Below are 129,749 nucleotides of genomic sequence, written 5' to 3'. Positions count from 1 at the left end.
GACGAGATGCAGACGCTTCCAGAGAGCACAGGTAAAGGGGCCCTCATGTTTGCCAAGAGACGGCAGAGGATGGATCAGATTACAGCTGAGCAAGAGGAGTTGAAGGCACGCACAATGCATACAGAGGAACAAAGGGAAGCCACCATGTCAGAGAACTTCCAGAGAGTAAGCTCTTCAGCTTATCAAACAAAAGAAGAAGAAATGTCAAGACAGCAGACCTGCGTGAGCAAAAGCTACACAGACGTGAGCCAGAATCATAGCAAAATTGTACAGCAAAATGGCTTTGGCTTAGCACCACACACAAACCCCTCTTTTCAGTCCTCTGAATCTCAAAAAGCAGCGTCTTTGAATAAAACAGCTAAGCCCTTCCCTTCTGGGGTTCAAAACAGAGCAGCCGCACCATTTTCACCCACAAGAAATGTCACTAGTCCTCTTTCGGATATACCAGGACCACCTCCTTACTGCTCTATTAGCCCACCACCTGAGGCTTTCTACAGACCTGTTTCAGCTCCTGTAGCCAGCAGACATGCTCCAACGATGTGGTCACCTGCTGAGCCAACAGAACACATAGCATCCAGAGATGAAAGGATTGCGGTGCCAGCCAAAAGAACTGGGATACTGCAAGAGGCAAAGAGAAGAAGCACTTCAAAACCTATGTTCAATTTCAAAGAAACACCCAAAGTAAGTCCTAACCCTGCCCTGTTGTCCCTTGTACACAATGCAGAGGGCAAAAAAGGTATTGGAGCTGGTTTTGAATCAGGACCTGAAGAAGACTACCTCAGTTTGGGAGCAGAAGCTTGCAATTTCATGCAGACTCAAGCATCTAAACAAAAGGCCCCTCCGCCTGTTGCTCCAAAGCCTTCACTCAAGATCTCTCCTCCTGCTGGTACCCCAGTTTCACCAGTTTGGTCACCTCCAGCTGTGGCTTCTAACAAGGCTCCTTCCTTCCCAGCACCAGCCTCACCTCAGGCAGCATATCCTGCACCACCCAAATCTCCACAGTATCCTCATTCTCCTGTCCATCCCCCAAGTACTCTTAACCTAGCTGGTCCTTTCAAAGGGCCTCAAGCAACCCTAGCAAGTCCAAACCATACACCCAAGACACCAGTCACACCAAGTGCCGGAGGAACAAAGTCAACCTTTGAGATGCCACCAGAGATGCGTGGAAAAGGAGCACAGTTATTTGCCAGAAGGCACTCTCGAATGGAGAAGTATGTGGTAGATTCAGAGACTGTGCAGGCAAACATGGCACGAGCCTCATCTCCAACTCCATCTTTACCAGCTTCTTGGAAATATTCATCTAATGTCCGAGCACCCCCACCTGTTGCCTATAATCCCATCCACTGCCCATCTTTTCCTTCTGCTGCTACCAAGCCTTCCTCTATGTCCACTGCTGCTACCAAAAATACAAAAAGAAAACCCAAGAAAGGTCTCAATGCTTTGGATATTATGAAACATAAACCCTATCAACTTGATGCATCTTTATTCACTTTTCAACCTCCTAGTCCTAAGGAAAGCCTAGCTATTAAGCAGACCTTGAAGTCACCCACTTCAAAGCAAGCTCTACCTTTCAGACCACCTAGTGCTGGCTCTCCTCCTAACGCCCGGGCATCTTCTGTGTACTCTGTGCCAGCCTACACTTCACAACCTTTGTTCCAGTCAAATGCTTCTACCCCTGTAAATGAATCCTATTCACCTACAGGTTACTCTGCATTTTCTAAGCCAGAAACCACCAAATCCTCTTCGTTTATTGCTCCAAGGCCAAAATTTTCAGCAAAGAAAGCTGGCGTCACTGCACAGGTGTGGAAGCCATCAATTATTGAAGAGTAAACCTTATAGCTGAAACTTAGTGTCCATTTTGCTTGCAAGCAATTGTTTGCAGTGGTAACCTGGCGCACAAACAGTGCCAATAGTATTCCTTAGCTTAATAACGTCAGATATATCACCTGAAATCTGGGTCCAAAATACTTAAACTTTTCTAAGGAATAAAAATAGAGACAAATTTTAGCACATTTATGCATATTATCAGATGATTTATACACATAACATCCTGAAATGAATACATACCATTGTATTAAGTAAGCAGGACACTAGGTTTTTGCTTCAGGACTACTATAATAGAAACAACAGTAACCAATATTCCTGGTATGTCCAACTGTTAGAGAAGATCTTTTTTTCTGCCCCCCTCCCCAACTATGTTCTAGTGACACAGGGATTTGAGGATTTGAGGACTTTTTTTTTTTTTTTTTTAAGAAGTGCCTTATTAAATGATATTAATAGTCATATGTATTACTAACATAGCATAAAATAGATATAGTATTAGACTCTGACCGATCACTAGCAGAATACAACTGGATAGACCTTTGGCCTGCACAGAACGTCACTGAATTCAGTCAGACTCTGTCCTGGCTCAAAGGTCCTTCCACTGGAATCTGATTGATCAGCCAGGGGCTTAGTTTGTAAGCTATGTGGATCAGCTGTGATCCAAAATATTGAATTGCCTCTGTGATTTCACAGAGAATGTGCTATAAGGGATGCTGGAGTATTCTGAAGACTAACATAAAAGAGATGGAAATACAGCAGGAAAAATTGTTAAAGACTTCCCATTTTGGGGAAATTTGACATCGCAAGTGCAGACATACGTTTAGCCAAAGTTTGCCTTGACTCCACCAAGTGAGATAGAAGCCAGTAAATCAAAATTATTGAGCAGTCAGAGAGGTGTGCTGCGTTTTACAGCTGCAATGTAATGCAATAGTTTATTGTGAAAGCACAGTGATCGGGAACGGAGTGATACATATATTCAAGAGCACTGATTCTTGAAACCAGAGTAGTATATGCCAGAATTAGCACTTAACAGTAAATCATAAATATGACCATGCCTTTCTATTGGTCTCTCATACACATTTTATAACTTTCACTTGGGGCCTTACAATGCTTCTTCCTACTTTAAATCTTTTTACTCTGGTCTTATACTTCCACCTTTTACTTGTCATATTGAGGACTAAGGATTGAAATACTGCTACTGTATAAAATTCTTAAGGGTCTGTGGTCTTGAAACCTTCTGTATAATATTGCAGTGAATACAGAGGCTTGCTGAAATCAAGGAGCTATATTAGAATAGTTAGCGTGTTTTTCAGTGAGCAGTCCTGTTAGCATCAGTGGTGCTAGGTTTGAAACGAGGTGTTGTTTCACACAACTAAGGGTATAAAAATCCATCCCAAGCATGAAACTAAAGATTAAAGCATCACTCTGTGGTGGCAGAATCTGTTGATATATTTGTTTAAACTACCATCCAGCTAGACACAGACCGGATTATGGATTTTTTTAATCATAGGGTCTTTTAGTAGAACTATATATTGTGATGAAGACACCATTCCCCAGAAAGAACAAAATCTCCTTAGTTTGGTCTCCTGATGGTAACTCAAACTGCAATCAAATTTGAGAAGATTTAGCTGCACATGCAGAAAACAGACTGGAATCAAAGTCTAATCAAGCTAATAAAAATCACTCCGAATTTTGGATCACCAAAATCCTACTCTCCCTTTTAACTTTGGATTGGGATACTGATTGCATTAGAAAAAAATGTCCAGGTGATCCCTCTCCCTCTTAAAATTCAGGAGAATGATGGGAAATTTTGAAGAAAATAGTTTGAAAAACTCAACAAAGAATTACACTGCATTTGTCTGGAAACAGAAAGTAGCAATATTCTAATCCTTTGGAGATCTCCCTTCTATCTGTTTTCCACTGTCAATATCTGTATTTTTCTTCTACCATTAAACTTGTCCCTTTTCTCTCTGCCTGTTTGGTTTTTCTTTTCCTTCAGTTTGGTTGCTGTATCTTTGTTTCACTTACCTATACAGACTGACAGTACATTTTTTGGGAAATCTGCTTTCTATGCAAGCTGTTAATATGAAATCTCCTCCCTTCTCCTCTTCCCTTTCTCCCTTTCTCCCTTTCTCCCTTTCTCCCTTTCTCCCTTTCTCCCTTTTTCCTTTCCTTTCCTTTCCTTTCCTTTCCTTTCCTTTCCTTTCCTTTCCTTTCCTTTCCTTTCCTTTCCTTTCCTTTCCTTTCCTTTCCTTTCCTTTCCTTTCCTTTCCTTTCCTTTCCTTTCCTTTCCTTTCCTTTCCTTTCCTTTCCTTTCCTTTCCTTTCCCTTCCCTTCCCTTCTCTTTCCCCTTTCCCCTTTCCCCTTTCCTCCTTTCCTCCTTTCCTCCTTTCCTTTCTTTCCCTTCCTTCTCCTCTAGTAAAAGTTTTACCTGAAGTTACATACACTATTTTAGAAGTCTAAGATACTAGTATCTACTTGGAATAAACATACCCTACCAAAGATAAGGGTACTGCTGCTAGGGAGATATATAGAAATCCAATCAGCCTTTTACTTAACAGTCTCCTCCTGTAAAATACATTTGCCAATTATAATCACATTTCTGTACTTGTTCACCCCACCACGCCAAGAATATTTCCTTAATTAGGAGATTTTTAGCAGTTTTGTACTTCTACCACAAGTGTTGATGTTGATGCATGTGGCTACTAACGCAACCCAGCAGCTTACACAGCATGGTCACCAGTTCATCTCAGGCTCAAGGCAGTAACTTTTGGAACTGGTCACCAGCTACTGAGTATCCTTTGTGAAACATGGGGATTACTGAAATCTAACTTCCAGCATATATACGCCTACATGGCATACCACTTTCCAAGTAAGAAATAATAAGTGTTATTATTCTAATTATCAGCAGAGGAAACAAGAGGTAAAACTGGGTTATATTCTCACCCAAAGGAAATCAGGTCGCTAGAAAGAGAAAAGTCAAGTTAATAGGAGATAGAAAAGAGCTGTGGACTGAAACAGAATTATTTCAGTTTCCTCAGCCATCTGTCTAGAACTAAATTCACCTAAAGACAGAAATGCATACTTGTCATCTTTAAAATAATTTTGCTATTTCTTTCATTTTCAGTACAACCCAGAAGTTCACTTAGGAAGTCAACTAAATCATATGTATGTTTACAGCAAAAAGCGAAAAGTCAGCTTCTGTGATAGCATTATAAAATATAGCTATTAGCCTACCTTCTCTTTACTTTGTCCAAAAGAAAAGGAAGTGCATCTATGCTGAAAATTTGGATTTTGATCACATTTGGATTTTTTGCTGTTATTCAAATGCAAGTATGTCACATGGCCTATAGCAATGACAGAAGGATTTTTTAAAGCATCAATAAGAGTTAAAAGCCAATGCCCCTGTGACACCAGTGCTGTTAACTCAGTTAAGATCCTTTGAAAATCCCATTCAAAGCCCAACTCTGAATTCATTGTCATACACGTACATCACTCTACATGCATAGTGCTTGGATCCAACTTGGCTTCAAGACTCTTTTTACTAATCAGGTAAGTCTGTAATTCTTATTAATATTTCAGAAGGCTAGCCTACTTAAATTAACAATTTTATCCAAGATGTCATCTCTTGGGAAGCAGATATTTAGAGGAAAGTTGATCTGTTCATTGTCATGGGTCCGAATTAAAAGCTAATGATGACGTCAAACATAGCTGCAATGTCAAGCAAATGAATGGTTTGTGTAGAGAGTACCATGTGAAACTTCACTTTGAAATGGCAATGAGGTTCTGTAAATGGTTTTCTGAAAGAGCTATTAGAATTATTTTAATATGACATGACAAGGCTACCAAGATGCAATTCTTATATTTACTAGCTAAGCATATTTAACAATGGATTTTAGGCCACCCCTAATAACAATGCTTCCAGTATGTTCACATTAAAAGAGGAATTGAAGTCTTATATGTTTTGTTTAGCACATTTAATTATAGCACATAGCGGACGTATTATACTGCACCAGTTTGGATCTCACCTTCTACACAGCCCTTTCACAGAGACGGCTACCTCAATCAAGGGTTTATACATTTTCAATTTCTGATTCAGTTATAAACCTCTTATTATAAAACCTGAATTGAAAACTTCTGTTTTGGAGATGAGTAGCTTTTAGACAAAAAGTTAGAATTTCTGTTGAGAAAATAAAAGACAAAATTTAGTTCCTGCACAAATAACTGCTTAACTTCTCCCAGCTTCTCTAAGGGAACCACTCTTCCCATGTTCCTGCTCAGCAAAAGATAACATATTATAACAAACAGAAAGATATTATTTAAATGTTTCTTTTTCTGTAGGAACATTTACAGAATATACATTACCGTATCTTACAAGTAAGCCTCATTCTTTTTCTTTCTGCTGTCTTATGGAAGAAATAATTTTGCATTGTCCTAAGACATGGGACCATATCCAGTAACAATAAGCTGCTTGTTTCCAACAGCACCTGGTCAATGCCATGGGACTTTATAATACACTCTAATTCAGACTTGCAGCAGGGAATGCCCACTTCTCTCCTAGACACAGGCTATTCACTTTGAGATCAAGACAATGCCATTCTGAGATCAGCCACCAAAAGGAGGTTTCAGATCATTTTGATCTGAAGTCTTCTTGCACTGACCCTAATTTTATATACCTATTTCTGTTTTATTTGTTTTATTTTGTATGCTTAATTTTATTTTATATAAGACATTCGAGAGTCAAGACACAAATCAGCCCTAAAACTGCAGTGACCTATTTTGCTGTCACCACAGCAACCATGTGGCGAAGAGTTGTTTTTCTTGTTGGCAGAGTGCTATTATCATTCACACTAAAATGAATGTTCAGAATTCTCACAAATTTGTGTTTTGAGTAAAGAAATACTAAAAGGTAGAGGTATTAGCAGGCTCCAAAAATTAGGATGTGAGGGGCTGGTGTGTTGTTCAGATAGGAAAACTAGTGCTGATTGGCAGAACAGCAATTTGGAGAGAAAATACTACTAGGATTAGAGGCAACCAAGCAGTGGGGAGAAAACTCCAGAAAAAAAGCAGACTCAACAGGATAAAATACCTCTCAGACGATCATGAAATACAGAAGTACAAGAAAAGAAAACAACCGGCAAGAGGGATTTAATTATTCTGCACAGAGATGGCTGACTATTTCCAGACTTCTGTTGAAATGTTTTAGATTACTCTTGGATGACAGAGTGGGTATGTTGGGTTTTTTTTCCCTCTACTATTTGCAAAAACATATTGTGAAAGAAACAAAATGCTAATACCCAGCAAAAAGAAAAAAAGTGAGCTCTAAAAAAAACCAGGCTGTATCAATAGACTATTGCTCTGAGAAACACCAGATATACAAACATATTACCGTAGATAGCTCCTATACATGAGAGTTTTCAAAAGCGCTAAGGTGAACTCTGATAAAAGATGATAAGCAATTATAAAGAGAACTCGATATCAGGTGATGTGATCTGGGAGGAGCACTGTTTATCAAGTATCCTGGACAACACCTCAACAAAGGACCAGGCTTACCATCATGCTCTGCTGCTCCAGCATCTGTGCAGGGAATCCCCTCTCCATGATGAGGCAGGGAAATACCAGTGGAAGGACAGCACTTTTCACAACTAATGATTTGCAAAATCTTTCTCCTCTCTTTTTCCAGGATCCTTTTCCAGATTCCATAGCTTTAAGAATAAATAATGATTGGTTTTAAAAAGATCCACTCTTCCTTTTAAAAAAAAAACATGATACAACTTTCTTTGCCTGAAGTCAAACGTCCAGGAGTCCAGTGATCGCTTTGGCAGTTCAGCATGGCAAGTGCAAACCTTAATTACACAGCAAACCTTAATTACACAGTCTACTCAGCTTCAATTAGAAATGTTACACAACGAAGAAACTTGTCAAGATCTTCAAAACCCATGGATTCAGAAGTTCTAAATTTACTTCTTGATGGTAGATTTCTTGGGAAAATATGTGAGCCTTATGATTTCATAGCACACTTGGTGCCACCATGACAACTTCATAGTACCCACAACAATGACTGTTCTTACTTTATAGTAAACATTACCTTTGTATGTGGTTACACAAGGGAGGAGTTGGAACCACTTGAGAGCTATGTTTGGCAAGTGCTTTTCAGACCGGTTGTTCACTACAGGAAGCATTTTAGGTTTTTTATCAAATGATTTAAAAAGCAGGAAAAATCCTGAAGCTCAGTGAAATTCTATGTTGGAAGGATCTCTACAGAAGCAGACTTGAGCTCTTCCTCTACAAGCTAAGACTAACCATATGATGATATTTCTATGGTTTTAACATTTGCTTCCTCGAGTAAGGCAGGAAAATACTTTTTCTTGATATAGCATGGTAATCAAGTCTCCTGTTCTCCTCTGCAGTTTTCAGAGGAAAAAAAATCTATTCTTGTTTGTACTGGTCTTGGCAAACTGTTTTTAACTACAGTGCATATGAAACCTGCACAAAGTAACGTGTTAGAATGTTATAATAACTGCACATTCCCTTGGGCTGAGGAAACAGCTATGAGAAAAATATCTTACTGAACCATGCTTACAGATGGACTTTCTGGATGAACGCTTCCTGTGTGGGGTAATTGATATCACAATACTAAGTGTTTTCAAACAAAAAAACCTCGATTGTTTTGTATGGTTTGAGACAGACTTCTTAAAACAGAGAGTTTCCATCAGGACTCCAGGCAACTGAAGGATAAGCTGCTATGAAAGTAACCAAGTCATTGCTAAATACGTGTAAAGGCTCAAGTGTTGCACAGATGGAATATTTCTCTTGACATTTCCATCTATACCTGAAATAATAGATTTTAACTGGTTTAAGAAAAGCACAACAAACAGAAGAAAAGGAAGAACATTACAGAAATAAAACACATTCCAAATCACCATATGCGTGTTAGATTACAAAGGGTCACATGGAGCATAACAGTCGTTGATTTCAGTATGAGCTTTAATTGCTTGGAAAGAATTCAGTATACCTATATCAGAAGCAAAAGTCTTCATACGGTAGTAGTCTATGAATGAATATTTTCAGTTTTTAAAGAAATTTTTTGTGGAAAAAAAACTCTATTTTTTTTTTTCAAAAAAATGTCAATAGGTGCTACTGATTTTTTCTTTGATCTGTGAGAATGTTACTTCGTACAGTCTTGTTGTGCAGGTTGTTGTTCATACACAACTTTATTACTGTGAACAAAAGCAAAGCAGGGTCATCTGGGTACACTTAATTTTCTTCCTACAGTCTTGATAACTTTCCCCGTCAGAGATAGGCTGAGAAGAAAACCTCAAAATCTGCTTGCAGTTTAATTTTCTTCAGCTAATTATATAGTTTTAGATATGTACAAACATATCTGTTAGTCCTACCCATGCTACTTGAATATCTTTTATGTACTGAAGTGGGCTGTAAATTTTTTCAGATACCTTGCTGCTTGTTTGGCTGATGTCAGAAAGTGCAGAGGTGTGACAAATGAGAAAGAAAATGGTGATGATGGTGTTCCATTAAAAAAAAAGATTTCATAAAATGAGAGTCAGCAACAGAACTTCTTATGGGGATGTCAATCTGCACCTGCTCTGTACTCTGTTGCACAGCTGTGAGCATTGCAGATGTACAACTTCTCTCATCCTAAGATTACTTTCAGCCATGTGTTTTGGTAGAAAAACTTGACACACTTGGTACTTCTACAGGAACAATACTGAAGTAAGCACCTGAGCTTATGTATATATAATTATAAAAGAAAACCCAAATATTAAACATTACTGCTTAGATTGCAAAATGAGGCACTTGTAATGAATGTTGTCTGTATTACCTTAATCCAACTCTCCAGTGCATGTGTGTGACAAAACCATCTGTGATCATGTCACCACGTGCTATTTTGTTCTGTAGGGCTCCTGACTCAATTCAGGGCACAGAATGGTATTGCTCATCTGACAAACAGCTCTTCGCTGTGTGGTTTTGACATTATTCTGTGCTTAGTAGCATTCCTGACTTAATGTACACTCTTCAAAGTATGCTCTTCAGCAGAACTATTTCCTCATAGTTTTTTTGTTAGTGTCCAAGTCACTCAGAAGCTATAGCTCATTTTCACACCACCACATTTTACAAATGACAAGACACCTAGTATTTTCAGAGTCCAGTAGCATGGGAACTAGTTATCATATGAAAGTATGTGATCCTTAACGAAAGTCTGTGATGGTTAACAGATCACAGGACTCCAGTGGAAGCCCAGAAAGGGAATCCTCAGTGACCAGCTGTGAAACCCAACCAATGAAAACACCTTTTGCACAATATACTCCTTTGCTATAGAATCTTAGTATTTTCTAAATGAAGCCCTGAAACAGCACTGGATGGGGCAGAGGTCCTGAAATGTAACCAAAATGCATATGTACTGGGCAATGATCCTTGCATTTCATTGCTTTTGAATACCTGACCTTCCAACTTCAGACCCAAGGGTTTTCTAAGAAAAACAAACCAAATCCTGGAATACCATGATAAAGCATACTCTAACCAACAGGGTCCTCCAGCATGGCTTGAACCCCCATCGCCAACTGCCATCATGCTGCTACAGTGACTGGCAGCAAACAGATGCTGACATCCTCTCCGTCAATCAGCACTGGGAAGATGAGACAGGTTTCTTGCACAGTCTTCTCTGACAGCAGAGAGACTGAGGAAGGACCAACTCCATTTCTCTGGGGAATAATTCTGTGGAACTCTGGAGAAAAGTATACAGTAGCGGGTACAGGTTCTTTTCTCCAAATATACCTTCCTTGCCTCATTTTTTAATTTTTCTCATTTCCTGGTCTCCTTATAGTAGCTTCATTGCAAGCTATATAGGTCAATTTTCCATTCCTTAGGCTTCTCATCCAAACTCAAGTACCTTGGCCATCAGGTTCTAGTCTCAGCACTCTCCAAGCCAGTACTGAAAACAGTTTTTCTTTCTGTATCAAGTATCACCAACTCCTCGTTTTGCTTTGTCCAGTCACAGAATTCCCTGTCCTTCCCTTGTGTGTTTCTTCCACCCTGTTGAAAGTCAGCTTCTTGCCCCCTCCCGTACTCAAATCAGATGTTGTCTCCTTCAAGGCTGCTTGGGCCCAGACAGGAGGTTGTGGGCTCTGTCAAGGGGCAGCTGTGCTCTGCAGTGCATCTCAGGGCTCACCAGTGAGTGTGCAGGCTCGGGTCCAGAGCCGACAGTGGGCAGAGGTGTGGGTATGCACCATATGCTGCATGCACTAATTGTTGGGCGTGAAAATCCAGCTGTGCAGACAGCACAGGAGCTGTGGAACACCCAGTGACTTCTCCAGCCTGTGGGGTTCCACATAGCCTGCAGTTTAGACAGAAAGAGAAAGCACAAGGACAGTCTTCTCATTCTCCTATGTGGTGTCCAAAGACACCACAGCCTACAGCAGCTTAGACCCGTGATAATGAATAAAGTCCTGCTGCCTAACAGAATATTAATGCTGCTAATAGAGCTCTCAGGAGCTAGCTCTGAAAAGCAAGGGGTTCCTAAAGAGCCTATCTAAGCTTCTCAACTTGAATACACACAGGAAGGTTTGCATGGAAATATGAGACACATCAGATACAAAGATTAGTATCAAACCGGTGCTAAAGCATGTAGTGGTATCACTTTTCAAGGAAAAAGATGCTAGAATTTTTTTAATTGACATGTATTTTTCCCTGCTCTCACTCTTCAAAATGGCTGAACTATATAGGTTCATTTGGTTGAAATGCATCATTTGGAATAAAGTAAATAAGAAAAAAGAAAAGACTGAAAATTTCAGTTTGAAATATTTGCTAAGAAAATTATAAAGAACTGGATAATTAATCTTTTAGTTTGGATATGTTCAGCAACACTTCTACCACCTTCAAGTATTACAATGTAATTTGTATTCATTTTCTTTGATTTTAGAAAAAAACATAATTAGCATTTACTTTGTATCAATTAAAAACCCTTTCCTTGTTCAGACAAAATATCAAGGTCAGAAACTAGGACCAACTTTGCACTTGTTTTTCAAATGTCTATTCAAAAGGCTTTTTCTTCTAAGACCTTCCTCTAAGCTGTGTAATACAAAAGTCCAGAAGGTGGCAGCAAATATTCTTCCTTACAAGAAGTAAACTGTCTGTTCCAAGGAAAGCTAAGGTGCCTATGGACAAATAAGTTCCAGCCATTTGCTTTTTATAGACACACCTGTATGGTACTTTGATAATATTATACGGATAAAGAATAAATGATAATGGAAAGCACTTTCTTTCATTTACACAGATGCAAACTGAGCTAACTGAATAACTAATTCATGACAGTTTAGCAGTACTCTCATGTTTCTTTTCCATTTTGCAGTAGTGAAGGCCTAATTGTAATACCTTACTTTTCTCCTCTACCATTACTTGACAACTAAAAAGACTTTATTGTCAAATGCAGAATTTGTTACAGAACTTGGGTAAGATGGTTGACAGTAACTGTTTCGTTAGTTTGTATACTAATGATGAAAAGACTATTCTCACCTGAAGTAATACCACAGTTAGAAACAATCTAAACTTAGAATAAACGAGGCTCCAGTTCTAAAATTCCCTAACAAGTTTTGAAAGCCAGCCTTAACAAGGCAGCTTGGAGGAAGTTAGGATCAGACATGAGCTATGGGATTCTCATCTATTGCTAGTCTCAGTACAGTCACCGACAAGAATTTAATTGTTATAAAGGTAAGATTCTCTGCCTCTCCACCCACTAATATCCCGATTCACCAAAACGCTGCATTTCAATTTTAGCTTGCTATAAATTATTTTCACAGTTTCAAATAAATAAGCTTTTTCCATTTTATTTCATTTTTTTTAACATTCATATTGTAAAATAGCTGTAGCTGTAGCATTTATATCAGAGCTGGCAGTATTTCAGAGAGGAATTAATTTTTCATTATGTGAAGTTTAAATTGTAAATGATTTGGGATTAAAAAAAGCTACAAGATTAGCAATATGACTCCCTTCCATACATAGTTCAGTTTAAAAATCTGAAGTACTTGTTTATGTGTAAAAAAAAAATAGAAAGAAGGGAAGAATTAAAAAGGCATAAAAATCAAGCATTAGTGATTTTGTCTTGCTGTTTCTCAGTGGTTATGTCTCTAACTGCAGTAGCCATTACAAGCCCATAGAAAGCAAAATGAGAAATGCATCAGACTGAGCTTTGTACAAAGGTGGTCATTTTTTGAAAGAGCACAACTGTTTTATCTGCCTCCCTTTTTCATGTAAACATTAGCCAGGCACTAGTGTTAACTCACATTTGAACATGTTTTGATATAGGATTAAGGACCGGGACTATAATGAAAAGATAAAAATAAAACTGCCTTAATAACTTGACACCTAGATAATATTTTTTCAAGTGACTTAATCAGGTGGGAGAATATGTTGCAGAGAGTTTCACTGAGACATGGACTATTAAGAGTCCAACCTACTTGTGAAAAGAAGTATTGAGTTTTCTTGACAATTTAATATATGCCTCCTTAACTGCTGAAAAGGCAGTTTCAGCATGCAAACATATCAACAGTTTTCACTTGTTAAGGAGATGTGCTAGCTAAGACAGAAAAAGAGTTATTGTGAAATAATTTCCCTAAGTAGTATTTGTATTCCCCTTTGGTCTGTAAGATGAACAATATCTTTCAGACCCTTGCCTTTAAAGTTTGCACTATTTTATGAAACAATGTATTGCTCTTCTTGTCTCTCAGCTTTCCAGAATTATCAAGAAATTTGAAAAAAGAGTAAGTTCCAAATAACTGATTTTTCTGGACTATTGATTCGTATATTATTGAATTAAAAGTACACATTCACATACCTGCTTATATTAAACAGATCTATATGTGCACACACCTTTTATAAGTACTGTGTTCACATTCATTTGCTTATATACTGAAATAGTTTCTTTTGGAGATAATGTTATGTTCATTCCAGTTTCTGTTATTACACAAAAATATCAAAGATGTTTGTGGTACAATAAATGTTTGCTTCATTGATCAGTTTAAAAATAGTTTTCATTTTAAAAATCAATGTTACCTAAAGCTCAAGTTTAATATGTTTGCATTGACACTTGGGCAGTTAGCACCTGTTAAATTCTGTGATTGCAGTGGACAGCTCTGAACTGCTTTTACTCTTCTTGACATCCAAGAATAACTTACCCTTCAATCATTATTGTAGAAAAGATCTTTCCGAAAATATTCCCACAGGGCAATAGAAACAAAAAAACCCAAACAAACAGAAAAACAAAAACAAAAAACAAATTGATGTCTGCATAGGGTTCTGGTTTGTTTTGCAGGACAATATTTAGAGTACTGGTACAGTATTGCAATGTTTTTTTTTACAACAACATTACAGTAATACAACATGGAATAATTTAATAATTCTGGTAGCATATTACTCTTCTTTCCCTTCTCCCTTCATTTCTGGGAAGAAGAATGGAAAGTCTCTACCCTCATTTTACGATCTTCTTCTAGCTTAAGGGAGGCAGGGGTAGAATAGTTATTTTCTATTTTACTCCGTATTGCCCACCATCTCACTTATGATCTGGGGTTTGTGCATTCATTTGAATATATGCTTGTTGAAAGATGTATCTCCAAGTATTAAATATGAAGGCAAAAAAACCAGATAGTATGACAACGTCTTGCTGCTGCTGTCCAGTAAATGATTAATGAATTCTAGTGAATAAATATTGCCTTAATTCCAAAGTTTGTGTTAGTTTGGAGGGGCTGAACACCAAGGTGGTGATAGAAATCCATATATCAATATAAAATACAGATCCGCTTTAAATTTGGAAATGTTCAAACTTAGGCTTTCCGTCTAGGAACACCACTGTCAATAATAAAAATTAACGGCAATGAAAAAAGGCAATATTGATAATTTCTCAGTTTCTGCATTTGAGATACACTTATATTTTAGCAAGATCACGCTTTTCTACAAGTGCCTAAAACCTATCTACCATAGAGTGTGAAAAAATGTGGTGATATTATATATTCTGAAGCCAAAGATTATTCCATTTCAGAACAAAGTTGGGATAGACAGAAATATTCTTCTTTTAAACTCAATAAATTATTGCAAAACTATGTCACTATGCAATGTGCAAAAATCTGCTGTGCAGGATGCTATTGGATTACTTTTATTACAACAGATACTACCATAACAACCTTATTAGTCAGTAGGCTTTGAGACTAAATTTCTCCTCTTTAAGGTCAGCACTGAGGTATTACAGCATACTGCACAAATCTGATGCATTTTCTATCTTTCTTCCTTGGGTGATGAAAGAAATTCAATAACTTTCTGTGAAATGGACATGAAAATTAGAAAAATATTCTGCTAAACCCAAAGGGGTATAACTGTTTAACCGCTTTACATAAATTAGTAGAATTGCTTCAGGCCAAAGCTGATATTTAATTTTCCCAAGTTTATTAAAAAGAAAATAAATATAAAATTTTGTTTCATTCTCTCTGAGCTTATGGGAATGTAGATGATGATGACAACTCCTGTTTATTGTAGAAGACCGTAATTCAAAATAACTAAGGCTCACTTTAGTAAAATATCTTGTCACCTTCTTGGATCTTCTGAGTATTCAATCCTCTTCTGCATAGTTATGACAACCATCCAGAAGGAAGCAGTTCCTGCTTCTCTTCAGTGATACAGATCTTACTGGATGTGTTCACTGTACCCAATGTACCTAGTCTCCAAACGAGATACTTGGCATCTTGTTGTCCACTGGAGAATTTTTTTGATAACCTGGTCTGTTCTTCCATCAGAACAAAGTCTCTCAGATGACTCTATTAAGATGAAGTCTAGAAATATGCAAGGTCCAGGAGGCAAATAAAAAAAACATATGTGTAAGCTACTCTGGCAAATTGAAAGCCAGTGCATTCAAATAGTACCTTGGCAAAATGGATAAGACTTGAAAGAATCACTCCTATCTTGGGGCTCTGAGGTAGAAAATGAGAATATTTATCAGCTTTTACAGAAAGATTTTTTTCCAGACAAATTAGGACAATCTCTCACTGTCCAGGTTACCTGGCAATCTGTAAATCAAATTCCATTCAAAAGATCAATGACAGATGTTTTCATCTATAGATGAAATCACACCTATTTAGAGCCAAGGAAAGTCATCCTTACATAATGAAACATTCTTTACCTCATGAGACAGTAAGAACTGTTTAGATTCTTACCTAGTCATTTTGTCTCTGAGAGCCTGACTACAGCTAAAAACAAAACAAAGAACGAATACAAGGAATTTTAGTATAACCAAGCTCATCCCTAAGGCACTACTGATGTTCCAGTTTGCTGACTGCAAGGCCTAAAAATCCAGCCAAATACAGACCCATGCTGCACAAAAGCTAATAAACTGAACAGAATCTTAGACAAAAGTGGAGAAAATATTTTTTATATTCCTATGAGACCACAACCTTCCATATCCAAAGCATTTCACTCCCCCTTGCCCCCATAAAGACCAACTGGAAAGATATAATACTATTCTCCAGATTATCAGTATTTGAGAGTCTGCTTTTTTACAAAACCCTTACATGCTGAATTTATGATTTGCACAATGTGACTGATGCTGTGGATAGATATGATTTGAAGTACAAATGGTTGTTCATTTAGGTCTTCCAAATTAAGGACATAGGAAATTCTCAAAGCAGTGCAACACTCCTTGCTAAATCTGGTTGTCAAAACTGTGTGCTAGTTCCTGTACACCATATTGTTTGATTCATACAGAAGGTTTTTCTATGAGGTCATTTTAGCTCTCTTCTGCCAGTTCACCTTCTTTGCCTTATATGATAACAAAGCTATCCATACAATAGTTTCCATCATCCTAGAATAATATCTTACTTTTCATTAATGACCTTGATTTTTGCTTGAATTTGCTCTACCACCTGTATTAAAAAAAATTCAGAACTCGCCATCATATGAATATTCAGCTTTGCCTATACTATTTCTGTGTTTACAAGTTGAACTTCTATCTTCGTAACATAGTAGAATGGCCCGTTTTGTTGGACAAACAGTGAAATGCACCTGATAACTCATCATTCTCCTGCTTTATTTCTAATGGTTAGGCCAAAAAGATACTTCTGCAACTTGACGAACTCTGGAGTTTTTCTCTAAACATTACAGACTATACAGGATCTTCATTTGTCTTGAAATGTCAGATATTTTATGTAACACTTCTTTCAATGGCATCATTTCCTTCTGCATCTCTAGAGACCTACAAACTACTCATGGGACTTGGAACTGGAATCTCCATTAAATAAAAGGGAATTTTTCTTTCTACTCATAGACGATGTTCTAGAACTCTCTTGAGAACAGTTAACACACGTAGACACGTTTGATCAACTTTTTCATCTCTCTGTACAACCTTCTCTTAGTTATCAGATTAATTTCTAATAGAAACTGTATCTCATTTTGCAGATTTGTTTTGATTTTGCCTATTTTAATAATACATTCTTGCCAATAATTTTTTAAAAATGCACTAACCAGGCTTGCAGAATAAGCTCTTTTATGTGGATTTAATGAAGAAAGAAATTGCAATACATTAGAGGAAGGAGAAGTATTCTGACCGGCCTATATGGGTCTGCCACTCACTGGCCCCAAGCATGATCTATAACCTGGACTCTTTACTTTCCAGGTAAGAAAAAATATCCCTCTCACCAGGTGAAGAAATGGAGAAACTTCAATCCATTCTTGAGAGTATATTGTTTAATCAATGGAGAAAAAAATGGATAAACCGTGCTTTTTGTTTATATGCTACTATCTTATTGGGACCCATCTGTATATGATGATCTGATCAGCCACATTTGAATGTCTGATGATCTCAAGGCTTAAGTGAGGATTCTTAAAAATTAACTGAGCTAAGTTGCCCAAAATGAAGTATTGTTTTCTGGATAGAAGTTGAACCTCATGAAAATTTCCCGTAAGTGTGTGTGGGTACCATTAACAATGTTGGGGAGTTTCCTCTCTGGAGCTGCAAACTGAGAATAGCTGGTTGTATCTAAGAGGTGAAAGGACAGTCCTGTTATGAAGCATTAGTTGTGAAACTTGTCAAAACTCTCATTACAAAACCTCTGTGTGTCACTCTACACTTTTTAAAAGAGATTCAGACTGAGCACCACCAAACTGTCTGAAAATAATGAAATCAGTAGTCTCTTTCTGAATTTTCATCTCTCATGTAGAAGGCTGATATTAAAACATAACTTCAAAGCCTGTGTGAAGCAGAGGTCTTTCACATTTCTCAAATGTGTTAAGATCCTGTGACAGAAAAGCCTATAAAATGTGACATTTCTATGTGAATCTTTGCTAGATAAGCTATACCTTGTACAATCAGATACCTACTCGCCGGTTGCTAGTTCGTGATCAACGTATTTTAAGTTTTAGGAGCTAATTAGGAAAAGTAACACAGGCCAATGTCATTTGAATGAAATTTTAGCAAAGCCTTTGGCAAAAGAGCCTGGAATCTCACACTGGATTTCAGAGTTAAAGGCATTTAAACCTCGGGATACGAATCAGTGAGTGTAAATCAATTCGTTTAGGAACCACATATGTATAGAGGCTACTCTGTTAGAACAATGTCATCTGTCTGTGTAACACAAAGAACGCATCTGGCTTGGGGAAAAGACTGTACCTGTTTCGCACTCTGCCAATGACTGTTGCAGCAGAACCTCCTCATGAACACAGTTTTTGTTTCAAAGTGCTGCATTACTAAGAAGATTAGGATTTGTCAAATATGAATGGATTGCTCCTATAAATGGGTCGGAATGTACTGAAATTTTGAGGGCATTGCCTTTTAAAGAAGCCAGGTTAAGTAGCGTCCTGCAAGAGTATTAAGTGAACCATTGCATTAACGTCTGTAATTTTTTAGTGTTCATTTCTGTGCCCTGAAAAGTGAAACATATGATAAGTCTAATGATTTTAGAGTAAGAAATGCCTTTCTTAAAAGGAGATTGCCTAAGATATGTTCTTGGACAGATGTCTTAGACAGAGCCTGTTATCAAATAAATTAGGCTGTGTCTGCATGTTGGAAAGAATCATGTAAACATACATGGAACTGTCACAACATGACTTCCTTTTCCATTATTAAGAATGGCCTTTTCAGAGCAAGGCACACTACCTAAGTAGTGGAAAAGCTGTACAGTTGCTAATGTAATCGTGCCTTTTCAGTCAAAGCCTGTCTTTGGTCTATTTACCTTCCTCAAAAATTCAATTTGTTTTGTCTTTGTTCCTGTTTCTTTGCCTTCTTTTTAATATCTCCTCTTTTCCCACTAAATTAAGAAATTAAAATACCCATATACATAGAAAGGGAATGCCAGGATGTCATGTGCTTTCACGGTCTGTTTTTCCAGGTTGGAAACGAAAGGACTTCCTTTTTTTGTTGTTAAATAACTGTAGTTATATTTTACATTTTGTTTTCCTAGGAAAGAAGCAGTGGACGCTCATTATCAGTTCCTGGGAGACCTTCTTCATTCGTTCCTCGAGCCATGTCTCCTCCTTCTCCTCTTGCATTTCAGCCTGCCCCTGACTACGTCAGCAAGCCAGACGCAGCAGCCGACAAGCCTGGCAAGAGACTGACTCCCTGGGAAGCAGCTGCAAGATCTCCTCTTGGCCTGGTGGATGAAGCTTTTGGGCCCCAAAATATGGAAGAATCCATTGCTGCTAATGTAGTATCAGCTGCTCGCAGGAAAACACTTCCTCAGCCACCAGATGAATGGAAACAAAAGGTTTCTTATGAGCCTCCAGCCCCAAGTGGTAGTGTAGCCTTATTAGGAGGGAAGCAATCGGGTCTTGTATCACCCCCCAAAAGCTCCCTGTCTGTGCCAAGTGCCACCACGCAGGCTGGCTCTCAGCTGCAGTATGCTTACTGCAGTCAACGGTCCAGAACAGATCCTGATATAATGTCCATGGATTCCAGGTCTGACTATTGCTTGTCAACAGCTGATTCAAACTACAATCCACAGCCAAGGGGATGGAGGCGTCCAACATGAGCAGCTGAAAGGCCTGGCATATTTTCCCTTCTTCCAGTTTAACAAGCCTTAGATTTGAGTTGGAGAAGGAAAGTTTCTTGCTGGCCTGACCATCTCTGAACTAAAGAAATTAGAAGGCAAGAGTGAATGGAGCACAGTTTTCACATGACTGCAGGGCTAGAAACCTCTAGAATAGACTCAGTTTTACACCTAACCTAAGATTGTTCTGTTCGTCAGAAGGCAAAACCACACATTTCTTGGGGGTGAGGAGTGGGATGAAAGTGGGGGAACCAATGTGCTCGATATAAAAATCTAGAAAGGATGTAGATGGAGACAGTACAAGTGCTTGTAGTTAAGTTAATGTGGAATAAATTAAAAAAAAAAAAAAAAGGAAAAAGGGCATTTTAAAGGCAAGTTCTATGGGATCTTGTAAGTTTTCTGGGTATGTTTGACATCTGAGTTCCAAGGTACTAGACATACCAGACTTGGGAAAGTTCCAAAGGAAGTGGAATACTTGGAAGCACTGGCTTATGTGTCTTATGTTTTCTTTACTGCATTTTTATGAAGCACTAACAAAGTAAATCAAGAAATACTTTTACTGTGGTAATAGTTAAAATACATCTGTGGTCATGGTACCTGAATCCTTACAACATGTAGATATATGCAATCTTATGCAGTCATCCATTTCAGATGGATTTAAAGACAGTCCAAATAAAGTCTTACATATTGTAATTAATCAAATAATCTGAACACAATAGGAAGAAAGGTGTTTCTAATATTTATCAGTACCATGATACTTGAACAACAAAAAGGATAAGGAAAGTATCTAGAATGTCTTTAAACTGGATTGCAAGTTAATTTTGTAATAAACTGTCAAACAAGTCAGAGGCTGAACAGCCTTTATTTCTCAGTGAAATGCACTACTTGCTGACATTTAATGCTACGGTGCCTAGTAATCTGAGTGGCTCTGCAGTTTTTCTTAGTATCTAGGTAGTTCAATGTTTAGAAAGATTTTGATCTGTATTCCTAGTTTGGAAGACATAGATAAGTTGTTTATCAAGAACAATACCTATTCTACATAGAAACTGGTATGTGAAAGAGAGTTTACGACATGTGTTACATGGTATGAGTCTAGCAGGAGTAGCAAATATTTGGACAGTTGGTTACAATTCAATTATCTTGATGGATCTGAAGAGATGGTAAATGATTTTTGCTGGTGTTACATATCTTGCATTTACAGGTTATTTAAACAACAGAATTGTGTTGCTTAAAATACATATATCCTAAGCTTATTGGGTAGTTTAGATGTTGTTAAAGCATTAAATGAATACCCCAAGTTTTACAAAGTGCTCTGCATCCTCCTCATTTGGTGGGGCATTCTCCAAGCATCTGTCAAGCACTGTCAACTAAAATTACTGCAGAAGCACTGTTAATTATCTTTAGTTTCAGTAAGGTTGTCAACTATGAGTAAAGTGTTTGGATTAGAAAGAACTAAAACATATATACAGGAAGAAAGGCTACACTAAGGAACATTCCCATCTGCAAAGAATTTTCCATTGTAGAAATTATAAAATGTAGCTGGCATAAATGAAAGAAGAAAATTAAACCCAAGTTCAGTTGAGCTGGAACTTCCCATAAGAACAAATAATTACATGAAGAATACGCTCTTAATAAGTTTAAGTTGGCAGTAATTCTCTAAATGATTCCCTGTATCCAAGTCAAGTTCAGGTTTGTGTTTTCAACTGTATCCTTTAGATTGTTAAACTGGAAACCAGATTAATGAGCTTGCAGTAAGGTATATTTTTACGCAATACTATTGTTTTAATTCTCAGAATCAAATGCCTAACTTTTGAATTCTCATTGAAACCAATGTTGTGAATTGTAAGGTCACACATCTCACAAAACAAAATGTGTGCATAATTTTAAGGTACATGCAATTAAATATTGCCAAAAATATTTTTAAGTTTTGATATTATGAAAAAATATGATACAAAGTGATGGTAAAAAGGATTTACTACTGCAATCACATAGCAATAAACACTCGAGGTTAAAGCTCTAAATCCTCCCCAAAACCACAATAAACATGTAACAACAGAAGAATCAGGAGTTTCAGAGAAATCACTGACGTTCTGTCAACGTCCCAAGAAAAACAAAGTGTAGCCTTATAATAATCTTCTATTCACGAGACGGAATTCATCATTAAGTACTTCTCTGAACATGAGCCTTAGTGATGTTGAGTTTCATGTGGCTTCATAACTTATATCTTGTCATAGACTAACTTGGGTGTTTACTATGATCTACTACAGATTTTTTCCTGCTGCTGAGGATTTACTAGCTCTCTTTCCCATATTGATTCTCTCTTATCTAATAAGGAATGAGTTCATGCTGCAGCGTTTGCCTCAATAGCAACACTGCTAAGCGCATTCATCCTCCAGCCAGCCGTCTATTTTCACAAAGTCTGTGGGCAATGGACTGGCTTTGATATCTGTTCCACTGCCACATAAAAATGAAACAAATAAACATTTTTAAAGTTATTAATGGGAGGATGACATACACACAGGTACGCAGACAGATCACATAGCCTCGTTTACAATGGGTATGAGGCTAAAATCAGATTGAGACAATGTACTGATTCCAATGGAAGCAGCAGGCCCAGATGAGTAAATGAAATATTATTGCACACAGAGCTTTATGAAGAACCACATGGCATTTTTCACTTTCTGTTCTTCACCACATTCCTCCACTAGTAATGCATCTTTCTGTCATATAGTTGTGACTGTTGTGTGTGAGCTTCTAATACATTAATGCAAGTATTTCTTACATTTGATTTTGAATGCACAGATCTGCTCAGTAAATGTGAGGATAAAATTCTCTTGATATTTTAAATAAGTGTTTTTTTCTGTGTGCCCTCAGAGGTGTCTCTGTTAATATGCAGAGTATTGAATACACAATATAACTGAAAATTTAGTTTCCTTAGTTATGTTAGATGATGATGTTCACAACTCTTGTTCATAATTTTGTTTTCATTTTGGTTTGCCTTAACACAACCAAATATCTATTCACATTGCATTTCTGCCTAGTAGCAAAAGACTGTATTATCTTTATAAAAGGCTTTTCACTTCTAAAGACTTCTTGTTCACTGCAAAGGACACTTTATTTCAGAGTGCATGCCAGAGATGTAAATCATATCATTTAATAAAGTGATTTGACCAATCAGGTTAGAAACACAATTTTGTTTTCCCTAAATTCTTGTCTGTTTGTTTAAATAATCTGAACCCAAGTAAAGCCTAATCTCTTTTTTCTGCACCATTTTTAGATTCACTGACTTTGCCTGTCGGTGACCTCATGCTGATATGAGCTTCTAGAAGCTTAAATCAGCATCGGGTCAAATGGCAACTTATCAAATTCGGTAGAATTTCATTTTCATACTGACTAAGCAGAGGAAGGAAATGCAGTGAAGCACAGTCTACCCAGGGAAAATAAGATGGTCAGAGCAGTTTCTATTGTTTGAACATTTACATGCCCACTGTAAAAAGCTGCAACTAACGTGTACTTACTATAATTACTTGTCTGCCTTACATGCATCTAAACCTCTGTTCCTGTAGGTTTGTTCGTAAGGCCTGCATTGCTGTATTCTCATATTGTTTATTCTGAATTGAAACATACATTTTGAGAATAAATTGTGAACACAGTCTTTACAGTATTCAGGCTATTTGGGTGAATAGCCTTAAAGAAACAAGCAGAACATGAACAATCTATCTGTGAAAAGCCAGATCAAATGTTCGCAATTTATGTGGAATGAATCACAAATGAGGGGTTTTTTTTGCTTCTGTAAAGCAAGCAGAATTTTGCCCCAATACAAGAAAAAAAACTGATGCATGTAAAACTAGGGGAACTGATAAAGTTTGAAAATAGTTTAGCTCTACAGAGGGTTTACAATGTAGTAAGAGATTCAGTATTCTTCCTTTTCATGGTTACACTTTCATTCTTCTTCGGTATAAGCCAGATTCAGCTTAACATAACTCCTTTGACTTCAGTAATTTGCAATAGATTAAAAATCTCACTACACATAGAAACAGTCATTGGTTCTGTATGATGTCTTACCCTCCAGAGAATGTACTTTGGGTTTATTGACATGCTCTAGATTTTCTGGTAAATTCAGCAACATTTAAGAGCATTTAGAATGACTACAGTGAAGCAGACTGCTCAATTACTGAATGTGAATCCAGTGGAATTAATATTTGGTGCAATGAGTAATTCAGGTTCAGAAAGGTGGATGTTTCCAGGCCAGTTTCCAGTTTTCCTCAAACTGAACACTAGTGCTTTTACATTGTTCACTGGCTATATTATTGGATTTTAAAAACAGGCCTTGTGTTGCTGCTGAGTCAGAAACGGTACTCAATATGCTGTAAAGTGTTTGGTGTTTGTTCACACACTTTCAGTCCTAAAAAAACAACTGATGTATTCTATACTCAAAACAAAATGACCTCAGGAGTGTTTGTGTGCACACACACAAGCTTTTTTTTTTTTTAAGCAGACAGAAAAGTAATGATTAATGAATAGACATTAATGGAGAAGTAGGAGAACATACCGTGCTGCAGTACAGTCCCAATAAGCTGGAAGGCTACAATGTAAGTGACACACAGATAGAAAAGAAGGTGTTGATAAACTCCTAGCTATTAATAATATCCAGATCTATTTTCATCTCTAAAATAAATCAAAACCTGAGTATAATTTTGTCTAAATAGTGCAGAGGTTTGTGACTCATATTTTCAATATAAATAGAGAAACCTATTAGGGATATGCTAATTGCTGGAAAAATAATTGTGTACACAGCGTGTAAATAGTAATTTTAAGCAGGTTGTAGATAAGCAGAATTTGCTCAAGGCAAAAAGGGAAAATAAGAAATTTCACAGCATTCAGAATCAGAATAATAAATGCATTGGTATCTTTTACCAGCATGGACAACCTCACAGGACTATGGCAGTTATAAAACAATTGCCATTTTTCAATATTATTAATTATTTGCTAAGTCATATTAATCAGTCATTTCCTGTTACTAATGGATGCACTTGAATTTAATATCAGAAAAATCAGTATTTTTTTTTTTTAAAGATTCAGTATAAAATCAGCATATGCTTTACAGTATTTCTAATTATTTTTTTCTAACAGAATAGCTTGAAAACATAAACAGCACATAGGATATTGGTTGGGTGCTCATCAGCTACTCTGATTTTCAGGTCTGTTCAAGACAGTTAATATTTACAGTTAATTGCAAATCTCTTCCCTATTAAATAGTTTGTATATCGGAACATGGAGCAAAATCCTGATCCCAGCTAAGCCAATGGGAGTTCTACTGATTTGCCACTGATGTCAGCAGGACAAGGATTTCACCTCACAGAGAAATACACAGGGCCACAAAACACAATTCACAAGCACTGAACTGGTGTCAGCAGTTCTACAGTATTTTGAAGCCTGTAGTTTAAAAAAAAATGTGATCGACAAAACAATAAGAGGCATTAATCAGATTGTCTAACCTCATCTTCTGTTGGAAAATTGCCCTTTTCAACGTGCAGAAGTATGAACAGTTATCTCAGCTGGGACTCTGTTGAAGCTCAAGTTACTGTCTTGGCCCCCTGTGTAATCAATGTGGACAGGTATTCTTAAAAAGAAATTCACTCCACCTCCAAACAAATGTCTGAAATCAGTGGACTGCATGCTAAGTCTACAGGATATTTGGACAGATGAGGACTGTAGAGTTTTTGACAGTGTGAAGAGTGCTAGAAGATGAGTGATTATACACCTCCCTCTCTCTTTCTGCATTTACAGATATCTCTTCAGTACAAGTATTGCAAAATCTTTGGCATATTAATTGGTTTTTTAAAAGGCTGAAGCTATTATGGGAAGGGAAATTTTAATTTTGGTCCCATTAGGATAAATACATGGTTACAAGCAACTCCTCATTAAGCTAAATAGTAAAATAAAAAGACAACATAGCAAACAAAGAAACAGAATACATGCCTCTCTTTCTGGACCTGAGGTGTTTTTCATGTTATGGTACATCCTGGTACAATGACATCTCAGAGGACTTTACAGCTCTGAAACCACCCTGCCTGGGCGTCCGATGTCAGCTCAGTCTCAGCAGCTATATAACCATGCTAATGCAGTGCTGAACTTGAATTTGCTCCTTATCCAGCCAGACTTGATCTGGTGTGAGAAACGAAGTCCTAGGGCCCTGGACACATACTTACAGCACTCCAAGCTCATCTAGGTTTGCAGAGGTCAGATCGTATAGTTCTGTACTTGTGACATGGATCATCAACAAAGCAGATAATCCAGCCAAGGATAGTGATTATTGTTATCTTGGTAGCCACAGATCAAACCACAGATCTCGAACTTTTTTAAAATCAACATGGAAGTTTCCTAAAGGAACCAATCATTAGTCATCCCCTCCTGTGTTTTAATGGGCTGATATTTACTCTGGCAGATTTATAATAGATACAGATCACTGTGGTTTGGATGTATATCACTGGAGTTAGATGTGACTCCTCTGTATTTAACCTCAAATGAACAGCAGTTTGAATAGAGGCTAGGATGGCAGCTGGTAGATGTTTGGACAAATAACATTCAGACAGTAACAACAGTAGCTTTATTTTTCCTTGTGACTCTTATAATAGTTTCTACTCCTTCAAACGTTCTGCCATAAATTGTGCACCAGAGGGCAGAGAACACAAAAGTGCTTTAGGACTAAGTTCAAATCTACAGTAAGTGAGAATCAAGGACATTGCCAAAGCACGTGGTAACTGTGTCTTACTTTGATACTTATTACTTTCCTGTTTTAATTTTTTTCTGTTATTCATTATCTCAATTTCATACACTATAGTGTATATTAGATGCATTATAAATTCTGACAAAGCATATATACTTCCTGATAAAGCTTAGTTAAGGCAAACAGGCAGTGCATTGTAATGAACTCTCACCTATATACACACAGAATGCTCACAGACCACAGATGATGTTAGACAGGCAGAGACCAAGAGAGGAAAAACAAAACTCAAAAAATCATGTCTTAACAGAGAAGGAGATAGATGCTGTTATATTAGAATGTAGGATGTGGTGGGTTTCCATGTTTCCATTTCCATGGACTGCTGCAATCTCTGGAACATGTGTCTCTGGTCCCTGTTACCCAATGACCAGCACAGACAGCAGGACAGCAAGACAGCTGGGGGAGTACAAGAAAACAGAACTAAGACAAGTTAGAAGGCAATAGTGCTAGGCAGTATTCTAAATGGATTTGCTGTCCATGATGTCTTTCTGCCACTGGAGACATCATGCCCTGACCAAGTCATACGGGCATACCATGACAGTAAAAAATCAAATCTAAGAGACTATCTTTAATTTTATCCTCTTTTATGAAAGAGCTAAGCAAACTAGCACATTGTAGACACTAAACAATGTGAAGACACTATGCGCACCTGTACTTAGCTGCAATAACTAAACTGGCTAGTGAATTTCATTTAATTTTTGCTACAAGTCAGTTACTTTGTCACTAAATAATTCAAACTTACTCATAGCATATTATCATGTTTTTCTCTCTCAAGTTTACCAAAAATTGAGCTGTGTTGTTTGGCTGGGCTAGGTTGCAGCTGTTAGATATTTCTGTTTCCTTAGCTGATGAAGACACAAATAAGTCTGACACAAAATTCAGCCTGGCTGAATTACCAGGTAAATGTCCATTAACAGTTGTTTGCAAATCTTCATAATTAGTGAAATCTAATCTTTGTTAGTGGCTGAGGAAGGGGAAGATCCTGAAGTGCCCAAGTACTGACAATGCAATTACTTTTTCAAAACTCAGTTAAATTCCTGAAGAAATGTTTAGTATATTGTTCCATTGTCCATCTTCCAAGCCTGAAACAAGATAAGCACTTTAACTTAAAGGCTAGTGCTGTCCAATAGAGGACAATGATTCATAAACCATATAAGCTAATATATTATATCTCTCCCTGACAAGGCCTCCATTTCAACAGACAAGGTACAGTACAGTTAAGGAGATCAGTCTGAACATCAGACACCAAACAATGTAATTAGCAGGTAGCCTACATACATGCTGCAGCAGAAGAGGAACTCAAATACCATAAAACTTTACAGTTTGGGCCAAATAAGATGATATAGGAGGTATTCATACAGCACTACTTCATGACTACCACACAGATACTAGCTAATTATTCCTGACCTCAACACCATGGGGTGGATGGATGTCATTATCTCATTTTACAAACACAAGAACACATGACAATGAAAGAACATGTGAATTGCCCAAGGCTGTTAAGACAATGGCAACAGTGGATTTCAGTGCAGGCATTCCTGGCTCTTACCTTCACCCATAATCCCTGAACTATTCATAGTAGTAGTGCATACTTAACAACCAGCACAATTACATTCTTATAGCTTGGTAAAGAAATAGCAAGGGAGCTCCAAATCCTTTGAAGAAACAATCTAGTGATTCAAGACACTGATCAAGTTATGGCCCAGTCTGTCAGACAAAATTCACCAAATTCTGCGATGAGAATGTAAGGCTTTGGAGTTGTTTACTGATAGTAACCACGGCAGGGTGAATAGGGATTAACCTCAAAGGGCAGTAGAAGGATTAGTTTAAAAACAAGCAAATGAACACCCACAAAAACATAACAACAACAATCAAACCAAAACAAACACAGAAGAAATAAAAGGGGAATCTGCATTTTTTCTTATCATAAAGGAAGCACCTGTCTTCTCCCATGTCACCACTCTAGTCTCACCCAAAGTCTATAATAAAGCAACAAACCCCACACAAATTATCAGAATCTTTGAGTTTCCCCTTGAGTCAGTGTGCCAAATCATCACTGGCAATGTGTTCAGTCTTAAGACTCAGATGGTCTTGATGATGTCTGTTACTAATGAGAACTTTTTTTTTAATCTATCCTAACAGTAATGTAAAATACACACTCAGCTGTTACTGACATGCTCAACTCTGCCACTGAAGGGAAAAGAATAACACAGCCAAATTTAAAGGCCCCAAATGGAGGCAGTTAATCAACACAAGGCATGTTTATGTCAAGAGTCTCTTCTATTAACCTGGGGAGAAGATGACATACATGAAAAATTATGTCACTGTAGATGGTGTAAGAGGTTCTTTTGTGACTCCTTGAAAACGGCTTTAATAAGAAGCTGAACAATTAATTTTTAAAAGTGACTAAAACTTGTCAATCTTGCCACTTCTTTCTCAACAAAGCAGAGTTAACAACTAACCTCTGCTTCTAAAAAGGTGGCATTATAATAAATGTAGATAAAATCAGTTCACTGGCAGAGTATTTTTATAAACAAAAAGCTTAAAAAAAAAATCTGTTCTAATGAATTATCAATGCTAACTCCTGGAAACAGATTATTTTGGGAAGGAGAGAAAGTACATGAATAGAAAACTAGACCCGCATTGCTAGCGTATCTTCCTTAAAAGCAAAGTAGAAAGGAACAGCCTTAGGATAACTATCAACCCATAGTAAGTTTATGTAATACATATCCACAAAGTTCAGCCACTGCAAACACAGTTTAAGTATCAGCCATTTCTGTTCAAGATACTAATAGTAAGTGGCTCAACAGAGACTGGAGAAAGAGAAGGAAGTTGGTATAATTAAAACGTGTTATGTGGACTGTCGAAAATCATGCAGACTTTGGTGTTTCCAGCTTCCTTGCCATGCACGTCCACGTTATCTTCCACTTCCAAATAGAATAATGATAGTATTATATGGCTGTTTATTTTAGTTTCATTTACAGCAGTAAATACAATACAGGGAAAAAAGCAAAAACATTGCACCTGTACTCCCCAAGATATCACTTATGCATGCCTCTTCTTTCCTATGGCTACATATTATAACTATTTATTCTAAATCAAATATCATAGCATTAAGATAATATTTCCTTATGAAAAAAAACTTTCAGCCTTTGTATTTATGTGTGTATAGCCTCTGTTTTATAGATACATTTTTTCCTAGCAAAATGAAATTGAAGAATAGCACCAGTTTCAGTTTTCAGACAAAAGGGAGTCCATGTCTCTGGGGAAAGAACCTTTACACTCCTGGTACTCCACTCAAGAAAGACCTAAGCCCTGCACCAATGACTTTTATTCTTGCAGTATATTTTTCAAGAGGGATGGAATTATAAAGACAACTTGAAGTTCCATAACTCTACAAACACGAGCTTTACTGCTTTTGCATTCAATAGTTCCTGGTTCCTTTTAGTTCTGTTTACTATCCCAAGCAAAAGAGGAATTTGGAAAAGTAAATAATCTGCAAGTGCTTGCAGTTTCTATTTGATTTTACAGATAAGCTTTATGTGAATTAAGGCATATAAAAGTGTTGGTACAAGTGTTATTCCACTGGGCACAATGCCCACATTCAGTGTGGCTAAAGTAATGGAGAGATTACTCAGTGAAGTAAAACACACATGTATAACACCATGATGCATTCCCATACAGTGGAAGGAGTTTTAATTCCACATCTGTAGGATATCAAGACTGAGAATGGAAAATATCTATGGCATGGCTGGACTCCCGTAAAGCGGAAAATATGAGATGGTAGGAGTTTTGTTTTCTGCCATCTAACAAGCCCATTAGTTGTGGAATGTTTCTAAACTAAGTGAATCTGTGAAGAAAGAAATAAGAACAACATCATTAAGCATGTTGCAAGAGCAGAATATTCCTTGCACTATTTAAAAATATTTCTTCTTGTAGCCATCTATGCAAAGATGGAACTATGGATCAAAATTTGGTCTTTGATTCTCCATGTTTAAAAGTTATGCACTTGAATTCACTATTATTGTGATGCCATAGACCATTAAAGAGACAGGCTGCTCATGGTCTAATTTGGATATAGTAATCCAGCAGGTATTACTTCCAATGCTGTTGCTCATGCTTGGTAAAGAATAGTGTCCAACCTATTGTATACCTTCCAAAAATACTGTAAAACATGTACTTAATATGGCAACCTCCTCCCTAGGGCATCTTTTGCGCATGACTCTAATAACAGCTAAAGGAAAAAAAAATGAAGAAATGCCAAGAATGAATAATCAACTTAGAAATTATCCTCAGAACTGCACAGTAGTATAGCATGTATGTTCTGCACAGTGCAAACTACTACCATTTGCATTTCATAGGAGTCAAATTGTAAAGTATATTTAGGGAGTATAATATAGTAACACTACTTCAGTTGTGATTTGTTACAGTTTTTAAGTTTCTACTTGCTTAAGATGATACATTGTTCAATTTCATGTAATGAGGTTAGGTATTGACATGCAGAGCTTTTTACATTTATTTGGAAGCAGTGTTACAACTTTTGAAAGATAAGGTCATGACACATCTTGATGACACCGCAACAAAGAAACAGTACTTCTGATTCGGCACTTTATGCTAATTTTACAAAAGGAATATCTGCTCAACTATAGGCTATCTACATTTCAGCCATTAAGTGTTCCAACTAATGTAGAAGCTAATCGGATCACCAGGAAATACCCAAACACTGGAAATGTCACAAAGTAGAACACCAACATCTTCAGTACAACTTAGTAAAAATTCACTAAAAATGGTTGCTAATGATTTGCACCACTGAGTGCAGCAGTTGGTTCCCTAAATGTGAGATAGGAAAGAAAAAGACTAAATATAATTTTTAAAAAATATATATTTTTTTTTAATGGTGACAAGAGTGTTGAATCTTTTTCAAGTTGGACTTGAGTTTCTGAAAGAAGAATCTCCATTTTCACATGGAGATGGCTTTGGAGGTGGGCAAAGGCATGTCTTTTTCCTTAGCAAAATGAACTATGACAAGACAGACACTCTGGAGCTTCTTTGATAATGAAAACACCAAATGGAAAACTAGTTCAGCCAGAGCATAACTGCAAAAATTGAGTCTACATTTAAATTCTGATTCTGGAAACAAAACAAAACAAACCAAAACAAAACAAAACAGAAAAACCAAGAGATCCTACTTCTTCTCTGCTAATAATGAGTCTGTTTATGTAAAAACACCTTGGGAAGAACCTCCACAAATGTCAGAGATAGAACTTTAGAAGTGTCACCTTCGAGTAAATATTCATTCTGCTACTTTACTAAATGAGTAGACTCTGAAAGCTTTTAAAACATATCCAAGTGTCCCTGCTTCACAAGCCTGGATGTTAACTGACACTTAATATCTATAACGTCAGCAAATATTGCATGGTAGTAAAAGGAACATCACTTGCTTTGGTCGTATGATTGTCAGCTGAAGATGACTAGAAAGTTCATTTGGATGGCTTATCAATTTCTGCTGCCTCCACTAAGTCAGGATTTAATCTTTCACCACAAATTAAATAGGTCACCAGAAAATCTTGATTCTTAAGTACTTCCTTGTCTGAGCAAAATTAAACTATTTTGCCCTAAAACTTCTGGTCTTTTTTGTATTGTATATTTTCCAAAATATAACATGTGCTCTTCCACAAGACCAATGTACATTCATTTCTCTTCAGGGGCCAAATAAGAAACTCATTTTCCATGTACAACCAATCCTCAATTCATTTCTTATACTTTAAAAGAAAATTCAGTCTGTCCTGAGGGTGAGTTTTCCTCAGATCTCTTCACTGGAGAAAACTGACCTGTAAATATAGTATCTGTTCCCTGAGGATCATCCGCCACCAACCTTCAGCTTGTTATCTCAGTCTTCCCAATTAATGTCCTGAATAAAAAGAAAGGTGAATAGGCAGTCACTGAAAAATGTTGGTCCAAGTTTGTGGTTTTGTAACCAGTAATCTGTTTTGAAAGTCCTTTTGCCCAGTATCACATTGTGAAAGCTAAAAATAACCTAGCCTCTATATTTACGGTGTTGGATAAGTTAAGTCGTTAAATCCATGTTCAAAGCATGTAAATAAAATTTACTTACTTTTCCGAAGTGTTGAGACCCAAAACCAGTAAAATGCATAAATGCCCATCATGTCTTAAAATCAGCCCATTGTTTTGTAGCCTGAATATAGTGCTGCATATGCAGTTTTGACATCCACATTTTAAATGCTTTCTAAAAGCAGTCTCAGTAAAGTCAGTACAATCTTAAGCAGGAATTTAGAGGCCTTCTGTCTTTTGCTAGTTGTATAGGTGCTTTCTAGAAAGTACTGCTTTTCCATCCAATGTGTTTTCAGATGTAGGTATGATACAATAGGCTGTAGGATTCAATATTATATTTAAGATGAAACTGCAGGTCTCCCTGCAGTGAATGCATGCAGTTTCCATTGACATTCAAAGAAGATATGTGTGTGCTAAAGGGGAAATCTTATTTGGCAAGTGACACTACCACACAGCATTGCAATCCACTGAGTACAGAGACAAATCCTGGTTTCATACTTTTGCAGTAGCAAAGCCTCCATTAGCTGACACTCCCTTCCCTGAACCAATCATGTATATATATTTGTTTTAATTTAAATATGTTCCTGTGCAAGAAGGGCAGCAGAGGGTAATTTATTTTCGCAGAAAAAGATGAGCAGCTATAATGATTAATGGGAACATAATTTTCATAACAGTGGGATACTAAAAAGAGAAACAAATGTGGGACAAGTTATGTAATGTGTACTTACTGAAATATGCTGCCTGTCTCTGAAAGGGGATTTGATCCTGCACTCTCTGAAGTGAACAAGAGCTTTGCCACTGAGGGAGACCTCAGCTGCTTTAAATCACAAATAGATTTCCCGTTATTTATTCTAATTTACAGTAAAGTATTCTTTGGAGTATAGCATCAGGGATATGTTAAGGTAGAAGAATTAAAAACTACTACACCTAATACCAGAATATCCACAGCACAACATATTCCTGCCTCATAAAGAATAGTATCATCCCTGTGACACTGAGGCCTAAAGCTCAGCAGTACCATTAGCACAAGAGCTCCCTTGCCCCAAATGATCTGGGATACAGCAAAATTAACAGAGTTGCCCTGTGTCAGGACTGAAGGTTCCTCCAAACTTTGAGACACTAGTCTGAGTCACTTACAAATAGCAACTGTACCCAGATGAAGGAATGTCTTGGAAAGAAACCCTGTTACCTAGGGTGACACTTGTCTTGGAACAGTGCTACAGTTTCCAGGATGGACTCACCTCAATTTAAGGGATTATAACATGTGTTCACAACATTTTTTCCTCAGGGCAGCCTGAGTATCTGATTAATTCCCCATTTTTCTTGCAAAATAGGATTAGGCACTTAGTCACAGGCACTCATACACAAGTCTGCATCAAGAAATAGGATTTTTAGCTCAGGTCTACTAGTCGCTGGGGTCAGCTTTCTAACCTGTAGTAGAGCCAACACAGCGACTTAGGGAAGCCAAATTATCTGGGTCCTTCCTGTTGCAGGATGCAACTCAGCAAGGAGAACAGCCTCTAGAGGGATGATGTTCATCATTCCTCTGTCATGGCAGTGGGGAAAGAGAGGCTTCAATGCCATGACTCCAGTAAGGGGCTGTGCGAGCACAGGCAGGCTGATACGGGGAAGCTTGTCTCTCTCAGTGACACAGCAGTTGCAGATTGTTTCACTGGTACAAGAAGGAGGGAGTTGGAGACACTGTGCTTCTGGGTAACAGCTCGTTTGTCCCTGAAGACTGTAGCAAAGTCACAGTCTCCTGTTTAGGAGATGCAGACAGTGCTATGTGCTTGGAGAGAAGCTGTGTCTCTCCAATGAAACTGAACTGTGGTAGATCTATTGGATGCCCCATGATGCACAAGTTACCTCCTGGGCCAGAGGAGGCAGAACTTGAACCTCCAGATTAACCTTCTGCATCTCACAAATTTAATCCCTACATCACTGGCAATAAACAGCAACAGTAAAAAAACCCCTCTGTTTTACAAACCAAAAAGGAAATTAAAGTTACATGACAGCTTGAAATTCAGCAAGTAAATCTGCTAGCCTTTTTATGTCAGATACTTCCATTACAGAAAACATCAAAAGGAACTCACACAACTTACAAAGCCGATAAATCCTACAGATCTACTCTGCTTACAACATGGTGCGTCCCCTTGGTAAGATACCTAGTTGATCCTTAAGCAGTATGACAGTAGAAAACATTTAGAACATATGCTTAAAAATATATTTGGAAAATGTGTCAGCTATAAAATTACTTTATTTACTAAATTTCTTAAACAAATTTTACCCACTTTGTCCTACTACGCTTGAACATGTTTTAAGGGAAAATAAGGCATATCTGATTAAAAAGTCACAAGAACTTCCAGTAGCTGCTAGATTAATTGCCATCATTTCTTCTGGCAGAATGTTTGCCAACATAAATCACATTTATATATAAGCTGTGTACTTGTGATATGACATACCAGGTGGTTGTGAAGCTGCAGGACTGTGCTGTGATCTGGTTTCTGTATTTCTAGTGCTGGGAAGAATTTGGTCAAGGAAGATGGATGACACATTTTTATTAACAAAAAAAGAGAAATTGTTACTTTTCTAGAGAGAAAATAGCTTAATGTTTTTCAGTTAATGGCTGGAATGTAGTAGATGATGATACACTCTAGGGCCTTGTGAAAGTAGTAATTAGAAGTTATGTTAGATTATATACATCATGTTGACAAAAGAATATGTCTGGAATACGAATAAACCAACAGAAGAAAATTCTGCTTCAGAAGGTGATGACCTCTGGATGCAGTTCATAATTATAGAAGAAGGCACGTTCTCCTTTTTGGGAGAATTCAATTGGCTTAAAAAAAAAACCTATACAAATAAAAAATATACCCACATAAGTTTGTACCCAGTAAGTTTATCGGCTAGAGGAATGAACTAAAAAAAAAAAATGAAACCAGAGATACTAAAAGAACACTGACATTGGTCATCAACCAGAACTCCACTGAAGTACTATGCAAAGCTCTCACCCATGATGATAAAACCATAGAGAGTACCAAATGATGAAGGAACAAACTGAAGCAATGCTGAGCACCTGGTTTTAGCAAAATAGTAAATAAAAATGGAGACATCTAGATATAAGTCTACTGACAGCACTTTTCTTATAATAAACTACTTTCTCTGCAACACTTTTTCTTTATTGATAGGCTGTATGAGATGGTTTTGCAATATGGCTTGCTTCTATTACTTGCGTCATGTCTAATAATCTGTTTATTCTATACCTTACAGAAAATGTGCTTGCTTTATATATTTGTTTCAGGCAAAAGTGCTAAAAATAATTGAAACACGTCAGCAATAAAACAGCTACTGTGTTAAACTTCTGTAGAGTGCTTCTTGCTGGATGGTAACGGTTACCATAAAGTATTGGTATCAGCCACAGAAATGTTTTCACAGTAGGGCTAGCTATGGCCGCCAGCCAGGCTGCCTGGTTTTGAAGCAAGTCAAAATGTTGATAACTAGTCTCTTTCTCAAGGGTGGAAAAAAAGAAAAGGAAGCAATAAAGTAAGCTTTTCCACCTTATTTGTACTTTTTTTTTTTTTTTTAAATACATATATATATACAAGGTTTTCCTGCCAACTTTTTCCTCACAAAACACTTGGCCACCTGATTCCCTTCCCCCCCCCATTTTTTTTTTTTGAGGTCAGCTCCTTCCTGCCAACACAGTTCCTTTGAATGCATGCCACAGTGCTCATACTTAGTCACAACTCCATCTTCTTTGCCTTTACACTCAGGTGTAATTCTCAGGTTAGCAGTTTTTATGTTTAGTTTAAAATTATTTCAGCATGAAAAGCTATATAAGTCATATTTAATAAACACAGGCTTGATATTGCTTATGCTTGGATGTAAGAAAAACAGTTCAAGCATCCTTCTTTCTGCTCAAATTTGTTTCAGGCTCTGAAAGTTCCTGTTCTCCTGCAGACCACCTTTCTGCTGAAGTGTTCTTAAACTTGTGCTTCAATTAGTCCAGTCTTTCTCTGGATCTGTAGCCCGCTAGCAATCAGTAGACCAAGCATACATAAAATTGTTGAGTTTATTTTTCTTTAAACCACAAGTTTTCCCTACTGATTATTTTCAGCTTTGTTTACCAGTGTTTACCATTTAAAGGCTAATTTTTACATGGAGGAATTTTGCTCTCTTCCTTGTTGATTTTTAAAAGTTCACACTGTTCTGACTTTAAAACAAACATGTGATCTGTAAACCACATATAAAGACACTTGCCCTGCTCATAAAAGAAGTCTTGTCTTCTCTGAGTTAGTTTCAAACCACCAAAATTATAGAAGTTAGAGCAACATTTTAAGCCTGGTGACTAAGTTTGGAGTTGGTTGTTGAGAGAAGCTTTTAAAACACTGTTCAGACAAATTATATTAGACACAGGCTGAGGAACCCTTAGGAGTTGCAGAACAGCTTTAATTGGTGGAGCCACTTCGAAGTCAGGCTGGGAAACCAGGGACAATGTCTGGCCTGAACATCTCTACAGCTGAGTGTGCACTGCTGTTGCTGCTGATGGCACGGCTCTAATGTGCGTGGTCCTATTTCTGCTCTCACAAACAGGAGCTGGACTCAGCTCACTTTTCTGGAGACTCCTCTGATTCACAGCGTAAGCGAGAAAAAACCCACATGCAAAGATTTGTCATCTGCTGGCATTTCAGTGACTGTCTCCTAACTCCTACTGACAAGATACTTGCATAATGAGTACCACCAACATCACTGGGTGTATTTGGCAAGCTTGTGGCTTAACAGACAGAAAAGAACTAAATGGATATGAAGAAAGCAAGTATTTTTTCCTGTGAGTCAGGACTGACAAAGAGCAGCAAAGCAGAGCCAGAACAGCAATGCTGTCAAGATTTCAGGATTTAATCCCAGTTTTCATAGTGGTGGTTTTGGTTTTTGTTGTTTGTGTGGGGTTTTTTGTTGTTTCTGTGTTTTGTTATAGTTGGTGTTTACGTTTGGCTTTGTTTTCAATTTCCAGGTTTTACATTCACAATAATCACAGCTTTTTGTTAGCTTATTTTCAGAAAACTGAAAAGATGCCTGAAGTGCACATCAGACAAAAATTAGCACGTACCTTCCCCAGCACAGTTGAAAGCACACATTATTTATAAACCATTGTCCAGATTGTGGATCTTAACTCTGAATGGTCAGATTTGTCAATACAAAGCTAGGAGAATAAGTATGAATTAATTAGCTGATCTAATAGTATCAATAGAGCTCAAAAAACCCACATATACATTGAGGTTTGAGTTGGATCTACATCATTGAATGCTTTAAAAACATGCTACATACTGTAACATTATGAAACATATTTTGGACTAAAACTCTCCCCTTTACCCTCAGAAACAAAAGCCTCAAGATACTCTGCCAATTTGATGGTTCAGCAAACAGAACTAGTTCAACACATTGGCAGAACGGTAAGTTCAGAGTCTTTTCTTTGAACTAATTTTTCTTTTGGAAGTATTCCTTTAAAAAACATAGTACCAGCACCAAAAGTGAATAAAAAACATTTCAGGTATCCAAATCCTTAGATTCACTGGATGTGTATAAAGAAGTTAGAATTAAATGCAGTATGAAAAAGACTTATTTCCAAACAAACATTGACCTGCCAAAGAGAGATTTAAGAAGTGAGGCTTCTCTAAGAGCTTCTTATTTTGTAAGTATAATACATGCTTGTGACACTATGTCTAACTGTAATGCTGTTATAATTAGTGAGAAGCTTGTATCCTTTGGATGAAAGGAAAAAAAAGCAATATGTCAGCCTCACAGTGCAGTCGACCAACACAGAAATGAATGAGTTTTCAACTAGTGATCATCAGAAAACGCACATACTAAATTAAAGCTTTCTGGCCAGCTGCTGGCTCTGTATAAGTCTTTGACAGTACAGACCTGCGCTTGTGGCCTTAGTTCTTGGGATTAAATCACAACCTCAGCTTCCTTTTTTAATGACAGTCTTTCAACTCTCAAAGACTGGAAATAAAGCATGAAAGTGTGAGCCATAAGTGATAAACCTTAAGAAGTCACTCCTAATCAGTTGTTCTTGTAGCCTAAACTAAAGCCATGCCAACAGTACCACAGCATCCCTGGGGCTGAGGCAATTGCACCATTCTCATTAAGTGCCAGAGGTGATGTTGTGCATCTAGGAAAAAATGAAGCTCTGTTCCATCATGATGTCTGCACAGAAAATTTATTTCTAATGTATCTGTCTTAAATGCAGAAGGGTGCCATAGCATCAAAAAAATGCTGTTGAACAAATGTTCTTTGCCTCTTGTACCTATCACTACAGATCATTTAACTTCAGTCACCACAGTCTCCAGAGACTTATAACTATCAAGCCATGCTTTTCAACGACACGTGGCAAACTAGGATGATTAAGCCAGCCTGTGAGCCTGTGAACAAGGACAACATTTACCTGTCGTCTTCCTTCAGGTCATTTTCTTTGCGGGGGGGTGAGTGAAGGAGGTAGGAGGTTGTGAGCTTGCTGTATAAATTGTTACTAGATGTGATGTGGCAAATGTAAATCGTCCAAAATGAACCATATCATTTTCTTTAAAAAAACTTGAAGATAATGAGAATACTTAATCTCAGAATGCCTTCCTATGGATTCCAGTAAAACAGTGATAATCATTGTATCTTGAACAGAAAGACAACACTAACAATACAGGGTGTTTCAAAAAGATGGACCCAATTTCAAAGATATAATGATTTTGATTTGGGACCACCTTTTTAAAACACCCTGTATTTTGAAAATACATGATGTATCAAATACATCATACATTCTTGAATACATTATATCAATACCTCAAATATATTGATCTCTTGCCAGTTTGTCCAAGGTAGCTACAGAGAAACTATCAATCCAACACATAATTGAAGTGAAAATACTTGATTTTTCAGCTTAAAAAACAATGTTGGTTTTTGTTTTTGTTTTTCTGTAAGCAAACTTAAAACTGGACACATTCATTAAAATGTTTTTGCACACTTTTCATAGACAGGGAAGTATGGAGGACTATGGTGGGTCGGTTGACGGAGGGCATAGAAACAGAGATTAGCCTTGAAGATATTAAGGTCTACCCATGAGAAAGATGGGAGTAAAGAAGTATCCGAAGATACTAAGGTGTACCCGTGAGAGAGAATGGAGTAAAAGAGTAACATTGATGATAACAAAAATAGCCAATGAGATGTTACTGCTGTAACTTGTAACCAATAGCAAAAAGACACTTGAGCTGGTAAAGACTACATAAAAAGGCATTTGTGGCAATAAATGGCGATTGCTGTTTGTACATAAAAGGAACTTAGTCTATGTCATTTGTCCATCTCAACCGTGACAGGGAAGTATGTTCTAGATAACCCTACAGTTTTTTTCATTCAAATGAATTTGAATTTAGAAGTGAAAATAGGGAACCCTATACTGTCATTGTTGAAATACAAGAAGCATTTTGTGAAAATTTATAACAATAATAGGATTTAGTTCATTTGCAACACATACGGGAGATTTAGGTTAGCTCAACTTCAGATTTAAGTAAAAGCAGGACTGTAGGCCTGTCTTCTTCAGGATTTAACTTTTACAAGGACACAACGAGCCTACCTACTACTGTCAGGAGCAACATGCATTCAGTTAAATCATGCTAAATTTGTGAGAAACATATCTTCAGATTTCCCTGAAGGTGAGAGAACTGACAAAGAAAATTTTTCAATGCATTAAAGGCAAAAATACAAGTTGGAATGACCTGTGACAGAAAATGTGACAGTCCTCTTTAGGATTGTGTTTTAGCAAATATGTTAAATACAAATATATTAAAATATTAGCAAATATATTAGGAAATACATTAAAATACAGGCTTTCTTTAGCAACTCATAGCTTGGCAAATGAAACAAGATTTTTTCTCTACTCACATTAATTTCTTTGTTACATACACATCATCTGACTTTAGCACAAACCAAACAAGTCCTATCGACACATGGAAATCCATTGTGAGGTGAATCTGGCTGCAACATTTTCCACTTGTCTGCATTTAAAAAATTTAATACTTCTACTGTGACTACTACTGAAATTAAATGCTGAAAGAGAAGAGAGTGGAACTTTTCTTCAGGAGGGAAACTCCTGCATGCCTTATTTTTGCTATGCTTTATTGATCTAAGGAGTAGTTTAATTCAAAAACAAAACAAAACACAGCTGTTGGCAGTTTACCCTCTACCTGATCTATTCTTAGGCTCCAGTCAGGTATTTCACAGTGACCATTATACCTGTAAATAGCTGTCTTAAACTAAGAGGCATAAAGAATACAGAAAAGTCAGTTGTCATTAACTGAGCAGCAACTTTGTTCTTGTGTAGTAACCACAACTTCCTTTTTTACAAAGAGACATATCTAATCCCTGAACCTCTTGATTTCACTCACACTATGAATAAGACACTATACATATATTAACTTTAATACCCTGAATAGTCCATTGATTTAAATTCATGCCATAGAATTAAGCACATATGGCAGTCACAGTCTGGCGATGAATTTAAGCACCTGCTAAGAATTCAGGCATTATTCAACACTTAAATTGCCTCTAGTTTAGGTTGGTTTTGAGATAAAACTACAGTAACTCATTCTTTTCCATGTTGAAGAGAAGAGACAAGAAGCAAAGAAAAGGACTGAAAAGGAGAGAAAATGAGGGAGAAATTAGTTGCAAAACTGCATGACTGTATGCAGTTCAGACTTTTCCCACTTGCCAGCCTGGGCCTCCTTTCTGGTCAATTATGCAATTCAGAGGAAGCACCGTGGTGGGAAGGATCCCACAAGGAGCTGGAACAGGCAATACCAAAAGGAAAGTCTTCCTTGGTCAAAGAGAAATGGCAGGTAAATGGTGTCCCTGTTTGCAGGCTGACTTAATCATCCTAGATTGCTACTTGCTAACCAATACTTCTCATTGAAATGTGAGGTTTGATTTTGTAATGAGGTAACATGGTACTGTAATTCTTTCACCTTCCTCAACCTTTATTCTTTATTATGGACATTCTATTAAGTCATGTATACATATATATGGTTTTAGCAACTGTGTATTTTATGGGGCCCTGAATTCCTTTGAGCATTATAAAAGAAAGTAACATTTGACAGGATCAGTTCTGGTTTTGCAACTGTGACAGTTAAACATTCTTTACTGCAGTGACATATGCTTATTTCTATTTAAGTCAGTCACAAAATCTTGATACACTAGTAAGTAGTAAATTAAATTCTAGAGTAGTCATCCTACAAAGTGTTTTAAAGTTCAACTTCTAAACGATGAAATTTACAGAGAGAAATATCTGCCTGTAAAGTTCCAAGTTGTGTCATCTGTAAATTGCTGTCACCACTTTTCATCCGGAATAAAATACACTTTTGAAATTCAACAATGCAGTAAATGATAACACATAAAATAGAAAATTGTCTCAAAATAAACAAAAGTACTAAAAACATTCCTAAAACTCTAATGAGAAGCACTTTGCTGAACTGCATATATTGCCACAAACATTTGGACTTGTACACAAGTATCACAAATAAGTAGGCTGAATTCACAAAACTTCTAAACATCTCAGTGTTTGTCTTCACATTTTTTCTCAGAGACACCAAATGTAACATCTGGTATTATTCTATTTCCATTGTTCAGATAATAAAATATTGCAAACACAATCAGAAGCAAGTCCTGGATGCAAAAGTGAAAGCCTGCGAAAATCTTAAAACACAAACAAAACATATGTGTGTAACTGAAATCTGTGAGTACTGTTCCTTTCTGAAGGCCAAACAGGAGCTCCTGGATTTACTAAGTGTTGGAAATAAAACTGCAAAAATAGAAGCTAATTCCAGTTATCAATTCCAATAGGTCACTCAGGGGATTGCTAAATAATTATTACTCCTATCTAGGGAGTATCTGCTTCCATGTGAATTATACAAAAATTAAGGCTAAAAGTGAAATCTAAAGTCATTGAGTTCATACCCATGTCCTGAGGCAGGACCAGGACGTCTGAACTACCTGCTTTTAAAAATTGCCAAGAAGATTCTTTCCACAACATCGGCGAGTGATCTGGTCCAACACCAGCTATTCTCCAAGACAGAAAGTTCCTCCTAATATTTCGTCTATACTTCTAATATAAAATAAGATGAATACTTCTTATTCCAAACTTTGTGAACAGGATTGCAGTCTGGGTTAGAGAGTCATTTTACATGTGAAGAGATTGTTATCATGAGTAACCTCCTTCTTTGCTAAGCCAAACAAACTGAATTCTTTCACTCTTTCCTCACAGGCAATATTCCTTAGCACATGGTGCCTGGATTTTATACAGTTCTTGACATTTTCATATCTTTCTTAAAGATTATGAAAATATTCCAGCTCTCAGTGTCAGTAAAATGAGATTATCTTCCTTTTGATGTTGTTTTCACAAAGCTCAAAATATTCGCCTTTTTTTGTACTGCATTAGTGACTAAATTTATTTTGTGATCCAACATAATTCTTCTGCCACATTGCTTTTGGCAGTTATTCCTCGGTTTCTTTCCCTGCAATTGATTTTTCCTTCTTATGTGCAACTACTTTGCATTTAATATCTTATTTTAATTTTATTGATTTTTTAATTATTTCAACAATTCTTCAGTGCAATTTTGAATGTGCATCCTATCATTCTCAAGAGTTTGCAGTTATCCAGAGGTAACAGTTGGCTGAATTGTACATGCTGTTCTGGTAGCATAAAAGCACACGTCATCTTACTGGTGTATTTTTTCTATCAAATAACTAGTTAATGGAAATTGGAATAGATTAAACATGGGACTATCCCATTTGGGATGCCTCTTGATATTTCCTTCTGGATCAAAAATTCAAGTTTAAATACAAATTCAGTGTCAAACAGTTGAATGCCCAATTCATAACTTCACTTGGATGTGGTTTTACTGAATTGGATTTGATTTTCTTCTTCTTTTTTTTTTTTTCTTCCAGTTCATCAAGTTAATTTAACATTTAAGTTCTTCCCTCCCAATCACTCATAATTTTCCTAGGTTGGCATTTAAGTGACATTCTCTAATTCATCACCAAAAATACTAAGTAGCAGGAACCCTTGCCAGACTATCCTGCAGTCTTGCTTGGCAGCTTGGGGCTGAATCACAGAACAATCTTGGCCTTTAGTTGAATAGATAAGATTTAACCAAGACTTGGACCATGCTTGCTGGTACTTTTCAAAGTGGCTGACTCAAGTACAAAAACTAGAAAAGAATTACCAATGAGTAACAATAGCAGGTAAATTCTGATTGTGAGGATGAAAATGAACACCTCTTTGGGACAGAGATGTCTAGGACCTCAGAAAGATGTCTTGTAGAGCTAAGCCTAGGAACAGAAAGCTTGATGAAAAAATAATGCCATTTTTCAGTTGGACAGGTAGACTTTCAGTGCACTGTATCAAGCATCTCTGTACCTTCCAAGGCACCTTCCAATCCTCCAAGCCAAACAAGACCATATTTTTCCATAAGAAAAAGAAAGCTCCCAAATCTGAATCAGATATTCAGAAGCTTCATCTTCCTTTACTGCTCCACAATTCAGACAGCTTCATTCAGACAGGATAACAAGGGGGAACATTTCCTTCTGCCACTGTTCATTTCTGTCTGAAGTTAGTTGCTGTCACAAAATATTTGTGCTGAACACATCATGCATTTCTTTGATAAATTGATACAACAGTATCTTGGAATGCTGAATATTACTAAGGTTCAAATTACTGCAGGTTTCTGTTCCTAATGCACAAAGAACGTTAAGAGATTTTGAACAACAGTTTGCAAGGTTTGTGCTTGTTGAGAAATTACTCCCTACCACATACAATACTGAAATTTTTCTCAGTTATTTTTCAGAACAGACTTCGTGTATCAGTCATCTCTCCCTGACTTTGGCCATCAGCTACTATTGAAACACGGTGTCATCTTTCACTAAAGGATTAGCCCATGCCATTCTCATCTGGTATAGTCTTGCACATTTATATATTTAACACCTTATTTTTAAATGTCTCTTTCCTGGTTATAACACAGAGATTATTATTTTCAGAGGTGATGAGGAGATGATCTGTATGAGTACGAGGGGAGCATTCAATTAAATCTTCTAATAAGCTCTGAGAGGGATATAAACTCTTTTTGTTGTGGGTGCAGTTGAATCTTTCTGTTCTCTTCTTTCGCCAGGAAGATATGAGTGGCTGGAGTGTTTGATTCTATATTTAACTAGTTGATGTCAGCTGGATGCCAGTCTCTTTGAAGAGGATCAGCCCCCAGTTTGTCTCAGTACTAGGTACCATGCAGACCCAAGCAGAAGGGTAGAAACCATCCTGGACCAGGCAGGTCATCCCTAAACGTAACTAACTCCTGAAGCTTCAACTAAGGGGTTGAGAGTGCTTTTTTCTGCACAACAAAACAGTAGGGTAAGTGTATTGTTTCCTGAAATATTTTGACATTGTCTGTCCTACAAGCTGTCATATTAAAGACATTTATGTAACCTCTTGACTCTGCAACTAAAAATATGTTTCATTTTTTACCTAGTCAGAAATGCGCTTTCTTTAAAGATGCCAGAGCATCTCATTTAATTCCTCAAATTCTTTATTAGATTAAGAAATGTCAAAATATAGCATGTCTGAAGTAATAAATCAAGATGTAATTAAAATACTAGTTATGACTTTACATCTTTTTAATATAATGTGTAGGTGTGAGAAGGCCTAGACTATTGACACTGATTTTGCTACAGAATTTATGTAGCCAACTCAAAGTTCATTCCTTCGAATCATCTATCCATCAGAACATTTCCTAGCATCTGTCTGCAAGCAAAAACTGCCAGTGCCTTTTGCACAACTAACAGCACAATGTTTCTAAATCAGAAATAACTAAGTTCACTATTCAGCCATTCTAAGCAGGCTATTAGAAATTAAAGTTGGCTGAATTGTGCAAGCTAGCTCAACAATGTAAAAATGTGTTGTTTTTTTTCAGCAAGGAAAAATCGTATCAGAAAATCACAATGTTATCACATTCTGCCATGGTCAAAGAGAGGAAACAACAAGCATCAGCCATTATGGATGAAATACAAAGAAATGGTATAGCGCTGAACCCAGCTTACTGTATATGCAATGTCCTCTAGCCCTCCCTAATTTATTTTTTAATCATAGAGTTTAACTCTCTTACAGCTTTGTCTATGGGTGTTTTGCCATAAATAATCTTGTGGGAGTATCATGCTGCCTATGGTAACTAATCCTTTTGTAGTTGCCTCTTTTCATTTGAAAGCTATTTTCAGATGAACAACTGCTGTGGAGGAATGAAGTAATCTAACAGCTGATGTACATTCTGCTAGGATAGCCTTTCCGAATATTATTTGGGGTTAATAACATGACTTCATTCCATTTAAAAGGCTATCATCTAAGAAACATGCTGCTCTGTATCCTCTTTTTTAGCTCTGTTTCACGCTGCATTTTATATGAATGATAAAAAGTTTTGAAACAATTGTTTACATCTCTGTACCTTCCTCTCAAACTTCCTTTGTAACTAACAAACTTTACTAGCATTTGGCAAATTTCTCTAACACACAGGCATCAATTAATCTGATATACAGAAATCTTACTCTTCTGTTGTTGCACTGATGAAAATGCAGACATTACAAGAAGGTAGTTTGATTTTCTAAAACAGATTCGTAAAATTACAGTTCTAGTGTGACATCTTAAGTAGCAATTAACTCAGGAATACAAATCTGCTTAGCTTCCATTAGGTATATGCTGGATGCTTTTGGAGACCCTTCCAGTCCTGTGAAACTTTTTTACCATCTACCTCAAAGATCAGTTTTTTAAAGTGATAAGCACCTCATAAGCCTCACTGAAAAAACAGGGAGATCAATCAATATTTAGAATTTATGAAAATTATACCACTCGCATAGGATAAAACACTGCATATTAAATCCTGGTAATGAAAATCTTTCTTGTGGACTTTTGTTCCAAAGAGTCTGTGGATGGTTTCTGTACTCAATCACTGACCATTTTGATGGCAGGAAGAGCAGGACAAGAGACATAAGGTTTTCAGAAAAAGAAGCTACAAGTTTCAGTGCCTGGTCCTACTCCTGATATTTCCTTTTATTTATTTTTTTTTCCTGTAATTTCTATTCCTAAGCAAATACCTCCTTCCTTTTTCTGTTCTCCACTGAACACACACTTAAGTCTGAAAGCCAGTCTGCCCCTACAGATTTCATTACAACTTTTTTGTGTGTTTCTTTCTTTGTTTGCTTTTTTGTTGTTGTAGTTTTTGTTTGTTTTGTTTGTTTGTTATTGTAAACCCAAAGGTTAAAAAAAATGGCTTTTCACATGTTTGGAACCAGGCAGTTGACATAGTAAATGTTGATAATATTCACAGCAATGTTAATAAATCTAGCATACGGTCCTTGAAATCATTGGAGTTAATGGATAATCTGTGCTGATGCTTGGCATTTGCCTCACATCATCTGTCCTTTATTGTTTATTATCAGATTTGCTGTCAAGTTTAGATCCATACACATAGATATAACAGTTTATCCTACAAGATATGCTGTGATAGGTGGCCACTGAAGCCATACGAGCTCCTTAAGTGTACATTCTACTTTTGCATCTTCTTTGGATGTCTGGGATGTTTAAATGTTATAAAAAATGAGACATTTAATGAACTGAGTGTGATGAGAGTCTGAAATACGTAACTGTGCAAGCTCAGTGAAACCAGCTAAGAAACAGAAGGATAACCAAAGCTGTAATCACACAAAGTGATTTGAACCAAATCTGAACAACTCTTGGAAAAATCAAAGAGAAATCTGTATTTTATATTACACAATTCAGCTCTACTAATTTTATTTTTCCCCTAACTGTTAATTCAACAAGCTTAATCTGAGATCTGTATCTGGCAGGCTAACTGCTGTCTTTCTAGGGTTTGCATTAATATTAGTAATGAAGGTCCTGTACCTGGTAATTACATAAAAATTAAATGTACTGTTTCAGCCAGTCTCGCAGACCTATGAAACTCTCCATAGTTAATGGAGGTAAACAGTAACAGAAGACTCTGTAATGCAAGCCCCAGTAGTTTGGAATGACAGCCAGAGAGCATACCTACTGCGTTTTTATTTCAGCCCTTTTTTATTGTAACACTTGCAGGGAAACAGTGAATCTCAAATTCCTTTTTAAAATATATTCATAGCAGAAACAGTTGATAAGATCAGCTAAGTTTTTATCAGTGTCTTAGATTTAGGCAAGATTGGTAATGACTGAAAGTCCGCATCTCCTGTTGGTGTGTGAGACATGACTGTGTTTTGGAGATGTTCTATGTGTCATAAAATGCTGCAAGAATAGACAAGAGTAAACCCTCTTATGGTCTAGGAGGAGAGACTGTAGTAGTAAGCCAGCGTGTGGTTGTAGTGGTTTCCCCAACCCCTTGGTTTTCCACTAGCAGACTGGATTAATCATAACATTTCTAAGGCTACTTGGTTAAAGTAAACATGTATGTATATACATATGTTTAAGGAGGCCCTTGGAGTTGCTCAGGCTAGCCTTCCATGACACTCAAATATCTATAGTTCTATATGATTTCTTAAATGCATTCTTCAGTAGCTACATGATTAACTATCTTTCATGATACAGTTACAAAAATCTTCGTTCTGATAATACAACAAACAGGCTGTCTGATATTAATTATTAAAATTTATAATCTAGATGAAGGTATTTAGAAGATTGAAAACTGGAGGATTAAAGGGAGAATTTGCAATGAATGCAGGAGGAACTATATAAATCATATTTAAATAGAGTCGGCTGTGATTTTATGCAGAGGACAGAAAGGACTTAGCAGGAACAAATAGAGAAATTAAGATAAAAGGTTAAGATTTGGATTAAACTACGAATTAAACTTCCAGTGTTAGTTTACAATGTCCATTTATGACATGGATGTTTGCTTTCTGTCATCCTCTAAATGTCCTCCTTTTCTCATTCTTCATCACCTCTCCTGCACTGACACTGAAACAATCCATAGACACATCATAAAACTAGACAGATGATTAGATTTTAGTTGGCAAGGGATTCAAATGAACTTCACACCTAAGTTTTTGGGATGCTGCCTGGATACAGAATAGTACACAACTGTGGGTTACAAAGTACCTTGGAGCCTTCAGTTAACATTAACAAGAACGGTACACATGTAAGGGAACAGCAAGGCCAAAAATAGTTAACATCCGGCGTGTCCCAGAAGAATACTGAGTGGTTTGGACAGAGATCACCTTGGCACCCTAGTTGCTGAAGATGTGCATACTACCCACTCTGTGTACAATAAAGATTTTTCTGCGTGAAAATGTTGCTAATTTGATGGGTAGATTTCTTACTCCTTACTCATATAAAACCATCCAACAGTCCAGACCCCTGGAATGGTCTCAAAAAATGACAAAATCAAAATATGACTTGTGGGTCAAGATTTCAGGCCATGGGCCAATAACTAGGGTAATTATCTCAACCACAGAGCCAAACCCCTGCTACTATCTGTCACTGATACAGCTGCATTGGGCAAGCTGAGTCATTTTCTTCCACGTTAAGAATTCCCTGTTTTGTAGTTACCTCTTAAATAACAGGAGGGTGTTAGGATTCTTTGTGTATACTATTTTTAAAGCAGAAGTGCATGTTCTAGCTCCTAATACAGTTAGCTTGCTCCTGCTCCAGTTAAATCAATTGCAAAACTTCACCTGAAACCAGCATGAACAGAAGGGGATCAACAGTGATGCACTCCAGGGCCCACAAACTCATTTGATTTACTACAAAGAAAAGGTTTGTCTAAACAGTTTAGGCTAAATATTTAATGTACTTGTCTCAACTAAGTTTTCCTACCTGTCAGTAAACCACATTGTTGTTCCAACATAAAGTTACTAGGAGACATACGCCATGTTGAACATGCCATGTACTCAAAGTGAAACTCTGAAAATAACTTCCCCCCCGGCACATGCAATATTAACTTTGACATTAGGTACTTTCTGCAGTTAATTTATGTGCTTCTTGTGTGCTTATTCTGGAAGCAAGATACAGTGCCTTACATATAATTTGCTTTCATTTCATTTTAATGCATTAAAATGTATGTCAAAGATCAGAATTTAAAACCTGTAGACCATAAGAATATGTGAAGAATAGAATGTCTTCTTAAAGAAATAACAGAATGCGACTTTGAATAAGTTGATCAAAGAAAAACACCAGACCATTGACATAATCCTCAAAGCACACTGCATCTTCCTATTTTTCGTGCTGAAGCTTATGCACAACTGAGGAGAACAATTTCAATTAATAAAACGATAAATATTAATGTAAGTGGCAATAGGAATTGTTTTCTTAAAAATTCTGTTCTTACTCTGTGATCTGCTTATTGTTATATTTGTTACATTCTACTACCTTCTAAGCAGAAATAAATTAGTAGAAAATAGTTTGTTCAGTGTTGAAGTTACTGCAATTTGAGGCTTAAGCTTTATCTACAGGTTGAGCACATCTAGTGAGAGAGGTCAGTCACTAATCAACAGTTTACTGATTACCACCAGCATCCCAGTTTCCAGAATATTACCACAAAAGTGACCAGTAGAATCTCTGATATCCAGAGTTCTCCCTTTACAGACTAAATTGATCTCCCCTTCCCCTGCTTGTGCATCTTCATTTTCAAATCTCCCAGGAGGTCACTAAATTAAAGACAAAGAGAGAATTTTTCCCAAGCAGTGAATAAAATAATATTGCATCTAGTAATTCAGGTTCCTCTTAGAGAGAATGAAAAAGAAAACATTCTAAATGTACCAGTTCCTACATGCATATTATAATTCTTTGTTAAGGCTCTAATTTTCAACACCTTGAGCTGTATTTCGAAAGCTACTTTAAAAACAGCCTAAAAATACTATTTAATACAGACTTTCTAATGTAAACTTTTCTCAAAGTACAAAACATGCCCTGGATTTCAAAAGCAAGCAAAATATTAAAGAAAAAGTCTAAATAAAATGTTTATAAGCAAAAAGAAACTGGTAGGTGTGTTAAAAACGGTTACCTGTTTATTCAATGCAGTACACACAAAGCTAACTGAAGGTTTGATTTGGGAAAACTGGGGTCTGATGGAATTTTGTTCCTGGTTTCAGCAGAAGTCAGTTTTTACCAGTTTGCTATAAAGACAGTGTGTTAGGAAATTACAGATCTGATTTTCATAGTAGCTGAATGCCATTCAACAAGTAAATTTGGAGCTTGGGGTGCTTACCATCATCATCAAAAAAAAAAAGCAGGTTCGTGGTGTTCAATACTCTGCTCCAAAATTTTGGAAGAATGATTAATTTCACTAACACCATCCAAAACTATGTTGCATTAGATAAGTATGCATTAACATGTTGGATTTCAGGTGTAGGGTATGCAATATCAGGCATTTAAGAAAAACAGAGGTATGTATTTATCCATTGTATTGCAGTTTCACCCAGCTTAAACCTTGGAAAAAAGGTCAGCATCCCAAGAGATATCATGGTAGAGGAACTATCAACACTCAGCAACAGAGGTGCAAGACTCTTCAAGAGACGTCAGCGGAGATCTGACAAATACACGTACGAAAATTATCATTATGTAGCAAACAAGCCAAGAAATGTAAGTATTCTGTAAAAACTTATTAATGGAAAAGTGAGACTAGCCCGGCGTTCTCTTGGTGCTTATGACACACATTGTGCATTATTTATTTGTAGTTTCAGGAAGAATAAAAACAAAATCTTGTAGTAGAATGAGGCTAATATGAAGTGAGCCATTTGTATTTTATTGAGCTCCTACAGACAAATGAAGTATCTGAAGACTTTAACACTTAAGGATGTCAGATTCAAACTGTTCTAGTTCAAACTGATTCAGGTTACTAGTGATCAGAGTGCTTATCCTGTAATAATTGGCTCGTTGGCTATTGAAAATTAACTAGTTAATGATATTCAAAAGGCTGCAAGAAATAAGAGTCTGCTTCATGCAACTCGTAAATATAATTATTAAAATAGGTTGGTGGTCTCAGTGTGATTTCCAGGTAGCAAAAGGGCACTAATACACCTCTGGCCTGGCTGTCTCAACAAGGAGAGAAGGGATGAAGCTCATCACCAAAAGGCAATTATTCTTTGAACTAGTTCCTTCAGGAACTGGGTTAAAGCATTAGTGATACCCTGCCAATCCTCATGGCAGGAACTAAATGCACCTGGCATTTGTCTCATCTGTGACCTTTGCAAAATATTTAAATCTTTTGCTTAATATCTGAAAACAGGGACAACAACATTCATAAATTTTACCTAACTCTCCACCCAGCTGTGAGGTTGAATTATTTGAACATGAATACTCTATGTCCAGTCTAATACAACATGTAGACAGTCCCTCTAATTTCAGTATTGTATTAAATTCTGCTTCTCAGTTACACGTATGCATCCCCACTGATTTCAGATATGAAGGTACATGACTAAAAAGGCAGAATTTGTCCCAGTATTCTTAAGTTGCTTTGAAGATCATAAGATGCTACAGAACTTCATTATTATTATTTAACCTAGGAAATATTTACTTGGAACAGCAATTCTCTTTCCCTAAAGCTTTTACAACTAATCATTGCATAGGTGGTGCTATGATTGTGTTAGCATCCAACCCCTATAGAATTGATACAAAGATTTTGACTCAATTCTCCTGAATCTTTTCTTGGGATAAGAAAAATCGTAACTACACGTAATGTATTGTAGTGATGTAATCTAAAGTTTGTTTCAATATAAACAGGAAACAAATAATGTATTAATCTGAACAGCAAAACACCAAAGGGCTTGCTCATGTTATGTTGCGTTTTACTAAAGAAAACACACACACACTTATAAATTAATCAGAAAAAAAAATGAACGCAATTTGTTGACTCTAAGGAAACTTTTTGTCTAGTTGCATCTCATATAGAGGCTTTGGGAGCAGATAATAGAAGAAGCATTTGCAATTTACTGTTGTCCACGCTAACCAAAATGTTGATGGATTTCACAACATCCAGAGAGGCTGTTGCAGAAGCTGAATTAAATATTTCCAATATCACAGCTGAAATCTCTAAAACATTTTTTTCTCTTATTAAAGAAAGAATTCTCTGTGCTCCGTTGGCTGTAAAGGTTTGTAATTCTGTGACATTTACATTTCCCAAATAAAAAAATGAACTTTACTTGGGAAGAAAAGTATGTCTTAATATCCCATGCCACAGAAGAAAAATTTTACTTTTAATTTGTTCTGGTGCAGATATTTCAAACTTCTCTTCATCTCTCATTCAATAGAAATCAAATTACACAGGGATTAAATGAGATCACGTTTGAGTTTTGGTAAATCTGCCTTTTAAAAATAAATCTGCACAAAAGAAATCCCATATAAAAAATCTGCTTAACTCTATTGAACACCTAAAACTATTATTAAAACACTACGATTCAGAAGCCCATCTATGAATACTGTCCCTCCAATCTCTCTCTCTATTGAGTGTTAGAAAGTACACAGATAAATTCTAAGCACACCATCAATCTCATCAGAATTTCTGTATCCAGTTCAGTCTGACAGATCAGTACCCTCTAGTCTACTTCTTCCTACAAAAACACAGAATACAAATGCAGTAGAATCAGTATGATGTTCTGCCATGGGAAGTAATGAAGCCTCTTTGGTTTCTGTTCCTGTCTCTTAAATGCCTATTTAGCCACCACTGGTGGTGTCTTCATCATCTTAATGATTCTGGCTGCCAAAATTAATCTTTCTAACATACTTCAGGATGGCTACAAAACATACTGCCTTCATCTTTTTTTGTTTCAAGGTTAAGCAAGTATTATTTGTTTGCTTTCCTACTTTAAGAAACTCTTACTATAAACCAGTCTATATTTAAATTGCTTTTACCCTATGTGTCATAGCTAAAATAAGACACTGACTTCTTATGAGACTCTAATTCTATATTTATGCAACAATGATTAAGCCTTTGGATGTTTCTTCAGAACTGATGACCTGATAGGAGGATGGAAAATAACAGCATATCATTAATCTCCAGAAAGTGATCTGCACTGAAATGAAAGCAATTAAACAAATGCAGTGAATTTTTAACTAATATGGGAAAAGAAGCTCTGAAGAATCAGTGCTTTGAAACTCAAATGGCTCAAATTTGCCAGATTTCTTGAATCTTTGGTTAGTAAGGCTGCTCTGTTTGGCACATAACAGCTCCTCGTGCCTAGTGACCTAAGGGACATGTCAGGGGCCACTCTGCCAAAGTGACCAGATCTGGCCTTTGCTGTGAACCACAGAGCTGACAGGCACAGGTAGAGGCTGTGGAGGCTGGTGTGAGTAGCAGATGGGATGAACTCTCTTTGTAGACTGCACATAGATATTTCAATATCCCAAATGCAGGAAAAGGTCAGACAACTCAGCTGGATTGTTAGGAGGCTTCAGGAGACTTGTTGATCTATCATAGCTCACACCACCTCCAATACTTTCAATATAGTATTCACACACTTGTGATACAGACATTTAAAATTGTGCTGGGATACTGTTCTTAACACTGAAAAATGATTCATTTTTGCCTACATCACCTGGGAAATGCTATCTAGCAAACAGCCTACCAAACAGCAGGATGGTTGGCCTTTGGATAGTATACTCTGCATCTCATATCTGGGCTGTAAATTGGAGTAGCACTCCAACCCTCAACAGAGAAGAAGAGGCTTGTGTTCTGTTTTGCTGTTTGGTTTTGGCTTTTTCCCCTCTGGTTGGTTGGTTGGTGTGTTTTTTGTTGTTATCTTGGTTTGGTTTTTGTTTTCCCTGTGCTGTCAATGATATTTATTTCTATTTGAATGCAGCATGGAGAGCCCATACCGAGTATTAAAATGGATGGCCTCAGCGTTGAAGGAATTCCCCAGCATGCCCCAATGACACCTCCTAATACACCTGATCCCCGGAGCCCACCGCATCCTGACAACATTGCCCCAGGTAACATATGAGTTTACAGACATTAAATATACTCAGTTCTCATTTCACAGCAGAGGAAGGACCTCTTTATAAAATAGTATCTTTAACAATAATTTGTTAGTGGACTTACTACTAGAAATCAATAAATTTGAGTCAGATAATTATTCACAGAAATGTAAAGCAGCGCTCTTCAATTGCTTCTGTTAATTTTTTAAGATTTGATATGCCTTTTGTACTACTTTTCCCCAAACTGAAAACATGCATTAATATCAGAAGAGACTGCTCCTATATTTATTGATCTTATAAACACTGAGAAACAGATCCTCAGATTTTAAATCAGATTAATATAGTGATTTTTTGTTTCCAAACCTTTCTTTCTAACATGCAACACAGTACTCAACAGTCTAAAAGTTGTCCATTGTAGTTTAATTACCCATAAATGTGAATCTGAAGTCACTGCAGGTTTTGCTAGAAACCTTTACAGAGCAACTCAAAAAGGAATTTGCCTCTGGCTGTATAAACTGTTCTTTTTTAAGTCCTTAACTGTGAGGATACTGTTGTCTTTATTTAAAACAGTGAACTACAAGAAGGCCTTATTTTGTATTCTTTAAAGACCAGAGAAGGGTAATTTGTTTTAATTAATTTATTCAGCGATATAGCCCTTCTTCCTGTTTATGAATTATCCATGAGCAGACTGGGGTTTTTACAAATTCATCCTTTGTTCAGAATTACTCAATGCATGTTTTGTGCAGACCTTTTCCAGACTATGTAAAGTAGGTCAACGGTGCTCTGTAAGTGACTGCTGAGACTGTGCATCCATGAGTCAAATACAATGAAAACAGAGGTGACTTCCATTGCTAAGACATGATAGAAATCTTCCAGACTTTCTTTAAGCAAAAAAAAGATTTTGTTTACTTCTGGCAAAAGAAGTAGATATTAAACCACGGGAGTCTTTTAAGCTTACAGAAGAAAATAGCATTAATTTAAAGAGCTAGATGTAGTGGGTAGAATAATTTCCCTTGTTTTTCAAACAAGTAGTATAACGCATATAATTGGGTAATACCTTGCCGGTTTTAATTCTTCAACTTGTACATTATGGTCTGGCTCTGTGCACCCCTCACCCCACTCCCAGTTTATTCCTGCCATATTGTATTTGGCTTTAGAAGAACACACACTGAATATGGAATTTACTTATTTAGTAACATTCTGATCCCAGCCTGATCCTCAGATTATTATGCAGAGAAAACAACTGATTCTTCACTTTTTCAGATGATGAAAAGGACCAGAGAACCAAGTAGGCAGGACATTTTAAAGCATCTAAGGTGGAGGTAAAAACGAAAACACCATTATAATGGCTGTGATCCTAACTCCTTTTAATACTTTTGGAAAAATTCACCCAAAGACTATAGAATTGTCCTAGTTTGAACCAAAAGGCTGTTTTAAAAATCTTTTTATTAATTCAGCCCAAAAGCTGTGTAGATATAGTCTGGCTTCAAACAAGCCCTTACAGTGATAAAACCCAATTTATAGAAAACTAAAATAAATTTAGCCTCAAAAGAGGGTAGAATACTTGGGAGCAGTTATTTAAAAGGCTACAAATTCCCTCTTACCAGCATTCTGCTTCTGCATAGCTTTGGCCAAGTGAATTGATCCAATTGTTCAATTTACCTGTGAAGTTACGGTATATTACTTCCTAGTTACACAGGAAGGCGGTAAGAAAGCAGAAAATGCAGAGTATTGTTATAATGGTTTAACCTTGATCGCTTTGCAGGATATTCTGGACCACTGAAAGAAATTCCTCCTGAAAAGTTCAACACTACTGCTGTGCCAAAGTATTATCAGTCTCCCTGGATAGAAGCCATTAGAGATGATCCAGAACTGCTGGAAGCTTTATATCCTAAACTTTTTAAACCTGAAGCAAAGCCGGAACTGCCTGACTACAGGAGCTTTAACAGGTAATTCTGAATGGACACTGAATTTTAAAGTGCAGAGAAAAATTACTATCAAATGAAATGTTTCTACCAGCTGTAAAAAACCCTACCACCTGTGTTTGCAAGTATATGCATAAAAATGAGCACGCACACAGATTAGAAGCGGCAAACAAGATCTTTAAGGAAGGAACTAGTGTCTCTCTGAAGTATGGACCTGAAATTAAACCCTAGAACCAAGTATGTAAGATGAATTGTGGAGGGAAGGAGGGAGGGAGGGAGGGAGGGAGAGAGGGAGGGAGGGAGGGAGAGAGGGAGAGAGGGAGGGAGAGAGGGAGAAAGGGAGGGAGAGAGGGAGGCAGGCAGGCAGGCAGGCAGGAAGGAAGGAAGGAAGGAAAAGAAAGAGAGGGAGAAGGAGAGGAAGGGAGAAAGAAAGATTGAGGGAGATAAAGAGAGAGAAAGAGGGGAAAAGAGAAAGAAAGCAAGATATACAGTGTCATGTTAATAATTAAGTCTGTGTGGCACACTCTTCTCAGCAGACAAAGCGACACATACAACTCAGAGAGATGTGCCACAGCTGCTAACATTGGAACAGTAACAGCACAGTCTAGGTACTATGGTTATTGTAACTGAAAAACAAACCAACAAAAAAACCCACACCACTGAACGAAAAAAACCTGTCAAAGATACATACACATGGAATAGAGGCAGAATCAGTTCTCGCTCTGACAAGACAGATTCTGAGTCCAGCATGCAAGTCATGACTGTGAAAGACAGGATCAGACAGGGAACAGAGGCCCCATTAATAGGGGTGTGTGTATTGAGATGGCATCTGATGGCTTCTTTGTGGATTTTTAGCTGCTCTATGGGCCCATATTCTGTTAGCAGTCCAATTTCTTTCTATGAGGGTTTTTCTCTACATATGACACAGCAGAACTGTGGCACACCACAGTCTGAATTTCATGTAAGGGAAAGGTCAATATTCTCTCTTGTAACTGCCATAAAAACTTAAAACCCAGCACATAAATCCAGATCTAGACTGTGAAACTGGTAAACTCAAAACACAAGGCACACAGATATAATCCAATACAACTCTCCTCAGGGAAGAAACCAACATCCAGAAGAAGATTAAAGGATGTCTGGTGGACCTAGAAAAGCTGCTTGTTAGATACAGTATGCTCAGATTTATGTTTTCGACCAAGAAGGAGTAGATCCAAAAAGAAATAGAGAATTCACAAAATTGAAATTCAAGATACTAGCCTCTTGGAGAAGATTTTACAGCCATGACTTAGATACCTACAATCCTAAAAATGCACAGGAGGGTGAGATATCTGATTATGGGATTCAACACAGCACACTGCATACCAAGCTAACCAACAGACAATATTGCAGTGAAGACTAAACGTGACTTAAATTTCTCTTTGCTAAGGCCATCTGCACCTAATTCTGGCTGCCTGTCTTCAAGTCGGGATTAGATTAAGGTTTTCCTTTCCAAAAACTGAACAGGGGTCACATAAGTTCTTTTAAAATATGTATAAACAATAAGGTTCATTTCTTTGGAAAGAGCATTTTCCTAGAATGTGGCTAGTCAGAATGTGTGACAGGAATGTCAAGCCCTGAGGAGAGGTGTAACAACCTGGTTTCTGGCTCTTCCACAGAATAGGTAAGAACATTCTTCACTTCCCTTATTAAGACCTGTGCCATAGTACAGAAAATAATAAACTTCTTTGGGTTAGAAGGAGTAAACATCCTCCTTCTCTAGCTGAACACTTAAGAAACTCACTCGGGGAAAGAGAAACCAGGGCCCACATCTGAGTTGCCAGACCTTTAAATGCACTTTAATTATTACCCAGTAAAGGAAACAAAGAGATTTAGAAGCAGAAAGCAGGATCTATAGTCTTTTGCTATTAGTTGTATGCCCTGATGTCTAGGCTAAGAGCCCCACTCTGTCTAATCAAAGTAACTTTTTGTTTTTGGGTAGCATTTTTGCTGGAATACATTTTTGCTGGTGCAGTCAGGTCCACGCTTACAGATGCCCTCAGGCTGAAGAGAATCCAAATCTCCAAATCTCTTGCAGAACAGCTCTGGTCACAGACATACCATTATCTGACACAGAAGTTCAACACCAACAGCCATGGGTTTTGAGTCAAAGTGCCATGATATGCTATTTTGCTCAAACCTTGCTGCAGTAGCATATCATGTGCGTTTTCAAGCGTCAAAGTTTAGGCAAGACATTATTAACTGGAGAATCACGGATGAGCCTTGGTATGAGATAGGTGCAGCTGCCAGTAGATCTAAGATAAAGGCAGATCTGTACAAGCACTTGTACAAGTAAAATATGAGGCATCTCAGGAATTTCACAGCCTATGGGCTTACGCATAGGGTGAGATATCTCTTTGGACTTCTGTGTCTAGATCCTTCTAAGTCATTCTGTGCATCTAGGTCACAGCATCCTTGAATTCTTCAATTGCAGTCTTGGAGAGAAAGCAAATGATAGTGTATCAAACAAATTAAAGTGTAATATAATGACATCATTTTTTTATCAGTGAAGGTATCAGTCAAGGCTTTCTATCATGCTTCATCATTCGGCAAAGTGCCTTTATGTTTATTCTACTGCAAAACACTGGTAGAGTCATCATTAGTCAGCCAGGGGTGTGGTTAACAGTAAGTGTGATGCATAGGACTCCCAAAGGAAATGGGACTGACATTCTTCCCAGTTCATTCAGTGGTATCTGTTAAAATGGCATTCAAGACTTTACAGGCCATATTAAGGTTCCCTTCAGCTTTCCTTGTTACACAATCAACTGCAAAAGCAACACAACTTTAGCAGCTAGGATGTCTGATGTGTTGGAATAGGTCCACGCATGCATGGCTTAAAAGTATATTCAATGCTGAACAGCATTCAGATGTGTTTTTTTTTTCCACCATGAGCAATGAGGTCTCTGGACTCATGGTCTCTAGATCACATAGCAGTGCAGTATTTATGACAGCAGCAGAATCAGAAGCTTTTGAATTCATTGAGGTATTAGTTGGGGTCTAATAGGCAATTTATGCTGCGGGGATCTTCCAATGCTGGCAGGCCCACGAAGGAAGAAGTGGTGGCAACAAATGTCAAGCACATTTGTCTTCTGAGGCAGGGCTTTCTGTGAGACATCCAGCACTGGTTTAACAGCACATAGCACTAGACAGAATGCAAGATCAGAGAAACTGGGTTCTGAGGATCTCTGAACAGATTGTTCAGACACGACTACCCATCTTCCTCATGGATGAAAATGAATCCATGCTAGCAGAGAAATGCTGCAGAGCCATGTCATCTGATTTCTTTTGGAGATTAATTCCTATTAGGATTTAAGCACTATTTGCTGGTGGAAAATTTTCTTGCCTCTTTTACCAGTGTGGAAGCACCTAGTAATCATCTGTGGGAAAGACAGCATGAATCTACATTTGTTGAGGAGTTTGTAATATTAATGAAATTAGTATTTTTATTCCACCTGTTTTCTTGGAGCTGGATAAAATATCAAAGTTGGATTATGAGTGACATACAAAGCACTACATCTTGCTCACAGAAGACAAGCAGGTCTGACTAGTTCTGCCTTTTCTACCAGATAAATTATTGCTCAGCTTTCTCGATTCCTAAAGATCACTGTTTAAAAGCACTACAGGAATCCTGTGCATCTGGAATGTGTTCTGCTTTTATCGATTAATGGATTACAAACTATTGTAAAAATGCTGAGATCCAGAGTCTCAAATGAATTCTGGGTGCCTAACTTGAAGTGATGTGAGATTAGTGGAAGCTGGGTGTTTAGCTGGTTCCTTAGCACCTAAAAACCCCTGTGAAGTAGGCATTAGCTCTTGCATCATGAAGCTCTGAGCATTTTATAGGGTCAGGTTCTCTGCTCTTCTGTCTCCTCTTTGCACAGAACTAATAAGCAGAATGTTCTAAGAATGGCAGTCCCATTTTAAAACATGAAACTCACATTTTTGGAAATTATGTAATTGAAGCTGATAATCCAATACAATTAAAACATTTCTTCAGGTTTTCCCAATTAATCAACTACAAGTAGTCTCTTGTGTTGAGACAATACAATGTTCAATAAGAAAGATTGTGGAAAACAAAACAAAACAAACAAGAAAAACAACAATAAACTCCATAACCAGAAGCCCTGCTAAAACAGCAGCTAAAAATAAACGTGTTTGTGCCCGCTGTTGTTAAATCATTCACTGACTTTTTAGGAATATACAAAGTGAATATTAAACACTCTCTTGCACTTCCTGGTGCCACTTCCTATGGCTTTGAACCAGCATTTCTGCCCTTATGATGAGCAATGACTACTGGAATTTTTTACACATGAGTTTTAGGCTTCTATACAATGACTCAGAGCTCAAGTGATACAGTTGATGTGCACACAACACAGGACATTACAACACCATGTTGTCAGGCGAGTTACTGCTCACAAAAATATACTGCTGCTGCAAAGGAAAATTAGCATCAATTAGCCCATTACTGTACTCTCCTTTATGCCAATCATCATGTGCTTCTGCCTAGCATGCAGGAATGCCCAATTCTCTGAGGCCAGACTTTGTATAGGAATACATGGGTCTTTTTCCCCACAAAAGATATTTAAATTTCCATAGAATGCCCCCCTGTTTCTGCTAGCTACAGAAAAATGCTGTATTTAAAACCAAAATATACTACAAAGAGGAAGTTCTACACTTTAAAATTGTTTTGCATTTTATACAGCTATTATTGTTCTGATCACATTGATTATACCTTTAATTTATATATTGATAAGAATTAAGTATTATAACAATGTGAGAATGTATATCTTAATTAGGGCAGCAATTAAAACAATTGTTATTATCCTGTAAGATGTAGATCACTACATTCACTCTGTGCCAATTACCAAGCAATTATTTTTAATCAGTATCATACAGTATCCAATTTGACACTGTGACCTAGAAGACAGTCTCACAAGAAAAGCTTGATACCAGAGGCACTTCATATGAAGAATTTCCTTTGACCTCAAGAGAGTTTAATGGCTAGACTGGCTGTGTCACGGTTGAGACACTGGCTGCTGCTGCAAAATCTTGCCTTGTCTTCATTTGAGAAACAGTTTTAGAGCTTAACCCAAAGCCGCATACCTCTGTCAGTATGTGTGCATGCCCAGAACTTTCATGATCTTACAGGATTGACCCTTTTGAGTTAACGCCATCCCCTTTGACAAATGCTGCTTGTACTGAAATTCAGTGAATTATCTGTGTAATGACAGAGCAGTACCATTTCTTTTAGGTCATGGGTTCATTTAGCTGAATTAATATCTTTATTTTTCTGTACTTCACTGTCCCTAGGTTTTATCTATAGTTGTCTTGCTAAAAATCCTAGTCAGATCTTCAAATTATTTTAGTTTCTGTTGGTACTGATTTTTCCGGGCTTCTGCTGTAACACCTGGAGACACTGGAAATAAATACCAGGAGATCTGGTGTTTTGTATCAAACACACAAAACCTACTGAGGCTGATGAAATTCTATTTCAACAGAAATTCCTTTTCACATGCCACATGTACATAGTTTTGTAGAAATCAGGTGTTCATATGTAGTTTAGAAATATGACACTCTCACCTGGTCAGAAAATATTAAAACAAAGTTATGCAGCTGGTCAAAATGCAGAGCACATGTTGTAGTCCATTTAGTCACATTTGTTTATACAAAGAAGTCTGGAAAAAAGTGACAGAAACTCAGGGTTTTTTTTAAGCCTAGAAACCTGCAAATATAGAAGAATCATGGGAGATATTTGGAAACACTATTGTTCTAAATCGTTTGCAAATACATGTAACAATCAGTTCCTGCTTACTATTTCTTATCTTGTACTTTCTAAGACTTATCGCCTGATGGAACATTTACATTTAAATAACATGAAAAATACTGTCTGCAGACTAGGGGTCACTTTCAGATAGTGTTTTAAGGTTTAGTTACACAAACATTTTCTTCAGAAATGAAACTAGTGTAAGAAGTCCTCACCCATTCCACTCCTTTCCAGAGCTTGTTGTCTTTGGCTGTTCCTCTCTTGCTTCACATTACACTTTACTGCCTCCTCACTTGTTTTGCCACGATTGTTTCAGTGTAATGATATAAAACAGATTTCTGAAATAATTTGGATTTTAAAATGCTCCTTTGTTTTGAAGGGTCTTTGTTTAACCCAGATCACATAAGTGACTCAAGTTTCATAGCACAACCCACACATATTCTAACTGGTACAACAATATGGTGCTGAAATGTAGTATAACGGGAGGAACAAGCAACTGGGGATAGGAGAAAATGGGGTGAGAACTTCCTAAACTAGTTAGCTACTAGAGAGAATGTGTTGAACTATATTTTCAGACTTAGCAACTTATCACCAACCAAAGAAGTTCAGTAACTGTGACTAACCAATGACAAGGTTTTCTTGCAACATCTTCCCTCAGCTTTTCAGTGCATTTGAATTTTGAAAAAGGCTGAAGGCCTGAAGGGAAAATAAATCAGATCTTAAAGAGAATTTGCCAGAAAAACAATCAGTGTACTTTTCCCAAAAGCTTGAAAATGTAAACAAGAAATTGTACCCAATCTGCATAATTAAACAAGCTTCTGTTCTTTTCAGCTCCTAGAAGGAAAACAGATCTTTTTAAACTCATATTTCACTTTTATTTCTCTAATATCTACAGGGTTGCCACTCCCTTTGGTGGTTTTGAGAGAGCATCAAAGTTGGTTAAATTCAAGGTACCAGATTACAATCTACTGATGCTAAATGATCCCAGATTCATGATCCTTGCAAACCCTCTCGCTACCAGAAGATCCTTCAATAGGACTCCTAAAGGATGGACGTCCGAGAATATTCCTGTTGTGTTCATTCAGCCTTCTGATTCTGACACTGTTCCAGAAACAGAGGACCTGTGAGAGAAGCTGCACTCTACATCGTACAAAATGCTGAAAGCTGCACATCCCTGTATTTTTGGTCCAAATATTACTAAAGGCTACTGACAAAATTTCTCCTTGGCAGCTGGAGTTTAAGTATTAATGTCTAATGCAGTGTCTCTTTTCTGGCACCTAGTTTCATCTGTAGACATAATACAAATAAAGGAATTTGGAAATGTCGACTGAGATTTTTTTTTTATGTTTCCACATCTTCTCTTACTTCAGTGAAAACTACAATATTTCTAAAATGTTTGCTTGTCATTTAAGAACAGGTTTATTAAGAAAAAAGTGACATGATTATCAAGGGATTTTATTTGATAAGTATGCTGATTATGGCAAAATAACTGAGCAATACCACAACAGTGCACTCAGTGCACTCCAAGTACTGCCTGCCCAAGATAAGCTCTGACAAAACAACCTTTTCTCCCCACCCCGCTTTCAGCCAAAATCAAGAATTTTGTCATTACTTCAGTGACAGCAAGTTGAGGCCATTTTCTTCCTTTCTGACTCTTACTTAGCTTTAATTATAGACATCAATATCCATGTCACCTGGATTTGTTTACAGAAAATGCAATGAATCTGGCAATGACAAATATTACAAAGTGGTATGAAAAATTACAAAGGTATTTCCTGGATGAGTCTAGAGTGTTTGTGTTAATCATATCTAAAAAACCTGCCAATGACTGGTTACGTCAAACATACCAAATTAGTATCGCTGAGTTATGTTACCACAAATGCTTTCTTGTTACTAAAAAGAAATTTCATACACCTTTTCCCCTACAGCCACAGTATATACTGGGACTTAAAAGCATGAGAGTTTTCTTGCTCTCAATATGCTGACAAGCTCTGACATTTTAGAAATACAAGTATCAGGCTCTTCTTAAGCATCTATAACTACACAGGAAAGCAGGCAAAAATCAGTAAGAGGGTGCTGTTTTTCAGCGTCATTTTTCAGGTTACAACTACATTCTAGTAAGAGGCAAATATCAATTTGGATATTCTAATACACAGTTTAGTTTGTTTGTGTTTTGAAACAGGATACTCAGCTTCAACCAACAGGCTACTCTCCTCATATATCCTAAGTGCTTCTCCAGGCCATTATGGTCTCCAGGTGTACATGCAACATCCAAGAGGCTTCTGAGTATCTCAGATACTATTTTTTTCTTTAAATCAGAATCTTCATAAAATTTTGCAAGGTCTATGGTAACACGTTTTTCCAGATATTTTCTTCATTTATGGTTTTGGTGATTAGTGATTAGTTTGGGGAACCAACTGTGGACATTGTACAACAATTATATGGACAATGACAAAAAATATTAATTCTTCAAGCCTAAAAGTATGAAGGCTAAAGAAAAAAAATTACCACGAGGAGCAATGCAAACAAGAGGAATTTGTTTTTTATGAGCCATCATGATCATTCACAAGCCTATTTGGACAGAAATGAGAGAAAATGAGTGCACAGCACCCACACAGTGCATCCCATGAAGAAGGAACACATAAAATTTATTGTATACTCTGTAAAAATAACCTATACATGCAGAGTATGCCATCTTGCTTCTTACACAACATACATAATGGTAAGTTTACTTTCCTATACATCTACAGATCCACTGGAGCAGAACGGGCTCAGGAGGCTTATGATGTTAAGAGAAATACTGAGCCTGTTATTCACGTGCTCAGTTGATGGTCCAAATAACAGCATTAGATGTGTCTGGAAATTAGTGACAGTCCTTAAGTCCTCTAATTCAGTCTGAGACTTCTGAAATGAGCTGTGTCACAGCAAAACTGGTAGCTCTCATTCAGCACTCAGCTACAATCATCAGCTACAGCAGAAGGATAAGAATTTTGTGCCTACAGTTCTCCTGGCTCTACTACCATAGAGCAAACATATACAGTAATAAATCAGATGTGTCCAGACAGCTCTTTTTAAAACTAAGGTCACTGGTCGGAGAAGAGTTTGCCGCCATACTATTTAAACTTGCTATACTGGGTGGCTTTTGCCAGATTACCTATTGGGAACAGGCCCTTGGCCACACTAAACTTTTGAACCACACTTAGGAATTGTTTGGGAGAGCATTCATTGGCACAAGGTAGGACTGCGCAATGTACTGAGTATTCAACAGCACCAAGGATCGAGTGCCAGTGTCCAGGAATGTTCCCTGGGTGCATCAGCCTAGAGGTAGCCTGATTGTGCAAGTCCCACTGCAATGAACAAATCTCTCTGCCCAAAAAAACAGTTCCTTAGCCACAAAGAAAGATGTCTTGTTAAGACTGGGAATTCAGATTCTCTATTGACTTCAATGGGGTTTAGCATCTGCATTTATTTTGTGAGATAATTAATATGGCACTTGAAATTGATCCTATAAGTAGAGGAAAGACTAGCTTTGGATAAATAATGATGAGAAACTTCAGAGACCAATATTTGTCTTAATTTTTTTAGACAAAGAAGAGATGGCTCTGAAGTGAGAGCATAAAGGTTTCATTAGCTATAGGTCTGGAAAGATCAACAAATACATATTTTTAATTTTGCAGTGGTGCTTCTAAAAGCTCATTTTTGTTTAAGGAATACAGTTGAAAGGCTAGATTAAATGGAAAAATCACATAAGCACAGCTTTACACAAACATAGACAATCACAAGTATATAAATATTTTAGAAAATGTGTTTATAACATCATCTACACTTTATCACATGACACCCCTTATTGGCTTCCAAAAGAGAAAGAGTCTAAAAGGCAAGACAAAAAGGCAGAAAGGTGGCAACAGTAAATATATAGTTTTAAATGTCTAGAAGTCTTTGTTTCCAAAGTTTTTTAAGCTTCATTTTTCTTTAAATTCAGGTACCCATTGCAGCAGTGGAAAGTGAACTCAAAAATTCATTTAGCTGTTTTCACCAAAAGTGTGGTGGATTAAGAAAATAGATATACTCTTTCCCAATCTATACAAAACACCTTGTGATTACAGCATGTGGAAAAGAAGTAAGCTACTTCTGAGTAGCTCCATGAAAATAAGGGTTTTTTTAAACATTTGCACCTTAAACCTCTTCTGACATGAAAAACCGGGGTTCATGGCTTATACTGCCTGTAGTGTTGAGGATAAAATTGATATCAGCTATTATAGTCACCAAAAGGAGTTTGTGTTTTAACCCTATACAGTTATGGTCTGAAACTATGCTTATTGGTATCACTTAGGACATTCCTACTTCACATACTTTGACCAGACTCATAAAAAGTATGTATTCGTATCTCATTTTACTTAGTTGAGCTAATAAGCCAAATTACCCTAATATTTAAGTCCCTCACTGGCAGCACTGAAGTAATTTCAGAAGTATATCATACAGCAGATGATCTGAAATTCATTCTTGAATCCAGCAGGTCACAGTCTCCGTGATGTTGATTTCTGATGGCATGCTGTTTGCTTGTCTGGTATAAGGTATGTTTGCATGAATTCAGTAATAGAAATGACATACGGTCTTTGTCCCAATTTCAACAAAAAGTTGCAGCTGATTGTTTTCTATTTATTGTGTAACAGAGATTATGGGTCAGTACCAGGAAATGAACAATTCATGTTGTTACTTTATTACTGTCCAGAAACATTCTGTTTATGCGTAATCTTGTACTTTGGATGTATATTTATTTTAACTGCATACTCACATCTTAGATGCCTTAAATATATCAGCATGTCTTGGCTGCTTTCCCTCCTGCATAACCCATACAAATAATAATTGTGGAAATAAAATATTATTCTATTGTCTCAGAGTATTTCTGTGTTAATTAATGTAATATGCATTGTCTCAATCAGAAGCATGAAAAACCCACTGGAGATGGAATTCTGATCCCAGTGAAAACAAACAAGGAGTTTGGCACTGACCTCTGTGCAGACAGTTTCATCATTCGTGGCATTTATCACACCTCAAATGTGTATTTGTAATTGAAATTGAAATGTATGCCACTACCAAAGCTACTATGTGTTCAGCATAAGAAGGATGTTTGAGATTGTAGAGCTGGACCTAACTACATAAGCAGTCCATTTTGCATGGTACATATGACAAAGTGCAAATAACCCTAATATGCCTCAGACATCTCTGGGAAACTGCATGGAAATATAGTGGAAAAAATGAGCACATATCTACTAAGATTTTCTAAAAATTATTTTCAGAGCAGTCATGAATAACCTGCATTCTGCTTCAGTTGTTAGATGGTCCTACTAACCAGCACAAAACATGCCAGGCCATCCCTAAAACAACAGGATAAAATATGTTTCTTAAAATATAGTAAGACTGTGGAACATAAAATCCTATGTATGTTAGCTTAGAATTTCTCAGTGTGGGTTCTATAAATTACTATTAGTCTAGACAGAAATACCAGAAGATCCCCACAGGGCTGACAAGCCTTGCAGTGCTAGCTCCTTCATTATTCCCAGAGGCTACATACTGTTCAAAAACAAATAAAGTGCTCTAAATTATTTATAAATAACATGTTTGCCACAGAGCTGTTATGTAATTGGGTGTGAGAATATAGATTTTAAAGTTATAATAGCATGCAGTCAACATACTGATATAGTTTAAGAAACAAAAATATAATATAAAAGACTTATATTAAGATGAAATTAAAAGGAACTGAAAGCAAAATCCTTTCAAGGAAATAGTACATTATGACAAACAGTCTGCAGGCTAAGTGTTCAGAGTAAGTAAAACTACTATAGAGCTCTAACCCTTCCTTCTAAATAAGTTAGCATGGTTTAAGAGTAAAGGAGACTCAGAAAATAAAAAGACAATGAAAAACAAGGAAACAGTGATTAGACTATCTAAGCACAAATAAAGGAAGTTACGACAGAGGTCTCTATGAATGGTATGGAGAAGATGAGGACGGAACAATAACACAGGAACAAACTGACTCTTAATAAAATGATAGGGAAACAAATTTAAAATTAACAGAATAAATACTTTTTCAAAAAGTGTCTTAAAATGTGGAACTTGGTGCTATAGGATGTTGTGGGTCAAAAACTATTAATAACTTCAAAACAGGATTAAATAAATTCATAGTGGTAACTATGCCTATTATGGATAATGGCTACTATACAAGCTGAATCTGGGACCTATTACTGGAAAACAGAAAGCTGTACGAGAAAGATCACCCCACATTTAGCCAATTTCTTTCTAGAAATATCTTCTATAGGGAGCTGTCAAAGATGGATAATATACTAGAAGGATCCAGCAGTCCTAGCTGTCTCATGAAAATCATACATTAAACTACTATGACAGTTCTAGCAAGTGTCACTTGTACAGATGTTTATTAATTTACATCAAAACACCCATTATGGGATCAGTTAGAGGAAAGCCAATTCCCACATGTGAATGGGAACACTTAAAATGTAAGTTAGAACCAGACAGAGCCAGTGTTAACTTAAAACCTCCTACACAGAGCACAGGTGCTGCAGGGAACACAAAAGCCTCACCTCAGCTATACCTTTGGCAAGACTCCTGATTCTGTGCAGTGAGACCTCACCCTCCCTGTGTCCACACTCACCATGTTCCACATGTTAACTACACATCAGCTCACAGTATATCAAGGTAACTTTGTCAGTAAGTTATGATTATTATACAAAGTTTGAGGAATATGGATAAAAGAGAAAGAATGTTTCACTTTACTAGTCAGAACACAAGAAGAGTCTTGGGGAAAAAGAAGTCTGAAAAATCCAAGCTTTGTTACCCAGGTCCATCACAGACTGGTTTTGGACACAACATACACAATTTGTTCCTATTAATAAAATAGACACACTAATGCACGTTGGTTGTTTTTGTTTGTTTGGTTGGCTGGTTGGTTTTGTTTTGTTTGGTTTTTTGTTTGGTTGGTTGGGTTTTTGTTTTGGTTTTTTTTTTCATTTAAAACAAGACATTTCATGGTAAAAAAAAAAAGTAAAAAATAGGTGTACAAGAGTATATGCATAATATTCCAGGCTATCGCGCATAACAAATACAAGAATTATTACTGGTAGAATAACATTCTGCTTTCGTTTTATTTGAAATAACAAATTCCATTCTACAGGGGTCAGATTTTCACTGATTAAAGTAAGTATCAACAAATTAGTATTTGGAATGTTTTTAAATAGAAAGGCATAACTTTAGTTTTTAAAAAGCCCTAATAACTTCTTCCTCGTTATCTTTGGACAAAACTAGATGAATTTAAAAATGTTATATTTTCAGATGGAAATTGTACTTCCTGTGAACACACTTTTCGTCCAAAACACCTGGCCTAGCATTTGCTATACTTCCCTACTTCAGGGACATTTTCAGACAATATTAAATAACACTTCCAAGAGGCAGAGTAAATCACTGTAAGAGGAAAAATAAGACAATATTGCAAGCCAACTGTTCTTTCAAAAGTAAATGAAGATTAAAATATTTGGTGGGGTTTGTACAAAGAACAGCCTGAACTTTGCCAGTTCAGAGCTGGCTGTACTCATTAATGCAGGAATGCCCTCAGGCTTCTTTGTGTGCAAGGTATAACTTAGAACTGGATTTCTCTGTAGTTCTGATGGACATCTGGACAGTCATCTTAAAAAAAAAAAAAAAAAAGGTTCAAATCTTCTTCTCATAACATGACAGGATTCTTCTGCAAGAAAATACATCAGGAGCAGGAAAAGAGTGGAGAAGCATTTAAAAGACAGTGTAGGGACTGAGATCTTAAGTTGCATGGAGAGCAGCAGGCTAAGAATTCCCACAGTGGAAATGCCAGCAGCCATGCAGTAGTCTAGACAGTAGCATTCAACTTCCTTTTCCTTTGTAAATCTCCTCTGTAGAGCCAAGTTACTCAAGCTGGACAAAATATTAACTTTAAACAGTAGTTACTGTAGTCATTACACTCAAGATTACTGAAAGATGACTACGCAAGATAACTACAAATGACTATAAACAAACATTTGAGGCATGACAGGCTCTTCCTAGGCTGGCCTACCATATGTCAACAAGCCAAGTAATGCTTAATTCTGGCAGCTGAATTCTAGCAATATGTCATTCCACAGGTTCATAATGAGAACATTTTGACTATTTGCTGGCAAGGAAAAAATCAAAAGAACATGCCGTTCAAATAGGAAGAAGAGAAAGCTGATGAGTTACAGCAAAATTTACTGAACTAAAATGGGGTTTGTAGTGATACATTTCATTAATGCATGGTTTGTTAAAAGAAAGTGACACTACATACAGCTCAAAATAAAAGCAAAAAAGTCTCCACGTATGTAATGATATTACTCTACCATTCATTCAGTTATGTCTTATAAAATAGGCACAGAGAAAGGAAAATGTGGCAATCAGAAGCACAGTGGGAAGAAAGTGGTAAAGCAGACCTGCAACTCTGCAATTCCAGGAGATGAAGACAGGAGGCACTTATCCCAACCCTGCTGGTTCTCCTCTAAGGAAAGAGAAACCACCAACAGCACACTGTTCAGCACAATGCTTGTATCTGTCACTTGCAGTACTGTGGAGAAATCTAACCATTGTCTCTAACACCTGTATCAGCCTGGTTTAGACTAAGGTTGCTTTAAACTACTATATATGAGACTGTTCAGCCCTAAGTGTGCTTCAACTACACCCTAACGAAACACAGGACAAAACAAGTTCCATTCTACAGTATGTCCCTTGCACATTATAGATCTTTGTATCATATAATCACATTTTCTCTTAGCAATGTTGAGAGCCTTTGACAGTTAAAAAACCTTCCCTTACTTTCCACTCTAAATTTATTCATACCCAGTTTATAGTAATTTCTTAACAAAAGCTTTTTTTTTTCCCTTTAAATTAAAACAAGCTTCCTTTCCTGTCATATTTGCTTCAATTAGTATATTTAAAAACTTTAAGGTCTTTTACACTTCACTTGGCTTAACTGAATATCCAAGTTCTTTCAGTCTCTTGTCCACTCCTCCCTTTTAGTAAGGATTTTTTTAAACTGTATACTTATTTATTTTACAGCTCTTCTAAGTTCATTTCTTGCATGTGGCTTTCCAGATCTGTTCTCAGTTTTAGAGATGAAGTTTCACCAGTCACATGTATTGCACATGGTATTGGTACTTCCTTATCTGTAAAAGAATTCAGGGCTAAATTTACACTTTCTACAGTAACATCAAACCAGTAGCTCACAGCTGCCCTTTCTTTGGCTTATACATCCATTTTTCTCATATTGTCTCATCTTCTATCTGACAAGCTCTGAGCCTTTCTTATTAGTCCCAAGCCCCTGACCTTGCATTTTATATTATTCTAATCTATCCCATTTTATTTCTCTGCTCTTCAAGGTCATCCAACTATTCTGGGACACCACCACCTTACACAAACTGTTTCTCACCTTCGTGATGTCAACAAATTTAATTAGCAAGTTCTAGTTTTTGTGCCAAGATCACTAATGGAGATATTAAACAATATCAGCTTCAATATAAATTTTTGGACAGAGCTCTAAGAACCTTCCCTTGCCATTCAGCATAACATATTGCCATCTTTCCCTCTGAGGCATTTCTTTGCCCATCTGACAATTAATTTACTAATTCCCCTCTTCTTCAGTTTAACAATTTCATTCATCTAGAAAAGGAGATACTGTATTACAGAAAGAAACTAAGCAAGGTTGGCATGTTCTATGAAAAACAAAAAGTTTTATCCTACTTACTTCCATTTCCTTGATTTTTTTTTTCCTCCTCCAGATTTCTTTTTTCATCTGTACAAGAAGCTAAAAAGTGTTTGGACTCTACAAAAACCCAACCTTCCTTACTGTCCATGTCCTCTCCACCTTACAGAAAACTAATCAGTCGTTAATTTCAGCTTTGAGTCTCCCAAAGAAAACCTTCACTCTTGACTCCAAAAGCAAGTCGTTCCTATTCCTCCATTGCTTGTCCAGAAAAATAGTACTGACATGGCTTTACAAGAGAATTAATAACCAGGGACTAAAAGAAAAGTTTTTACTAAAGGATAAAATTGATCTGGCTTTAAATTCATCTGACAACTTAAAAAACCACATTCCCATAGATTCCTCCACAATTTAAGTAGACCATACTATGGAGGCATTTGAACTAGCTAGCTCTGGAAACAGAAAAAAGTAGGGATGTTTCAGCATGGTAATATTTACAAAGTCGTCATTTTCTCTGAATACTGGGTTTTACATTTTGTACAGACTGAACTCATATATATATATATATATATATATATATACACATTTTACATGTGTAAAGTAATTTACTTGTTTTCAAATGAATACTAGCTTCTGTGCACAGAAGTAGGGCTAAACATTTTATATTACACTACAGACCACATATAACTTCAGAAAGGATTAAAATAAATTAAAATAAAAAAGGATAAGCTAAATCCTGAAATGCAATAAACACTGAGAACACTTAACAAACCATCTGGTTTGGGTTTGGTTTTTGGTGTTTTTTGGTTTTTCGTTTTGTTTTGTTTAAATCAGCCTATTCTATAACACAACCTTGTTAAATTTTGCTTAGGTATAGACTGAGGTGTGGACTCAATTGATTTTAAATGTTCAATTTCTCAGGACAAAATCAGGTTTTTCAATACTTGTAAACATTTTTTGTATTCTATTATCGGAGAAATTTCATGTATTTTCAAGTTTTAATGAGACAGACTACATATTTTGTAATGTTAACCACTATATTATTCCTAATTTTTGTATCATTGAATGCTGCTCTTTTGTCTTAGTTTTACTTCATGTTGTGTTTCACCAAAAAGCTCAATTTAGCCACATGTGAATCCAAGGAATGAGCTTTTTGAGGGAGCCTCTCTCTCATTCTTTTATCTTTCTGTTGCAAACATTCATTCTTATTGGCTTATATCCTAAGAGAAAACAATAAACCAGACCTGCAAATTTGAAAGGATTGTGCAAGACTGATGCAACACAAACAGAGATCATAATTAAAACTTCATGTTTTCAAGAGCATGAACACACAGTTTCAAAAAAGGGCCCGATATATACTGCATGCATTTAATTTTCTGATTTTTCTACTTTTCCAGGATTGTAAGAACTAACTTTAAAACCAGAACAGCCTAAAATTGGAGAGGATTTCAGTTGCAGCGTTGTTGTGCAGAACTAGACTATTGGACTGGAAACTGGATTATCCAAGAGAAAAAAAATTCATTTGCCAGATTTACGCAATCCCTAGCTTTTTTCCCTTGTTCCTAAAGAATAAACACAATCATGCACACACAGATCTTGTTCCAGGCCCATTATCATCAAAAGGTCTGGAGAAGAATGAAAACCAATGTTTCTTATTCTCAGGGTGAAATTCTAGATGACTTCAATGAAATTGCTTTTGCCACCCCACTGAACATTTCAGCACTTGAAAAACTACTGGGGAAAAAAAAAGTCATGATAGTGTACAATGAATAAGTAAGAGCAAAATACAGTGTTTAGTTCTCCATCTAAAGGAAGACTTGAAAAATAGTGGTTATTATCTACGAAATTGTGTCTACAGCTGATTGAAAGGAGGCAGGAGAAGAAACTTGAAGAGAAATAATTGGAAGTTTAGAATCTCAGCCCATGAAACAGCATGCAGCAGGCTCCTCCCTGGAAGTCTGTAATGCCCCTTTATTTAAACCCTCTTGCGGTCTGCTGTGTTATGTATGACTTTTTTTGCAGCCTAGCTAAAATTAACCAACACTTCTCAACACTCCCATTGCTTCCAAAGCTTAACTTAGAGCTTTTAAGATGAAAAAACAAGTGATGCTTTTTCAGACATGACCAATTTTCTACTTTCATTCACATCTTCTTATAGCCTCAATTTCTTTTTTCTTCCTTCTTGTTTTCTTACAGCTAATTTTAACTCTCATTTCATTACTTCATTCTTATTTTTCACCTTAACTTTTGTCATTACCATTCCATATCCTCCTCCTAAATTGGATTTCTCCTCATTCTGTTCTCAACTCTGTGAGTTTTGCTCTTGCTTAGCTCTTTCCCACAGACTCAGTATGCATGAACAGGCATGCAGCAAATCCATAATCAGAAGCACAGCCAGGAAGGCTATGAAGACAAAATACCTTTCAAATGCAGTGCTCCAGAAAAAATGAAAAAAGGAGTGGGAAACTACCTGACTGAGCATCACATGTTTGTTTGAATGAGTCTTTAAAGAAATGCTCCACTAGCCTGTTTTGAAGAAGAAAATGGATGTGGATGTGCATAGAAATTTTAGACTCTATACAGGATGTGGGAACGACAAAGCAATCAGATGACTAAGCTTAATGACACTGCTTGCTACAGGCTATGTAAGGAAAACTTGCTCCAGCATGTTTAAGAGGAAAGGTTCTAGGTATAGGTACTCATGGTAGGAGAGACTTGAGGACTGGAATATAGCTAGCTAAAATTACCTACGCAATAATGTATCCTCACTTACCTTACTGCAAGCTGAAGAGACATCTTTTACCTGTTCCGTTCTTGTTTTGGATCTTTTTGTGATAATACAGCTGAGCAAAACCTAGAGAAAAGATCTTGGACTAATATGTTGTTAGGGATTCCTTTCAGCACTCCTAGCAAATGCATATGATTATTATTTTATGTTGCAAGTAATAAAGACAGTATTTACTTTTTTTTTTTTTCCCTGGTTTACTCCTTTATGGCTCTCCTTCCTATCAATCTGTTTTCTTATTATAGCTAATTCTTGCAGCATTCCAAAGAGCATTGAACTAGCTGTCTGGTGCAAAACCACTGCTCCTGAAGACAACTACAATAGTGTCTTGGCACTTGATATATTTCTTTTTCCCTCTCCAGACAGAGAACTTTAAACATATGATCTAATGATACACCAAAGGCTTAGAGAACATGGAAAATCACATATTCTTAAGTAGCTGGGCAATAGAGCATCTTAAGTAAACCTCATCTTACTCAATCAAACTTTATCCTGCTGCTGTCTGTGCAGATTATGGCCCAGTTTCCCTGATCTCTTTCAGACTGCAGGTTCTTCTAGAAGAATGATTTTCTTCTTTTTCTTCTGAGCAGAGTAGCACAGCCTCAGACACTCTCTTGAGAACTCAGTAATTACTTCACAAAAACATACTTGCAGCTCCTAGCACTGGCATTTTGCGTACTTTTCAAGTATAACAGGAATGTCCCACCACTGTCTTAAAGTCAATGATAAATGGTACTTGACCACATAAAATTCCTTATGACTGAATGGTAAAACAGACTCGACCATATGAAGCAATAAAATGTGTACTGCTGAACTACATTAATTGAAAAAACTTTTAAGATTTAACTAATAAACCACATCTTAAATTCTGCATTAACTTGTGGAAATTTCTGCCTCAGACCCTACACATAATTTGCTAATTTATTTTCTGAAAAATCCCCCAGTAAGTACAGACACAGCTCCCGTTAAGTGTATGAAGTTGATTTCACATGCTTATCATCTCATAAGGAGGAAGAAAGATCGGTGCAGAAGAACAAGAGTAACAACAACAAAATCAATTAGCTACTCAATAAAACATTATTTAACACATTTTTTAAACCCCACAAAATTTAGTCCTTTATGCCTTCAATCTGGAAAGATTTGAATTTATGAATCATTTGAACAAGAACAGGATCATAACTGTTCAAAAAGGTTGCTGTAAACATGCTCCAAGTGTTAAGTAAGTCAAGTGTTAAGTGTTTCAGTACAGCTACAGGTATCCAAATGTTAATAGAAACAGTGTATATACAAAATGCATGATACAATAACATTATTTCAGATAAAGGAATGAGAATTTACTTATAGATCAGCCAATGGCAACAAAAGTATAAATTACACTGGAACAGAAAATTTCTAATACAAAAATACACCCTCTTGTGTGCAGCCATGAAACACAGATTTGCAGGTCATTCATCAATGAAGATGATATGTGACACCTGCAGCTTTCTGAAAAAAATATTGAATGCAATAACTTGTAAATGTTTTGATGTCTCCTGACTATGTTTTTCTTTTGATACATAACTTTCCATAAATATGTTTTGCCCCAGACTGGACATGTGCAAAACCCCAATGCCTTGCATATGCTGAAGGATCTGGTATGGACTGCCTCCATTCTCCTCCAGCTCAGTGTTTCATGTCACACCCACCCCTGCCATCAACCACCCTGTCACACTGTTCTTTTTCCATTTGAAAATCTTAATACTGGCCTGTTAGCCTAGAGTAAAACTGAATGGTTGGGTTACTGAGTAGAACTGTAAAAGCCTATTTTACTTTAATCTGGATGCCTTTTCTCCAAGTTTAATACCTTTTCAACTTTCTAGCCAACTCTCTGGTTTAACCATCTATGTTACTAATACTACCAAACTTTACATAAACATCAGTACTAAAACCACATAGACATTCTTCTGCATCCCTGCATCATCCATAGCACATATCCTGTACTGACAATAACTACACCAGGAAATCATTTGCCCTTGTAGCATTGTTTTGCACTTGCATCACTTATTCTAATTTTAAAATTCTTCTTTTAGCTCATTTAGAGCTTCCTGTGTCACACCTGTGCCATTCTCTGTCTGAACTGTGTAGAAGACTCTCTTAAGATTCACTGGTAGAGAACCTTAAAATATATCACAATTAAAGCTCACAGACTATGCTTAGCCTGAGAAAAAAGGAACAGAAGAAAGCAGTATAAATCCTAAGGGACTTCTAAAATATTAGAAATGAAAAACAAATTTGTGCTGAAGAAAGGGCAGAGGCAAACAAGATAGCAGAGTACACGGAAAAGCAAAAATATCAAAACGAGGTCATAATCAGAATGAGGTCATAATCCTACTTTGGCATTCACAGATGCCTTTGCTTGACTACGTTTGCAAAGAAGTAATGCAGGAATCAAGGACTACACTGATACTAACCAAAATGTTAAGCAGAACATTTTAAATAAATATACAATATCCAGATGAACTACCAAAGAACTGCATTTTTTATGGTAATGTTAACACACTTTTAGCATGTTTTTATCTTAAAATTTCTAGTGACAACTAGAAAGATTACCTATCAAAGAACAGCTAAAAAAGAACTACACGCACAAAAAAACCCCACCAAATCAAGAACACGTTAACTGTGCCAATATACTATATGAATCTTATGACAATGCAGCCAGATATTCAATTCTCTTAAAAAAATCACAAAATCTAGGAAACTTCTCAGAAAATAAGAGGCAAACAAGTATGGTGTCTGTTAAAAAATCCGTATCAATGATTGGCCATAACACCTGAAAGTCTCAAGAAAAAACACTTCATACAAATCCTGTATGAAGTGACTCCAATCTGTGAATATGACTATCCAAATCGCTGGAATGTTTGGCCACATATAACAAAAGCCTGGAAAATTTAATGAAATTACCCTAAAATAATTTTTGAGGTTTTTTGAAGTAAAAAGTTGGGCACTTCATGAAAAATGTTGATGAGTGTAACTGAAAAAAATTGCCTTAGTATGTCGGCTTCTCACACTGGCAATATAATGGAAGAAACACTACCATAAATAATCTGATCCAAATGTATTACTTTTTTTTTTTTTTTTTTTTAATGAAAACGGATACAGGAACAACAAAAGAGTTTACATAGGACAGTGAACCGATTTGATGTAGCACTTTGTGTCCCACACAGCAAGTTGTGGATCGAAATGAGACTGCAATCTGGATGACCTAACGGAGATGTGGGAAGCGAACTTTATATGGAAATTATTTACTATTGCATAAGATGCTACTGGAAAAGTGAACATGTTTTCATACACATAAGCAATTTTCCAAACCTGAAGGACCATAAAAAAAGGCAACTGGGAGAAGGAAAATGTAAAAAGTTGTGTTTGGTACCATGCGTACGCTAAGGACTCATGTTGGGTGTGGTAATACTTAAAATAACATCAGTAATCTAGAAATGAAACGTGTTAATGAAATCTACACGTTCATCCAGGAAGATGATAATAATAGTGAAACACAGAAGGTACTTGAGCAACTAGGAATTTAAGTATTCATCAACATATAATTCCTTCTGCAAATAACAAAAGGAAAACCCCTCCCTCCCCAAAATAATAGACCAGATAAAGATCATAGGGAACACGACTCTGGGATAACGACAAGCAGTTGATATACAATATAGGATCTTTCTGGGCAATACAGAACTCAAATGCAAAGTAGTTTTGAGATGTATGTACACTTGTCTAGGGCTTGGCTTAAAAGCTACCCTGATGCCATCAGCATCCGCACGCCTGGGCTGTTTTCACAGGCATCTTAAGTAAAGCCAATGTGCGTAGACACACATCCTGAAATGAGCAGTGGAAAACAATTGCTGGAAAAACAACCACTGCCTCGTTCATTTTAACGGGTCATTAACTCCAGAACCCAGTGGTTTGGAACAACCCCAACAGAGGCTTCCTGGGCTGTAGCTGGACAACTCCCAGAGCTGCTCCCAGTTACCTGGTGTGCAGCCACAGCGGCTTTTACACCTGGGACAGCCGCACCCTCAGTCAGCGTCAGAACGGGAAGGCAACAGGTTGCGGCAGCCCCTTACCTGCCCACGACCCCGTCCCACCGTTTAAGGGCCGATAACGCTCCGCGGCCCTCGAGCGCGGGCGCGCGGCCGTCCGTCAACCGCCCGCCACGCGCGCACGGGCAGCAACGGCTGCGCAGGAACCCGGACACACGCGCGCGCTGCCCGCCCGCCACCCCACTCGTGACTTCGCGCGAGCAGCGGCGCGCGGCACCGCGAAAGCCTCGAGCCACCACCCAGCCACTAAGAGCGCCGCCAAAGCCGGGGCGAGGGCGGAGAGAACGGGCAAGGCGCCAAGGCACTCACTGCGCATGAGCAGCCCCAGCCGCCTGCTGACCGACCGGAACGCGCCCACCTACCGGCCTTTCTTCAGGCAGGGCGGTAGGCGGCACTGTGATTGGCCCAGCCCTTCCAATCGCCTCCCAGCGCTTCTCCTCCCCCGGCTGCCCTCTCTCAGTGCCCCCTCCCTCTTCCTGGCATCCGGGCTACAGCCGGGCGCACCCCCGCAGCTCCCCGCCCCGGCCATTTTACTGTTCCATTGCGCAGGCGCGCGGCCGATGGGTGGGAGGGGGAACGAGGAGCGCGCGCGACAGGCCTCCCCCGCCTCCCAGCCGGGACTGGTCCGCGCGCGCACACACACACACGTGCCCGCGCTCGCACCGCCCCGGAGCGCGAGACTCAGGGAGAGGAGGGGCGAGAGCAAAAGTTGCTGTGAGGGCGGGGTCGCGCCCGGAGTCGCCGCCGGGAGGGGGCGAGAGAGGAGCTGCGCGCGGGAGCCGCTGGGGACGGGAGGTGAGCGGGGACGCCGGCGGGGGTCGGGCAGGGTCGTGTCCGCGGCGGGGCGGGAGCCGAGGCAGCGGCCTCGGGACGGCGGGGCGAAGGCAAGTGCGGTCCTGAGCTGGGGCAGGGGGAGCGGGGTCCGCCTCCGCTCAGCTGCGGGACGGGGCGAGGTGGCCGGGATCCACCGGCGGCGTCAGGACCCCGCAGACCGTTCACCTGGTGCCGCCGCGTCTGGCGGCGCCCGGGGGTCCCGTCCCGCCGAGGGGCGGCCGCCGCGCATTCGGCCGTTGGGGCCGTAACCGTCGCCTCCTCACGGCGTCGCGTCGCGCCGGTGAGCGGCTGCCCCGCGCCACCGCCCGCCCGGGGCGCCAGCGGCCCCTGCCCGGGGAGCGCGCCCAGCCATGGAGGGGCCCGGCGCGGATGCGCTGCCGCGGTGGGCGGCGCCGGGGTTTAATCCCTCCTGAGGACGGCGTGGGTGACGGTCAACAACAGCTCGCGGGGAGCGCTGCCCCGTCCCGGTGAGTGGTGTGCGGAGGGGCAGGCTGCCGCTGACACGGTTTTCCTGTCGAGACGCTGCAAACTCGTACGTTGGCTTTGTAAGAGCCAGAATGTAAAGTTAATGTTTAACGCGGTAGTCACATACCCATTAGCGAGTTTTTCAGGAGTGTTTTCAAAGACTGTTTAGAACAGGAAATGCCAGTACAGGTAGCACGGAGCTGTTTGAAATTTAATCAGGTTACAGTGTTTGGAGGCTGTGTTATTTGCTGTATTCGGACATTTCAGAGGCAGGTAGGTAGATGTATGCAAATTGCCTGCTTAGCATCTCATCCAGGTTTAAGTTTATCCCTTACTTGGATTTTCAATGCAAATATTTTAAAATCAGCTTTTCAGAGGAAATATGACTTGTTCTCTCCACATGTATTTTTCCTTTCCCAAAATAAGTGTGGGTTTTATATATCTCTACTTAATGCTTATTTTGCACATGCAAAAAAAATCCCCTCTTGATTAACTTTGAAACTACTAGGATTATTTTAGCCGCAAAAACTTAATCATGTGGATAGTATTGTGTCTGATTGATGATACAGTATCCTTTTCCCTCTTTAGGCAATGGAAATCACCTTAACTTTATTTTTAACTGTTCTGTTCTTGTAGAAGGAAAGGGGGATTTTAGGTATAAAAGCAGCGAGAGTTTATGTTGTAATCTGAATAATCTGAAATTAGCATAATCAAATGATATGGAACCCTTTCCTCCCGTAACAAATTGTTGCAAAGTAAGGTGTGGTTTTTTAAAAAATATCAAATTACTTGTATAAAAAGTTACTATCCTTGACCAGTGGAATGTTGACAATAAAAACACCTAAAGTATGTACTTGACTTTCCTATCAAAACTTGATAGTGCAGAATCTTTTTTCAGTCATACAGTGGGCGTGGTGTACTACTGACAGAATTGTTTGGGTGTGAGACCCATGGGACTTCAGGGTCAGGGTATTAGCATTATCATGTGTTTCAGTTATATTGCTTTCCAAGATCTCAGTAGCAACACTTTGTCTTTTTTCCTTGGTTAATGTCTCTTGATACAGTAAAAGAGTTTAATCACTTGAGGAACATCCTGATAGGAATGAAACCCATTCAAAGAGTTCTTCAAAAATGTCCTCATTGTTCTAGCAAACAAGTTTGAGTTTGTTAGGGCCAGGTTAAATGATGATGTATTGAAGCTGTAACAGGGAAATGAAGTGTATCAGAGTTTTAGATGTGTGGACTGAGTGAAGTAGCTAGCTTTGTAGGGATTTGCTTGTGAATAAATAGATGAAGTTTAAGGATTCAGAACATTCTTTGTCAAGCCTACAAAATATGGGTGGGTTTAGAGATGAAGTTCATATGACTGTTCCTTCTGACTCAGTTACATGTTTTTTCCTGGTAACATAAGAAATCGGAAAGCTCTTTTGGAAGGAACAAAAGTCGGTGTTTTACGCTTCTGTAAATTATCAGTCATCAACACGGAAAACTGAAAGGCGAGGTTACAGTTTGGACAGGCAGTTAATCCAGGATAAAAAAGCAACTTTGAGGATTATGATAGTAAAGATACCTTCTGTCTTCAGGAAAGAGTACATGGTAATCTTTGAACAAAACAATAACTAAAGGAGCTGCAAGATGGGGAAAACAAAATCTTATTGTCTGTAGTTTTGTTTGTCAGTAAGGAAAATCAGGAATTGTATTCCTGAGATTTCATTGCGTTCGGATTGGTTTCAGATCTTCTTGACAGGTCTTGTACTTATCTCTACTGATATTTTAAATCAGTAGGAAAAAATACTCATATGACAAAACTGCAAGGTAGCTTGCTCCTTTAGAGCATTTGTGTCCCAAACTTTTTATAGCTGAAACTTTTTGCTGCCTTTTCTTTCCTGCTGCTTCTATCCTCCTTGTCCATCAAAATTCATTAGTCTAAGACTTTATGTGCGCGATGATTCACTGTAAGTGCTGGCCTGTGTCATGGGTTGGGAATTTGTATTCTTCAAGATCTTTACTCAGAGTTCCCATTGTAGCTATTTCGAAAGTTGGTTCCTGGTTGTAACAGTCCAGAGATGCTGAACCGTGAACCCGTTGTTTTGGTTTTGATGCAAACCGGGAAGTTTTTATTGGAACAGCTTAAAGAAAAAACTGTATACTTTTACAAAAGCCATCTGGGATAGCATCTACATTTCTGGTTTTCCCATCTTGGAAGGATACAAAGAATGATGATGTACAGGAGCAGTGGTTGGGCATATGAGTGACAACTAAATGGATAAGGACTGCAGAAGAGACAATAGAGGTCTTTAAAACAGAAAAACGCTGGTTTCAAAATCTTCAGAGATTGATTGGAAGAATTTCTAGAACAGATAACCATCGTACACCACTTTTGTCTCTTGAGGACTTCTTCGGTCAGTGACTGAACGCAAAAAGAATGTGTCAGGCCAAATACCACTGGCTGGTATACTTGCAGATGGCCTGCAAAATCAGGGCAAATGGTCACTGCTGGAAATGTGACGTTTTTGGTTTTGTACTTTAGTATTGTTCTTGTTTCATGTTTTGTGTGTTGCAAGTAAGTGCTATTAATAAAGTGGGGTTTTTTTTATCCATCTGATGTTTCAAATAGTGAGAATCATAAAGAGATTGATTTGAGAGCTTTTGAAGTGAATAGTATCCTTTTCAAAGATATAGATGCTGACTACTAAAAGCATTAAGTGTATTGTACAGCAAATGAGATCTGTTGACATGTATGTTCAACACAATGGTAAAGGTGGAAGGGGATAGGATTTGTCCAAAAAAAAATTCCAAGTCAGCCCCATTGAGATGCGTATAAGAGTTTATTCATTTGAAATTTCAGTCTTTTTCACATTTTAAAGCAACTTCACTGTTGGCTTTTTTTTTTTTCCCCCAAATGTGGGGCAAAATCATTGCAACCTCCAATTTTCTCACAGTACAAATCAGATTTTTATTTTGTTGGCAAAAATTGGCAATTTTAAATGACAAGATTTCGAGCTGTGCAAATTTTCACAGTTGCAGTGCTTGAATATTTAACGAATTTCATTCTGTTGAGGAGAAGAAAGTGATTACAGTCCTAATAATGTTGTCTTGCTGCAAAAAACTCTAGTGGCTTCCCATCATCAGTTCATTTCCTCGCAATACATTTAATCACTCTTTCTTCTAAATTTTTGTTGTCTTGTATTTAAATTCCAGAGTTATCAGTTTAGAAATCGATTTACACTAGTTGTCAGACCGTTGGGTGGGTTGCCAGGCTCAGCACAGAGGTGTGAATGGCCAGAGGAACCAAAAAGCTGTGTTGTTTAAAAGTAATCTTAGCATTCGGCAGGAGAAAGATTTGTCATTAGTCATCTATGTAACAACTGAGAGAACTTGCTAAATGAAGCTGAGAAGATATAAATAATGATTTTTAAGCCCAATTTCAGACACACAGAATCAACAAATTTGAATCCTATGACAGGTTTCCACAAAGTTTGATAGAAGTCTTGAAGATGATGATGTACTTACTGTGTGCATGAGAATAGGCAACTGGCTTCAAGAGAGAGACCTTGTAAGAAAGTGTAAGGAGCAGAGTCAGCATATGCCCCAACTAGGGAGAAGACTGTGAGAACTCAGCCATGAGACAGAAATCTGTCAGAAGCCAGGCATTGTCCGTTCCAGTATTCACAGAACCAACTGTTTATCTCATCAGTTTTATATCAACTGATTTTCTAAGATGCTTAAACCCAAATGTGCTTCTAGAATGTGGTTTGTTTAGGTAAAATATTAATAGTAACTGCACTGATTTCTAAGCTAACTTAGTGATACTGCTTTGTATATTGAAAGACTACGCAACTCGCAGTTACGTGCTAGGGTATGCCTATATAACAGGTGATAACATGCATTTTTGCTGATTAGTGTGTTTGATCTTCTGGAGGCAATAAAGACAAGTGCCAGAAATTTGTGACAGGCATATATTTTACCCTGTACAGCTGCACAACTAAGGGTAGCCAGGTGTTGGATGAGATCATTGGTTACTGAAAAACTGACTGAAACTAGGCAAGGTAGAATTTAAGTAGATAAATATATACTGGTTTTGAGAGTTTAGTGTCTTTGGCTGAGAACAGTCATCCAAAATTGATTCCTTTAGTCTGAAGGACAATAATATTTATTTGACTCTAAACTGCTAAACATCTTATGTAGCATGTCAGTAATGCTATGTGAAGTAACTGTTTTGCTGAAAGATTGCATCTACTGAAGAGTCTGTATGGTTCAAGGGCTTACAATTTACCGTCAGTCACCCACAACTTTGCAAACCAAGAACTTTAAAAGAACTGGTAAATCTCAGTGGCTTATGCTACAGTGCTCTTAGCAACACTGGCTTACCACATACATGTAAGAACAGTCTTCAGTTCCTAATTACAGTCCTATATACTATTTAACTTAAGGGAGTCAGTGGCCTGAGTCCCAGTCATCTAAAAGCTTAACAAAACATTGTGGGAGGAACCAAGACTGATTAATAGCATCACTTCTCTGTTTTAGGGAACAATGCACAATGAAGGTAGGCTTCTCAGCAGTGGAGTATACTTTACAGGGATGGTCTAAATCCAGAAAAATGTATACATCCTTGTCAGCATCTTCCACAGTAGTTCTCTCTTCCCTCCCCCCATCCCCTTTCCCTCTTCAATGTAAACAGTTTGATATTGTTGATTGCAAAAAATTGTTCATCTTAAATTCAGTTTTGTGTTCAGCAGCAGGAGAGTGGAGAAAACCATATGTACTTCTCCATATGGGAAATTATATAAAGTCAAATTAAGAATTCTGTATTGCCAGGAAAATGCATGTTCAAGAAGCTTCTCTGGTACGTCAAGGAGCAAGTTTTCTTGTGACAAAAGTGTATTAGGTTAGTTTGTCAGCATGGATATAGGAATATTAAATCAGAAATCAGGAGAAAGTACTTGATGGTTGAAAGACTTGAATGTAAGATTATTTTTTAAAAATATGTTTTAAATCATAGTTTTTATTTTTAGGAATTAAAAGTTATGGTTCCCTGTTATAGCAGGAGACTTTGGGCCAAATGGTTCTTCATATTAGCGCTTTTGATATGTGGTAATGGCTTCTTGAATATATAGATGTACTTGTATTTTTAATATATGTGTTCATATATATCTATCTGATTATGAATAGCTATACAACTTAGATTTTTTCCTTGATTCCTCTTTATTAATCTTTACTGCAGTGACTCATTATTTTCTACTTATGTACTGCACTGAAACTTTGCAATGAAAACATTGGTTAAAAATAATTTATTTCCTTTAATTGCTCTGTACAGATCTGTTATCATTTCTCCACACTTGACTTCAGATAATCTTTAATCTTTTTCTTTGTTAATCTTTGTTTTATTCTTATGTTCACCTCTGAGCTTGTTTACTTAGGGTTTGGTCCTTTGTAGCAGAATAGCTGTTATGCTGTGGAGCACTTCAACTTGTATGTGGAAATAAAATTTGAAGTTGATGCTCCTTTTAATTAGTTTAAGGTTCTAATAAGATCTTAAACTGATATGCTTTTCTGGTTACCTGCTACATCTTTTTCTCTTTTTTACCTTTTTCAGTTTATTGAAGTGGACATAAAGAAAACAGAACTATCACATGATATTCTGTCAAGGTCAATTTCCATTTAGATTTCAGACTCGGCTCAGTGCTGTTACAAATCGCACTTACTATTTCCAGTGTTATTAAATCAAATTACTTATGGGTGAGATACAGTAACATCAAGCAAAACAAACTAAACAAACAAAAATATTAGATTATACATGGGGCAAAAGAGACTTTTGGTTATGTTTCAGGTACCAGGTACTGATTTTTTTTTTTTTTTTTTTGGTAATAACACAAACAAGTACCAATGGTTCCTTTAAATAAAGGGGGTTGGATTTAGGGGTGCAAGACGTCCTGCAGGTATTTTTGAAAGTCACGTGATTTGTTTCTGTGCTGTCTCAGCTGTACAATTCTTAAGAACTGTAGAACTGGGAGATGTGAATGCGTTGTTGATTGTTCTGAGCTGGGGAAAGTTATCTTCCAATTTATACATCGTTCCAACTGCAACATTTATTTTTGTTTTTCAGTCCTGCTCACCAATCTTGAAAGGCTTGCAGAGTGCAAAAAACTGTAGTGAGAAGGCTGCAAATTTTGAAGTATACTGATATGTCTTTAATATCTCATGTGCTAGTAAAATCTAAGGTGAATATCATTGTAATGTGATGCCCAAATTTCACCTTTTTTGTGTGTGTGTGTGTGTTTCCCAAATATGCAGCCTTAATTGCTTTCATTTATTTCAGTTTATTCTGTTCTGTGCTGTTGCTTCAGATGTTTGTAGATGTTGTAGTAAAGCCAGACTGATTGAATAACCCATTGTTTTGAGATGATCATTGCGTGAGTTTTACATGTTCCTGTGGTGATGTTTTGGATGATGAGCTATAAATATACCTTCAGTAATTAGAGAAACAACTCTTACTGTTTGATTTTGAAAATTATGGAATCTGTTATTGAGACAGGCACTGGTTTAAGACAGCTACCAGGATGTTCTTACTCTGTGGAGTACTAGTTGAGAATCCATCTATAACATCTTAGTAATCTTAAGATATAGAAATACTTACCAGTTCACGTGAGTTGCTGGGATATTTAAATTGAAATAATCTTAGGTTTTCAAGTATTGAATAAAAATGTTTATTTCTTAGTAATCTTTTTGTCAGACTAGGAGACTCAAAGGTAAAGTAACAAATTATATGATCTTTTTGCAAACTGTTGCATATTGTTAGCAGTTTACAGTAATTTTATCGTGGTCTTTAGAGGTGTATAAGAAGTTAGATAATTGATTATGACAATTTTTCTGCATTAAGAACAACTTCTGGGTGGTGATTGTTTTTCTTTTCACTGGTTATTGCATCTGCCTTTAGATGAAGAGATTGTTTTAGCCATAATCTCTTTTCTGATTTAGAAGGTCTTTAACATTTTGGAAAACTCTACTTTTATATTTTATGTGTTTTGTTTTGTTTTTCCTATTTCAGATTCACTGGAAAGAGAATGAAATAAACATGGACTCTTCTAAACTGGAATATATTTCATGGCTCACAGTTAGAAGTAAAAAGAAGATGGAATGAAATGAGAGAGCGGGAGTATAATGCCTGTCAAGAACTTTCCGTTTTTTGTGATACACATGACCTTGCAGTTTAATACCACTGATGATTTATAGTGATACTTTATTGATATCACCGGAAGAAGAAATCAGTTACTGTGCAACTTGCTTAAGAAGAACTTTTATTCTAATAACTTTTAACACATTTTAACCTTAACTGGACACTCAAAAAAAAGTCTGAGTTAAAATCTTTTATAGCTGTCTTTTATCTGACAGCCTGATCCTGATAGATCGCTGACAGCTGCTCATGGAAAATGGACTTAAACCCATGAATGGTTACTATTGCATAGAGTTGAATGGAATGCTGTGACTTTGGAGCAGTTCTCTTAGAACCTTCTTCTTTGCCTTGCACCCATCACATCCTTAAATATTTAAGTGTAAATATTACAAGTATAAGGTCTAAAAAATAATGGCATGGGTGAAATTCTTAAGAAGACCTGGGGGTAACCTTGGAAAAGTTTATCAGCCTGGAAGCATACTGTCCCTGGCCCCTACAAAAGGCTTATTAAATGAACCGGGTCAAAACAGCTGCTTTCTTAATAGTGCTGTTCAGGTGAGAAAAAAGCTTTATTTATGAAACAGTTCTGGTCCTGTAGCAGCTTAGATGGTCATAGTAAGGAAAGTGTTCTCTTGGCAATGCTGTTTTTACCATTTGTATTGCAGTGTGTGAATTCTAGAGAAAAATACAGCTCACTTTTCAACGGTGTTAAAATCTGTTCTCAGTTAAACTTCTTAATGATTCCAAGTAAGACAGAATAGCAGGACTTTCCTGGAAAAAAAAAAAAGTGGCAGTCGTAGAAAAACAGACAAGTATGTGGAAGTAATTTTACTTGGCATTTTATTTTAAGGAATAGATTGTGAGTATTAAATTTTTAATTTTGAGAAAAATGACAGGATGCCATTTTGTTTGCATGCATTAAGAATAACAGGAACACTTTCATATTTGGAAACTTGTGGCTCATAACTTTCAAAGTTACTGCTTGAATTTTAAAACTAATGTTTCTGTCAAACAACATTTTTATTGCTTGTTAAAATTTAGTTTTTAGTGTGGTGCAAACAGTACTACTATTTGTTTTGAATAGGATACTATTTTTATTAAAATGCCACGTTGTCAGAATTAGCATGTGAGTCTGTGATATTGGGACATATGGCACATAAAGTTGGAAGCTTCGATTCTAATCTTAGGAAAGATTTGTGGGATTAAAGTAGGAGATATACTTGATATCAAAGAAATATTACTTAGATTTATTTTTACTATTTATAAGTATTACAAACCAACTTCTTGCATGTGTTTACCTGCCCACTGTTCTGTTTTTACGTGAACTGTAATTGAAAAAATGTTGGCTCTTTAGATCTCTCAAGTAGCTCTTTAGATCTCTCAGCAACATTAGTGTGATAAATAATTGAGCTTTTACAAACTTACTTACAACAGAGAGTATGGGGACTGCTGAATTCTGTGACAGGGCAGTCCTAGCGTTTCCAAGTTGTCTGCAAGTCAGAATGCCAGGCACAGCTTAGTTTATACTATAGTCTTTTTGAATCTTAAGAACAACAACAAATTTCTAGGCTGTGCAAAAGAGCACAACAATATATAGTAGTAATGCCTAGATTTTCGACCTCATTGTTTTCAAATTGTACAGAATTACTTGCCAACGTGGCAAAGGGCTTTAAGAGGTGCACAGACTTCCTAAAAAAACTCTGTCTTAAAAGTGATATGGTTTTAAACATCAAAAATATGAGAAATATATTTATATGGTGTGCATGTATATGGTTTCTAAGTATGTAAAAATGTACAACAGATTTAGTAGAATGAGTTTGCTGATTTACATTCAAAGGGAACAGCATGACCTATATTATCTTGCAGTTTTTCTATTTTCCCCTAGGGTGCCCTAAAATTAAACCCTAAGTCATTTTTACTTATAGCTTTAGACAATCCTACTACTTCACAACCTACTGTTGTTTCTGTTGTTTATCAAATGGTGGCTGATGATTGGTGACTGACGTTTCACAAAGAGAAATGTGTTCTTTTCCCCTTTGTTCAACCTTCAGAACTGAAATTCTGATACTCATTTACAAGTGCATCCTAATTCATTTTAGCTTGTATGTTTAAAGCTAGGATTTTTCTTTTCCGTGGATTTGCAACCGTTGTGTTACTATGCATCTTGAGGAGTCCTTTTATTTTATTTTTTTAAATAATGGGCAGCTTTCTGAACTGCTACACTGATTGTGTACCCATAAGACATTAGATACTGTAAGCAGTGTAGTGTTGCCAAGCTGACATTACTTTATATAGAGTAGTTACACAAATAAACGGTAGAAACTTATGTCTGATTAAGCACCAAGATTATTTGTGGAAAAACAACTGTAACAGCAATCATTTTAGTAAGAGACCATAAGAATGTAGTATAGACTTAACTTGAAATTATGATTGGGCTTTACCTAGCAATTCAGTTTCCATTTTTCCATCTTATTTATTTATTTTTTTCAAAGAAAGTACAAAGGTGGAGGGAGGGAGAAAGAGAAATGAAGTAAATCTATAGCTGCTTTCCTCTTATGTAAAGCCATAAGAAGACTACTTCAACCTCTGTACACAGTTTAGCTTGCTGCTTGTTTCCTTAAGAGTATTTCAGATCCTTTTACAAAACTTCATTGTTTGCCATTGGTTCAAAAAGTTTAAAATGGAGATCTAAATTTTGTGAGTGGTGACCGAGAACCTTCCACTTCCACAGTTTGCCAAATGAATGGAAAAGGACCTTCATTCTTGTAGCAATGTTGGTGCTCAAGTTGTTTGTATTATGTGATTTTTTTTTTTTTTAAAGAAAATCTACTATATGTTGCTGTGTTAAACATGGAACCTTCAGAACTAATATAATTTCTGTGAAACTTTATTTTTATAGGTATTATGGCAACTTGACATATTTCGACGAAGTTTGAGAGGTTTAACTGGACATGTGTGCCAGGGAGATGCGTGCATATTTTGTGCTTTAAAGGTAAATTTTTGGAACTTCCAGTTCTTTAAAAATCAACCTCCCTTACTTGCTAAATGATGAGGTCACTTACATACGTATCTGCCAAAAAAAGGAAAGTAGTAGCCAACTCTCTCTTCTAGGAAATGAAGAAAAAAAACAAGTGCAATTTATTTTCATGTTCTGGAACTGCAGATATTGACCTGTTCTCTTGTATTTTGTGCACTGGTTCAACAAAGATCTGATTTAGGGGAGTTTTTTGGGTATCCATTCTTTTAATAAAGATACACTCCTGTCTGAAGTAGTAAGGTAAATGTGTATGTTATTTAATGAATGATGGGTGTCAAACTAACCCAAGTAGTATTAGATTATGCCCTAAGAAATACACACTCTCTGTAAAAATCAGATACTTGTGCATGAACTGCTATTCCAGTGGCCAAATAAAAAAGGCTGCATAACTACAGACTAGGGCTGTGTAGCTTTTGGGAGCTAAAGCCAGTCACTTGCATTTTTATATACTTATATGTTGTTTTTCTAGTTCAGCTTGGTAGCATAACATTTTATAATGGAAGGAGTAACAGAACACAGAACCTAACTAACTTTAAGAGAAAGCAGTAATTTCTAAAGTTGCATGGATTTATAAATATTTTAATGTATTTGCTGTTTAGGCATGCTGCATAGGAATTGATGTATTTGTGTAGAACCACAGTGTCCAGTCAAGTGGCTAATGAAGCTAAGCAATCTATTTCATCCTAGGCAATATTTTCACAATTTCAACACAGTCGAGAAAAAGCACTCCCATCAGATAATATGAGACATGCCCTGGCAGAAAGTTTTAAAGATGAACAGCGTTTCCAGCTTGGATTCATGGATGATGCAGCAGAATGCTTTGTAAGTATTCTTTGTGATAGCTGAGTAGAATTATGTTAGTTTTGTGGATGACAAGCTGACCTGTTGTTTTGGTAGCTCCAGGCTCACGGGTGAGATACGAGTAATATTACTGACCTTTTTTATGCTAGGTTAGGGAAACATGGAGTAAGTGTCTGGTAATGTGGAATGGAGTAATCTTGCATTTGCTCCCTACTTCATCAGTTCTGTTTATATTTACATTATTATTTCTGTTTAGGAAAATATCCTTGAGAGGATACATTTTCACCTTGTGCCAAACAGTGAAACAGATATGTGCACTTCAAAGTCCTGTATTTCTCATCAGAAGTTTGCTATGACACTGTATGAACAGGTCAGACCTTTATTTGATTGCTTTAACAGATAATTTGTTTCCAGTGTCCTGAGTAAATAAAAACAAAAGTGTTTCTATTTTTGTAGTGTGTTTGTCGCAGTTGTGGAGCATCATCAGACCCATTGCCTTTTACAGAATTTGTGCGTTATATTTCTACCACAGCCCTGTGGTAAGAGATTTTGTTCTTGTATATACAGAAAAATGAGATACCCTTCCAGTAATAATCAAAGCATGTCAGAGAAATGCTGTAAATGTTAAAGATGAATGTGTATTCCTTTTTTAAAATGTGCTTTTGAGATTCTGTCCAAAAGTAACATTTGGATTGCAAAGGCAAAAGCAAGATGTAGAGAGAGCTTGACAAAATGTATTGCTACTGTACAGTACGTATTGCTACTGTTTTACCTCCATACCTTTTATTTTTAGTCATAAGATAGAGTTGAGAGTTGACTGAAATGTGTTAACTCTTAAGAAGAGAGATCCACAGTGATTTCCATTGATTTTTTACAGTAATGAAGTAGAAAGGATGATGGAGAGGCATGAACGTCTCAAGCCAGAAATGTTTGCAGAGTTGCTGCAGGCAGCAAATACTACTGATGACTATAGAAATTGTCCTGTAAGTACAAAAGATGTTGCATTACTTGAAGATACAAGGGAGAACTTTTTAGGGTATTAAATCATGCTGAAGTATTTCCCTAAAAGCAGGATTACCTGTGACCATTTAAGTGCAGTCCAGCTTAGGGTAGAAAAGCCCTTAAATTTATCTCTTTTTTTGCTCTAGTTAAAGATAACTCAGTATTGTAGGTGCAAGTGGCCTGTTTAGAAAGTCAAGATATTAGGTCCGTGTTGTATTCTTCACTCCACATTCAACATACAGCTAGGTTTTTTTGATTGGTTGGAACAGGTATCTTCTGAGTGAAGCTGCTTTAGTTCATATACATTGACAGCTTGACAACACTGTCTTCTATTGGAGTAATTTTGTGCTTCTGTTGATAAAAGTAGTCTCTTTTAGCTTGTTCTACTTAATTCCTCTCTTCTTTAAGTGGTCCTATGTCAGTACTGTTAATTTAGGAACCATAGAGAAGTACACAGAACATATAGACCTAAGCTTAAATGATGAAATGAAGGGGAAACAAAAGAGAAATTGTCATGGCAACTTCCATGTTTTCAGAGACTTCTGTTTTAAGGTGGTGATTGGATGTAGAAGTTTAGCTGTAGTCTTCATCATAGTGTTTTTATGATGAAGAATTTTATCCTTAAATCGTGAGAAACAAACATCATGAGAATTAGAAGAGGTTGCAGAGTTGTTTTATTGCACTATTTCCTGTGAGTTACTAGTAACTCAAATTTGAACTTCAATTTTTTACACATTTTTTTGTTTTCTTTCCTATCACTTTTTTTTTTTTCATAGAGTAACTGTGGTCAAAAAATAAAAATTCGTCGTGTTCTTATGAATTGTCCTGAGATTGTCACAATCGGTTTAGTCTGGGATTCAGAACACTCTGATCTTACAGAAGAGGTTATGCGGAATCTGGCAACACAACTTTATCTTCCTGGGGTATCTGACCTAAAACTTACTATTTGCTTGTTCTAGAATTTAATTTAACTTGTATTTTATGTATATGTAAATATATGCAAATATATATATACACATATGTATTTTAAAAATGCACAAAGTTTGTCTACTTTTACCATTCTTTATAATGTAATATTGATATAGTTTCTGTGAGAGGAAGAAGTCTCATCAGAAGTGTTGGTCTTGTCCCTAAGTACAAAGATGAGTGTAGGCGAATTCCTAGTTGAATATCTAGGAATATCTTGTTCACTTTGAAATTTGTGGAATTATTCCTGAACATTATTGTTTTACCCCTTCAACTCTGCAAAAGTAAACATTAATAAGTGCAAAAAAATCATTATTTATACACACAAAAAAATTTACAACAAAACAGGGTATTTAATACAAATTGTCTTGGTGAAATGCCAGTAGTAGGTCTGGAAATTCAGGTGTTTTACCCATGTTTTTAAAGTATGAAATTATTTTTACAGCTGTTCTATAGGGTTACAGATGAAAATGCCAAAAACAGTGAACTTTTTCTTGTGGGAATGATTTGCTATACGAGCCGACATTACTGTGCCTTTGCCTTTCACACCAAGAGTTGCAAATGGGTGCTGTTTGATGATGCTAATGTAAAAGAGGTAAATATTGTTTTTACTGCCACCCAATTTAGTACTCGTTACTTTTCTAGACTGCATTCTTCTGACATTAAAATAGAAACAAGTCAAACAAATGTCTTTAATGAGCCTTTGGTTTTGTAGATCAGTTTTCACAAATGAATTTTAGAATTGACTTCACTATTTTTCAGTTTGGCCTTCCAAATGTTTCGGAGTGTTAATGTACTTGTCTACTGTTGAATTTGTGCTTCTTTTAATGAAGAAAGAGAAGACTTAATTACTGGTTGCTGTATATATAGTGTTGATGTTCTGATTGTTAGCCCATGTAATACTAGTTCTAGCTTTTTGCCAGAGTTTACATAACTTATGCCAAAATATTGAATCTTAATGTACCTTTGGAATTAGGCATTTGGTGTCTGTCACTTAATAAATTATTTCCATAATGGGATTCAATGGTGTTGCTAAAGCAGCCTTTTTTTTTGTTATTTTCTTAGATTGGAACAAAATGGAAAGATGTGGTCTCCAAGTGCATTCGATGTCACTTTCAGCCGTTGTTGCTATTTTATGCTAACCCGGATGGCACAGCTGTATCTCCAGAAGATGCTCCAAAGCAGATTATTCACTGGTCTCAATGCAAAGCAGCAGGAGGAAATGGGGAAGACTTGGGTAATCAAAACTTTTTTTTTAATTACAGTATCAACTCTATTTCTGAAATAGGGATTATAAAGGAGAAGGTAATAGAATACCTGCTTTGTTCTTAAATACTTTTATCAATAATTATATAAAGGGTCTCAAAAGAAAAAAGATTAGTCTATATATTCAATATTAGAGCTGTGTTTTGTGTTTGATATGGGAATACAAATTGAGACTCATGGATAATGGGGAAAAAATATTTTTCTCTTGTAGATTGATCAAAACTGCATGTAACTTCAGAATTTCAGAAGGCAATTGTAGTATATTTGTATATGTGGATGTTCTTATGTATGAATTGATACATTTAAAATATCTTTAAAAATGCTATAAAAAGATACCTTAGTAAATCATCATACAATACAGACTTGTATTCAGAGAGTATGTATTTGTATTTGTTTATATAGACACACACAGAGCACCAATTCAGAACTTTAGGAAAATCAGGAGCTGCAGGAAACTTATTTTCTCAGAGATTTTAATAGCATAGGCCTCAATATGTAAAAATCCTGTCTTTTGGTTCTCTAGTCTGTACTGCTGTCTTGGTTTTGTTCTAGTTTGTTTTTTAATGTTAAACATAACATGCAAGTAAATTGAATAAAAGGCCAATTGTATTTGACTTGTTCCTCTTCACATAATGAGCAGCAATAGGACATAAACTGCTTCAGGGAAGAAAGAATTGAAGACCCTATTCCACTACAGTCTGCCATTGTAAATACAGCAATATATAAAATGTTACAGAACCTTATTGCTTAGCATATTGAAATGTGGTGGGGTTTTTTCCTTCTGTGTTTGTTTTTTTTTTAATCTGCAATTAAAGTTTTCTATTTTTTAATTTAGATTTAAATTAGGAAGCCTTTTCCTTCTAAAGATAGATATGTTATTTGATAGGATCTGAAAAACATTCTGCTCCTAAATCAGACCACATGAAAGAGAATGGAATTGGAGACCCCACTAATCAAAGGAGTAATAAAAAACTTCAGCCAGATAATTCAGCATTCAGTAGAAGCCATATTCAAGCTAGTGGTGGTAGAGGTCCAGGTATGTACTTTACACCCCCCAAAATAAACCCCAAACACGTTTCACTATGAAATATTTAAGTTGGCAGCATTTCAGGTGTGTGCTAACCTCTGGACTACAACTATTTCTAAAGCAAGAATTCCATCATTGATTTGATTGAATCTTTGAATGACAACTAACATTTAAGTACTATCTACCATAGAATGTTAAATTTTCTGGAGCACTGTAAATGCAAAACTTATTACTCCTTGTTATTCCTGTATGAAATTAGCTCTTGAGGCCTTCATCCATTTCTCAAACATCATCCTGCCTTCCAATCGTATTATTGGTTAAAAGGCACGTTAGAAACTTGAAGTTTGTTTCACCTTTTGGAGCGCATGATGTGGCTCTCTGTATCATTGGCTGTTCGAGGAATGCTGTTACCCAATGGTATTGTGACATGCAGCATTATTTGTAGTCCTATATATTAATAGACTTCATCTTATGTTTGGAAAGAATAGTAAAAAATTTGTCTTACCTGTTTAAAAATCCATTCTATTTGTACATTGGGCTTTCAAGCAAGTCAAGCTTTTAGTCATATGAGGCAGTGACTTCTCAATTACTTGTCAGTGCCTTTGCTCCAAGCTTCCAGTACTTCTCAGGCAGAGAGGTGCTGCCTTCTCTTGGGATCTGTTTCTCCTCTGTCGTTATTGTAGAATTCCTAGACTGTTTAAAACTGAGAATGCTCAGCTTGATAACTTTTTTTTTTGATGGAGTGATGACTCAAAAATGTTCACTATTTACCTCTTCAGAAATAGATTTGTTTTCATAAGCAATGACTCCACTGTTTTGTTAAAAGCAATCTTTCACATTTAGACAAGATTAAATTTAAATTCAGTTTTTCAGTATAATTTTAAAAAAATTATGTAAGTAGTGCCTGCTTTGAAAATGGCTTGAGCATTCAATTTTATTGAGGTGATTGTAAGATATGCTTAACATAATACTAAGGTTACTCTCATAAGCTCCATTTAGTAGACTCCTTGGAGATACCTCTATGCTCATATCTATACTACATATCTCTCATTTTCTTAATCTGTGTTATGTAATTCATTAGTCTTTTTTAAGTAGTACCAATTTTTAAATGTTGTGGTACATAAATATATTTCTGTGTTTGTGAATAATGTTTTAGTGATGATCTTTGACAAAAACTAATTTTGCAGCTAAGTTGGGTTATGGTGATCAAAAGGACAGGCTAAAGGACCTTTCCAGAGAGTGTGCTCAGAAAGCTGCTGATATGAAAAACTTCTCATCTCTACGAAAAGATGCAGACAAAGGACCAAGAAAAGAGTCTGGGAGACAAAGAGGTACGTTTTAAAAATGTGACCAAATAATCAATGGGTTAAGTAGCTTCTAGCATCAATAGTAGCTCCTTTTAAGAGAACAGACTGTAAGATTGGAGTTTCCTCATTTTCAGTATTCTGAAATACATACCAAATTTGTTGAGACAGTATAAGAAAAATATGTACTGTAATGATATCAGTTAAATATTAATGAGCCCTTTAATGGTGTTGTTTTCTTTTCCTTTTTATAAGATCTGATTGGGGATGATCGTTCCAATGTTAAATCGGGGTCTCCTCCAGTTGGAAATGGACTTAGACAATGTGCTGATCAGCGCATATACAGCAGCCAGGGCAGAGGCTCCTGTAAACCTGACAATGCACCTCACCAAGCAAAGCTTTCTGTACAGGTGCTTGGATCAAATAAAACAGAAGCTTTTCCTGCTGGGGAGAAACCAATGATCAGGACCCGGACTGATGGTGTCACTGGCTATGATACAGACACTAGTCAAGAATCTAGGGACAAAGGAAGTCTCATCAGCAGCAGAGGCAGAAGTAAAGGTTGGAAACCTATGCGAGAGACACTAAATGTAGACAGTATTTTCAGTGAGACTGAGAAAAAGCAGCATAGCCCAAAGCACAAGGCAAATCTGAACAGTAAACCTAAGCATGAAAAGGAACGAAGCTTTAACCATTGGCCAAAAGAGAACCAAATTCAGAAAGGTTTAATGACTATATATGAAGATGAAACAAAACAGGATACAGGAAGTCGAAGTTCACTGGATTCGGAGGGGAAAGGGAATGCTGAAAAAAGCAAAGGATTTACAGAGAGAAAAATCCATGGTGATAACTGGCAGATTCAGAGGACCGAATCTGGATATGAAAGCAGTGATCATATCAGCAATGGATCTGCAAACCCAGACTCACCTGTCATTGAAGGAATCAATCCAGCAGATGTCAAGAATGTTAAAGAAAGTGCTTCCTGCAGGTAATACTTATGCTTTTAGAACTCGTACAGATTTTCTTTACAGTCAAGTAAGTTGTTCTGATGTTCGTGTGTTTCAAAATCAGTCAAGAAAACATGCTTTGAAACTCCATATGCTTGAGGTCAGGTATGTAGAAAGCTAGTAACATATCTAGAAATAAGGGTGCGGACAATTAAGGGTAAAGTTTACCTTTGCTCTGAGGCTACAACACTAGTTCTGTGTGGAAGGCACTGAGTCACATGATTATGGCGCTGAGCCAGAACTGCTAAGACCTGCTGGGGGGCAGGGTGTGTTAATTTGAAATAATTGCTACACTTCCTTAGTTACAACCTTTTTAGATTGTGGGTGACTTGCATCTGTAATGGAATACAGGAGTCTATATAAATCTTATCTCTAACAGTTGTACAGACAGGCCCCCAACAAAAAGATGGGAATGTCGGTAGATGAATATTATATACTGTTACTAGTCATTGTTCTGAAATTCAGTTTTCTAGAACACATGAGACATATATTGATCACTTGATAATTCACTGACCTGCTTGAAAGAAATCTTTGTGGGAAAGTGTAAAGTTACTGAAACTGGCCAAAAATGTGGTTAGTAGCCAAATTTTGTTAAACTTACTGAGAACTGATGTATGCTAGTAACAAGTGTGTTATCCAGAGAGATTCTGGAGTCTGTGTGGAGATACTCATAACCCAACTAGATGTGATCCTGGGCAGCCTGCTGTAGTTGACCCTTGTTTTGGTAGGAGGAGTTGGAGTAGATGATCTGAAGAGCTCTCTTCCACCTTAAATGATTATGTGGCATTGTGAAATATAAAGTTATTCACCTTCTGCATGTGGTTTTCTGTATTGTACGTCTTAAACCCTATGTGGAACCTAGTTCCTGCTAGAACCCGTACAATTTTCTTTTGAATGTTGTTTATGTCCATAAAATGGAAGAGCACAATTGTGAAACCAAGCTTAGTCACAAATTATTGCTAGATTTGAGCAAATTTTGAGTCATACATTTTTGTGAAAAGAGAATAGCAAATACCAGGAAATGAGAAGGCTCTGACTTCTCTAAGCAGAGATGCAAAATTTTAAAATGCATTTAATAAAGTATTATAGCAAGTTATCAAAACAAAATTATTATTTAAAATATAGAAAATAGAGCTTCTGGATGAATCGAAATACCTTTGATTATTTTGGAACTGCAAGAAAACAAAATCAATTATTTGCTTAGTTCTTAGTTTCCTAGGGAATTATTTTATTTTACATTTAGAAGCATAAAAATGTCCATGCCAGGATAGGAGCAAAGATTTCTCTAACGTGCATTCAGTCTATACCAGTAGCTGGTAGTAGATGCTTATGAAAGAAGACAACAGATAGTGGTATTTTCTAAGTGTATTCTTTTGACCTGTTTGGCTGCTTTATGAACTTTCTGAACTGGAGATTATGACTGTGGTGTCCACTTCCCATTAAAAAAAAACACTTTGTACATCGTGCCTTTACCTATTCCCCTCTTTTCCTCACCTACTCCTGCCTTTCTCCTCCCACCCAACTGTACAAAACCACAATATACCAGAACTTTATGAGCTTTTATTGGATGATAATATAAATATGTGTAAAGCTACTCCCAAGCCATGTTTATATTTTTAGTGCTTACAGTTGCCTTGAACAGTGATTTCTACAGTTTTAATCATGCCTCATTTTTAAACATGCCCAAGAAGTAATGGGATGCCCAAATGCTGCATGTCTTTTTATGAAAGAGATTATGATAAATTTGAAGCAACTTAGTTCATTAAGAATCTGCTTACCCTGTTGTTTAAATATTTGTCAAACAAAACCAAAAACGACTTCTTGGGGCTTTCAGAAGAATTTTCTATAACTGGTAATTAGAACTGACCGACTACACCCACTTGTTCCCTTTTACCCATTCAGGTTTGTCTCATAAAAACAGCACAATACAAATTGATTATGTGAGAGTTCTTTTAGAAGGTTAAAAAAAATGAAGGTAAATAAAGGTTTTTACCTTTTAGAAGGTTTAAAAAAAATGTTTTATTTCCTATTAAGTTTTTTTTTTCTCCATTCTTCCTGACCCTTTCAGTATTTTTGTTGTTTTCCTGTCCTTTCAATAACAGTATTTTAGTTTTTATTTTAATTGCTGCTGTGTGTTTTCTTCCCTGCCTTACTTCTGGAGAAGGAAGGAATTGGCAGTGTGTTTGTCAGCTCCCTGTCTGGGTTGGCATGCTCTTTACTTAACTAAAGCAGCAAGACTTACTAAATCTGCTGATTTTTTTTTCCCTCTTTCTCTTGGGATTGCTGCTGCAATCCTCCAGTTTTCTTACAGCTTGAGAAAAAAAGGGTTTTTTTAATGAAAGTCCTATGAATGAAAGACCAAGTGGTAGTTGTTTCTCACAGGTGACCCTTCATTTTTCTGTTGTTGATAACTTTGGGAACCAGCTGTCTTGATTAAGCAGGCTGATGAGATATTGAAAAGCAAATTTTTTTGATCTTGTGTGCTGCTGTTATACTCTAGAATAGGACTGGGATGTGTGGGCATCCAATCTCCAGAACAAAGTGGGAATGCCAGCCTCACAAACTGAATGTTTTTTACCTGTCCATATGAAAGGGTTTAGGTATTCCTAATTTCTGTGCATGAGCACAGGCTATCGTGTGTGGGAGCAGTGTTAAAAGTGTTAAAGGGCCACCACTATTATCTATCTTCTGTAATGTGTGCGAGTTAGTAAAAAGTATGACAGGGATGATAAGAGTCATTTTCACATAGGCAAAGTTTTTACGCATTCAAGACAATAAAGCTTGTGACCATACATCAGTAGTTTAAGCCTTCAACTTACATGTTTGCTTCTTTTACAGTGAACAGAACTTGTCGACCAAAAAAGCTGACAATGCGTTACATTCAGTATCCCAGCAGAACAGAAACTTCTGTGGTAAGAACTTGAACTAGTATAAAGAATAAGAGGTTTTCTAAAAATTAACGTAGATGTACAAAATTTTAATACTAATGTGCTAACATCACGCAAGAGATGGACAGATTTCTGATTAGCCTTTTGTATTTTGTAAATTTGCTGCATAAGTTAATGTCATGACATTTCATAAAATTGAAAAATGTATATACTATTTATCATGGCTTTTTTGTTTTGTTTTGTTACAAGCCGTATCCAGATATTTCAGAATTAGAAAATTTGTGCATCAGATTGACTGTATTTAGGTGGATTAGAAGAAAATCAGCATGGAATTTGTGGCTGTTTTAGCTGTGATGTTAGAATATTTTTGTGTACTTTTTTCAGTGAAGAGCTGACTCATCAGAGCCTATGTACTCTGTCTTTTTAAAATGGCAAAAGAAATCTGGTTTGTGGGTTTTTTGTGAATTCCAAATTCTGTTCTTGTTCACGTTTTTAACCTTTTCAGTGAGTTAGACTGATGGGTAAAGATAGAAAGTGTTCATATCCCTTCTGGGTACGTTTTGATGGAAATGTGATGGAGCAGCAGTTCAATAACCGTATCACTTTTTTTCATGGGTATTTGAAGCATTCTGTTCCACAGAGCACTTTGATTTGTTCAGTTTCTTGGCTTTCTTGTAGAGCACATGTACAGTGTAAATGGATTTCTAGCTATCTGCCATTACATATGGGTTCCCAGACAGAGGGGTTCGTTGGTTTTGTGGTCGGTGGGTTTGATTTTGGTGGGTATTTTTGGTTTGGTTGTGTGGTGTTGTGTTGTTTTGTTTTGTTTTTTTACAGTGCTCCACCATTGTGTGAGGAAAATTGTGTTAATACAGTAGCAACAATGGGAGTTCCCTACTTCTGTGCTATGCCATGAATATGCACAGCGGAAGTTCACCTATTCTTAGTATGTCCTTTCAGATGACACTGGCAGTGCCTAGCTGTGTCCTGAGTAACGTAAAAGCACGACATGTCTCCCCAACAGTTGTTTCACATGACCTCTAGCACCAAAGTAACAGGCTAGGTGACTTTTGGTTTTTTGTAGCTCCTGATTGTATTTTAAAGACAGTAATTTGGGGTGGAACATGTGAGTATCGTTCTGAAAGGCCACAGCTGCTACTTATGCTTCTTTACAAATTATTGGATAATCAGGATGTAATGATTCTTCTTCAAACAGTGCTTCTCTCCTGACGTGTTTTGTTACAAATCGTTTGCTTTATAGGTTGGTAGAACAGTTTGTCCTTCCTTGTGCATGTCATATGTCACTGCCTTCTCATTATGTGGCCAATGTGTAACTGCTTCGGGCCAGTGTAGGTTCTCTGTACAGGAACCAAAACCACTGTTGTTTGCCAGTATTACTGATTTTATTAAGGCCTGTAGTAGCATGACAAGAGGTAATGTCACTGGAAGTGTCAAGGTCAGGTTGGATGGGGCTTTGAGCAACCTGACGCAGTGAAAGATGTCTTTGCCCAGGGCGGGGGAGTTGGACTTGGATGATCTTTAAAGGTAATTTCCAGCCCAAACCATTCTGTTGTTCAATGATTCTGTGCTCTCTGCTGGCATAAAATATCCAGTATAATTCATTTTCACTGGCCTTAATCAATGCTTTCTTTTTAATCCCGTGGAAATGGTTACATGTAAATATCTATTTCCATTGCTTATATTCTGCTTTGAGAATGTATTTCTCAGGTTAATGTTTTGTTTTGTTTTGGCAAGTGTGCACATTTATTTCCCATCCAGTCCCCTCCTGCCCCCCCCAAAAACACTATGTTTTCCCCAAAAGCATTTCCATGAGCTTTCTTGGTGTATACTAAGGAAGATTTTTTAAAAATGTGTGGGTAGACTGTGGTACCATTTGTTTTCCTTCAAGATATGAAGCAGTATCAGGAAGAAACACTTGTAATAAGGAAGTCTACTTCCTTTTACATACTAATATGTCTGTTGGGTTTTTATAAAGTTGATAAATGCCTTGGACTTATAAATATTATAGGTCAGCATGAGGCCAGCCAAAACATTATCTACTGTTAGTGGAACAATGGAATGGTACTTGTACAAAGAGGTGCACTAAATATTAGGCCACTTCCCCAGGAAATGTTTGATTTTTATAGATATCATACTTCATTTCAAGTAATGTACAGTTTAGTTTCTTCTAAGACTTCAATTGCAGGGGGGAGGGTTGCCATACCAGTTTTGTCATTATTCCAACTTATTTTTGGTTGTAGCAAGAAAACTGATTTGGTGTTTTTGTTTATTGTGACAACAACAACAACAAGAACAAAACCTAACTCCAAATTGATATTGAATGGAATGCAAAGACCTGGTTTTGCATGACATTTATTCTACTTTTGTTGTGTACTATACTATACGATACTTAACCATACTAGTGACAAAATTCAACACTTGAGTAGCAAAAAAAGAAAAAACAAACAAAAACCACCAATGAAAAATATATAAACCATGTACTCTACTTAAGTATACTTATAACTTTCAACATGCATCATACATTTTCTTTAAAAAAGCTTAGTGATTCCAAGTGATCCTTAGACTTACCATAAAAGTCACAATAATTGTCATGAGACGATGATAAAATCCCATCTATTCAGTAATTCTAATTCAGTAACTAACTTTTGAATAGTTTCATAAGAAAGAGGTATGCATTCTAAATCAAGTGTGAAGTTCTCACATGTGTGCATGTTTTGAAAAGCAGTACTTTTAGTGGAAGTAGTTAATGGGCTGGAAATTGAGGAATTTGATCTGTTCACATATAAGTGGGCTTAAAGGTTTATTTGGACTCAGTTTTTTGGTTGGCTAAAAAGTGTGTCAGGGCACCTTTAGCAAGGACAATAGCAATCATTTGCAGTTACGTTTTATCTCTGAATATGATGAAATACATGAACTGGTGGGTGAGTACCAAACAAACTCCTAGAAAACAGTACTTTGAGAAACAATGCCCAGTACTTTCTGAGAGAGGAATGGAATGTACAAAATCCTTGTTAGCTGCTCATGGCAACTTGAAAAAAAATCCCTCTGCGTGTTTTTTGGTGTGGAAAGCTTCTTATGGAAATTATGTTGGATGTTTAATTATGCCCACCATTTATATAACTGTGCCTCCCCGGTTCCTTGTTCTCAACTGGAGCTGAATAAGGCCACTGTTCAGCAGTTGGAATTCTGTCCTTGACTTACAAAAATAAACTTATTGTTAGAGTGTTATAAAGATAGTAACATTGGATCACACAGCAGTTATGCAGATTAAATGGCTGCTTCTTTCACTTGTAGTAAGCAATAGGTAACAAGTGCTTAAGGAAATATCCCACAAGGCCAATCACTAATATGTGTGGTCAGATCTTGGCAGGAAAATGTGGATAAGTAATAATGGATAATGTAAGCGGAAACAGTATCTGTAATTTATATTGATGAGTTGGTGTTTCTGAAGTTTGAACTTGAACTGTGGAGGCTATTATTTTTGTTTATAAAGAACATGTGACATGAACAGTGTGAGGGGAAAATTTCCAACCTTGCATTCTTCAAGTTGCAGAAAGATTACAATAATTCTTGGAAATAGCTAAGTGCTCTAGAATTTTAAAATGGATTTTTAGAGCAGTCTCTGTGCCAGCTACTGATGATCACTTTTAATCATAAAGGGGTTTTAGTGGCTTTCGTGACAACCCTCCCTGATTCCTAAGGCACAGATGTCTTCATGAAATTGCTACTCTTGATGATTTTGATAAAAGGCATTTCTGTTGGGAGGGTTAAGTTTAAATACTTAACATGAAACAAAACCAAATAAATGCTTTACTGGAGTGTCTTTAAATTCTAGATTATGGTTTGAACAAACAAAGCAAACCAACCAAACAAAAAAACCCCTCAACCCCCTAAACTTTCTTAATTTCCGAATATAGCCAAGCAGCCCATGAAGACTGAAATATAAAGTGCTCTCACATTTGTAATTCACTTTATTAATGTGAGAAATTTAAAATGTAAAATAGCTGATGCAAAAGTTTAGGTTTGGGTTTTAAACCAGAAACCTGATAAACTTCTTGAGACAGGCAGATCAGAATAAAGGGAGGGTAACAGTTTGTGTTCTTTGTCGACTGTTGTTTCACCTCGGAACTTATTTAAACTCTCAAGCACATGCACATTTACAGCATCCTACCCCAAAAAACAATAGTGGAACTTTATTTTCGTTTTTTCCAGATGTTTAAAGCCATGGCAAAAAAAAAAAAAAACCCACTAGTGAATACAGAAGAAATGCTTTGCAACTTTCTTGAATATTATGATTTTTTTTAAATATATATAAGATGGTCATTGTTTTTTAAAAATAATATTCTATTTTGGACTAGTTATAATGTGTTTACCTTCTTGACTGGGACAATGTTTTTCTTCCGCATTTCTAAATCTTCCAGTAAGTTCATTTGTCATGTCAACTGAATATAGAAAAATGTTTGGGTTCAGGGAGAGGAATTGCCACAGTACTTCTGACAAAAAATATTACTCCTTGGGTGTTTTTGTTGCCCACTTAAAAAATTAATAATTAAAAATACAGGAAACATGCAGCTAAAACACATTAGAATGAAACTGGTTTTGTTTTTGTTTTTTTTTCCTTCAGAAATTGCAGTTTGCAGATTTTTGCAAATGTTCTGCAGGTGTAAATGGATGTATTAGAGGAGAACTTGTCTGTCTTACCTGTTGGCTATAGAATGGCTATTAAACTTTTGAAAATATAGATTGGCTATTCAGATGTGAAAATAGATGTTTATAAATCTTAAAAGCAGACTGGTTTGTACTTGAGAAACCAGAGTCACATTTCATTTACTGGTAAAATTCTTATGACCCATTGATAAGGGTGTCAGTCTCCAGCTGAGCACAGTGCTTGTCTGTCCCATATTTAGGTTTGCAAAGAACCTAGAGCCAAAATTCCCAATGGCGTCTGCATTCGGTTATAACCATGCATGGATATCCTGTCAGCAGAAGAGAAAATAACACATCTATTTTTAAGTTAGCTGGAATTCTGAAGGCACAAACCACCTGGTATCTGAGCGGCTTTGGCTGAATGTGCCACGGTCACACCAAGGGAACTGCTAGTTAACCTTTGCTGCCTCCTCCTGACCGAGTTCTGGTACTGCCTCTGTGAAGGATTGAACCTGCTAAATTCCCTAACAGTTTGGCTTGGAGTGCTCTTCACATCAGGTGTTTTGGGGAATTTTGGAGCACTTGTATGGGCAATTTATTAGGGATTTTTAAGTATATGTGATCTTGTATAAAAGTCGATATATTCAAAGTCTGAAAGCTCAAAAGGCTAGCTTCAGACACCGCTAATCTAGCAAATTATTTAACTAATTCATTCCTAGGACTGTATCCTGAAATTGGGACTAAAATACTGAATTGGAAATATTCACAGAAAATAATGTGTCAGAGCCTGTGTTTTTTTTGTTAATAAAGCGATTTACAATTCATTAAAATCTGTAGCAGAATAAAATGTTTTCTGTTTTGAATATTACCTTGCTGTTAGTTAGCTCTGATGCCATGGCCCACAGGAGCAATTTTGAACTTTCAGGTTAATTACTTGTCCCTTGCCAGAGTCACAGGGGCTCACTCAGGAACAACAGAAACAATGTTTTTCCGTAAATATTCTTTCTGAGGTTGTGGTATTGTTTTTCATGCTAGAATAGCAAGTTGGGGTTTTTTGAGGCTCAAAGGAAAGCCATGTTGGAAGCTTTGTCTCTTGTTCTATACAACTTTTTAGCCTCTACAACCTGTGTTCTTTGTCAAAGATTTAGTGTCTTCAATCTTTCATCAGTTAAAGATAGAACAGATATTGACCCTCATGTATCACCCACTAGTATCACCCAAAGTTTTTTATTTAGTTCTTTTCTGTTGTTGATGTTTTGACTCGTGTTCACCAGTCAGAAGTTCCAAGACTTTATTTAAACTTGAGGAAATAACAAGTAAATTTAGAAAAATAATAATCTTGGTAAGATTTTCTAGTCTAAGAATAGATTCAAAGTTTTTATACATTCTGTTGACAAAAGTATGGAACAGCCTATGTTGCCTGTTGGAAGTTGGCTAAGTTATTACTGTCCACTTAACAGGAGTTTGTTCTACTCGAACTCAGACAATGTATACTGCTGGTTTTGAATTTAATTCCTGCTTTTCTGAAATAGGCATAGTAGTTATATGAACTAGTCTATACATATACAAAATAAAGCTGCTTTTGTATTGCTTCAGACCAGGTGACTGATTATAATGGGCAAATCATTGAATTAGGAAAATTTGCAATATCTCTGTCTAACCAAATAGACTGTTGCTTGTCACTTGCCAAGACAGTGTTTTATTCTATGTGGTGTCAACATGGATACTTCAATGCTCCCTTTATTTACTGTCAACTAGAAGCTGCATTGTTCAGAAATTGTGTATTTTCAGAGAGTGATTCTTTGCCTGTGAATAAAAGGAGCTTCTAGAGTGGGAGTGTAGTAGTGCTGGCCCAGGCACTCTCATGTTGTGTATTTAGGTCTTGCAACTGAGAGTGTTCTATGTCTGCTCAACATCTCTATGAACTGTAGTTTGTTGTTACATTTAAAAATCTTTTTCGAAGAATGCATGATGCATTTCTTAAAAAAATTAACAAAACAAACCACACCCCCAAACCAACAAAACCCAAACAAACAAAAAAAAGTTGAAAAACAAAATGCCCCTCAACCCTTACAGTATTCATTCCATTTGGTTATGATTACATCATGTAAAATTTCAGAAATCATAAATAGTTTTCATTTTGTAATTTAAATGACTGGATATTTGAATAAACGTGCTTTCATAAAAATCTGCTTTTGAAAATGTACTTTTGATTAGATGAAATGTTAAGATGATCTTGAAAGCATGTCTGTAGAACTTCAAAATTGTGGTAATTACTATCTTCTGGTAACATTAAAAACCAAACATTTCCTGCAGATTATTTTGGATAAATATAAGATCTTGCCTTCTGTGATGGATTTTCTTCAAGACGGTTGATTCGTGTCAGATCTTGAAAATAATTAATTGTCATGTTGTGTTTTGTTTGTTTTTGTGACGTCTAAGGAATTACAAGGAAGGAGTTGGGACTGTATTTCTGATTATTTAAAATATTTTTTCTTCTGTCCCCAGACTTGAGGAAAGACCAGATACATTCAGAAATTAACTACAGACCTCATGTTAATTTTTCACCAGAATTACATTTGCAGGTGCCCAGTCCTCCAGTAAAGAGGTAACTAATACTAGTGTTAATTTACTATGTAATATTTTAAGAAATGCTGAATTCTGTTTTGTGATAGTAATCAATAATATTAAGTATGCAAAAGCTAAAGTATTGAATATTTTTGACAGACAATGCCTTTTGTATTTTCTGTAATTGATAGAGCTAAATGCTCTGTCTTTAGTTTTGATGCTGTCAGTGGAACCAAATAACTTACGTTGTTTTAAACCACCTTACCAGAGCACAGGGTTTTAATATTATTTTCTGGTTTGAATTTATATAGTACAACAGGCAGTGATTAACCAATTTGTGGTTAGTGCAAGAACCCCATAAAATTTTGAAAAGTTTGGCTGGAAGGGGAAGAAAAGGTAACTTCTGTTTAGAAGCTGCTGATATATACCTCTTGTTTCTAATTTGAACTGTAAGTGCTCAGTACCTCCTAAAAATCAAGAATCTAAATACAAATTTAGCACCCAGAAGTAACATCTGATATTTGAAAAGTGGATATATCAGACTGAGTCACCAAGATGCTTAGAAGAGAGCAGAGGTCATGTTTGACATATCCCCGAATGTTGGAGGAATTTATCTTGCCTTACAGATACTCAAATCTCTTGCAGAGATTTTTGGGGCACTTTACGTTTCAAATCAAAGGAAACTTGGAGTTATTTAATACAACTTCTAATCAAATGGCTGTATGTTAAGGAGATCTCAGTTCTCTAGTCAGTTTGAATATTTAAGCAGTGTTACCAAAGCTGTCTTTGAAAAAATCCTTAGGTTGAGCTTTTTCTTGTGTTTTTATGGATACTTACATCCTGTGTATTTTTGTGTTTTAGAGCTGAAATGCCCGAGACCAATAGGAAACTTTTCCCATCATCAAGTCTAGAGCCAGTTCTTAAAGACATTGTTAAGTCAGAAAGTAGGAACAAGGCAAACGAGCAGAATTCTTCAGAGTGGCTCAGTCCAGACAAGTTTGAGAAGATGAATGTGTCAGTGTACTGTGCTGATGGCGTACCCCACTCCTATACAGAAAATGTCTGTGGAAGGAAGCTGATCAACAATGACCTTCACTCAACTTCCCAGCCACAGCCTCACCACGCAAGAACATTTGGTCCCAAGGTGGGGTTGTCGCTTTGTGTGCCACAGAACCTGTCAGAAAGGCCCATGGTGCTTCCCCCTCCCGGTGAACATGCCAGACACACACTCCGAAGGGCAGATGCTCTTTGGGTCCCCGAAGCAGTTTACCAGAATATTCCTCCCCCTTTACCACCAAAGAAATATGCTTTGAATATTTTGCCAGGATCAGAAAACAACTCAGCAGCTGATGTAAAATCGACAGAGGTGTTGCAAAATAATCCATTAAGGCAAACAGGTACACCTTTAAAACCTGCATCAGAAGCAAGTATATTTATAAACGAACAAATGTTGAAAGAGCCATTTCAAGGGAATGAATTGTTTGTCCATAAAGCGGATTCTCCACCTCGCTTAGCAGTTAATGACTTTTGGACTGTGTCTGAAAACTTTTTAAAGAAAGGACCTCGTCATACAGGACCAAATGCTGGCTCTGTGGATGGAAATGAAAGCGTATCCCTAACAACTTATTTTTCAGTAGATAGTTGCATGACTGACACATACAGGATGAAATATCATCAGAGACCCAAGCTGTATTTTACGGATAGTGGAAGCTTTCCCAAAGAAAAGCATCCTCCACCAGCTGGAGTAGACCTGAGTGCTACATACCATGCTACTCTTGAGCCCAGGCACCCCACATCTGAGCAAAGGTACAAGGCAAATGTAGAAGGCATACACTGCACTAGATAGATCCTTCAAATAATAAAAAACCTGCATCAGACTTTGGCATTTCATGTAGTTTGTAAATGGGCACAAACCTTGAATGTCTGTGGGTAAGTAGGTACCCAGTTGACTGTACTTTGCTTAGGAGTTGTGACTTTTTATATGAATATGCAAATAGAGACAAACAGAGGAGAAGAGGTGCTAAACTTCTGGCTCTTTGATTTGTTACTCTAGTTGCCTTAATGCTTACCTCTGTTACTTGGCTTGTCTTCTACAGTTTATATTAAAAAAGGTCCCTTTGGGTGTATGCATTTTACAGCAGTGGGATCAACTAGATGTTACTAATTTTGTAATAAGATTTCATTAGTTACAGTTTAAAAAGTGTCCCTTCAGACTGTGGTCACTACATACTACATACTAACAAAAGTGATAAACATATTACCATATATAATGCAGTCAATATAGCTATAATAGAGCAGCATTTGTCCTGATAGATAGCAGGAGGCAGCAGTTTTTTTAGCTGACTTCTCTAAGAGTGTGCTTTCAGAAACGTTTGTGTCTTTAATACAGGTTTACTCAGAGAATTTCTAACTCGTTATTTGAAAAGCCTTAATATTTCTGTAAAAATGGTTCCGGTTTGCAAGTGTTAAATAAGATTTTAAAAGGGAATTCAAGTAAATGGCAGTAGTACTGTCCTAGTGACATGCCTGCTCTGTTTGTGTACATTTTAAACTAACACATTTATCACATTTGTTCACCCTATAAGCTATATACTTTAACTTATTAAAATTCAATTTAACGACATAAGCTACAAACTGATAGAGCAGAATAGGATGCTAATTTTAAAATACAGAGTTATCATGCAGCTATGAAAGATTCATTTTGTAAGGTTTTAGGTATGTATATTATGTTCAGTTCTGATTTATTCTACAATTGCATGCAAAGTCAATGCTGCTATTTATTGAACTTCCTGTCTCTCTCAGCTTGACATTTTGAGCAATGTTTAGTGGGGATTGGACATTTAATTTTACTGACAACTTTCCTTCCTATTTGTAGCAGTCCTACATACCTTCTGTTTTAGCAGATCAGGCTGACTGAACCTGCAGCGTTTCACACTGCAGTGTGCCGTGAAAAGAAGAGGTTCCTCTTTCTCTCTGCTCTGTCATTCTGCCCTGCAGTTTTGGCAGGTCTGGCATTTACCAGGTCTTCTGTTAACCTGACTTACTTCAGTAACAAAGAGGAGGATTGGTTTGCTTTTGTTTGGTTGGTTAAATCAGTGCACAGAACTCTCAGCACGTGGCCCAGTGGGGCCTGGGGAGAAAAAAAGGGTGAGCAGAATTTTTCCCTCCTGGCAGCCCCAGATGTTTGGAATGGCCCACTATGTCTTGTGGCACCGGAGGCCAGAGTCTTATCGTAACATTAAACAATGTGTAACTTAGAATTAATGTCAGCAAAGCCTCACACAATCTGAAAAGGCTAAATTTTGCCATTATTTGTAATAAAGGGTTAACTTGGGGTGGTGCTGATTACATCCAAACATCAATGCCTTTTAGTCACGAAAATAATGCAAGGAGGTTTAATATGCATAATAAACACTCTTGCTTATACTTGCACTGTTACTCAGAAAGGCTTTTATACATTTATAAACCTTATGTGAGTTTTAGTGCTTCAACCAAATGTTGACAATTGTTTAGCGTGATTATCCAAGGTATACGTTTAAACAGTAGTTTTTGTTATTCTGTGTCAAGGTCACTTTTTCTTAAAATACATGTAGCTTACAGTAAAACTGGAACATGATATATGCAACAAAGCAGGTATCTCAGATTAATCTCATTTCTACCTTCCTGATCAAAATTTGTTGTAGCACTTGGAAAAAAACTGATTCTAGAATTTGTAGTGCAAATAATTATGCATGTTTAGGTATGGCTGCTGGTAAACAGCAACTTAAAATTATCCTTTTGTAAGAAAATTGATTGAATACAGGAAATGAACCCTGAAAATGTAAGAACTTGGAATATTCCTAACTGTAATATTTTTGAGATTTCAGAACCTGTAAATTACACTTTTCTAGTTCATCTAGCAATGTTACATAAAATATGTAGCCAGTTAAATAAAACTGTCTTCTAATACTTGTGTAAAAACAAAGACTATTGGAATTTGTAAATAATGTATAATTTGTAAAATATTTTGCAAAAATCTTGTATTTGAAATGACAGTATTTTTATGTATGAATAGCACAGCAACAACTGTGAATGATGTTAAAACACTTATTTTTAAAAACGCATAGCAATGTTGATAATTCTGTACAATAAGCAATATGAATGCCTATTATTACTGACGAATTTGGCTTCCAGTAAGCACAACTGATAAACTTATTTTTAAAATAGCTCTAGTAATTTAGATGTACTTCAGTCGCCTTGCTTTGCTTGAAGCAATCTTACCAGACAACTTTCTATGTCACCCATGTTTACCAGGTATTTAATTATAATAGTAAATAGATGGCTAATCAAGGCACCTTTGTTTTTATATTTGACTCTGCACTCCATGTATGTATGTAATATTTGCTAACTAATATGTGATAACTTGTTTTAACTTACCTAGGGTGCCTATTTATTTTTTTATAAATGTCCCCTTCTTGCTATAGATTTGTATAAGAGCCTAGACAATTTTTGTAACAGTAAATACATTAACAAGTCTTGTAATTAATATATTTTTCAGTCTTTAGAATTATTTTCTTGCAAATTCCTGCTTGTCAAACTATCAGATAAAAATTTAAAGTATCTTTGTGTTCTGTTCTTTTTGTATTCCACGTTTCTAAAAAAGAAAAAAAGTTTGTTTTCCAGAACTGCATTTCTAAACAATGGCAGATAATACTGCTACTCATGGTTGAAAGCTTTGCAGAGATGATGGTTACCTCTTTTTGAACAGTAAAATTCATCTTCTGAAGTATTGTTTATAAAGCTGTTAAAACTATTTAGCGTTCTAAATCCCTGTAAAATACATAAACCAATTTTAATACCTTTTCTATCTCCTGCAAATGCAAGACACTCCTTAACACTCTTTTGAAAGTCTCCCTGTAGTGTGACATAAATTCTGATGGGTCACATGGAAGCTGACATTCATCCATGGAAGGGATATGGAAGAGGGTACTTCACATGAGACCTGCCAGCTTATTCAGGAAGTCTGTTCTTGTAAGCTCACTCCTTCAGTGCTTATTGCAAGGAAGTCAGAGCTTGTTCTACCTAAATCAGTGAGGACAGGAGGCTACTACTGTTAAACACTGGCATGTTTCAGAAGGCACAGTAACTGCTGAAGCTACAATCTCATGCATGCGGTGGTACAAAAAGAGAAAGGTCTAACAGAAAGTCAAACAGAAAGCTACAAAAGAGATGAGTTTTATTTTCAGCCACTCTACCGTCTGTCCTTTCAGTTGCTTTTATTCAAACAGTATTTTCATTTTGCTTAACAAACCTTTAGGCATCAATTAAAAGCACAGTTGAGCTGTCTTATGTGACCTTTAAGGCACAGTTTAGAACACAGAAACAGGACACAGGTAAAAACCTGAACAGTAATACTTAAGATACTGCCAGAGATACTTCATGATACAGTGTGTATGTGTATATATATATATGCGTCTTGCATTCAGGTGCAAATCATGTTCCCAGTTATTTCTACTGCACAAATGGTCCTCGTCTTCCACCACTTGTTCTCATAAGGTGCATCATGTGATTAGGTAGTGGCTCTACAGAGAAAAGAAGTCTGGTTACTTTTCCAGTGCTATACAGTCCTTTGGAAGATACAGTAAACACAAAAGAAGCATCAAATGTGCTTTCTGATCCAAGAGCTACTACTACACATTTTTTCTAGAGAAAAAAAAATTAAGCTGCTAGTTGTTTGGCATTAGCTTTACATTTCTTCAAGGATATTTGGCACTCCAGAAATCACATCTGCTTCAGGGTTTTATTATCCTGAAAAATTTACACAAGTGTTGCTCTTTCTGTGTAGGAAAACAAGGAGCTTACAGGAACTGGGCAGTTTAAAGGGCTGTCAGCTCAGAGGTGTCGATGCAACTGTAAGGAGTTCGTTGTACAAGTGAAGCAGCTGTGAAGTGGGGACGCGCCCGCTTCTGCTCCCGGCCGGCGGTTCCGGGCTCCGCGCTTCTCCCCGCGGCGGGGGGCCCAGAGCGCTCGCTGCTCTCCCATCCTCTGCGAGGCTCGGCGGCGGGAACACTCCGGGCGAGGGAAGTTAGCGCTGCTCCACGGTGCCCGCTTCCCTGCCAGGAGTGGGGCCTTCCCCGGGCTTCTCCGCGCGGGTCACCCGTGGACGCCCAGTCGAGGCACGCACCGTCCGGCCGCACAGAACAGGGGATCCCCTCCGCTCACCCCAACGCCGCCCTTCTCCCTCCGGGAGCCGGCTCACTGCAAACGCTGGCCCAATGGGTAGGTGGAAGCCCGCCCCGGCCCCGAGCGCCGGGCGTCCCCGGATGGCGGGCGGGACCCCAGCCCGAGCACACCCGCTCCCCAGCGGCGGCTGACCTGGGCCCGGCGTCCTCAGGGCAGCAGGTAGATGACCACGAAGAGCGCCAGGTCGAAGAGGATGAAGAGCCACAGGTCCAGCCAGTAGGACTGCCCCGACAGCGACAAGCCCCGGCCGCCATCCGCCGCCGCGCCCGGCTGTGGCTGCTGCTGCGGATCCTGCTCCCGGCGCCGCACCGCCGCCTCCATGTCCTCGGGTAGGGCTCGGCACCGACTGCGCATACTCCAGCTGCTCTTCCGGGTGCGGAGCCAATGAGGGCGCAGCGCACGTACTGCCGCCGCGCCCTCGCGCTGCCGCGGCCCACGCGGGCAGCCCCGCCCTTGCCGCGTGACGTCCGCGCCCCCTCCCGCCCCTCGCCCGAGCGGGGGCGTGGCTTGCTGACGGTTGGTGACCGTTGGGGCGCGAGCAGCGGCCGGCGGCGCCTCGCGGGGGCGCTGGTGGTTTGCTGCCGTTTCCTGCAGAGCCGCCCTGACCCGCGGGCAGTGCCGAGGAGCCGGTGTCGGGCACAGCTCGTGTGGTACAATGTGCCCGGTGGGCGTGGTCTGGAGGGAGCTTCTGCTTTGCCTGCCAGTTTTGGGAGCAGTGACACCGGTGGAAGCTGCGCGAGTGTCGCTGTGCTGGTGACGGGCATTGCGGCGGTAGTGCCTGGGCACTGATGGTTGCTGCTCCCTGGCAGGCTTCAGGGAGCTTAGCCAGGTGAGACAAGGGGATGGGGAAAAATAGGTGCTCAGTTCTGTCAAATCATGTTGACTTTGTTTTGTTTGGGACTTCTGTGGAAACGAACATTCACAAGTTCTTCCTGAGACAAGAGAGCCGGTGCTCACCTGGATGAAACTAAAGGACCCTTTGGGAAGTCCTGTTGTGAAGAAATTGAGGAAAATTTAAATTGTTTTAAGATACACTCCTATCCTTGAAACTTAGTTGGAGCTTGTACACCCCAAACATACATGGAAAAGTTCATGTAGATAGTGTATACAGTGTGCTTTATTTACACAACACAGCTGCATGCGAAATTAAACTGCACAATCTGATGCCATAGTTCAGATGTGCTACCCTCGGTGCAGCCAGTTCACTCAGTGTTTAAAGGAGTGCAGTTATTTTCATTGTGTCTAGAAGAGTGACCAGAAATGTAGGAATATAATAAAACTTCCTCATTGTAGCTATTAACACTTCTTAGCCTCATATTAAGAGAAAATACTTGCTGTAGAATACAGAGCAGGTGTATCAGCTCAGACTTTAACTTGTCATAAGTGTGCACTTTGGGGTAGGTACTTTCTGTAGAAAATTTGATCACTAGAAAAAAGGATGAACTTGAATTTGCAAGTATCAGTGAAACATATATGTGTTAGGTGAAGTACATAAGAGATTTTGGGGGGAAACAATGACAGTACTTCTACTTTAAGTCTTGTAACCGCCTTAATTACTTATTCAAGTAAAGAGAACTGTGGATTGTAGGTTTTCCCAAAGCAGATAATTTCCTATGAGGTTGCAAAATAATATAATTCTGAAATACCTGACTTGGAAAAAAGAAGTCTCCTAATCAAATTTAGTAGACTATCTTGTTCACATTCTAATACAATGATCTTTGTTAGTTTTCCTAAGCTGGACCACTCTCCTCTACTCTCTTAATTTACGATCCTATCTCAAGTATCAGAAACTGATGATTTAAAGATTTTTTTTTTCTTATTTTGTTTTAAATTACAGCTGCTGACCACATCTGTCTGCAGTGTTTGGACATGTGAAATACTTTTGAGCGCTCTCGTTTTGTGGTGTTTTTTTTTTTTTTTTAAGAATTACCAGATTGCTTTTACTTTCCAGTTTGTGACGTTGTATGTAATCCAGAGTTTACTAAAACAATTCCTCAAATACCTGACAGAAAAAAATATCCTACTGATTATACCTTCCTATTGTAGCAAATAAATCAAACAAATCCAGTAACCTAGATCAAAATAACCATGAATTGGGCTGTAACCTGGCTGGGTGCGGTAGGGGTGAGCACATGTATATCAGGCATGGGCTAGAGCTTGATTTTCTGAGCCGGAAGGGTGTAAGACTTAAAGGGTCAGCATTCTCAAGGGAGAAAGAGAAAACACATGCAGAAACTTAATACAGCTTTCATTCCAGCTAGTCAAGTCTCTTAAAGAAATAAAATGTCATTGTCCAATTTCCTGAAACCTTTGACTTATTAATATACTTCTGTGCAATTTAGAAGCAATGATGACATGCAGCTGATAACAATGGTCAAACTCTGTAACAGCTCTTCAGTGGCTAAGGCATCTGTCTTATAGTTTAGTATGTTTTTATTATGCACGTAGCTTATTGCAAACCATTATTCTTTATCCCTCTCTCTTTTAAAGGCTTTACTATCTAAAGAAAATAGCCTAGAAATGTACAGAACTTTGTAATGGTGTTGTTTCCAGATTTTAGGGGTTTGTTTTTTAGGTTTCCGTGCATTTGCTTTTCAGAAGTTTTACATCTCTTCGCTGAAATGAAGGACCGCTTAAAATAGTTTTGTCTTTGTTGTGATATATGTGGTATATCTGTCTACTGAAAGATGGTTATTAAAAAAATATCTACACTAGAAATTGCATACAATCAATATTTGGGGTAAGGAAATCCTAATTTGTAAATAAAGGTGATGCATCCCAATCTTAACTTGAATCCTGTTTGTGTCATGAGAGCATTTTGCCAGTAGAGAGAGCTGTGAGATGCTGAAGACCACAAAGGTACAGGTAGAGAGACTTCAGTTGCAGAAATAACGGAAAGAAAAAATGCAGGGGCTTGTTTGTTTGTTTGCTTTGTTTGTGGCCAGCAAAATACAGCCAAGGGGAGCCAAGAAAACAGGTGAGTTGATTTCGTGAGGTATTTTAAAAGCCTATTAAAAATCAATGTAAATGTACCCATTCAGAAAGGGTATTTGAAATCGGATGTGTTAACGGCGTGTGAATAAGCACACTCCAGAAGATTATCTAGCTGCTTACCATCAACAGAGAATTCTGTGGTGAAGTGCTGTGAGATGTTACAGATACAGCCGCATTCATGTTTTGGGTTAGACCTCGGGGCTGTTCTCAGGCCCATATGGTATTGTGACCTTTTAGCAGAGCTCTTACATGAATCAGTCGTTTTCTAACCATGACAGGAGAAGCATAGGTGCAAAAAGGTCAGAAGCCAAAAAAGAGTCTCGGGACATATCTGCTGAAGGACATGAATGCCGGCAGTGTACAGGCATGTTGTGCTGGTGTTTCAGGAAAGGGCCAGGTCCGGGAAGCAGGCTGTGCTGGAGGCATAGCAACAGGAGCAGATGACCACTAACAAGCACAGTTAGAGGGACCCAGTAGATCTTAAGTAGTGGTGACCCTTGAGAGGCAGTTTTACTGTAACCCTTGGGAAGTAGTGCACCTCAAGGGCGATGAGGACAAACTGTTTGGGGACAAACTTTTTAGTAGGGCCTGTCATGACAGGATAAGGGGCAATGGTTTTAAACTAAAAGAGAGTTGACTCAGACTAGATGTAAGGAAGAAATTTTTTACAGTGAGGGTGATGAAACACTGGCACAGGTTGCCCATAGAGCCTGGAGATGCCCCATCCCTGGAAACATTCAAGGCCAGGCTGGATGGGGCTCTGTCGAGGGTTAAGATTGTGGGGTGACAATCAAACCCTGGCAGATGTATTGTTAACCTCCTCTGCCCCCCCGTTTCCCCCCTTTGCCCCTCCCTCTCCCCCTTCCCACTCAGGACAGGCGATCGGGAGGGAAAGAAGGACAGAGAGAAGAGAGTTGGAAAAATTAAAGATGTTTTACTAGTGCTACTAATAAGAACAGAGAAAATTATACAAAATATACAAAACCAATCTTGAAAGTCTCAGCAACTGCAGAGCCAGCACCCAAAGTCCTGGATTAGACTCTGTAGCCAACCGGAGCTGGATTCAGTCTCTCACTAGGCCTCAGTTCGCAGGGACGACCAGCAAGGTCCTCTCCTAATGTCGGCCATAAGCAGAAGGGAAGGAAAAAAGGAAAAAGGAAAAAAAAAAAGGAAAAAAGGGAAAAAAAAGGACCGAGATCCTCATGATCTCCCACTTTTATATGAAGTATTCATGTGAATGGAATGTTATACACAGTTGGTCAGTCTCTCGGTCATCAGTTTCTCGTTGCCCCTCTCGCGAGATGTCCATCCGTGCTTATCAATAAGTTTGCATTCCATTGCTAGGTTTAACCAAAACATGTGTTGGGTTCTCCAGGAAAATGCAGCTAACACGAAGGCTTTAGCTGACAGGCAAATTCACTAAAAGAGAAACTTGTTTTTAACAAAACCAGGACAGGCTCTGAGCAACCTGATCTAGTTGAAGTTGTCCCTGCTCATGGCAGGGGAGTTGGACAGGATGATCTTTAAAAGTCCCTTCCAACTTAAATTATTCTATGAGGTTGAGTTGAAATCGGCACTAACAGACTGGACAACGTGACCAGAACGTGGTGCGTATTTGTCATCCATTGGAAACACCGGTGTTTGAAGTCAGCTTAGCCTGAAATAATTCTTGTTAACATGCCTTCAAAATTTTTATTCATGTCCTGAGACAAATTCACTCAGAGCTGGTAATACTCTTCCTTACACAGAATTATTTGGACCCCTGATAAACTGGAACAATTCAACATCTGCATGTTTAAAAGCATGCTCATACTTTTATAAAAAATATAATGAAATCGCTTTGTGTGACGCGTATATCATCAGTGAGTGTTGTGTATTATTCCTATTTATATCAGCAAGGTATCAATGGGCTACCATGTAAATCCTCCAAGTGAGCTGTATTATTGCACCATATTTTATATTTCAGACATATTTATATTTATGCAGAATAATCTTAGAGATTTAGGTGTTGTCAGGTTTCTTTTAGATTTTGCCATCCTTATTACACAATACTCAATACACAGAGAAACTGTTTACCAATACAAATTTTTTATGGTGAGGAAACTCAGTTGCCATTTGAGAACCAGTGCAAAAACAGAAAAACAAACCAAAACAAAACGTTGTTCTGCTCATAGAAAATAGTTTCTGCAGCCTTTTCTAGTATGGCACCCAGCAAGACTTGGTACAAATTCCATTTTAGCATTTGTATCAAATTGTAATGAGTTTTTTTTTTATTCCAGGCAAAGCAGTAAACGTAAGGAACTTAAGGAACTAGCCTGTGTTTTCAATAGGGCTAAGTAATTGCAAGTTAGGAGGTGCTGTGAGTGGTTAGAAGGAAAAAAAACCCAGAGGATATGTAGAAACGTGGTCTGTTTCATTGGATTTTGATTCTGCTGCTGTTCTTGGTGAAGTACTTAACCCCTTTTGAAGATTCTCTTGGCTTCAACGCCTTCATATATGTAGGTCTGTTAGGAAATTAAGGAGAAAAATCAGTGGCTGCTATTGCAAAATTTAATTTCACGGATGTTATTGAGACATGGTTAGCAGTGGTTTAATTAATTGTTACTGATGGCCATGTCGGGCCTACTGTCCCTTGTAAGGGCTCTGAGAAAAGGAACATAAGGAAAGCAGCCTTTTGTCAATAGGGATAAATTCTCTATGCAAACATTTGAACCAGCACAGAACAACTGTTGGGCACTTCAGAAAAAACAAAACAACAAACTGTTGAATTGCTGTATTCCCAATACCACTACTTTACAAGTTTCACCTGTGTAACTGGTTTATTAGAAATGTGAAGAAGGACTGAAGGGTTGGACTGTATGTTTTTGGTATCTCAAATTTCACACCTGCCCATCGTTGTTTGTTTTGTTTTTTATTTTTTCTAAGACACTTCTGACTTGCTAGCAGAGAGGATCTTAAAGCATTGCAGTTCCGTTCAGTTTCTGGCTTTACTGCAGAGTTATGAAGCATTTCCCTTTTGTCTCAGATTTCACCCTGCTCCAACCCTAGACTTTGTTTTAGAAGGGTATTTATCAGCCATTGACTGCATTACCCTGTAGTAAGCTCCTGTGGGAAGGTTTTTACAAGGCAGACACTTGGAGAAGGGCCTTCAGTCGGGACACATCTATATAGCATGTGCCTATCTATATAGCATGTACCTATCTATATACAGTTTGTGTTCACAGGCTTCAGAATGCATTGCTAAGATACAGTTCACATGGGTAGGAAAAACCTAAAAATCATGGATAGACAGTTCTGTTCTAAATCTTGATAGATGACTGGACTTGAGAATTTTAACTAAAGATAAATGAGGTTATTTGGCTTGAAGAATATATTTCTTACTTCTAAAAAAAGTTTTTAATTTTTAAAGTTCATTAGATTGTGAAGTTATATGGAAGCGACTGCTTAACTCACCTGAACAAGTTCGTCACCTATGATTTCTCTGTGTGCTTTGAGTGCTTTTCCATTGTCTTTTCTAGTAAATGTTCCTACAAGTTTATCTCCTTCCATGTTCCAAGAACCCTACAATGCGAAAAATAACCCCAAATATTTTGCAGTAAATATGACACAGATTTGATTTAAAGACTGCAGGAATGCTTAAAAGTGGGAAGAGACTAAAACAGTGTAATTATGGGGTTTTTGACATTGATGGAAAGACTGTAAAAATAATTTTTTAATAAAACCACTAGTTTATTTAGTTGCATATTAGGCAAGCGAATTTTTTTTAGTGCTCAGTACACCTTATTTTAATTAATTATATCAACAGAGAAAAACTAATTTCTTATAAATACCCACTCTACATTCTAGGCAGTGTACATGAGTATTATAAGCGAAATAGCGGCCACCTAAATTTCATCATGTGAAAATTGCTCTATCCTCTGCCTTTTGGGCACTGTATGGAACCCCAAGTTTCACAGTACAGTATTGAACCATTAGCAGTTAAGACTACCTTGTATTTTTGTATATAAGCTGCAAGTATTCCTAAACAGCCACACCTTAAAAGTCAAATTTAAATTAAAAACTAGGAAGACAAATAATTCATCTTGAAACTGTACTTAATAAAGTTATTACCATATAATAAATAATGATATTAAAAGTCTCTTACAGTAAGTTCAGTCCCATCAGCCAGACTGTACTCAAAATTGACTCCCAGAGTGAATTCAATATCTATAGTACGGAAGTTGCTTGATTCTTTGACAGTAAATTTATTTCCATCTTGTTGAATAGTCATCTTCAGATTATCATGGGCTCCTAACTTTCTTTTCATCACATTAATACCTAAAAAAATCAATTAACATCAATTAAAAAAAAAAACCAAAACGTCATATTTGTCTCTTTTTAATGACTTTTATGTGGTCAAGTGAGTTTATTCCAGCATTCTGGCCTGAATATTTATTCTTCTTCACTTTTTATTGAAGTCATATTCACCAGTACTGATAAAATACAAATTACTATCCCACTGAAATGGTCATGTTTATATGCATATAACACCAGTTTGTACAAACTCGAGGTAAGAATCAGTATGTTAAAATGACTTGAATAATGTGTTTCTGTAAAACTGAAGAACGATTATTTCCTCCCTGTGTAATTTTTAAACTAGTTTAATGTTATCAAAAATATATTCCTGCTATAGAATTCTGCTTAAAGTTTGTAATTCAAATTCTCTGACCATTTTCCTCAAGTGTAGACTTAGAGATTCTTTGCTGAAATAAATTTGATGGAATAAGTTAAATTGCTTAAGATGAACATAATGTCATTAAAATCAGAACATTTCTCAGTATCTTTTTTACCCACTGTAGAATCTTTTGAAAATAAATGCAGTACACTGTGCAAGGGCAGAGCAGCAAACAGCAACAGACCAGGCCAGCCAGAAGGAGGGGCACAGGCAGCTGGAGTTTGTATCCAGCCAGAGTGGTATTATTCTTGTAGAAGGAATTGAAAAAGTAAGACTTACCCATTGCCTCCATGAACTTTTCATAGTTTTCATTTCTGTCGATTTTCCAAGTACCATTAAATGCCATGTTTATGTCTGCAGGAGGACTTTTCTGAAGTAACAGAGCTTTGCAAAGAGAATTTATGAACTGGCTTATCTTGAAAGCAATTTACAGGATGATGTGGCTGACTAAAGCTCAGCTGGTGCACTGATCTTTTCAAGGAGAAGTTTACTGTAGTTTAATCAAATTTCCAATAAGGACCATGCTGCTTGTTCAATCTCTCCCTTATTGCCCCCAAATCATGACATTATCTTTATTGCTCTTCTTAATCAAGAATTGCTAATGCATTCATTTTTTTCACTGTATTTGAATTGTGGTAAAAATCAGGTATCTAGTCTAAGCGATAATTAGTAAGAAAATTTCTTGACATTTTCTACCTCTGTTGTATCTTCATGCTAGTGGGAGAGTTCATGCAACTGGAGAAAACATATTTACCCAACCAACCAGACACAAATCTCTACTTTGTCTGTTATAATTTGATAGAGATTTGTACTTCTTCACATAATAAGCATGGAGCAGAGGATTTACTGAATGTCTACAGGTTGTTTCAGAAAACTATCCGCTTGCTTCTTGTCTAGTGCTGAGCTATGAAAATTGGGATGAAATTCTGTATTAATCTGTTCACTCTCTAATATAAAGTTTAAATTCTGAGCAGTTTCTACAGATTTTCTACATTATAACCCCGTCAGTGAATGCTAGTGCAGCTAACCCATTCCTACAACAGAAAAAGATGTGCAGCTGAGTGAATTTACCTGGTGAGGCTGATTTCCATAGGTCCCAGATTTTGTTTGTTCATGGATAATGCAGAACATGAGTCTTACTTGGCTTAGCTCCTCTGCTCCAAACCCACTCCCAAAAGGTGCTACTTGAAACTGTGCAAAATTATTGGCTCAGCTTTTGTCTTTACCAAGTTTAGGATTATAATTATTCTGTTCATATGGATGGAATCAGCTTTGTTGTTAGCTTAAAAATGTAAATGTAAATCCTGAATGCTGAATTGGATTTTGCTTAGCACACAGGTGGTGGGTTGTGCTCTACTTACCAAATTTTAACAGTGTCTCGTTATAATCTTGTCTGTCTGTTGATTGCAGCCTTGAACAAGAGGTTTTACTGAAGCTTAACTATAAATTTAGAACTTTTCTAGAGATACCAGAATAATGTCACTTTTCACTCCAGTCAGCTTCGTTTTTGGATCAGTAGTAATCTGACTAACAGACTGGAGAGCAAAAAGCTCAACAAGTATTTCCCACCTGTTGATTGAAATAAAAAGAATGTAGGATCATATTGTTGCAAGTGATGCAAGGAGAGATGCTACACTTCCAGGCAAAACAGAGTGCTAGAAACCAACCATGCGTTAGAGTTGATTTTGTTCCCAGACCCTTTGGTCATCTGAAATATGGGATTTGGTGCAAACAAATCTGTTGTAGTTGTGAACACCTCATGTTCCAACTGCAGCTATTCGAGTTGAAGAAGACTCTTCCAGCAGTAATGTGCAGAGGTAATTTCAGATTTGCCAACAGAGCTCTTATGAATGTTTCCTAATTAATTTCATTTGAAGTGAGCCACCTCCTCTTACACAGAAGATGTTTCAAACCTGGAGGTTTTGCCTAAGCTGTGTGGGGAAGAGAGGGGAATGTGAAGACTCTCATTTGTCCAATGTCTGGTTGCTGTGGGGGTGCAGTACTCCCAGCATAGGGTGACATGGAACATGATGGAGCTCTAACCTGGTGAGCCAGTGCAGCCACAGCTGGGGCAGAGCAGGCACCCACAGCCATGGCCCTTTTCTGTGTGGGAAGGTTCACCCAGAAGTAACAAGGATTGGGGTTATGAATGTGTCCTCTTCAGGCTGCAGCTTGTCCTCTCATCTACCACTGTTCTAGCTACTGTAGTTTGATTTCCTCAAAGCTACGGTATTCCACCACAGCTACGATGTTCTTCTCTATGAGCTATGGTGTTCTTCTCTAAGGCTAGGAGGAAGCAGAGCCTGCCAGTCTTCCTGTCCTAGCTACCCGTTCTTTCCCCTTCCTACCTCTTATACTCCCGTATTTCAGGATAAGGAAGACTGCCAGATGAAAGGCTGTTTATTCTTAACAGTGGTGAGGGTAGTACCTCACATTTAACAAGACCATTTAGATCTCATTTTGCAGTTTTTATGTGCAGCTTCTTCACACATTTTCATGCCATTTTTTATCACTTTGACTTACATGAAAGTTGCAAAATAAAATGTGAAAATAAGTAGGCATAATTTTGGTAGAAAAAAACCTTGCCTCTCTATAAATATTGGAATTCCAGAATTATCTTTTATGAAAGATCAAATTGAAACACTGCATCTCACTGTGAACTGGAGCACTGTCAGGTACAGGCAAGACATTTGTCTTTGGAAGATATAGATGTACCATCCTCTGTAATTGGAACTGGGTAAAAATAAACCAGCTGTAAAATGGAAGATGTGTAGTTGGGTTAGCATGGTGCTGAATCCAAACTCAGTGTCTTAAAAAGTTTCATAGACCATGCCCAGTGCTGTGATGAATGCCCATCTTACTCCTCAGCCAGCTCAGAAAATGGGCAAAATATTTTTCTATTAGGGTCGCATTGTTTCATTTTATTGCACTGGAGTGTTTCTTGACCTTTGTAGTTATTATTGTTGATCTATATTATTTATTTACTATATATACATAAATAAAAATACCTGGTGTCTGGTTATAGTTCATCCAATTTATTGTTGCTTAGGAAAATTAATAACTCTCCTTTAGAGTCTTTGCAAAGAGTTCTTCCTAACAGTGGAACTATTAGACTGGACAATGCCCTCAGACACATGGTGTGAACTGTGGAGCTGTCATATGCAGCGACAGGAGCTGGACTCGATCCTGTGGGCCTCTTCCAACTCAGGACATTCTATGATATTATGGTGTGGTGCAACTTTTGAACCAATTCTGTTGTATACAGTAAAAAATCCAGGCATATATTTAAACTAACAAATAGGAATGACCTTTTATTTTGGGTATTTCAAGAAAGCTTTTCTACTTCTTAGGTAGGTTCTGCATTCTCTCCAAGAACTGGCTGATCCGTTTCATTCAAGAAATATTAAGGTGTCTGAAGTAGTGTTTATACGTTTAAACGAAACTAATGTTACTGATTACTCTCTTCATTTGAATCCAGTCCATATTAACTTATGAAAAGATAACTTGAAGTAGTGACATTCTGCAGTTTAAGTGTGAATTTCTACATCAGACTTACTTCAGCAGTTTTTCTCATCCTTAAAAAAGGGGGAGGGTCTTCTGGAGTGAGTCCTCGGCTAACAGGAAGAGTTCAGATGTGCTTTTCCAATCAGTTATCCCACAACTTGCCTTTCCCCACTTGTGATTCTTTGGTCTCCCTCAGAAGTCAGGCTGACCAGCCAACTCCAAACCTTTTCACCATGGGAGCAATGAGTCCTTGGCTCCTGAATTTCACGTTACAGCGTGTTGCTCCATTTCTGTACCATTTTCCCCTTCCTTAGTTTTTCTTTTCACTGGGCATGAATCCTTAGGATCCTGTTCATGCCAGCCCCACAGATGTCAGTTAAGTAAGAATCTCTACAGGTGGTCAATATTTATGAGTTTCATGTCTCAACATTGGTGTAGTGCTGACAGCATGAAGAACTGTTCTTCTCTGAGGTCTGATGGAATAACAGTGCTTGAACATGCAGCCGTCTTTTTAATCTTTCACAATTTCTGTGAGTTACTTAGGACTATTAATGCACTAAAATCTGCATTCCGTTTTCTTATGTGTACTAGAACCATATGATATACAATTTATTCCAAATTTTTTGAGTTCCTATAAAAGCTGATTTTCCTTCTAGAATTATACTTAAAATTGGCTTTATAGATTATTATTTTTAAAAAATGTTGGAATATTCCCCAACATTTTTCATTCTACCTTTTCCCTGTCCTTTTTGCAAAACTCTAATTTTTGCATAGATGGTGCACTGAAAAACTTGGTGTTTTATTTATACTATTGCTGGTTGCGTAAAAGTCATGAAAGATAAGGGTGTGGATTCTTGGCATTGTGGCTTTCTGCAATGTGCCAGCTTCAGAACACTGACAATGGAAGAACTTATTAACTTGAAGTTTGATCTTTAAACAAAGTAGATGGAAACAAATTATTAACTTATATGGTTGTGCCACTCTCATCATGCCAGTCTGTGATAATCATACCAAGCTGTATTATGATGGTAATTGACAATGAGGTTCCAAAGAGCAGGGTGACAAAAAATATTTTGCAATAAGTTATATTCATCTATCCCGTTTATTGTTTTGTGGCTTGTCTTCAAGTTTTTCTGCATAAAATTATCTGGGGTGGTAGAACTCAGCTTTACCGTGGAGTGATATTGGCTTGGTGCCAGCATAGACATAATATGCTTAGGTAAATATTATTATATTGGTTTTCAGCTGATTTGGCTGTGTTTATGTGTGTTTTCTTATTTTGTGATTCTTCTATATGTCTTGGGTTGGATTGCGAAGATGGTTGGGCACTTAAATAATTTAAGTGCCTCAGGATACCTTATCGTGAAGTTGTATTAAGCATTTAAACTGCAGTACTCAAATTCATATCAATATGATAAATAGACAATTCTATGTCAGTAAAGCCAACTTCATCATAAGTAGGGGTGGCCTAGCAACAAGGAGCTTGATGTAGCCTAGTTAATGCTGTGGGTAAAGAATTTCAAAGTATGTATTGCAATGGGATGTTGTATTGCAGCAGGATTAGATCATACTTGAGCTAGATTTTGTCCTACTCCAGTTGCCTGTTTGCTAATTTCTCCTTTTATTTTGGTTCAAGGAGAAACTCCTGGATGCTGCTGCTGATGCAATCTGTTCAACATGAAGATTCAACATTTGAAGATTACTTAGAAATTTCCAGTGAGTACAGATCCACTTGTCTGATTAATTAGCAGTGGGCTGTGGATCTTAAAACTTATTCCTATGTGTCTGTATATACTCCTTTTTCATTTGCATGTAATGGCTCTGATCCTTGAAGTGCTGCATGTTTTTGAGAGCACATACCAGAGAGAACTGAAGTGCATGAGCTAATAAGCTCCAAGTCAAAAAAAATGTAGAAGCAAAATGCAGGATTTTCTTAAAGCAGTAACAATTCTGCTGTTTATTTCATCAATTAGTGTATGATAAAATGAATCCCAGGATTACCTAGAATGGTAGAATCTAGCATAATTTCGATGAGAAGGGAGTGACACTGAACTGTTGCCAATAAAAATGTGTGCTTTTCCAGTGAAGGTCATATGAATCTCGGAGTATTAGCGCCATTTGTCACTTGTCACATGCAGACTGATGTGCCAGTTGACTTGTAGAGCTTTGTGTCACACTTATCTAATTGCTAAGGTATTTAAGTGTATATCTTAAAATTCTTATATTTTCCAGGAAAATACTTAGTAGCAGGCAAATTTAAGGAAGTAGTTTGTTTTTGTTCAGAATATGAAGTGTGATCAAAGGGTGGGTTAGAGTTATAGTCCAATGCGTTAACAATGTACGGTATTGAAAGTCTGCATCTGTCTTTCCAGTTTCTCCAAAATTTGAGCTGGACCTTTAGTTCATTTCAGCATACCTATTTGCTGATCATACATGTTTTCTCTTGATTATGATATTGTTACAAAGTCCACCACAGATTATTGTGATTATCTAGATTAGTGACTCGAATCTAATCTCCTCTGTAAAATAGTGACTTTTTCTGAGCGTTACATAAGAGTGAGAGTATGGCTCAGGTAATTACATGTTTGTATATCCAAAAGGAAAAGATTACTTGAACACAAAACATTATTTTCCTCATGTCTCATGTAAAAGCAGGACAGGAACCCAGATTCAGGTTTTGTTTCCAGCTCAGAAATGGACTTTCTATGTGACCTTGATCAAATTAACTCCCCTATTTATCTGCAAAATGAACTTCCATCAAAAGCCATATATATATATATAATAAAATAATGTGCCAGTGACTTGATTCAATTACTACAAAAAAGGATTCTGAAATGCCTACATATGAATGTATCATGTGTAAATTAGTGGTATGATTTAACCATGGATTTCACTCCTAGTTTTTATTAGAGAACTTTGATGATAAACAAAAGAAACTTCTGTAAAGTACAGAACCGTTTATCATCCGTTACGAACCGCTGGGTGGGTAGTAGCAAGCTATGGCTGAATTGATTAGCCTTACATTTCAGTAGGAAAGAGCACTTTACTTGATAGTACAGAATCAGAACAGAAAATAATACAGCTGTTCGGAGAATAGTTCAGTCTCTCGGGAAAGGTAAAAATAAATTTCTGTGTTAACTAAAAAAAGAGCTTTGGGATAATGGGGGAAAACATGCAGTCAGGTGTTTAAAGAAATTCTGAATTGTAAATACTGAAGTGAAAATTTACTGTGTTTACAAATTGTGATATTTGACAACTGAAATAGAAGTTCTAAATTCTGTATGTGCTAAGAAATGCTGCTATTCTCTGAAGGGCTAAAAAACTCAATGGCTGCCAGATTCTATAAACTTAGATCCCAAAGCTTACTACTGTAACAAACTCAGACAGTTGAAGTATTTCCTAAAAATCTTGAAGGGTGAGATTTCACAGGAATGTGAAATACATGTCAGCAATAGCTGTTACCACTGTTACTACAAATACGGCCAGCGGAAGGAGCTACTGTTTTTTCCATTTGTTAAAACGCCATTGTAATTGTGCAAGACGTGACAGTCGGTGTAATATTCTTTTTAACCTCTTCAATAAAAATGCCCTAGTTTAACGTTATATTATTTTCTGGGCTGGATAAGGAATGTACTCCAGTACTCCTGTTGAAAACTGTGCCACTTCTCAGAAATGAATTCAAACATTCCACAGGCCAGCAAAGACTAACGAGGAGCATGGCGGAGTTGATGAGTGGGCCGGGAAGACCGTAGTCCCGACAGCAAATGGTTACCTGAGATATGTAGATATACATAGACAGTTGTTCAATTGTACTCATAAATTGCAGTTGGTTCAAGCAAACAGTACTTGTGTTTTGTGCTGAACTAAATCTGGCCCTTCATAACTATTTGAATGAGACTGTTGTTTGTCAGGGATGTACATACTTTTTGGTTTTGCCTAGAGCTAAAAAAAGCCAAGCTAGAAGTGTTCCTGTGGAGAACCTAATAGGCAAAGAGCAGAAACTGCCAAGAAGCCCACTGGTCTAGAATTACCTCTGGGATTAGCAGTTTGCAGATGATGCAGCTTTTATTGTCAAAAATAAGTTTTTCAAAATAAGTTTTGTTTGAAGTCGTTTGGTTGACTATTTCAGTCTTTCTTATATGATACCGCAGGAATTGATGTTTGGGGGCAGGGGATGAGGATGGATCTGTGTAACTGTTGTATTTGCCAGCTCTACTTATCCAATAAACCTATTTCTGAGAGGTCCTAATAAGTGTAGCCGCAGTGCTCTCTAG

The 129,749-nt window shown here is 37.3% G+C and overlaps 4 protein-coding genes across 11 annotated transcripts in view; 3 read left to right on the top strand and 1 right to left on the bottom strand.

The window, feature by feature from the left end:
* Window positions 1-23,514, top strand: part of SYNPO2 (synaptopodin 2) — a 92,196-nt gene extending 68,682 nt beyond the window's left edge. For 3 of the 5 annotated variants that reach the window (XM_065837607.2, XM_071808104.1, XM_071808106.1), the window contains 2 exons: window positions 1-1,800; window positions 19,275-23,514. The exon at window positions 1-1,800 is cut by the window's left edge and continues 383 nt beyond it. In XM_065837607.2, coding sequence (XP_065693679.2) covers window positions 1-1,800; window positions 19,275-19,841 — 2,367 coding nt within the window. In that variant the 3' untranslated portion in view covers window positions 19,842-23,514. Of the gene's footprint in view, window positions 1,801-4,951; window positions 5,377-7,507; window positions 10,323-17,343; window positions 17,644-19,274 lie in introns of those variants that run through there. The other 2 variants (XR_010651340.2, XM_071808105.1) reach the window with 2 other exon arrangements.
* A 21,490-nt stretch (window positions 23,515-45,004) lies between these two features.
* MYOZ2 (myozenin 2) lies at window positions 45,005-63,741 on the top strand. 2 transcript variants are annotated; one of them, XM_065836940.2, is made up of 6 exons: window positions 45,005-45,160; window positions 45,720-45,823; window positions 51,192-51,361; window positions 54,577-54,706; window positions 56,457-56,640; window positions 63,312-63,741. In XM_065836940.2, exons 2-6 carry the CDS (start codon window positions 45,748-45,750, stop codon window positions 63,541-63,543), a joined length of 792 nt encoding a protein of 263 aa, XP_065693012.2. In that variant the 5' UTR covers window positions 45,005-45,160; window positions 45,720-45,747; the 3' UTR covers window positions 63,544-63,741. The 2 variants fall into 2 exon arrangements, with proteins under 2 accessions (XP_065693012.2, XP_065693013.2); XM_065836941.2 differs by lacking the exon at window positions 45,720-45,823 and having other exon boundaries at window positions 45,006-45,160.
* A 15,883-nt stretch (window positions 63,742-79,624) lies between these two features.
* USP53 (ubiquitin specific peptidase 53) lies at window positions 79,625-112,642 on the top strand. 3 transcript variants are annotated; one of them, XM_071808103.1, is made up of 17 exons: window positions 79,625-79,829; window positions 86,440-86,554; window positions 87,382-88,062; window positions 90,407-90,499; window positions 91,232-91,366; window positions 91,602-91,715; window positions 91,802-91,884; window positions 92,223-92,328; window positions 93,124-93,270; window positions 93,759-93,908; window positions 94,379-94,550; window positions 95,466-95,615; window positions 96,794-96,937; window positions 97,166-97,898; window positions 100,756-100,829; window positions 107,982-108,081; window positions 108,903-112,642. In XM_071808103.1, exons 3-17 carry the CDS (start codon window positions 87,919-87,921, stop codon window positions 109,885-109,887), a joined length of 3,330 nt encoding a protein of 1,109 aa, XP_071664204.1. In that variant the 5' UTR covers window positions 79,625-79,829; window positions 86,440-86,554; window positions 87,382-87,918; the 3' UTR covers window positions 109,888-112,642. The 3 variants fall into 3 exon arrangements, with proteins under 3 accessions (XP_071664204.1, XP_065692258.1, XP_065692260.1); XM_065836186.2 differs by lacking the exon at window positions 86,440-86,554; XM_065836188.2 differs by lacking the exons at window positions 79,625-79,829; window positions 86,440-86,554 and adding an exon at window positions 80,235-80,335.
* A 6,966-nt stretch (window positions 112,643-119,608) lies between these two features.
* FABP2 (fatty acid binding protein 2) lies at window positions 119,609-122,317 on the bottom strand. The gene is made up of 4 exons (XM_065837948.2): window positions 122,251-122,317; window positions 121,402-121,574; window positions 120,711-120,818; window positions 119,609-119,761 (listed from the first exon to the last, which is right to left on the bottom strand). Exons 1-4 carry the CDS (start codon window positions 122,315-122,317, stop codon window positions 119,711-119,713), a joined length of 399 nt encoding a protein of 132 aa, XP_065694020.1. The 3' UTR covers window positions 119,609-119,710.
* Window positions 122,318-129,749: the final 7,432 nt, after the last annotated feature.

This window comes from Patagioenas fasciata, chromosome 4 (genome assembly GCF_037038585.1).
Source record: "Patagioenas fasciata isolate bPatFas1 chromosome 4, bPatFas1.hap1, whole genome shotgun sequence".
In the NCBI taxonomy this organism is placed as follows: domain Eukaryota; kingdom Metazoa; phylum Chordata; class Aves; order Columbiformes; family Columbidae; genus Patagioenas; species Patagioenas fasciata.
The sequence above is the reverse complement of the archived record's forward strand: the minus strand, read 5'-3'. Positions and strand labels throughout refer to the sequence as shown.

What these genes read in the sequence shown, in the direction of transcription:
- MYOZ2 (XM_065836940.2), top strand. Translation starts at nt 45,748, where the DNA reads ATGTTATCACATTCTGCCATGGTCAAAGAGAGGAAACAACAAGCATCA. An exon ending in GGATGAAATACAAAGAAATG is followed by an intron (nt 45,824 to 51,191) that starts GTATAGCGCTGA and finishes ATTGTATTGCAG; the next exon opens with TTTCACCCAGCTTAAACCTT. An exon ending in GACTACAGGAGCTTTAACAG is followed by an intron (nt 56,641 to 63,311) that starts GTAATTCTGAAT and finishes TAATATCTACAG; the next exon opens with GGTTGCCACTCCCTTTGGTG.
- USP53 (XM_065836186.2), top strand. Translation starts at nt 87,919, where the DNA reads ATGGCATGGGTGAAATTCTTAAGAAGACCTGGGGGTAACCTTGGAAAA. An exon ending in GCATATTTTGTGCTTTAAAG is followed by an intron (nt 90,500 to 91,231) that starts GTAAATTTTTGG and finishes ATTTCATCCTAG; the next exon opens with GCAATATTTTCACAATTTCA. An exon ending in GCAGAACAGAAACTTCTGTG is followed by an intron (nt 100,830 to 107,981) that starts GTAAGAACTTGA and finishes TTCTGTCCCCAG; the next exon opens with ACTTGAGGAAAGACCAGATA.
- FABP2 (XM_065837948.2), bottom strand. Translation starts at nt 122,317, where the DNA reads ATGGCATTTAATGGTACTTGGAAAATCGACAGAAATGAAAACTATGAA. An exon ending in AAAGTTCATGGAGGCAATGG is followed by an intron (nt 121,575 to 122,250) that starts GTAAGTCTTACT and finishes TGATTTTTTTAG; the next exon opens with GTATTAATGTGATGAAAAGA. An exon ending in CTGATGGGACTGAACTTACT is followed by an intron (nt 120,819 to 121,401) that starts GTAAGAGACTTT and finishes TTCGCATTGTAG; the next exon opens with GGTTCTTGGAACATGGAAGG.